General features: G+C 37.5%; 1 protein-coding gene and 2 pseudogenes across 1 annotated transcript in view; all 3 read left to right on the top strand.

Annotated features, from left to right (window-relative positions):
• LOC114031937 (meprin A subunit beta-like) overlaps positions 1 to 47,224 on the top strand; it is a 49,579-nt gene extending 2,355 nt beyond the window's left edge. The window contains exons 2-15 of the mRNA XM_027847155.1: positions 4,279 to 4,297; positions 4,645 to 4,695; positions 4,784 to 4,827; positions 6,314 to 6,389; positions 12,821 to 12,938; positions 14,824 to 15,002; positions 17,537 to 17,755; positions 19,069 to 19,221; positions 21,762 to 21,977; positions 24,930 to 25,370; positions 32,864 to 33,049; positions 35,427 to 35,574; positions 40,061 to 40,265; positions 47,140 to 47,224. Coding sequence (XP_027702956.1) covers positions 4,279 to 4,297; positions 4,645 to 4,695; positions 4,784 to 4,827; positions 6,314 to 6,389; positions 12,821 to 12,938; positions 14,824 to 15,002; positions 17,537 to 17,755; positions 19,069 to 19,221; positions 21,762 to 21,977; positions 24,930 to 25,370; positions 32,864 to 33,049; positions 35,427 to 35,574; positions 40,061 to 40,265; positions 47,140 to 47,157 — 2,073 coding nt within the window. The 3' untranslated portion in view covers positions 47,158 to 47,224. The remainder of the gene's footprint in view (positions 1 to 4,278; positions 4,298 to 4,644; positions 4,696 to 4,783; positions 4,828 to 6,313; positions 6,390 to 12,820; positions 12,939 to 14,823; positions 15,003 to 17,536; positions 17,756 to 19,068; positions 19,222 to 21,761; positions 21,978 to 24,929; positions 25,371 to 32,863; positions 33,050 to 35,426; positions 35,575 to 40,060; positions 40,266 to 47,139) is intronic.
• Positions 47,225 to 65,565: 18,341 nt separating this feature from the next.
• LOC114031746 lies at positions 65,566 to 112,798 on the top strand (annotated as a pseudogene).
• Positions 112,799 to 112,904: 106 nt separating this feature from the next.
• Positions 112,905 to 142,733, top strand: LOC114031745 (annotated as a pseudogene).
• Positions 142,734 to 144,179: the final 1,446 nt, after the last annotated feature.

Genomic DNA, 144,179 nt, shown 5'->3' with positions numbered 1-144,179 from the left:
TCAAGGCTAATCCAACTGCTGCCACTTCAACTAATTCAAGAATTGTTTCCCTTTTATGCAGCACAGCAATCAGTTGAAGTCACTGCTCTTTCTGCTGTTTTGGATCACCTGGAGAGTGAGCCATAAGGCACTAGCAAGAAAATTTCCTTTGAATGATGCTAGGCTCAGGGAAAGGAGAGGGAGGAAATTTGAAGCTGAAAGAAAGTGGAAGAGGAAAAGTGGAGTGTGAGGAAAGAATGCAGTGTGAAGGAGTGAAAAGTAGAAAGACAAGTAGGATAGACTAGGTGGGAATAAAAGAGCTATCATTACTGTCCCACCCTTGAAAAATTCTGTGCCTATAAAATCAATGCAATTCACCAAATGTTTATTAAACTTCTGCTATGTATAATACACTGCATTAGCCATTGGAGGCACAAAGAAAAAAGCCAAATGGTTCCTTCTCTCAGGGAGTTTATGTTCTATTGGGAGGATGCATGTTCTCAAGCAGGAAAATGGAAAATTTATGCAAGGTATTATTAAAGTAAGCCCTACTCCTTCCCTCCTGTATTCCTCTGTCCCATAATCTGGCATCAGGGACATTTGTCTGCTCTGCTCTAGGAAGGCAGCCCAATCCCCAACATAGCCTTGTCTTTAAAAACTTGATTGATGGGTGAAATAATGTTCAAAGTATCTTCCCTGTTCATGTGATTTTTGTCTGCTGTGAAATGAGTCTGGTCTTCACTTAGCATTTTGAACCTGTTTTCAGAAATTTCATTTTGTTCTGATGCATACTAATTGATTAAAATAATTGAGTTGTTTGTCTAAAGAAACAAAAGACCTGAGGAAAACATGACTGTAAAACATGTGGAGTTTTGAGGCATTCATTACTTTTATGCATAGCATATTTAAAAAAAGAATTAATTTCTTTCTTTCTTATGTGCATATAGTACCTTGCTGATTACAAAAGTCTTTCACATATTTGATTTTGTTTGAGCCCTGTAAAGATACTATGGCAATAGGTAGATCTAGTATTATTATTCCAGTTTCACCGATCAGGAAACTGAGCTTCAGAGAAGGTAAGTGACTTATCCCCAAGGTTTCACAAGTAGTAAGTAGCTGAGTACCAAGTCTGCTGACTTCACGTTTAGTGTTCTTTCACCATTATATTTCAGTTTGGGAAATGAACCTGTTGGATTATTTAACCTTATATGAACCTATTAAAAAGACCTCTTAGTATGAATTTACCACTTCTTCAAATATTTTATTTTGCTTTTGGACAGTTCTGATTTTTAGAAGTCTGTGCTTATATCGAACTGAAAGATGCCTCTTTGCAGTTTTCCCCTAACGCTCATATTTCTGCTTCTAGGGCCAAGCATTTGGATTCTATACTGTAACCCTTCAAATACTTCAGGGAAAGCTTTCTTTCATGTTCCCTCAAATATCCCTCAGATTAAGCTTTTCCATTTCTTTCAATCTATCCTTGAACAAAATCATCTCCAGGCCTTTCACTATTCCGTTCACTATTCTCTAGAATCTCTCCATGCTGTCAGTGTTCTTTCTAAAATGTGTGTCTCAAACTGAACTTCAAATGGTGTCCAAGAGCAGATGAAAATGGAGCCATCACCCCTTTGTTGTTCACTCATGCTTACCTAATGGGATTCTTTTTAATTTACAAAGTCAATTTTGATTTCTTTACCTCCCTAACTAAAATATTTTGTTGCTATATCTTTATATACCTTGAATTTCTCAGTGTATCCACCCCCTCCACAAGAGACATCATCTATAACAAAGAATAAAGATGAGAAAAGAAAAAAAAAAAATTTAGCGATACCAAACAACACATCAACAAACTGTGTGATATGAAGTTTTCCACACCTATAGTCCCCCACCTCTGCAAAAAAAGAGGGGGAGTATGTTCTTATATCACTTCTGGGAGGGCAAAGTTGATCATTACAATTTCATAGCACTCAGTTTCAAATACTTTTGCTCTTATGGTTTTATATGGACATTATTACAATCATTATGAATATTGTTTTCCTGGTTCTGCTTACTTTAATTTGTCTCAGTTTATAGAAGTTTTCCTATATATCTCTGTAGTCAACATATTAAAAATTATTTTAGAGCATAGTAATAATATTCCATTGCATTCCTATACTATGATTTGGTTAACCATTTTCCAATATGTGGTTTTTGATGTTGTTGTTCTTTGGCATTAAAAAAAGTGTTGCAATGAATATTTTGATGTATATATGAGGGGAGGGGCTTTCTTTTTTCATTCATCTCCTTGGGTTGTATTCCTAGCAGTGATATTCCTAGCAGGGTCAAAGTGTATGGACATTTTCATGACTTTCTTCACATTATTCCCAATTACTTTCCTGAATGGCTGGATCAAGTGATGGCTCCAGTGGTACATTAGTGTGCCTCATGGTTTAAGAAAAGTTTTTAAAAGACAAGCATTCAAGTTAAAACTCAGTTTAGATTCTTAAATTTCATAAAGGTTAGTTATCAAAGGGCAAAGAATCAATACTAGTGAGGTAACAAGTATGCTAATGGTAAGACCAAGAAAAGCACCGATAAATCTTGTATATCATGATAATATGTTCCCTTCTCTTTTTTGTTCCTCAGCCAACCTTAGAAACCTTTGGTGAGTCATCTGTTGACTTCTGGTCTTCTTCAGCACTTCCAGTGACACATGATTTCACGTATGGGTATGGTTACTAGGTGGTACAATTGGTGAAGTACTGGATTTGGAGTCAGGAAGGCTTGAGTCCAAATCCTGTATCAGATACTTTCTACTTGTGTGACCCTGGGCAACTCATTTAAACTTTTTTGCCTCAATTTCCTCATCTGTAAAATGGACGTATTTGCACCTACCTCCCAGAGTTTCAATGAGGCTCAAGTGAGATAAAACTATGTGAAGCACTTTGCAATACTTAATGTGCTACATAAACACTAGCAATTATTATTGTTTTTCCTCCACTGGTACATATTAAAACCCCTCTACATCTTAGTGGATGGCTTTTGTGTTACCTATGGCCCCCATAATTCATCACCTGATGGACAGCCCTCTGTTGAGAAGCCCCTCTAAACTGAGCTAGCCCATCAACTGCTAAGCCCATCACAAAGAAGCATTGAAAACCCAGGGTCACATCTAGAGTATGAGTTGAGTTGAGGGAGTTCTAGTCTTATTTATGTTAGATGAAAAGAAAATAATCCATACATGATATTCATCACCATTCCTCTTGAATATTTAAGTATTGTACCCCAAAGCTAAATGACCTCATTCTATGTACCAGGACTTCAGCAGTAAGTAATAATAAATTGTGAACACATTATTGTGGTTGGATGGTGCTTGAATCAAAACACTGAGCTGTAGCAATAATAATAATAATAATTAATAAATTGTACTGTTATGGCATTTTAAGATTTGTGAAGCACGTCATGTATGTTATCTCACCTGTTAAAATCTTGTTGTAAGGTAGGGGGAAGGAGGAGAGATTAAACATTTATATAGTGTCTACTATGTGCTAGGCACTATGTTAAACACTTTATAAATATTATCTAATTTAGTAATAATCACGTCTACCTAACAGCTACCTATAAATTAGATGCTATTATTAAATCTTACTTGTTTTGTTGTTGTTCAGTTGTTTCAGTCACGTCTGACTTTTTATAACCCCATTAGGGGTTTTCTTGGCAAAGATACTGGAGTGGTTTGCCATTTCCTTCTCCAGCTCATTGTACAGATGAGGAACAGAGGCAAACAGGGTTAAGTAATTTGCCCCAGGATCATGCCTAGTAAGTTTCTGAGGTCAGATTTGAACACAGAAAGATGAATCATCCTGACTCTAGGCTCAGCACTGTGCCACATAGCTGCTTTACTTGTTAGGTAAATGCTATTATTATCCCTATTTTACAGATGAGGAAACTGAGGCTTAGGTTAAAGAACCTGTCTAGGGTCACACAGCTAGTGTCTGAGGTTAGATTTAAATACAGGACTGTCTGGTTCCAAGCCCAGTGCTCCATCTACTATACCATGCTGTTCCCTTGAAATTAGTGACAAGTCTTGTATATCATGATAATACTCTTTCTTGTATCTTCTAAATAGTATGTGAGTTTGATGGACTGTTATATCACTTAAACCTTCACACATACACACACACACACGGAGCTGGAAAGATGGGCTTTGTCAGATGAGATAGACCTAATATTACATTCCACTCTTATTCAGCTGTACTCATATAGACCCCTCAGAAAAATTGTGCTTTTTCCCCACTAGGAATTTAGAAGGCAATTCAGGCTTATCCTGGAAGCTTTGGTCTGTACCATTTACTAAAAGCTCCAGTCTGTATTGAAGTGTTCACATATGGACAAGTCAAGGCTGACTGCATCAGCCTGCAGCACTTGGTTCCAACTTGGTTCCAATTCAATGCAGCCTGTCTGTGTCAATGGAATCTCCTCCAAATCTGGCTTCCATCTTGCCCAGAGGGATCCATTTGTTATTAACTGTATTGATTTATTCTTAAAGTCAGTCGATGCTCAAGTGAAACGGGAAAACAGAGTCCATGATGTGACCCAATAGGATGAGCTATAGTTTTGTGTTGAGGTGACCTAAACATATAAGCCAAGGTTAACCTTTGTTCTTCTGCTTTTTGGTCTTTTTAGTAATAGATGTAGATGGCGGCAAGGACAAAGACATATTTGACATCAATGAAGGTTTGTGGACTTCTTTCCCTTGAAAATCCCACATGCTTGTGTAGGGTTCTGCCCATTTGCTAATGTCAGGTGTTGTCTTGCCACTCAGCTTTGGGACTGAACCTTTTTGAGGGAGACATCAATCTTGACGGGGTGAGTTGGCACGATACAGTTCTATCAATGATTCTATTGGCCAATGCAAGCTAAAATACCACTCTCTGAAGCTAATCTACCAGTGCGAGGGTATGTTAACCCTTATCATTGGAGGTGGCACAGAATCAAAGGGAATCATTAAGTAGTGCATTTGCACAAGACTTCATAAACAAATTGTTCTGGGAAAAATAACTGGATTCATATTAATGCCATTATCTTTCCCTTACTGTGATTTGCTGTAAATTATTTCCAGGACCATCATCATTAGCCATATGTAGTTGGACTGTATTGATCTAGACTTGATGGGCTTAAATTTTTTTTGTTGATAACTTGTATTTTTACATTGCTTTCATTTTCAAATATATGCCTTTCCTCCTCCCCTGACCATTGAGCCATCTCTTGTAGCAAAGAATAAAAAAGAGGGAGGAAAAAACAAAGCTAAACTAATCAGCGTCAATTGAGTTTGATAGCATATAGATAGTACCCTATCTGTGCAAGAAAGGGAGAGAGAGGTACATTTTCTCAACTCTTTTCCAGGACAAGCTTCTTGGTCATTTTAATTATACATAAGCTTGATATATTTATATCAGATTGTCAACCTGGAAGGTTTTAATTATACAATAAAACCTTACCAATTCAGATGAATTAAAGGAAGGTCAGTTCAAATTAGTTTTTTTATTTAAAGTGTAAATATGAAAATACTTTGAAACGGCATAATTTGTTAATTTTAATAATATCTGTCAGTCAATAATCATTTAGTAAGTCTCCATATATGTGACTCATTGTGCTAAGAAAGGATACAAAAACAAAAATGAAAATGTCTCTATCAAGGATTTTACATTCTACAACAGCAAAAACTAAGCTAATAAAATGTTACTTCATAGAGATTCTACCAGATCTATAGAATGAATAGTATGAAAAATAGTATAATAGTCAGCCAATCAGTAATTGGCATATTGTTTAAAGAAAACAGGAACAATCATAGCAGGGTTTTAAGAGCGCTTGAAAACACTTTATTTACTTAACCACTGTAAACACATAGCACTCTTTCTCTTTTAAATATTTATTTATTTAACACACTTCATTTTCATGTCTGAAGTATCATGAAGTCTGAAATAGGGTAGCTTGAATGTTCTTTTGCTATTTGAATACAATTATTTAGCTATACTGGAGCAAGAAACTTCATTACAGCTTTTCTGCCAGTGGTGATTGGATTTCTCCTATAATCATTGCTAGACAAGCTTTGCATATCTCTTTTCTAAACTGACCTACCCAAAATCAGTGCTACCAATGCATTTTTCTCCTCCTGACTGACCTCTTACTCAATTGCTGGAAAACAATGTTCATACAGGCACAGATGATTTGTTTCTTTTGGTGTTTGGGAGATTCCTAAACTGCTTTTTTTTCCTGAAACAAATGCCTATCCTTCCCCAGGTTGCTGCCTAATCTCAGGATAAATAGATTCTGTGTTTATTTTACTTTTCAGAGAGAAAGAAATTCCATTGTTGGTGATGAATATAGATGGCCTCACATCATTCCTTATGTCCTTGAAGACAGTCTGGGTACGTATATCATTTTGGATAGAATTCCTGTCCTTTCACCCTCTATCCCAGACTCTGGCCTCATTCGAACTCCAGGCTGTAAGTGACAGGAGCTGTTGAGTTCAGACCCCCTTTAGTTGAAGACAGAAATACTTTTATCTTTTCCGCCTCAGAATGGAGGTGGGCTGGGGAGACAAATGGAGGCAGATTCAGAAAACATAGATCTATCTCTATTATTCAATTTCATAAAAGCAAGTTATGATCGCCAAAGTCCCTTCTAGTCCTAAGATCTCTAAATCCTATGACCTGTAGGTACATGGCCCCTCTCCAGAGTCAGTTAAGTGAAAGACTGATATGACTAGTCAGGTATATTTGATACAAATAACCAGAAGCACAGCTAATATATTTCTATTTAAAATTAACAAAACATTTTCTTTTATTACTCTTTCAAAACAATTACCAGAAGAGCCTATTGGAACTCCATCTGTTATTATTATTGATGGAACTTTCCAAAATTGGAGCAGTTTATAATAATTTTCTTCTCCTTCCTTTGGACCTAAGAAATCAGTATAGTACAGTGGAAAGAACACTGAACTCACAGGAATTCAAGGATATGAGTTAAATCCTGACTCTACCATTTACTGCTTGTGTGACCTTGGGCAACAATAATTGTAGTAGTTAGCATTTATATGTTACATTTAGGTTTTCAAACTGATTTACAAATATCTCATAATGGTGGAAATTAGAGAAATTAACAGTCAGAAAGCAAACGAATAAAAAGTTTATTTTGCTGGGGAATTTATGTTGAGATTTGATCAATCCATGGATGGTACTTTTATACCATTTTTGATTAAAACATAGTTTGCATCCCATGAGTTCACTTTTGTGAGTACTAATTTATCTCCTCCTTCCCATTCTGTGGGATTGTTGCCTGTGGCCTCTCGTTAGTTCTACACGAAGAAGTTATCCTCTGTAGACTAGATACCTTCCTCTAGATCTCCTAATATTGTAAAGATGCAAGTGCAACTCTTGGGCTGTCCATATGTTTTTTCTTCCTTTTGATACCTGATATCATCCTCTTTTTCCAGTTGAACATATCTTCTGGATGATATATCTTTAGCAAAAGCTTGTCCATAAGTCATCACTGGTAATATATTGTAGCCCACACACACATACATTTTTCATCTCTTTATTGAAGTTTAGGTCATTGGAGACCATGGCCCTTCATGTGGTGCTAAAATATTAATTTTCGTGTCAGGGAGAAGCTTAGGATAATTGAAAGTACTGCACACTCTCACAAATCCAAGCCAATCTGCTGTCTTTCTCCTCTTCAGTTCTAGACCCAGCTCACTGTCCATTCACACTAGGCTTTAAATTTAACTCCATGTCATAATCTGAGTAATACGTAGTTTTTTCCACTTGTTTTTTCTTGTGTAAAAATCAATAACTGATATTTTTGGAATAGCCATGGATCTTGTTGCATCCATACTTCAAGGAATTTTATTTTATCTTAACTTTCGAATGTGAGATACTTTTTTAGAAGAGAGCCTTTAAGGTTGTATTTTTCATTACCAAGTGTGGGTAGAACAATTTTTTTTTTTGGTAATAAATAAACAGAGCAAGACCATGTAACTTTTTTTACTTTTCCATCTATTATGAAACTCTGAAGGTGTGATCTGTGGAGAAAATCATCTGTGAAAGTCTGCCTGTTCCCATTTCATATTTCCAACTAGGATGCCATCAAGTAGTATAGCATATTTTCATAAAGATTTTATAGAAACGAGAAAGTAAACATACAGGCCAGCTGTTGCTAATACCGTCTTGGTTGCCTTTGGCAGGGACTGGAGGAGTAGGGGTTGGTAACAATACTATTTATAATTTTTTTTTTTTTTGCATTCTCTCCTATATGAGATATACTGAAAATCAGTCTCTCACTGCTTTCAAAATTGCGTTTATGTTCAGCATAAATTTCCTCTGTATATGTTTTGTCTGCTTCAGACACTCTCTATGACTTCGTTTTCTTAAGTGCTATTTCTCATATGTCACATTGGGTCCCTAGATGTTAGAGCCCAAATGTGGTGGTTCTACCATCATTGATTATGAAATACAATATTATAGAAATATTGTTGAATCTGTACCATGTGACATCCAGTTATCATCCTCCCTCCAAATTTGTTTTCCTTTCCACTGCTTTTCACTGTGCTCTAAATTTTATCCTATTTGGTTCTATTGTATATTGCAAATGAACAAAATGTTTTTACTCTTGGTTACCAAGTCTTTCTTTTCAGCAAAGAGATCACTGTTTGCTAAGTAGCTTCTGGAGAATCTGTGAGTAGTCATTCCATTTAGCTATGACATCTTTATATTTTCTACTTTAATTCATAGTGACGTCAGTTCCTCTAGTCAACTTACTGCTCATTGACAAAGTTTCTTCCATAGGCGTCTAACAATTTAGACTTAAACTGTTTGTGGATCATCTAAAAGCTGTGATTATTTTCACCCTCTGCCTTCTTTTTTGCCCTTGTATCACCATCAATAGACAAGGGGAAGGGGTCGGTCAAGGATGAATAGCCATTTTGTATTCTTCTTTGTTTATGAGTTACCATGTCCAGTTACCAGCTTATTGGTGATGAACCATCTATATTCAGACAAACACATTCTGTTTCCATTACTATTGTAAATATTTTTCTAGCTTGCCAGATCATGCCAGGGCTTGTGTCCCATTGCTCGTCGTTTTCCATTATTCCATCTTTCAAAAACTCAGGGCCACTTCCATGTCATGAAGAGGCATTTGACTGGGCCTTTTCTGTAGCCTGGAGATGAAAGTTTAACTTTGGATGCATATAGTATTCAGTTATTCTCTTTCTCAGTATATATTTTTTGCTAGGCAATTGGGGTTAAGTGACTTGCCCAGGGTCATACAGCTAGTACGTTTCAAGTGTCAGAGGTCGCATTTGAATTCAAGTCCTCCTGACTCCAGGGCCAGTGTTTTATCCACTGTACCACCTAACTATCCCTTCTCAGTATATTTTTAGTCATTCAGGTAAGTGACCTTGATTCTTCTTAATTTTAACAACAATAATAGCTAACATTTACATAGTGCTTTAAGGTTTGCCAAGCTTTTTTCCAAAAAGCATCTCATTTTATCCTCACAGCAAGCTTGGGAGGTAGGTGCTATTATTATTTCTGTTTTTATAGATGAGGAAACTTAGGCAAATTGAGCTTAATAGGATTCTGTAAAACTAAAGTGATACTTTAAGCAGAACAGTACTCATAGCATCTTTAACCCTATGTGACCCTAATGAATTGAATTATATTAATTTATGTAGAACAAATCAGAAGGTTTTTTAAAAATGCTTTAATCTTTATTATTCAAAGTATTGCATTAGAATTGAAATCCTTTAAAAATTTTATTGATACTTTTTCTTCTTATATAATTGTCATTTCTGAGATTTTTCTCCCTCACAATTCACAATAAGCACCTCCCCTAAAGAAAAACTGATAAACAAAACCAATCAACACAAAGACCTCGTCTAATAGTTTATGCAACATTCTACATCTGCCATGCCTCCCCTCTACAAAGAGGAAAGAAATGCATTTTATCACCTATTGTCTATATAGAACAGAATAGATATAATGAATAGAAGAGCTGTTATGGGTCTATAAAGTTATATAGAATAGACTAGTTATATATACATATAGCTATATATGTATAGGTATACATATAAAATGTATACCTATAATAACTAAATAATCACTCAGAATTCAGGACTGTTTAGGTGTTTTTAATTGAGAAAAGATATTTATGTAGCACCTATTTTGTTCAATGAGGCAGTGGGGAAGAAGAATTTAATAATAGTCAATAAGTATTTTTTAAGTATGTGGCAGTAAGTTGACAAGAATTTCTTAATCTCTTACTATATGCAAGGCATTGTTTCAAACACTGGGGATGCAAAGAAAGGTAAAGGGCCATCCTTTTTCTCAGGGAACTTAAAGTAGAATGGGGGAGAACTGAACTATGTACAATCAAGCTCTACGCACGATAAATTTGAAATAATCAGTAGAAGTAGGGCACTAGAATTAAAGAGAAGGTACAGTGTTATGCTCTGAGGATATAAAGAAGGAGCTCACATTTTAATGGGAAGGGGCACAATATCCAAAATAAGTCTACATACAAGATATTTTTAGTATAAATGGAAACCAATCTCAGAGGGAAGGCAATAACCCTGGATGGAGTGGGGAATTTGGAAAGGGCTCTTGAAGGTGTTGGATTTGAAAACTGAGTCTTTAAGGAAGCCAGAGTAGCTGGGAAATGGAAATGAACAAGGAGAGCAATCTATGCTCAGTTTGGGGAAGAGGGGAAGGTATGGGAAAGACAGAGAAAAGGAGATGAGTGTCTTGTTGAGGATTAGCAAGGAGGCCAGTGTGACTGGATCTTAGAGAATATAGATGGGAGTAAAATATAAGAAGCCTGGCCAGGTTGTGAAGGATGCCACTGGAGTTTGTCAAATAAGGAGGTGACATGGTCAGATCTGGGCTGTAGGAAATTCACTTGGGCAAGTACATGGATGATAGAGTTGAATAGGGGGTGACCGAGGCAGGTAGACCAACCAGCAGGCTATTGATAATAACTTACATTTATGTTGCTATTTATAGCTTACAAGTCATTTATATATACTATTTCATTTGATCCTCACAACAGTTTAAGTAGTGGGAATGTTATTATTTCCATTTTGTAGATGAGGAAACTTATCCTCTGAAAAGTTAAGTGCCAGACAACTGGATCCAATATGAATTTGCTTCCTGCTACACCTTTGTCTAAGTGTACTGGGCCTCAATGCATTTATAATGTACTTGAAGAGCTCCTAATCTATTGGCCTAAAGTAGGAAAATGGCAGCAAAGGAGTGATACAATAATGTTCACAAGTAAACTAGAAGAAATATTGATCTGAAGGAAGGATGGATTGGAAAGAGTGAGAGTAGAGAGCGTAAGAACTGTTAAAAGTCTATTGTCATAGTGTATTAACCAAAATTTTTGCAGGGCAACTCTGTCTGGTGGATAGAGTGCTGGGCCTGGATTCAGGAATACCTCAGTTCAAATTTGACTTCAGACATATACTAGCTTTGCGACCCTGGGCAAGGCACTTAGCCATTGCCTGTCTCAGTTTCCTTAACTGTAAAATGGGAATGATAATAATGCCTACCTCCCAGGGTTGTTGTGAGGATCAAATGAGATATTTGTAAAGCACTTAGCCTAGTGTCTGACACATATGAGTCACATAATAAATACTTCTTTCCCTTCTTTTTAGGGAGGTAATAGTGGCAAGAGAGAAGAGGAAACAGGTTTGAGACATGTTTCAGCAGTGAGATTGACATCATAAGGATAGGGATATGAACTGGATCTGTGATTTTGTTAGTGCAGAGAACTTCCAAATTATGAAGCTCCCTTCATCAATTCAAGTTGGCACATTCTTTGCAATTTGTAGTCTTTTTTTTTTTCCTTTGGTGAGGCAATTACAGATAGAGTTGAGAGATGAAGGAGCAGAAAGAGTCGAGGATAACCTCGAGGTTATAAAATGGAGTAGATGATGGTACTGCTGACCTATATAATGATGTAAGAAGGAGGAACAGGTTTGTAGGAAAGATGACAAGCTCATTTTTGGACAAGTTGAGTCTGAGGTACAGGTGAAACATCCAAGTAGAGAGGTCCTGTAGACAGATATGAGTCTTTATCTAAGAAGAAGGGTTTAGAACAGCTTCTGACTCAGTGGATAGAGCAGTGGGCCTCAAGACTTGAATTAAAAGCTGACCCCAGAAGCTACCTATGTAATCTTGGGAAAGTCACTTAACGTGTTTGCCTCAGTTTCCTTGATTGTAAAATTAAGACCAGAATGGCACCTTCCTCTCAAGGATGTTGTGAGGATCAAATGAGATAATTGTGAAAATGCTGAGCACAGTGCTTGATATGTAGGAAGCACAATATAAATGCTAGTTCTCATGATGATGATGATGATGATGTTTAGGACTCATCTGCACAGAGGCAGAAGTTGAAGCTAAGGAACTGAAAGGATCTGCCAAAAGAGAGAAAGGGAAGAGTCCCGAGGACAGACCATTGAGGAATACGCATGTTAAAGGATTAGGGTGAGGGTAGGGAACAAATGAAGAAGTCAGAGAAAGAAAGGTTAGAGGCAGGAGGAGAACTAGGAGGACATGGTATCTCTGAAGCCAAGGAAGAGAAAGGGTGAAGAAGGGGGAGCCATTTATAGTGTCAGAAGCTGCAGAATCCGAAGATGAGACTTGACAAGAGACCTTTGGCTTTGATCATTGTTGGCCTTTGAGAGACAGGTTTTAGCTCAGGGTGGGGGTGGGGGGGCAGAGGGGAAGTCCAGCTCTAAATTCTGGATGCTATTGGTGGTTAACAGGCACTGTTTTTGTCTCCTCTTCTTCTTCAGAAATAAATGCTAAAGGAGTTATCCTGAATGCATTTGAACGGTACCGTTTAAAAACCTGCATTGACTTTAAGCCATGGGAAGGTGAAGACAACTATATTTCAGTGTTCAAAGGAAGTGGGTAAGAGAAAGATCTGACATTTTAAGAACTTTCTGAAAACTGAGGGTCTTTAGCATGTTATAAATCAAAACAATTAAGTCCAGGACCTTATCTTTATGTGTTGCCTATGTTTGACTTGGACAGCTTGGTGGTGCAGTGGATAGAGTGCCGGGCCTGGAATCAGGAAAATTCATCTTCCTGAGTTCAAATTTGGCCTTGGACACTTACTAGCTGTGTGACTCTGGGCAAGTCACTGAACCCTTAGTTTCTGATCTGTAAAATGAGCTGGAGAAGGAAATAGCAAACACTCCAGTATCTTTGCCAAGAAATATCCAAATGGGGCCATGAAGAGCCAGACACAACCGAAAACAACTGAACTTCAGAAAAATGTTTAGCTTGAATCTGGAAAGTGCCTCAGGGAGACCGGGAAGGAGGAGGTGGTACAGATCATGTTCAAACAAACAACCAAACAAAAACAAGCCAAAATAAACAAACAAAACCCTGAGTTTACTATGTACTTGGCTGCCATTGCTGCTTATTATAATCTGATTTTGCCCATTTGCCAATTATTTATTACCTGCTACGTGCACAACACCATGTTAGATATGGTAAGGATGCAAATATGATGAAGATAGAATCTATCCTTTCATGAAATCTGACATTATTCCATTAATAAATACTCTTAGGACTTGTCATTCAACCAGTTCCATACCACAAAACCCTAATCAGACCAAATTTGTCAATTAAATTCAATAATTGTTTGTTGAATGGAATCTTTCCATATTTTATCCACAAGAGTCAGTGTGATATAATGGCTATAGAACTGATCTTGAGGCCAAGAAGACCTGGGTTCAAGTTTTGTGTATAGTTATGAGAGCCTGGGCAAGTCACTTAACTTCTGAGTGCTCTAGCCCAGAGTTTTCAATTACCATGTATCTCAACCATCCTCAGTGCAGCCTGAACCAGATTAAAATGTAATGGGGTTAATATATAACAAAATAAGTCAAAATACAATAAAACATAGATAATATTGATATGTGGTTTTATAAGTCAGTTTGTGCTCAAGAATACTTACGTATGGTTTAGTGGCCTCTGTTTCTACTTACATTGGTGGAGAATTTCCTCCCTTGGGAGTTCCCTAGATAAACAAGTCCAGTCCCTATCCCTATGCCACAAGCATACTTTGAGAGGCTTTGTCAAATGACATGCTGAAATTCAGGGTACTAAGTCTATTTTACTTCCCTGAGCTACTAGTCAGTAAACATTTACTTCAATAAACATTTATTAAACGACTACTATGTGCCAGGCACAGTACTAAATTCTGGGGATACAACTAAGAAAAAGAAGAGATAGTCCCTGCCTTCAAGGAACTTACAATCTAATGGAAGAAGGCAACACCCTCAAAAAGAAACTGCAAAGGGATGAGAGGTTGCATCACCAGGGGGTATCCTGTACAGGGGCATAATGGGCCTTGTTCAAACCATCAGAACTGCAGATGGAAAATAGAGAGTAGTCTGGTCAAAAAGGAAATGAGGTTATTCTTGCATTTCTTCTTTGTAATAAGCCAATGTTGGCCCATATTCATCAAGTTTCCCCAAATTCTCTCAGTCCATACATTTAAAAATTTATTCTAGAATTGCATCCATTGTTGATCTTAATGTTCAGCTCATTAGTCTATAGTTTTAACCATCTGTTCTCTATCCCTTTGATAGAGAACTTTACAGGTTATAATTATCTCTGACTTGTCTTTGGCCATATTGCTAATCCATCTATGAACTCCTATTTGAGGGCTAATTGCTACTGCTTAACTATGCCAAATGATCATGACTTTTGCCATCTTCTACAGCAGATGTGTAACTTTTGCATTTAATGTTAGTCATCTTACCACTTCGTACCTTGTTTTTAGATGCTATTCTTCAGTAGGAAATAGACGTCGTGGCAAACAGACCCTTTCCATAGGAGACAATTGTGACAGAATAGCGACAGTTCAACATGAGTTCCTCCACGCTCTGGGATTCTGGCATGAACAGTCCCGTTCAGATCGAAATGATTACGTCATAATAATGGAGGACAGAATTCTGGAAGGTATGGTTTCCTTGCTTGTTTTTGTTTAAGAGAATTTAAGACTAGAGTCAAGTGGTTGTACCCCCTTCCAGTCATTAGTGGATCAACAAGCTTTTATTAAGCACTTATTATGTGACAAACATTGTGCAAAACACTGGTAATCCAAAGGAAGACAAAAAAGGTGGTCCCTGCCCTGGAGGAGCTCAAATTCTAATGGGGGAGACAACATGCAAACAACTGTTTGCATTCAAGGTATATATGATGTAAATGGGAGGTATTCTCCTAGAGAAGTGCTAGCAATGAGGGGAAAGACCAGTTATAAAAGGTCAGATTTGAACTAAGTCTTGAAGGCAACCAGGGACACCAGGAGGCTGAGATAAGGAGGATGAGGATTCTAGGCATAGGGGATAGCTAGTAAAAAGGTGTGACGTCAGGACATGGAGAGTTACATTCAAGAAACAGCAAGAAGACCACTGATGCGGAGTCATTGAGTATATAGAGAGGAATAAAGAATGAGAAGATTGTAAAAGCAGGGAAAGGTCAGATTATGAAGAGCTTTAAAAGCCAAACAAAAGATTTTATATTTGATTCATTGGTAATAAGGAGCTGAGTAAATAAATACGGGAATCCTCTGCTTAGTGAATTATGTATGATTATGGAATCTTTATGAGCTGAAGAGATCACCAAGCAATTTAGTATGGAGGGCCACTGTGAGACCCCCGGTGGCAATCAGCATTGGTGGTTATTATTGGGAAGATAGTACAGCAAAGGAGACTAAGAAGGAGGAGTTAGATAGCAGCAGGAGAACCAAGAGAGAGGAATGTCATGAAATCCCAGAGAGGAGAGAGCATAAAGGGGGAGAAAGTAATCAACAGTGTCAAAGGCTATGAAGAAGTCAAAAAGGAGGAAAATTGAGGAAAAACCATTAGATTTGGAAATTAAAAGATCACTGATAACTTTGGAGACAGTAGTTTCATTTGAATGATGAGGTTAGGATCCAGACTGCAGAGAATTAATAAGAGAGAGAGGAGAGAAAGGAGAGAAAGAGCTTATAAGACATTTAACAACAAAAAGAAGGAATGATATAGTTGAACTAGATGGTCACTGAGGTCTGTTCCAACCCTCCAATTCTGTGATCTCTGGCAGTCATTTAACTTCACTGAACTTTAGTTTCTTGATCCACAAAATGGGAATATGTATTGTACTGTGTATGCTACTGGACCATTGAGGATCAAATGAGATAATTTGAAAGTCCTCTACAATTGTAAAGCACAATATAGATGCCAGTTATTTAGTCTCAGAATGTATCCATATTATATACTTTATTTCTATTTTTAAAATAGATTTTTTTATTATAAATTTAGTCATCAAGAAACATAAACATTTTTACAGGCAAAGAACATAAAAAGAGGATTGTACATAAAACAATAAATCTGCTATGTTGAAGAAATTAAAATTATTCTGTATTATTTAATAATTGATTCTATTCTGTAACTGACCCTATTCTATATTACTGTTTCATTTTGTATAATTGCTCAGTCCACATTTCTCTACCTCTGAATCAGCTTCTCCTCTGAGTTAGTTACAAGTTAACTTGTTATTATCCCCAAAAGGTATATTGTCCGTCCTTGCAACATTCTTATCTCCCCTACAAATTCTTCTAGGTGCCAGGGAGTCGGCTAACTGAAGTCAGCTAACAGATCCTACAAGATGATCCCGGGTCCCATAAAACAATTAACATTCCTTAATTGTCCAGAGAGGGGTGGTTGCTAGTCCCCTGTGTGTTAGCTGCTTTCCTTGAAATAACCAATCACGTTGTTCTCACCTCCATGATGCTATTTTCCTTGTAACTGATCATATCCTCTTCCCCACCTACCCAGCTCTATACTTACTAAAATTATATTAATGACGGTGAGTCTTACCTTGGGGTGTTTGGTCATTGAGAGAATCCACTGACCCAATTTATTGGTTACTGATAGCCTAACAAGTAAGGTGCTCATGATCACATCATTGTCTCTCATTTTATCTTAATTTTCAAATGTAAAAATGTAAAACTTATTTTTTTAAAAGTATACATTCTATTTATCATAACACCTCACCCTTTTTGACTATATCCCTTTCTGAATTTCCTCCTGCTCTCTTTTGCATATTTTAAAAAATATTTGATTGATTTTCTTTTCTTCCTTTTTTTGTATCATTATCATTTCCCTCTTACAGTTTTTACTATTTTCACAACACTTCAGTCAGTCCATAAACATATATTGATCATCTACTATGTGTCAAGCACTGTGGAAACAAAGAAAGGAAAAAAGATAGTTTCTGTCCTTGAGGAGATCCAATCAAAACCTTACCTTGGTAACAAATAGGTACAGTAAAAAAACACATATGTGTTGTATTGAATATGAAGAGTGTGTGCATACCACACACTTTGAAATGTCGTGCCATTTAGTACCACGCAACATTTGCTATAGGGTAACTTGAGGTCCATAAATTCCAAACTTAAAAAATTTCATGTTATTTACATTTTATTATTTATGTTATTATTTTTATTTTAGGCACAGAACACAATTTCAATATTTACAATGATAAGGAATCAGACTCTCTGAATGTTCCCTATGACTACACATCTGTGATGCACTATAGCAAAACTGCCTTCCAAAGTGGAATAGAACCAACAATTGTGACTAGGATCCCTTACTTTTTGGATGTGATTGGACAACGAATGGATTTCAGTGATTATGACCTTGAAAAATTGAGAAAACTCTACAACTGCTGTAAGTATCCTGGTCTCTGGGGAACCAGGGCTGTTTCCCCCAGCTGAGTTTGGAAAAGTTTCAGCCTGCTTTGTTCTTGCAATTAGGAAAAGTTTAGTCAATGAAAAATGGGAAAAGAATAATCAGAATTAAATCTACACTATAGCTACATAGTGTTTTAGGTAAGCAGTTTGGGGCAGTGGGCTTGAAGTCAGGAAACCAAAAACCAAGTTGTGACTGCCATTTATTATTAACTATGTCATTTTAGGAAGTTACTTACCTCAGTTTTTGCCCCTATAAAATTGAGGTAATATTTGTACCAGAAGCTCACAGGTTTATTGTGAGAAAGGCTGTATAAACTATAAATCACCACATAACTGTGAGCCATTTTTGGACCATTTTATGGGAATGAGATTTCATTGGCAGAGGGAACTTCCTCCTAGTGAGAAAACTCTACCAGTGTAGTTTGATGTCTATTCTATGATTTTAGGGTGCTACCTTCAGGTACTGAGAGGTTAAATGATTTGCCCAGAGGTAACTTCCATTAGCCTTGAGATCAGAGAATGTTTGGGGTTTTTTGCTTTTCATTATGTTCCAGGTGCTTAGAACAGTGCCTGGCATGTAGGAGGTGCTTAATAGCAATCAATGCTAATTGATGATTGACTAACACAAATCTTATATGTCAAAAGCAGAACTTGACCATAGGTACTTCTGATTCCCAAACCAGCCCTCTAGCCACTATACCACACTGACTCCTTTAAACACTTTGTGGCTACAAGGAAGACTCAAAAGTATTCTTCTAAATAGATCTTTCTGATCTGAAAACACATTCTTGTGCTTTGTGGGATATATGATTTTATATTTGCTCTTGCAAATGTAAATTTGACATCAGGATCTATCAAACAGGTTTCTGAAGGACTGCTCCTGGACCAGAAATAGGTATATTTGACATATTGAAAGCTGTTTTCAAACAGTACCTGGATGGCAATGAAATGTATAGATTCCTGAGGAGGAGTAATGAAAGAAGCTGGACTATGGCTCAGCCAGCTCAGTAATTTGAGAAGGACTGAAGGAAGTATGCCTTGATTCAACACATCCCTTAATGAACAGCTTCAAGTTAGGGCAGCTCTACCTAGTTGTGGGATGCCTTCCTATTTTGGTTATGTGGGCTGGCATTAATCAGAGCTCCTCAGGGAACTACTCACGGCTTGCTGGGCTGCCTTCCTTCTTCCTCAATTCATATACAATGAACTAAAACAGTTTTAGTTATTCTAAAAACAGAATAAAATTTCTGTCTAACTAGAGAGTCATTCAGTGATTTTTGTCTTCTCTAGCTTCTTTCTTAACCTTTATGGACTCATGCGATTTTGAACTGGAAAATATCTGTGGCATGATTCAAAATTCTGAAGATAATAGTGACTGGCAGAGGGTTTCATGGGTGCCTGGTGGCCCAGACACTGATCAATCAAACCTGGGCAAGTGCAAAGGTAACTAACTACCTTGGGTGGGACCTAATGGCTCTTGCCTTGCTTTCTCAGCCTGTGCTTTTATCAGCATAGTCATGACATCTTATCTATGATATGATCATAAAGTTAGAGCTGCAAGTGACCTCAGGGGACATCCTGTTCAACCTCCTCATTTTACAGATGAGAGAACCACTCAGGGTCACACAGATATCAAGTTCCTGAAGCATGATGGGAACTTGAGTCTTCCTGATTCCCAGTCCAGAAAGTTTATCTCTTATACCAGGTTGCTACCTTAAAGGAAGAGGCTGAATGTTGTCTAAAGGAAGAATGGGGTCTTATTCCAAAGTTCTATAAGTGTTATTAGACTTATTATCTATCTAAAAATTCATACTAAGAGCAGTCTGGCAATGTGACTTGTTACTTTAGTAAATTAAGATGATTAAGGTCTTCTTCCTTAACCTCCTATATATGTAACATCTCACTGAGTTTGGACTATGGTAAGGTCAAAAGAACAGTGACTCTAGATTTAGAAAATCCTAGGTTCAAATCCCCCAGTGATTTCACTATAAGTCACTTAAACCCCTTGACTCTCAGTTTCTTTATTGGTAAAATTAAGGAATCGGGCTTGATGCCCTCAGAGGTCTAGATTTTTGATCTATAGTTCAGATCTCAGGCTTCCAGCCTGAAGAGAGATTGCTTCAGCAGTTGTGTGTGTGTGTGTGTGTGTGTGTGTGTGTGTGTGTGTGAGAGAGAGAGAGAGAGAGAGATTAAAGTGTATATATTTTTTGTCCTTGAAAATCTGACCTCAGATGATCAAAGCAAGTGAAAAACCTTGGCAGAAGAGACCTCATTTATTTATTTCATGTTTCCCTTTGCAGTTTGGTTTGGGCTAAAGTGGTCTTCCAATACCACATTGCTAGTCCCAAACTTGATATCTCTGTGATTGGTAACAAACGTGTAAAATCAGGTGCTGAAACTTAAGGCTGTTATACTAGTTCAAATGATTAGGTCAGGACACTAAGAGAGACAGAATCCAAGACCTAGAGGTTCAGAGCTAGAAGGGGTCTCAGAGGCCATCTTGTTCACCTCCTTCAATTTATAGTTGAGTAAACTTTTGTCCAGGAGAGGTAATTGATTTGCTCAAGGTCGTTGAGGCAGTGTCTTAGGTGGCATTTGAATCCGTTGTCCTCTGGCTATTGAGACAGTGTTCTTTTCCCTGTGAAGTCATAAGTAAGTACTACTTCATGAACTGTAAGCTATTGAAGGAGAGTGACTTGGGAGCTCCTATTCTCAACCTTCGCAGGGAATGATCTTGGGTAATTAGGGGAGAATATGACAAGTGAAAGGGCAAATTGCTCTTGTGGGGAGGAAGTGGAGAAACAGGAAGTTTAAGGAAGGGGGAGCAGGCTGAAGCAAACATCTGAACTCAGGTGTTTTTTTTTTTCCTTTCTCTTGAGAATTGTTATCTCTTGCAATCAGAAATAATTTGATAAGACTTTTTTTTTTTTTTTTACCTTCTATAGCTATATTGTGTCCTTCATAAGATGTGAACTTATAAAGAGCGGGAACCCTATTTTTATAGTTCTCAGTCTTCACTTTTAACATAGCAAGTGCTGAACAAAAGCTAACAAAGAAACCTATATTTAGCTAGTTAAGAAGCAAATACCCACTCTGACTTAGCCCCATGATCTCCCTGAGGTAACTTTTAATCAGAAGATTGAGTAATTAGAACTACGATGACAGAACATGAGAGCAGAAAGGAACTTTGAGAACATCTAGCAGTTTTATAAACCTGAAAATTTTTACAAATGAGAAAACTGAGGCTCAGAAAGTGAAACAATTCAAGCAGTTTGGACCCCTCTGGAGCCCCTTTCCTGATTTGATCTCTCTTCTTTCTTTCTCATATTCCTGATGTGTACCCTTAGGCGAACATTCACAGAGCACTTCTTTTCCTCCTGTGGAGGGAGTAAGGCATGTGTTTGTGGGCAGATTTGGCAGGAACTCCAACCTGAAGCCTAATTTTCAATGTGAACATTAATGCTTCAGAAATCAAAAAACACTACCAATCAGGACTTTATTTTTTTTTTGTTGATTGTCTAGTCTTAAGAAAGTAATGAAGAAAAATGTTAATGAAGATTAAACTTAAAAATGTGTCATATATATAGGATATTGCCCCAAACATTTACCAGCACACACCTGAATAAGCAGGATGTAAAATGACACACTAGATTTTTAATGTGTTGGTACTTGTGATTGTCTTTTGTCTCAGTTTCCCCTCTTGCCTAACATGGTTACGCATGGAGCCATGTAAAAGCAGAGTGTTTTACTATTGTAAATGTCTTTCTCCCCACCACATGTGTGACTGACTAATATTTTATTTAGCATTGACTCAATGAGGTAATGTTCCAAGTCTTGATTGTAGCTTAGGTTGTAGGATGTGAAAAAAAGATAGTAAGCTTTTGGTGATCTCATGTATTAATATTAACTACACCTGCCCGTGGAATTTTTTCTTCTAAAGCTAGGGTCTTCAAGTGTCTAATCTCTTCTTTGTTGTCTCCCAGACTCTGGTTTCTTTATGCATTTTGACACCAGCTCTGTGAAGGAGGGGGAAAAGGCAATCTTGGAAAGCCGCATATTTTACCCCAAGAGAGAGTTTCAGTGCTTGCAGTTTTATCACTCCAGCAGCAGTAACAAAGACGACCAGCTCAAGATCTATGTCAGGCAGTATACCTCAGAAAATGGTAATGGCTCTCTTACTCTGGTGGATGAAGTGAAAGGTATGAGATTTCATTCTCAGATAATTAAGCTTGACTTTGATCTGAGACCTTCTGTAACTCTTTGCTTCCCTTCCTCCAACACATGGGAGCTTTTCCTCCTTTATAACACTGTGCTTTGGTCTTCTGATGGTTTGAGATGCATATGGGATTCTCAGTTGGAAGCAACCCTAGTGATTACCTGGTCCAGGACTTTCATTTTTTTTTTTATTCTGCCTTCTCTTTTCCTTGCTCAGGTTTGTGAAACCAAACATCTGTTTCTTTGCCTGACAGCCATTTTTTACAAATCAGAGAACAAGCAATTGACCTAAAGGTCTTGTGATTAGATTAACAAGAGGCTAAAGGAGCCTTTCTAGAACTTTTACTTGGGGGGCTTGAGTTAAATCTCAGACTGCTGCCTCTTGAATAATTCAGGGTTCAGGATCACTGAAACCTGAAGGGCTCTGGAAACCCCTTTAGTGTAGTATAGAATATAGCTAGGTAGTAATTTTCTATAATTGAGGGATCTCTGTCTTGCTAGTCAAGCATATTACCAAGTGCCAGTTATGCCCCCTTTATGTTATTTTATTTTGGTCTGCACCTGTGGTTTTGCTGTTTGTAAGGGACTTCTGGTAAGGAAACCCTCTCCTTCCTCACCAATCCAAATCAGCCACAGCATTGAATTGCTTATCTTGAGAGTTGCCTGGGCACATGTCAAAGACTTGCCCAAGGCCACATAACAAGTATGCATTAGAGGCAGGGCTTGAAACCATGTCTTCCTGACTCTAAGGCTGGCTCTGTAGCTAAAAGGCCATATGGCCTCTCCCTCCTACTCATTTTACAGTGGTCATTTCCGTTTCACTGCTTCACTGACATGAGTTCCTTACCTCAGTTCTTGATTGGCTAGGGATTTCTGGGACAGCTTTTTACATATCCTTCCTTTCCTCCTCTTGGGGATGTGGTGAGAGGGAATGAGGTGGTGGTATGTAAGGGAGATGGGCATAGTACACTAGCAAAGATGGTGCAAAACAGTAAATGCCCTATCACTGAAGATCTTGAGGTAGATATTGAAGGCTCACTTTGGGGGATGTTGCAGCTAGAATTAATTATTTGGGCAGGGGTTGTTCTAGAAGATTCCTCATCTCCTTCCTTACTCTGTTTATAATTCTGTATCAAGGTTTTCGTTATTGTTTAGTCGTTTCAGTTGTCTGACTCTTCATGACCCCATTTGGTGTTCTCTTGGCAAAGAAACTGGAATGGTTTGCCATTTCCTTCTCTAGCTCATTTTGCAAATGAGGAAACTGAGGCAAACAGGGTTCAGTGACTTACTCAGAGTCACTCAGTTAAGTGTCTAAGGCCAGATTTGAACTTTGAGTCTTCCTGACATCAGGTCCTGCATTGCACCACCTCACTGTACCCTACAATAAGGTATCTACTTCTATATAGATAAACTTAGAGTGAGTGGTAGAGCAGTGGATAGAGCACTGAGGTTGGAGTTAGGAAGATTTGAGTTCAAATCTAACCTCAGATACTTATTAAGTGGGCCAGTATTTTAATCTCCATCTGCCTCAATTTTCTCACCTATAAAATGGGGACAAGAGTAGCTGCCTCCAAGGGCACATAGTAGAAGTTTAATAAATGCTTGTTCCCCTCTTCCTTGTGGCAATAGGCCAGGTAAATTGCCCAAATATCAAGACATTAAGGTGAGTTTCTGGGGAGCAAGATTTCAGGAAATAATCTTTCTAAGGATTGGTATCAATCTGTGCATTATCACTGGGTAGCTGGCAGTAAACCTGCCAAAATTTTTCCCCAGGAATTCATACGTTTCTAGGACTTTCAAGTTAGTAGGATCTTAGCTTCCTATATAGGCCCAAAATATAAACAGTCTCATGGAATGTTTAGCTAACTTTGGACATGATGGAACTACAAAAAGAGAACCAGGAATATTCTGGTTCAATCACTAGAGTTTGAAGATAATGCTGCAAGAGATAAATATCATGGTGCAGTGGAAAGGGTGATGGATTAGTGATCAGAGGACCTGGGTTCAAATTATGGCACTACCACTTACTAGCTGATAGTAAAGGAAAGCCACTTAACCCTTAGAAGCCTTAACTTTCTGATGTATAAAATCAATGAGCTGTCTGTAAAGTCCCTTCTAACTCTAAATCTATAACGCTATTGGGACACTCTTCTTCAAAAGATCTTTGATGTGACTTTCAAACAGAGGTAAGCACAAGGATAGAAAGGCCATTCATCTGACTCAGTGTGGTAGTTCAAAGACCTGAGTTCAAATCCAGTCTCAGGCACTTGATAGCTGTGTAACCCTGGGTAAGACATTTAACTTCTGTCTGCCTTAGTTTTCTTATCTGTAAAATGGGAATAATAATAGCACTTACCTTTCAGTGTTGTGGTGAGAATCAAATGAGCTATTTGTAAAGTGTTTTGCAAACCTTGAAGTGCTATTTAAATTCTAGCTATTATTTAGTATTAGTTCCTACATTCTTGTAAGTAGCACAGAAGTAAAGCTTAATTGCTAAATATGGCTTCTTTTTTATTTTTTATTTTTTTTATTTTTTGTTGTTGGGCAGTGAGGGTTAGCTGCAGCTAGTAAGTGTTGTGTGTCTGAGGCCGGATTTGAACTCGGGTCCTCCTGAATCCAGGGCTGGTGCTCTACCCACTGTGCCACCTAGCTGCCCCCTAAATATGGCTTCTTATTTAGCCCTGTAACCCTGGAAAGTATAGGCAACTTCATAGATTACTAGATATGTGCTCAAGCATTCTCTCAGGTCATGTGATCTGGCATGAATATTGGGAAGTAAAATGTTTGGATGAGAGAGTGGATGGAACCATGACATAGCACATTATTGACTTTTGAACTACCATTTAGTCATGGAGGCTATGAACTTTTCTTATTTATTAGTATATGACTTGGTAATTGTCTAACTTTTTAAAGCCAACAGTTCTCTTCTATTACAGATGAATCCATCGGGAGCTGGCAACTCCATTATGTACCATTGGCAGTCACCACCAAATTCAGGGTGGTATTTGAAGGAACTCGAGGTTTTGGCACATCATCTGGTGGTCTCTCCATTGATGACATCAATCTTTCAGAAACACGCTGTCCTCATCATGTGTGGAAGATAAGCAATTTTACACAACTCAGTAACTCAAATGGAGTCATCGTTAGCCCTCCATTTTACTCTCCTCTAGGCTATGCCTATGAGGTTCAGTTAGATGTAAGTGATCAGAATAATGTAGGGATATATTTCTCCCTGATCTCTGGAGCCAATGATGAACAATTACAGTGGCCATGTCCATGGCAACAAGTCACAATGACACTATTGGATCAAGATCCTGATATTCGTCGGAGCATGTCCAACCAGAGAAGTCTGACTACAGATCCATTCCAGACAATTGGTTTGTGACTTTTTCCCCTTTATTTCTGACACAACATATTGTTTACACTGGGAAACTAGGGAGAGAGGAGAAAATAAAGGAGGGAGGAAGGCTTGAAAATGGCACTAATTGCTGATCAGTTAATAGGGATCACCAGTTAGTTTGGTATAAGATTCCAGAGTCTTTGGATTAATGGAACTTGTGAGCAAGTATTGAAGTGATTGCAGCAAGGTGAGTGTCAATAATGATGGGCAGCAAAAGCTCTAACAGAGAAACTTGGAATAAGAAGGATGGCCACATGAGAAGTTTGGGTCAGGACAGGTTGGATGCAAAGGGTAACCACTCTACCCAATTAATTCTCAACCTCTGATTTAGGTCCCACTCCTGTTTCCTGGTTACTTCACTTTCCTGGCTTCCCTAGGTGTCATCCAACTACCCTGGTTACACCAGAGTTGGACATGATAGTAATATAATTCAATTCTTGAGTAGAAGAGACCTGATTAATAAATGGTTGTTGAATAAATGAATGAATTGGGTTAAGCAGGGGCAACAGGGGAAAGGATGGCATTAGGGGAGAGGAATATAATTTAGTCATTGAAAAGTTCTTAAGGATTGGTCCATGCTGTGACCATCGTGCCTCTTTTTCTAGTTCTTAAAAAGAATGGTATTTTGAGGATGATCTTCTGACTATTATTTTTAAATTATCTTTTTATTTTTTACCTATTTATTTTCAACATTCACTTAAAAATTTTGGGGGTCAAATTCTCTCCCTCCATCCCACCTCTCCTCCATCCATTGAGAGGGAAGGTGATATAATATCAGTTATACATGTGAAGTTACGATAAACATATTTTTGTATTTGCTATGTTGCCAAAAATCATGAAAAGTAAATAAATTGGAAAAAAGTATGCTTCAATCTATACTCACACTTCATCAGGAAGTGTATAGCATTTTTCATCATGAGTCCTTTGGAATTTTCTGGGATCCTTGTCTTGATCAGAGTAGCTAAGTCCATTACAGTTGGGTATTCTTACAATATTGTTGTTACCGTGTACAGTGTTCTCCTGGTATAGCTCACTTCACTGCATTAGTTCATAAAGGTATTCCCAGGTTTTTCTGAAACCACATCCTTAATATTTCTCATAGCACAATAGTATTCCATCACAATCATATACCACAATTTGTTTAGCCATTCTCCAAGTTGTTGGGCTTCCCCTTAGTTTCCAATTCTTTACCACCACAAAAATAACTGTTATAAATATTTTGATACAAATAGATCCTTTTCCCTCTTTAAAAAATATCTTTGGGATATAGACCTAGTGGTGGTATTGTTGGGTCAAAAGGTATGTACAGTTTTATGGCCTTTGGGCATAGTTCCAAATTGTTCTCAAGAGTGTTTGGACCAGGTCACAACTCTATCAACAATGCATTAGTGTGCCTATTTTTCCACATTCCCTCCAGCATTTATTATTTTCATTTTTTTGTCATTTTAGCCAATCCGATAGGGGTGAGGTGGTACCTCAGAGTTATTTTAATTTTCATTTCTCTAATCAATAGTGATTTAAAACATTTTTTCATATGACCCTTAATAGCTTTACATTATTCTTATGAAAATGGCCTGTTTTAATCCTTTGACAATTTATCAATTGGGGAATGGTTCTAATTTTTTTTATAATTTTGGATCAGTTCCCTATATATTTGAGAAATGAGGCCTTTATCAGAGAAACTTGATGTAAAAATTTTTCTCTCCATTTCTTGCTTTCCTTCTAATTTTGTCTGCATTGATTTTCTTTGTGCAAACCCTTTTTAAATTTCATGTAATCAACATTATCCATTTTACTTATAGTTATTCTTTCTATTTCCTGCTTAGTTATAAACTCTTCCCTTATCTATAGATCTTAAATGTAATTTTTTCCATGCTCCCCTAATTTACTTATATCATCCTTTATGTCATATACATATTTTGAATTTATTTTGGCATAGTGTAAGATGCTGGTCTCTGCCTAGTTTCTTCCAAACTGCTTTTGAATTTTCCCAGCAATTTTTGTGAAGCGGTGAGTTTTTATTCCCAAAGCTTGGATTTCTGGGTCCATCAAACATTGGATTTACTACTATATTTTGTATAGCTAATCTATTCCACTGATCCACCACTCTATTTCCTAGCCAAATCCAGATTGTTTTGATGATTATTACTTTGTTACATAGTTTGAAATTTGCTAGGCTGCCTTTTCTCACATTTTTTTCATTGATTCCCTTGATATTCTTGATCTTTTGTTCTTACAGATGAATTTTGTTATTATTTTTCTCTGGTTCTTAAAAATAATTCCTTGGGAGTTTGATTGGTATGGCACTGAATAAGCAAGTTAGTTTAGGCAGAATTGTCATTTTTTATTATATTGTCTCAACCTGCCCATGAGCAATTAATATTTCTTCAATTGTTTAGATCTGACTTCTTGTAATAACTTATAATTATGGTAATATATTTCCTGGGTTTGTCTTAGCAGGTAGACTCCCAGGTATTTTGTATTATTTGTAGTTATTTTAAATGGAATTTCTCTATTACTTCCTGCTAGACTTCGTTGGTTATATATAGAAATGCTGATGAATCACGTGGGTTTATTTTATATTTTACAACTTTGCTAAAGTTGTTAATTGTTTCAACTAGTTTTTCAGTTGTGTCTCTATGATTCTCTAAATATACCATTATTTCATCTGCAATGATAGTTTTGTTTTGTCATTTCCTATTTTTATTCATTTTTCTTGCCTTATTGGTATAACTAGCATTTTTTTAATACATTATTGAATAATAGTAGTGATAATGGACATCCTTGTTCTCCCCTACCCGCGATATTATTGGGAAGGCTTCAACTTTATTACCATTACAGATAATGGTTGCTCTTGGTTTTAGGATAGATATTACTCATTATTTTAGGAAAAGCTATTTACTGTTTTGTTACCTTGTGTTTTTAGTAGGAATAGGTGTTGCATTTTGTCAAAAACTTTTTATGCATCTATTGAGAGATCATTTTTGTTGTTTTTGTTATTGATGTGGTCAATTATACTTATAGTTTCCTAATATTGAACCGATCCTGCATTGGTGGTATAAATCCTACCTGGTCACAGTGTATGATCTTTATGACATATTGCTGTAACTCTTCTTGCTAGTTTTTTATTTAAAATATTTGCATTGATGTTTTATAGGGAATTTGATCTACAGTTTTCTTTTTCTCTTTTTTTTAATCCCTGGTTTAGGTAGTAAAATCATATTTGTGTCACGAAAAGGATTTGGCAGGACTTCTTTATCTTTTTAAAAAATAGTTTGTATTGCATTTGGATTAATTGTTTCTTAAATGTTTGGTAGAATTCACTTGTAAATCCACCTGGTCCTGGGAAGTTTTTCTTAGGGAGGTCATTTATGGCTTGTTCAATTTCTTTTTCTAAAAGAAGTATTCAATTTTCTCCTCTTTCAATCTTGACAATTTATCCATTTCATTTAGATTGTCATATTTATGTGTATGTAATTGGACAAAATAACTCCTAATAATTTCTTTAATTTTATCTTCACTGGGGTTGAATCTACCCTTTTCATTTTTGATAGTGGTTATTTGACTTTCTTCTTTCTTTTTAATTAAGTTAACAAATGATTTATCTATTTTATTCTTTCCCCTCATAAACCATCTAGTAGTTTTATTAGTTCAGTGGTTTTTTATTTTCAATTTTATTAATTTCTTTTTTGATTTTTAGAATGTATATTTTGATGTTTAATTGGGGATTTTTAATTCATTCTTTTTCTAGATTTTTTAGTTGTATGCTCAATCTCCTTTTTTTCTCTTATATTGTTGTATACACTTAGAGATATATAATTTTGTCATGTTGTCTCATTGGTTGTCATTCTCTTCAGTGAAATTATTGTTTCTATGATTTTTTCTTTGATCCACTGATTCTTCAGGATTAGTTTTATTTTCCAATTAATTTTTAATCTTTGCTTCCAAAGGCTCTTTTTTGAATATAATCTTTATTGCCTTGTGGTCTAAAAAGGGTGCATTTAATATATGTGTTTTTCTGTATTTGGTTATGAGGTTTTTATGCCCCAATACATAGTTTTTGTGAAGGTTCCATATACAACTGAGAAAAAGGTATATTGCTTTCTATTCCCGTTTAATTTTTCCCAGAGGTTTACAATTAACTTTTAAAAATTCTATTTATCTCCTTACCTTCTTTCTTATTTATTTTATGTTTAAATTTATTTAGCTCTCAGAGATGAAAGTTGAGGTCCCCCACCAGTAAAGTTTTACTGTCTATTCCTGTAACTCATTTAACTTTTCATTTAGTAATCTGGATGCTATACCATTTGGTGCACATGTGTTTAATATTGATATTTATTTGTTGTCTATGACATCTTTTAACAAGTCGCAGTTTCCCTGCTTATTTCTTTTAATTAGGTCTATTTTTGCTTTTGTTTTGTATGAGATAATGATCGATACTCCCACCTTTTTTACTTTAGCTATATAATAAATTCTGCTCTAGCCCCTTATTTTAGCTGGCTGTGTATTTTAACTGTTCTAAGTATTTCCTATAACCAACATATTGTTTAATTCTGGTTTCTAGTCCATTCTGCTATCTGCTGCCATTTCATGGATGAATTCATCACATTCACATTCACAGTCATGATAGTAACTATACATTTTTCTCCATCCTGTTTTCTTGTTTATCCTTCTCTCTTTTTACCTTGTCTCCTCCTCAGAAGTCTGTTTTGCTTCTGACTACCGCCTTCCTTAATCTACTCTCCTTTTTAATTCCACCTTTCTGTTATTCTCCTTTCCTCTTCCTTTTCTATTGGGTAAGATGGATTTCTGTACCCGAGTGTGTGTGTGTATGCATATGTGTGTGTGTGCATGTGTATACAAACACACACATATGTATCTGTATGGATATATATGTTTATATATGCATATATATTTTTCCCCTTCTTTGAACCAATTCAGATGAGAGTGAGGTTTAAGCATTGTCCATTCCCTTTCCATTATTTTCCCCTCTGTACCGGCTGCGCCGACCTTCTGCCGGCCGCGCCGTACCCTCCTCCTATAAGGAGCAGGCTGCCAGAGTCATACTCGCTCACAAGTCTTTGGTCCTCAACCGGATAAACACACAGAGACGAGACATTGGGAGGTGCCAACACGAGAGCTTTATTCAGAGGCCATCACAGCAAGCCATCACAGCAAGGCCAAGCAGCAAGGCCAGAGCAACAGAGCAGGAGCAAAGAGAGCGCATGATCTGACCACGCTCGTCCTTAAGTACCTACTTAGCCCCTCCTCCCCAGCCCGCTTACTCGCCAATGATTGTAGGGTCAGATACTGGAAGGGGCTGTCTGAGTTTAGCACACCAAGGGAGAGGGAGTGACGCAGGAGGCTAGGACCGGATACAGGAAGGAGGCGCCTGGGATTAGTGCATAGACAGAGTACGTGACCTAGGAAGTCAGGAAGGACACAGGAAGGAGGCGTCTGGGGTTGACGTTGCATATAGGGAGGGGACTAAGCAAAAGGAACTCAGTCCTCTGCCGTCCCACTCCCACGTGGCACCGCCCCTTGCCTCAGGAGCACAAGCTCTGGCTACTTCCTTGCACCCAGCTTATCTCACATAACACTGCCCACTGCCTCAGGGCTTCTCCGTCCCCAGCCCATCCCAGTTCACCACGACTCCGCCTACCACAGCCCCTGCCTCGGCTTCCAAATACCCAGATTCTACCCTAATCTTGCCACAGCACCCACCTGGTAGTTGCCAACATAGACAGTCCCTCACACCCCTCCACTATAAAAGATTTTCCTTGTGTACCTCTTTTATGTGAGATAATTTCCCCCATTTTTTCTCTCCCTTCCCACTTCTCTCAGTACATTCCTTTTTCTCACCCATCCATTTTTTGGAGATCATTTCAACACAACCAACTCATACTCATGCCGTCTGTCTATGTAGAGTCCTTCTAACTGTACTAATAATGGTAAAGTTCTTAGCAGTTACATGTATCATCTTCCCAAATAGGAATGCAAATGGTTTTACTTTATTGAATCCTTTATGAGTTCTCTTTTATGTTTACCTTTTTATGCTTCTCTTGAGTCTTGTACTTGAAAGTTGTTTTCTATTTTTCTTTGTTCTATTCATTAGGAATGCTTGAAAGTCCTCTATTTCATTAGATATCCTTCCCCCCACCACCCCTCAAAGGCAAAGAAGTTAGGATTACAAAGAAAACTTAGTATAATCACAAGGAAAACTGAGTATAAATAATAATAATACTAGATTACAGTAAGTTTTTGTTGTAATCCTAACTTCTTTGCCTATTAGGATATCACATTCCAAGCCCTCTGTTCCTTCAATGTGGGAGCTGCTAAATCTTATGTGAGCCTGACTATGGTTCCACGGTATTTTAATGATTTCTTTCTTGCTGCTTGAAGTATTTTCTTTTTGACCTGAGAGCTCTGGAATTTGACTATAGTATTCCTGGGAGTTTTTATTTTGGTGTCTCTTGCAAGAGGTGATCAATGAATTCTTTCAATTTCTATGTTACCCTCTAGAATATCAGGGCAGAGTTTTTCTGGATAATTTTTAAAAATAATGATATCTACACTCTTTCTTTGATCATGGCTTTCAGATAATCCAACAAATCTTAAATTGTCTTTCCTCAGTCTATTTTCAGGTCAACTGTTTTTCTAATGAGATATTTCATACTTTCTTCTGTTTTTCATTCTTTTGACTTTGCTTTATTGTTTCCTGATATCTCATAGAGTTATTAGCTTTCACTTCCCCAATTCTAATTTTTAAAGGATTATTTTTTCTTTTCTTTTCCCTTTTTTTGCTAGGCAATAGGGTTAGGTGACTTGCCCAGGGTCACACAGCTAGTAAGTGTTATGTATCTGAGGTCAGATTTGAACTCAGGTCCTCCTGAATCCAGGGCCAGTGCTTTATCCAGTGTGCCACCTAGCTGTCCCTAAAACATTATTTTTTCAAGTGACCTTTTGTACTTCTTTTTCCTTTGGCCAAGACTGCTTTTTAAAGAGTTATTTTCATCACTCAAGTTTTCTACCTCTTTTACCATTTGGCTAGTTTCTGGTTTTTTTTTTTAAGGTTTTATTTTCTTTAGCATTTTTTTTGTACCTCTTTTACCATGCTGTTAATTGTTTTTTCATAATTTTTTTGCATTTCTCATTTCTTTTCTCAATTTTTCTCTATCAATCTTAATTAATAATGAAAATTTTTTTTTTAGTTCTTCTAGGAATTCTTGTTGGACTTGTGTCCAATTCACCCCCCCATCCCCTTTGAGGCTTTGCTTATAGTTGTTTTGACAACTTTGACAAGAAGTTGTCTTCTTTTGAATTTGTATCTTGATCTTCCCTGTCACCATTTAGTTGCCTGATCTCCACCCTAATTTTATGCTTAGACTTTCATACCTTTGCTTGTTTTTACAACTTCACAAAAACCTGACCTTACTGGATGTGACGTATAAATATGAATTGCTTTTTCAGGTACTGATAATAAAATCTTTGTTTGGGACAAGCCCTCCAAAATAGGGGAGACAGCAACTTTCCCTAATGGAACATTATATAGCAGAGGTCCAAGGTATGGAACCAGTGTCTACATCACCCACCAAAGGATGCAAAGCAGAGATTTTGTCAAAGGAGATAATGTTTACATGCTTCTAACTATGGAAGGTATGTCAATACAAGGTGACTCTTTTGTAGAGAATGGTTTTCTTTATTTGCAATAGGTGACTTACTGAGTAGTTTCTATGTTCTATTTTCAGGTGTATGAAATGTGTTCTTAGGAGAAAAGGGCAGGGTGGGGAAGGGGAAGGCAAGAGACATTTCCAGACCCTCTTGAGATGTTTACAATGTGAATAAAATAATTTAGCTGTGGCATGATGAAAGTTTCTAGAGTAAGCAAGAACATGTCCAACTTAGATCTTGCAACTAGTCAACAGGGCTGTATATAGGAAAGATACATGGCCTGAGAGTAAATACTCCTGTGTTTTAGTCTCAACTCCACTATTAATTCTCCATGTGGCTTAGTAGTACACTTCTCTAGGACTCAGCCTTAATTTCCCCAACTATAATATGAGAAAATTGGACTAGATCAGGGGTGGGGAACTGTGTCCTGAAAACCACATGTGGTCCTCAAGTGCGGCCCTTTGACTGAATCCAAACTTCACAGAAGAAATATGTCTTCACATATATGTCTATTTTCTTTGCCTATATTTCTAGAAGTAAAAAAAAGTTATCAATTTAGCTCTTAAAATAGCTGAGCTCTGACAATTGATAAATGCAGATCCATGATTTCAGCCTGATGGGTGCACTCTCTCCGTTGATTTAAGTTGTAACCCTTACTTATCTTATTAGGTAATTTCATGAGCTTCTGTACCCAATAAAATCATCACTTGATACTTGGTCTTCTGATGTTGAGCTTCTCCAAGTTGAGCTAGGCTGGGCTTTGGGCAATAGGCCCACTGGCAAACTTTTTAGCTGGGTAAGACCAGTGGTGTGCTGGATAAATGTTTAACAACTGGCTTGTCAGAAAATAAATGTATGTAAAATGTGTTTTTAAGTTTAATTTGAATTATTACCATTTCTCTATTACTTTTTTTAAGCCTATACAATCAACAAATCAAGTCTTGATTCATAGCATTTTCTGGTTTCTGTAATGCAAATGCTCATAATTCAAATTTAACAATCACCTCGTATGAGCTGGTTTGAACTGTATCCAACACATCCCTGGGCCTGCCAGAGCTTGTACTCTATTGATGTTGCCTTTTACTTGCCTAGATCACCTCTGTACTGTGAAAAGGCATCAGAGTATATTTCCTGTTTCAATAGTTCTCATGTTTTGTTAATTAGAGTCATAATTTATTTCATGTTATGCATAACTTATGAGAAGCAATGTGACATACAGGATAGAGAACTGGCATGAGAGTCAGGATGACCTGGATTTAAGTCCTGCATCCCAAACATACTGGCCATGTGAACTTGGGTAAGGTCCTTAACCTCTCAGTGCTCCAGGGATCTTTTCAAGATAATAAATTAGAAAACAGTTGTAGATATGTATTGGTAGAGGAAGTTGGCTCACTGTGAGTTCTGCACACTAATGAAATTATAGGTCTATACCAAACCACCCACCATACCTTGGGTTCTCTCTGGGTCTCAGTTTCCTCATCTGTAAAATGAGGGGTATGGGACTATCTGTTATTTAAGGTCCTTGGCTCTAATATGTTCTAATCTTTGATCTTCCTGCCTTAAGAAGTGATAAAAAGAGGTCTTGTGATAGCAAAAGGCTCAGTTCCAACTATTGGGTATTTTGACTTTCGTATGTTTGATAGAAAAAAAACTAGATTATACCTCTTGGCACGCATCACTTAGCATTGTCCTATTCTTTTGGAGGGAGATAAATTTGCTATAAGCAATAAAATGACAGTTTCATCAATTCTGTCAAATCATGTATTAATTTCACTTTCATAACTTTATCTTTGCATCCCTAGTGCCTGGCACATAGTAGGTGCTTAAGAAACAGGTGCTTTCTGATTAATAAAAGCAGGTAAAATGTGTTAGCTCTGAGCACATGCAGATTTATCTCTGCCAATTTTCCCATTTTGAAATGTCCTGAAACACACAGCATAGCATGACTTTCTGCATTGGACTGTCCATCTTTTCTGCAATATCCTCATCAAGTGGTCATCTAGCCTCCTCTTGAAAACCTCCAGTGTTGGAGAACTCTGCTGCTAGTGCCTCATCTTTCAGATGACCTCCTATCGATCCTGTTTATATCTTCTATGTGTCTAGTTACTTACATGTTATCTATTCTTTCCACCAGAATGTATGCTCCTTGATGGTAAGGACATTTTTTATTTCCCTTTATTTATTTCCCTAGCACTTAGCACCTTGGCTGGCAAATATTAAACACTTAATAAATGCACATTGACTAATTGACTAGGTCTCAATTCCTCAATGCCCTAAGTGTTCTGCAATACCCATAATTCAAAAACTTTAGATTTCATGGTTCAAAAACCAACCTCTATTCATGAACCCTTTTCTCCTTTAGATATATCAAATCTCATTTCTACTGAGCCATCACCTAATCCTTCAAAGAATCCAGTCCCTCCAACAAATCCTCAAGCAAATCTCTGTGCAAACTTCGTCTGTCAGAATGACGGCATCTGTGTTATCCACAATGACAAAGCAGAATGCAGGTAAAAAGACAGCTTGTATCTCTAGGCATACTTTGATTTATATGACTTCTTTGTAAAGTGTCTCCAGTTGTAAAAAAGAGGTTTGGAAGTTAATGAAAGGTATGTTCCCATGCCTATATCCCTCGCAATGCTGACCATGTAATATTCATAGAATCTTAATATCATGGACTTACAGCTGGAAAGCACTTGAGGTATCATTGAATCCAACTCCCTGATTTTATATATGAGAAAACTAAGGTCCATAGAGGTCACAGGTAAAAGAGGCAGAGTCAGGATTTGAATCCAAATCTTTTGATTCTCAATACAATGTTTTCTATTGCAGGTGCCATTGCACTATAATTTACTTTGTGTCCTACAAGGGCTAGTAATGAGGAGAATGATATTGCTTATGAAATAATGAAAACCAGTCCACCAAGTTTTAATTTAAATGGGTTCTTACTTCTTGCTTTATGAAGAAATTTTATTCATTATTTAAATAAAATTGTCATTTTTACCGTATTATTTTGAAAAAATATTTTTTCTCATTGAAATAACTCATTTTTGGGGGGGTGTAAAAGGGTTATAGCAGCATAGTCCTAGGTATTTTTAAAAACCTTATCATCCTCAAATAAAATTAATACAAAATTGTAACTTAGTACAGTCCAGCAACTATTACTTCCTTTTACCTTTTCGGACATCTTTGCTAGATTTTCCTTTATATTTCACACAAATTATAAGTGTCCCTAACTGTGGCTGGCCCTCTTAACCCTGTAAAGCTTTATCCTGGGCCCTCTTTTCTTCTCCCTTTATACTGTCTCTATCAGTAATCTCATTAGGTCCTATGGGTTTAATTAAATCCCTATGCTAATGATACCAGATCTCTTTATCCAGTCCTGTCCTCTATCCTGACTTCTACTCTCACATCACCAATGTGAGATATCTCAAATTGGATGTTCCATAGAAATCTCCAACTCAACTTATTAAAAAAAGTTTTTTGTTTTTTTTTAAAAAAACTCTCTCCTCTTACCAACTTTCACATTACCATCAAGGACAACATCATTCTCACAGTCATCCAAGCTCTCAACCATGGAATCATTCTTTTTTTTAAAAATAATTTATTTAATTTTAGTTTTCAACATTCACTTCCATAAGATTTTGAGTTTTAAATTTTCTCCCCCTTCTTCTCCTCCTCCCTCCCCAAGATGGTGTGTAATCTGATATAGGCTTCCCTTATACTTTCATATTAAGCATATTTTCACTTTAGTTATGATGTATAGAAGAATTAGAACTAATGGGAAGAACCGTGAGAAAGAAGAAATAAAACAAAACAACAAAAGAAAAGAAGCAAATAGTATGCTTCCATCTGCATTCAGACTCCATGGTTCTTTTTCTGGATATGGATAGCATTTTCCATCATGAATCTTTTGGAGTTGTCTTAGATCTTTGCACTGCTGAGAAGAGCTAAGTCTATCAAGGTCAGTCATTGCACAATGTGGCTATTACTGTGCACAGTGTTCTGGTTCTGCTCATTTCACTCAGCATTAGTTCATATAAAAACCTTTCCAGGTTTTCTGAAGTCTACCTGCTCATCATTTCTTATAGCATAATAGTGTTCCATTACATTCATGTACCACAACTTGTTCATCCATTCTCCAATTGATGGGCATCCCCTCAATTTTCAATTCTTTGCCACCACAAAAAGAGCTACTATTAATATTTTTGTACATGTGGTCCTTTTCTCTTTTTTATGATCTCTTTGGGATACAGACCTAGAAGCTGGGTCAAAGGGTATGCACAATTTTAAAGCCCTTTGGGCATAGTTCCAAATTGCTCTCCAGAATGGATCAGTTCACAACTCCACCAACAATGCATAAGTGTTCCAATTTTTTCACATGTTCTCCAACATTTATCATTTTCATGGTATCATTCTTTTTTTTTAACCTTTTTTATTAATTTATTTTTACTTATCAACAATCACTTCATACACTTTTGAGTTTTAAATTTTTCTTCTGTTCCCTCGCCACCTCCACAAGATGGTGCACAATCTGATATAGGCTATACATATACATTCCTATTAAACACATTTTCAAATTAGTGATGTTGTAAAGAAGAATTAGAACCAATAGGAGGAACCACAAGAAACAGGAATCAAAACAAAACAGAAGGAAAAAAAAGAGCAAATAGTATGCTTTGATCTGCATTCTAACTCCATAGTTCTTTCTCTGGATGTAGATAGCATTTTCCATCATGACACTTTTGGAGATGTCTTAGATCCTTGCATTGCTGAGAAGAGCTAAGTCTATCAAAGTTAGTCATCACACAATGTGGCGGTTACTGGGTACAACGTTCTCCTGGTTCTGTTCACTTCACTCAGCATCAGTTCATACAAGTCTTTCCAGGTTTTTCTGAAGTCTACCTGCTCATCATTTCTTATAGCATAATAGTGTTCCATTACATTCATGTACCACAGCTTGTTCAGTCATTCCCCAATTGATGGGCATCCCCTCAATTTCCAATTCTTGGCCATGTGGTATCATTCTTGACTCCTAATTTGTAATCATACAAAAGTGAAATGGGAAGAACATGTTTAGAGCAACGAATGTTTCCCAGCCTTTATATCAGCTTTTGGGACAGTACAATGGAAAATGAGAAGCAGTGTGCCCTGTTGGATGAAGAACTTTCCTTAAAGCCAGGAAGACTTGATTATTTCAAGTCCTGTCTCAGATGAGTACTGGCTATACAACCTTGGCAAGTCATCTGTCCTCTCAGGACTCTAGAGTCTAGATAACAGATAACTCTCTAAGGCTCTAAGTGCTAGAAAAGTTGTTGACCTGAATCAGTAGAGATCTTTTTTGTTGGACTGAGACTTCCTTTATCAATAAAATACCAAGGTTAGTCACTATCCCTACCCTAAAAAGTATAATTATAATTTTAGAAAGTATCCAAACACCTCACATTTATACAATGTTAATAATACAATTCAATATTAATAAAACAAATGGCACATCACCCTAAGGCAGCTATAGAAAGATGAATACTTCCTTGTCAAAAAGGAAGAAGATTGATAGATGTTCTCAGGGAACAGTATCAATAAATCAATCAGCAAGTATTTGTTAAGCACCTACTATGTATCAGGCACTTTGCTAGGTATATAAGTGCACATAATGAAACAATCCCTACTCTTAATAAGCTTATGTTCTAATGGTGGAGATAATTATTATATGTAAAAATAGACACAGCAGAAATACACAGTGAATAAATATAAATATATCCAGAAGTATTAAATACAAGCTTATTTGAGAGGGAAGTTACTAGCAGTTGGGAAAATCAGGAAAGGCTTCATGCAGGGGACAATGCCTGAGTTGCATCTTACAGTAAGAGGGGGACTCTATGAGGTGAAGGTGAGGAGGGAGAACATTCCAGGCATGAAGAATGGCCAGTGAAAAGGAAGGATGGGCCCAGAGTTGGGGAACATCGCACTGTATATGAGAAACAGAGAGAAGTCAGTTTGGTTAGATCTCACACTGTAGGACGGGAGTACCATCCAATGAAGCTGGCAAGATAGATTGGGGCCAGATTGTGTTGGGCTTTAAATGCTACACAGTGGAGCTTGTAATGTGTCCCAGAGTTAATAGGAGACCCCTGGAATTGGAATAGTATGGGAGTCACATCGCCTACACTTAAGGAAAGTTACTTTGGCAGCAGTGGGTAGGCTGGGAGACATGAAGCAGGGAGACCAGTTAGGGGACCATTAAATATCAAGTTCTGACTCTGGCACTTATTGGCTATGTGACCTTGGGCAGGTCACTTCAACTCCTTGGGTCTCAGTTTCCTCCTCTATGAAATGAGAGGGTTTGACTGGATTATCTCAAAAGTTTCTTCTAACTCTACATTCTCTGATCCTACCCATGCAATGAACTCTTCTGAGTACACCACACTGTACTTCCTTGAAGGGAAAAGATCACAACTGTATAGACACAGCATGATATGTGTATATGTGTGTTTGTGTATGCATGTGTGTAGGAATGTCCTTGCTGAGTTTGCTACAGATAGCAGTCCCATTCATTAGATAATTTGATTTGAGTTTTGGAGTTTTTCTAGTACCAGCTGGAGAGCAGTTTCATTCTCTCTGACTCACTGCATCCCTGCGGTTTCCATAACAGAGCCCAGACTATGGAAATTTGGGACATGTCAGGTTCAGATCTATTCACCACTTTCCCCATTACTGGCTGCTCTGGCATCATCCTATAATTTGCTGCCTCTTTCCAGAAGTCAGGGGAGGGAAGATACATAGCTCTCTTTTTCTTGAGGATGTATTTTAGGCTCTGAATATTGTGGTCAGACATAATACAATTAAACAATTTTGACTCAGCAAATAAATTTTTTTCCAGTGATCTTTCCTGCTGTGAAGTTACTGACATTGAATGTGAACATGATGAATGTTAACCAAATAACTTTTGGAGGACATCTTGCTACAATATTTCTGAGTCCAATTCTTATTCTTTAGGTGTCAATCAGGGAAAGACTGGTGGTATGTTGGAGAAAAATGTGAGACTAAGGGCTCCACCAAGGACACCATCATTGTAGTAGTCTCATCCACTGCAGCTGTATTTGCTGCTATGCTGATAGTGACTCTTGTGAGTGTCTACTGTGTTAAGAAGAAATATAGCAAAAGGAGCAATGCCAATGCATCGAATATGACCTTAGGAAATGTAAGTATGCCATAATGTAAAAGGAAAAAATGGCAAAAGGAAATCATATGCTGAGTCATCATAAGGAAGCATAATCTTAGTCCCAGAGAATAGATGATGAAATATGTGCCCCCTCCTCTTAGTGCAGATGTGTGGGACTATGGGAGCAGAAAAATACTTGTGGTCATTATGGTTTACATGATTGTTTTTCTTGGTTATGAGTGAGGGTTCATTTTTGGAGGGATACAGAAATACGTCCAAAAAATTAAAAACAAATTCATCAATGGAACTTTTTAAAAATTTTTTTGGGGCTAGGCAATGGGGTTAAGTGACTTGCCCAGAGTCACATAGCTAGTAAGTGTTATGCGTCTGAGGCTGGATTTGAACTCAGGTTCTCCTAAATCCAGGGCCAGTGCTCTATCCACTGTGCCACCTAGCTGCCCCAATGGAACTTATTTTTAAAAAGAAAGACAGACTATAAGCACAGGGCTCCAAGGATTTCCTTCTAGCTTCTAAGACCTTTTTTTTCTTCTAGATGTAATAAATTTTGACAGATAATATTATTATCCTCATTCTACAAAAGAGGGAAATGAGGAGATGGGTCATTTCCACTAGTCTTCTTCCTCTTCTGCTGTCATACTTCCTGCTTCCCATTTGACTTATGGAAGGGATAGATAGTATGATGTCACCATTTGGAGAGAACAGAACATGGATTTCATTAGCTATCTTCTCCCTGATCTCCTGCGTGATGACTCATACTTTCTCTGAGGCAGGAATGAGAGATGATGGTGGTGATTAAGTGTTAGGAAGCTGTATGGTTCAGGGGAAAGAGCACTGGCATGACAGCATCTGGTTCCATGTAGATCCTGTCTGATTTTTATGACCTGTGTGACCTCGGACAATTAGCTTAATCTCTTTGGGCCTGTTGGCTCATCCCTTTAGGGTGCCTTCCAGCTTTAGATAACTGAGCCTCCTTAAAGGCCTTTCTTGTTGGTCAAACCCATGTTGGGGGAGGCTTTGGAGCTCGCTGTGCTGGAGAAGATTCCTAAATGCTTCACACTGGGTTAGCAATAAATAGATGCAAGGATCAAGCTAAGGTCTTTGTGATTGGCCCCACATAATTCACAGATTTCAAGTCATTCAGGTTCTCATCATTGGGGATCATGCTTGATACTTCAGTTTCCTTCACCCCTACCCCCTTACTCAGTTGCACAGACGTGTTGTTTCTGTCTTCTCAAGATCTCTCATGTTCACCCCTTTCTTTATACTTCCAGAGCCACCACCCTAGTTCAGGTCTTCATTACTTCTCCCTGGACTATTATAGTGGCCTCCCAATGAGTCTCCTTCCCTCAAGCCTTTTCTCACTCTAATCCACCCTCCACAGAGTTGTCAAAGTGATTTTCCTAAATCATGTCACTCTAGTATTCAATAAACTATGGTGAGCTTCCTCTTACCTCTAGAATCAAAAACAGATTTCTCTCATTGGCATTTAAAGCCCTTCATACCTTGATTCCAATGGAACACTCCAATCTTATTAGACACTATTCTCCTCTATGCTCTCAATGTTCCACCAGACAGGCCTACTTGCTGTTACTCACAATTGACTCTCTATCTCTCATCTCTTGGCCTCGCACCAGCCTTCTCCCCTCTTCTGTGTCTCTGCTCAATTCTTCTTCTGCCTGAGACCTTTCTCGGTCTCCTCAGTTGAGGGTAACTTGTATGTGTATTATGTTTATGTGTGTATATGTATGTATATATACACAGATGTATATAAGTATGTGTATTAACATATATATGAACACATATACACACACGTGTACCTGTGTATGTATCTATGTATGTATCTTTTGCCTCCCTTATTAGAAAGTAAGCTCCTTGAGGACAGTGACTTTTGTTTTTGTCTTTATATCCTCATTATCAAGTGAAGAGGCTGTAAGATAATAGGCACTTAAGACACTTAATACATTCTTTTTTTTTCTTTTTGGTGAGGCAATGGGGTTAAGAGACTTGCGCAGGGTAACACAGCTAGTAGGTGTTAAGTGTCCGAGGTCAGATTTGAACTCAGGTCCTCCTGACTCCAAGGCCAGAGCTCTATTCGCTGTGCCATTGAGCTTCCCTGACACTTAATAAATTCTTGATTGTTTTATTGAGATTAAGAGAGAGAGAGAGAAAGGGGGGGAAGGAAGAATCAAAGAAAGGATGGAAGGAAGAAAGAGAAAGAAAGAGATAGAGGTAAAAACTTAGGAGATCAATAAAGTCAGTAATAACCTCTCGTAGCACATGGCACCTGAATTATAGTTTATGTTAAATGGGGAATTCTATATTCTATGAGGCAGACTGTATAAGGAATGTATTGCAGGCATGGGGGATCATTTGTGGAAAGGCACAGAGAGATAAAACACCATGTATGAATCATGTGTGTAGAACAGTTAGCAGACCACTTTGGTTATAATAGGGATTTCATGCAGGAGAATAATATGAAATGAGACTGGAGAGTTGGCAAGAGCTAGATGGTAAAGGGCTTTAAATGCCTGGCATTTTGGATTTTATCTTAAAAGCAATTAGGAACCATTGAAAATAAATTTTGAGTGGTGGGAGGCAGCATGACATGTTTAGTCTCTGCATTAGCAATATGAATTGAAAACCACATGGCGGATGGATTGAAAAGGGAAGAAAATAAAGGCAAGAAGATTAATTAGGAGGCCATTGCAAGAGTCCAGGTGAAAGGTAGTTGCAGTGGTACAATTGATAGAATCCTGTACCTGGAGTCATGAAGTTGTTTAGTTGTTTTTCAGTGGTGTCTGACTCTTTGTGACCCCATTTGGGGTTTTCTTGGCAAAGATACTGGAGTGGTTTGCCATTTACTTCTCCAGCTCATTTTACAGATGAGGAAACTGAGGCAAGCAGGGTTTAAGTGACTTCCAGGATCATATAGCCAGATTTGAACTCAGAAAGATGAGTTTTCCTGACTCCAGGCCAAGCACTCTATCCACTCTGCCACTGACCTGAATTCAAATCTGACCTCAGATACATATTAACTGTATGGCCCTGGGCAAGTCATTTAACCTCTGTCTGCCTCAGTTTCTTCATTGGTAAAATGGGAAAATTGCACCTACCTCCTCAGATTGTTGTGAGGATTAAATGAGACACTATTTGTAAAGTGCAATGTAAACCTTTAAGTTATATATGAATACTAGCTCTTATTATTAAGGTGATGAAGGCTTGAATTAAGGTGATGGCCATGTAAATGAGAAAGGAAAGCCAATCATTCAAGAGATATTGTGAAGGTAACATCAATAAGACTTAGCAATTGATTAGATATAAAGCAATGTATAGTTTAGGAAGGTTCCAATGTTACAAGCCACAGTGACTAGAAAGATGGTGGTGGCTGCAAGAAAAACGGGGGAATTTGGAACAGGAAAAATTTAAGGGGAAGATAATAAGTCAGTTCATATTCTACACAGTTGCCAAAGCAATATTTCTCAAGTACAGGCCTAATCTTGTCACAGCCCTGCTCAATAAACTCCAATGACTCCTTGTTGCTTCTGGTTTCAAATAAAAACCCCTTTGTTTCACATTCAAAGCCCTTCATAACTTTGTTCCAGCCTACCTTTCCAGACTTACCTATTTCTCCCCTTCATGCATTCTACAATCCAGCCAAACTGGCCCAAAAGGTCTCCCTTACCTAAAATATTTTGTATCCCATCTCTGTTACTTTGCATAGGCTGACTCTCATTCCTAAAATGCTTTCCTTCCCCAACTTTACCTCTTAGAATCCCTCAGCTCTTTTAATACGCACTTTAAGACCTTTTCTGATCCCTCTAGATGCTAGTGCTTCCCCCTTGAAATTAACTTATATTTATTTTATGTTTTGTAAAATTATATGTATCTGTTTTTCCCATATTAGAATGTAAGCTCCTTGAGGACAAAAAATGTCTGTCCCATTTTTGTCTTTATATCCCTGGCATCTAGCACAATGTATTGCACAAAAAAGAAGTTTAAAGATCACTGAGTCTGGAATTAGAGGCCCTGGGTTCAAATATCGCTTCTGATCTTGCTTCTAGTATGACCTTGGACAAGTCAAGTAAACTCCCTGGGCTACAGTTTCCTTGCCTATTAGATAAGGATATTTTTCTAGATGGCCTCTGAAATCTCTTTCATTTCTAGATTCATGATTCTATGATCCTATGATTGATTGTTAGAAATGGAATTTGAGGTTGATTGATTGGTCATGTTGAGGTTGTGATGCTTATATAACATCCACGTGAACTCATTGGTAACATGGAACTTTAGTTCAGGAGATAGAGTAAAGATAAATATGTATATATGCATATACACACATATGTGTGTTATAAAGTTATAAAGAAAGCACAGAAATGGATAATGGGTAAATGGATAGAAATGATAATCAGATAATAAGAACTAAAGAGGCAACATCAAAAAAATGTAGAGAGAGAAGCCCAATCCTGAACTTCAGGGAACGCTTATACATTAGCCAGAAAGGGAGTCAAATTTCTTTGTCAGATTCCATTTTATAGTTGATTTATCTATGGTTGTGGCAGAAAATATTTCTAAGCTTATCCACAGCAAGGCATAATAAAACAATTTAGTTAACAGGATTGTCATTTTTGAGATAAAAATGTACCAGGAAGTTTTACAGAGTCTAAAGATTGTTTTAAGGATGTTAAATCTGACGCCAAAAGACTTACATATGCTGATACCAGATCCAGTGGGTAAATATCCCGAAACTTCTTCCTGCAGCTAAGGTTGGAAGGTTGGTAGGGTTGAATGGAATCAAAGTCAAGGTTGAGGAATGGAACTAAAGAAGAGAAAGAAGCATGTGACCAGAAAAGAGAGGACTATTTATGTTATGCAGATGGAGCAAGCCAAGGTATTTCCCAGTAAAAGTGCAAGCATTACTTAAGATATGGAATATTTCTAGTAGGCAATAAAACAGATCATCATGATCGTCATCATCATCATAGCACACACACACACACACACACAAACTCTCACACTCACACACATACACACATATACACTTAACTCATTATCTTTCTATCTAAACTCTCCTCTTTTCATAACTTTCCTTTTTCAATTGAGGGGACCAGTATTCTCCCATTCACCCAGACTCATAACCTAGTTCCATCTAAACTTCTCACTCTCTCACTTCCCATATATTTTCAGCTTCTAAGTCCTGTAAACTCTACCTTTGTAGTATCTCTCTCATACCCCCTACTGTCCTCTGCACTGCCACTATCCTGGATCGGGACCTCCTCAAATGACACCTGGACTACTGTAATAGCCTTTTGGTTGGTTTTCCTGCATCTAGCCTCCCCACTCCAGTCAACTGTCAAATTGATTTTCCTAATGAATAGGTCTGACCATATCAAACACACACATATCACCACTTTCATTGAATAAACAGCAGTGACTCCAAGATCAAATTAAAAAAATCCTTTGGCTTTAAAATCTCTTCATAACCTGGCCCCTTCTGACCTTTCCCATCTTATTATACCCCATTCCCCATCCTATATTCTATAATCCAGTGACTTACCTCCTTGCTATTCCTCATACAAAATACTCACTCCATCTCCCAACTCTGTGCATTTTCACTGGCTATCTTTTGTGCCTGGAGCTCTCCCTTCTCATCTCAGTCTCTGGCTTCCCTGGTTTCCTTCAAGTGTCAACTAAAAGCCTTTCTGAACAACAAGCCTTTCCCATTTGTCTTTAATGCTAATGCCTTCCCTCAGAGACTACCATCAATTTATCTTGCATTTGTACGTTTGCATGTTGTTTCCCGACATTAGTTCCCTGAGAGCAGGGCTGATTTTTTGTCTTTCTTTGTATCACTAGTTAGCACAGTACCTGGCACACAGTTGGTAGGTGCTTAATAAGTGCTTGTTGACTTGATATAGTTATTTAAAGTAGATAAAGCATGTTGACTTGATATAGTTATTTAAAGTAGATAAAACACTTAACATATGTCATCTCATTTTGATCCTCATAATACCCCTCCAAGGTGGATGCTATTATTTCTTTTACAGCTAAGGTAGAAAAGAAAGGGGAAAGTGAAAATAATTTTTTAAAAAAGAAGAGAGAGGATAGCAATTTATATTTATGTAATGCTTTAAGGTTTACAAGGGTCTTTTCTCACAATAACCTTGAAAAAACTTATATTACTGATATCCTCATTTCAATGTGGAAATTGGGCCTGGAAAGAATGAAAATGTGTTAATGAGGGAGATTCAGGAGGATGTTTAATGGGGGATGGTAAGCCAAGATCCAGGACCATCCTGCCAAATGAAGGATATCTATTTTAACCTTAATTATTTTTCTACAAGTGAGGGACCATCTTAAATCTTACCCAATCTCTAAACATTCATAGTCATCTCATTTTTAACAGTGGGGAATAATTAGATCAGACTTTAAAGTGATTTGCCAAAACCTGTGCCTACTCTAACATTTCATAATCTATATAAAGTGAACCCAACAGGTCACAACAATCATTTGGGCAATCTCTCCTGCCTCACATTTTCCTAGAGTTCTTTTTCTTTGTTTCTTCTTTGACCCTTTCATATCATGCTTGTTTCTTATATATAGTATTAGATTGTAAGTCTCCAGAGGGTAGAGACTGTGATTTTTTTCATCTTTGTATCCCCAGTGCCTAGCATATTGCCTTGTTTGTAAGATTTAAGAAATGTTCCTTGAATTCAGTCAATTGAATTTGGTGAATCTCAGAGGCAGTGGGTATGGCTGAATGCCATCATGGAATGATTCCAGAAAACCATTGATAAGGACTTCATTTAAAAATTAGACCATTTCATTGGGATTCATTCAAATTATAACTCTCACATTTATGAATTATGTCATGCATTGTTCTCTCTCCTTTTAGCAGAACACATCTTTCTGAAAACATTTTTGAAGATATCAAATAGCAACAACACTGACAATAAAAAGAAATTGGAAAAAGCCTCGCCTACTCATCATGGATTCACCCAGGAACAAATTTCAGTTGTGAGAAATGACAGTTTTTGTGACTTGTAATCATTTTTATTCTGCTGAAAACATGCTCTCAGTCAATAATTGGAAGTATTATCAATGGATTTTTTTTGTAAAAGTCATTCAATTTCTGTGTGATTTCAGCTGTTTTGATGTGTTTGGAAGAAATAGCTCAGGCTGTTAATGAGGAAACTCTCAGCCCATTCCTGGGCTTTTCAACACTTCAGAACTGATTTGTTAAGTCACCAACCCCTATTCTTGAGATGTGAGGAATGGCACTTTTCCACAACTCCAGTCACTGTGTCATTTAGAGTCATCTTCTGTTCCACCTTTGGCCAGAGACAGCCTCTCTCTCTGGCTGAGGATTTGGGATTGGGTTTAACCATAAATGGAATGAGCACTAGATTTGGTGTCAGGGAAGCTGAATTTGAATCCTGGCTCTGCTACTTTGCTTTCTTTATAACTTGAGCAATACTTCTGGGTGGGGGGGGGAGGTTTAGTTTTTTTACCTTTAGAATGAAAGTATTGTACTCTTTTCTACTTCATATCCAATTAGTTAATAAGTCCTGTTGAATCTACCTGTGCAAAATCTCTCTCATTTTTCTCATCTTCTCCATTCCTTCTGCCCCAGCATGGGTTTATACCTAGAAAAGCAATGAGAGCTATAGAAGAAAGGATTAGAAAGGAAATTTGTAGCTTGGCACACACGTTATTAAACCTTGCTCAAGCAAAAACTCCATGAAAATTAGAATTGACTGAACAGAAGTCAACTCCTTCATGAGACAGCAAGAAATATTAAAACAAAATCAAAGACTGAAAACATTGAAGAAAGTATAAGATATATCTTGGCAAGAAGACCTGACCTGGAAAACAGATTGAAGAGAAAGAATTTCAGAATTATTAAAATGCCTTACTACTGTGACCAAAACAAGAGTTTACACATGATAATTTAAGAAATCTTTTTAAAGGAAAAATTGCCTAGATCAGTTAGAACCAGAGGGCCAAATGAAAATAGAAAGAGCCCACCAATCCTCTCCTGGAAGAAACCCCAAAATGAAAACACTCAGGAACATTATAGCCCAAATCCAGTGCTTTCTAGTCAAAGAAAAAAATATGCATACAGCCAGAAAGAAAGAATTCAAGTACCAAGGAACCATAGTCAGAATCACACATGACTTAGCAGTTATCATTATATAAGAACAAAGAACTTGGAATGTGATATTCTAGAGGGCAAAGGATATGGGCTTACAGCCAAGAGTAACTTACCTGGCAAAACTGAGTATAATGCTTCAAGGGAAAAATGCATTTTTAATGAAATAGAGGACTTTGTTAGGTATTTCCCATAATTATGCCTCGGTTGTTTGTGGGGCAAGAAGTTTGTTTAAGAAAAAATGTATCCATCTTTAGTCTCTCCAGTTATGTATGTCATCAGTTAAGGAATAGAATAGTGCCAACTGCCCAGGTTTGGCTTTCTCCTCAACTCCTTGGTGAGGGGTGGGGAGTTATTGACAGAAAAAGTCCAGATGATGCATACATTCATCAGGTGCATCCACAAGATGACAAAGGAAATAAACCAATTAGTTGTATGTTTCTTAGTCATTGGAATATTCATATATGTGTGGGGCTGAGTAATTTGTATATTCCTAGGGACAAATAGACACAAACTCTGAAGATAATGGATCACTTAATGGATCACAAGATGTCAGAAGTCCTGGGCAAAGCTAATCGATTCTTAGGTTGGTGGTGTGCCTCAGTGAGGCCCAGGATCAGGACAAAATCTGGGAGGTAGGATTGGCTGTCACATGTATCCTCAGCTGTAACCAGAGAGCAGCAATCAATCAATGAGCAAGTCTTTTTTAAGTCCTACTATGTAGCAGGCACTGCACTAGGGACTGATGATACAAAGGCAAAAATAAACAGTCCTTGATCTCAAAGAGTTTACATTTTATTAAACCCTACAAGGACTAGGCTCATCAGTTGACACAAAAATTTGCTTGTTCCTTTGAGATATTCTTAAATTCCAGTTTTTCTTTTATGTTGTTAGGGCTTTGTTTGAGGTGCCAAAATCTGGTGAGGGGTGGTGTGATATGCTTCCTTACAGCTAGAGTTCAGAGCCCACCATCCCCATGCTTTACTTCAGTTTCCCATCATCCCATGCACTCTGATGGGTTGTGCCAAAGAAGAGGTGAAGGAGTTGCTGATGGCAGAGACTGGGAGAGGAGAAGAAAGGAAAATGCCGCCCATTCTTCCCTGACAACTATACCTGAGTCAAACTACCTCTCTTAAGACCACTTGCCTCAAATGGCTTCTCTCTACCCCACCCCCTTTTCCCCATACTCTTATCTCCATGTAGTTCAATTTTAATTGAGCTGGACCAGTGCTTTAGAGTGATTTCTTTATTTGCTTAGGCAGAACTCACTGCTTCATTGGCCTATGAGCCCTGGGTATAGACTTGTTCTCTTCTAGTGTGACTTTTGATAAATGACAGTAATGAAAATAAAAATACAAATAACAAAAATGAAAATAACTTCCACTTTATAGGCAAGTTTTAATTGCTTAATGCTCAGCAATTTCCAAATTGAACATGAGATAAAGATGATCTTTGGGAATTAGATTTCAGGTTCTATGACCATAAGAGAAAAAGATTTCCAGTCTCATGCATATGAATTAGAGAATATCAAGGTACATACATGAACACTTTAATAAATTCTTGCCAGTTCATTTTACATGGATACCTGGAACCAAAATTTTTTGGTTAATGGTTAGGGTCAAAGTTTAAAATTGTTGATATTAAGCTTCCTTTTTTGGGGGTGGGGAGAAGGGAAAGTGAGAACATTTGTTTGCCTTTATTTAAATAAATTATATTATAATAAATTATATAAAATAAATTATAAATTATATTAAATTATATTAATTCCCAGCCAAACAGGTCTGTTTACCTTTGTGACAATTACTTTGAGACCAACTAAGACTGTAGCTACAGTTCTAAGACAGTCAAGGCAATAGAGCAAGAGCAGAAATTGGAGGTTTTGGATCTAATAAAATATAGGCTGCTACCAAAGGGAGCCAGTTCAACCTTTAGCAAAAACTGGTGAGCAAACAGCATTCTAGACTTCTCAGACTGATCACTTGGCTTTTATTCTTTGTCAGAAACCTACTTTCAAATTGATTTGAATTGAATAAACATTTGTTACTTGTCTAATCAGTGCCAGGCTCAGTTCTAGGTGCTGGGGATACAAAGACAAAAAAAGGGAAGCCTTCCTTGTCTTCAGGGAATTTCCTTTTTTTTTTCTTTTTAGGCAATTGGGGTTAAGTGACTTGCCCAGGGTCACACAGCTAGTAAGTGTCAAGTGTCTGAGGTCGGATTTGAACTCAGCTCCTCCTGACTCCAGGGCCGGTGTTCTATCCACTGCACCACCTAGCTGCCCTCCAGACACATTTTAATCTAGTTCTGGTCAAATCCTTATTTGGTAATGTTCCCCTTGTGGCATGTTTGATGCGTCTGCTTTAGGCAGCTCTAACTTGCAGACATGGTTTGAACCTGTCTTGATAAAAGTCATCCTCAGACCTACTGCATCAGTGAAATGGCAGGTCTAGTTCCTACCCTTTTTATTAGGTTGCTTGACTGAAACTCATTTGCAGGTGGGACATCGTCTTTGCACATAATGTTCCTTATTTGAGCTGCAAACCTGCTTAGAAGGCAGCATGGGCAGTTCCCAGAGTAGCTGAGTTTTGAGGATCAGAACCTGGCACATTGAGTTTGCCAATGAGTTTGCCACTGTATTCACCCTTCTTGCCAAGCTTGTTGCCTTGGATATTAGGATCAGAGGTGGCTTTATAATTTGGCAGCCAATCAGAGGTGGCAGAGAGGTGGAGCAGTGGATAGATTGCTGGGCTTGAAATCAGGATGCCTCATCTTTGTGAGTTCAAATTTGTCTTTATACACTTACTAGCGGTGGGACCCTGGGCAAGTCACTTAATCCTGTTTGCCTCAGTTCCTCAGCTGTAAAATGAGCTGGAGAAGGAAATGGCAAACCATCCCTGTATCTTTGCCAAGAAAACCCCAAATGGAGTCATGAAGAGTTTGAACAATAACCAGACATAGGAAAGATTACTTGGTATCTTATCAAAGATGTTATGAAAGTTGAAAGGATTCATAGTGGTCCAGAGATAGACGTTTTAGCAGTAGAAAAGTGCCTCCTATTGCCAAGATTCATGGTTGGTTGGTTGTCCTTTGTTCTCAAAGAGGACCCAAATGACACCACTATGTTAGAGTCAAGTTACAGTGTATTTGACTGGCTGATCAGACAATATGAGCTTGGAAGGTTTTATCACAGGTTGGGCATAAATAGTCCATGTGAACATTTGGGGTGGATCCTCTAAATTTGTGCATCTCGTATTTCTTTTGAGCTGCTTCAATTCTGCATTGCCCATAGAGCACAGCACTTTCACTGATGAGGGCACACCATGCTAGGAGGTCCTGTGATAGTGTCTCCCATGCCACACAATAAATTCCAAAATTCTTAAGAGAGACCTTGAGAGTGTTCTTGTATTGCTTGTATTGCTTCTTTTTGCCACCATGTGAGTCTCAGTAAAATAGTCTTTTTGGCAGGTGTCATTTAGCATTTGAAAATGGCCAGCCCATTGGAGTTGTGCTCTCTGCAGTAGAGTTTGAATGCTTGGCAGTTTAGTTTGAGAAAGGACCTCAGTGTCTGGTACCTTATATTCCAGGTGATCTTCAGAATCGTCCCAAGATGATTCAAATGGAAGCAATTCAGTTTCCTGCCATGGTGCTGGTATACCATCCAGGTTTCACAGGCATACAATAATGAAGTCAGCACAATGACTCTAGACCTTCAGTTTAGTAGTCAATCTAATAACTCTTTCTCCTACACTTTCCTTTGGAGCTTCTGAAACACTGAGCTAGCTCTGGCAATGCATGTGTCAACCTTGTTATCAATGTGTATATCCCTGGAAAGTATACTATCAAGGTAAGTAAACTTATCCACAGCATTCAAAACTTCTCCATTTGCTGTAACTGATGGTTCCACATATGCATGGTGTGGTGGTGGCTGATGGAGCATCTATATTTTCTTGGTGTTAATTGTTAGGCCATAATTAGCACATGCAGCAGAGAATTGATCCATACTTTGTTGCATGTCAGCTTCAGAGGCTATATTGAGTGCACAATCTACAAACAAAAAAAATCATTTACTAACTCTCCCTCTACTTTAGTCTTAGCTTGTAGCTTTTTCAAGTTGAAGAATTTACCATCAGAGTGGTAGCTGATCTTGATGCTGTGTTCATCCTCATTTAAGGCCTTTGATACTGTCAGTCATGAGGGCTTATGGAAAATTATGTCAAAATTAGGTTGCCCAGAGAAGTTCATCAGTATTGTATGTCAATTTCACAATGGCATGCTTGCCTGGATTTGGATAATGGACAATGCTCCCATTCTTTCCAAGTCACCAATGGAGTGAAATAAAGCTGTGTGCTTGCTCCTATCCTTTCTAGCATGATGTTTTTAGCCATGTTGTGAAGAGAGCTGGAAGCTCACTTTTGGATGAAGCAGATACAGCTTCTGGAGGACTGAAATGGTTCCACTAGTAAAAAAAAATGATTTCCTGTCTCCTCTAAGTGGAATGAATCTAGAGAAAGCCCTTTGATCATGACATTATAAAATAAGGCTTATGTTTTGGATTTCAACAATAGTTCATATGGCTCTTTCATTAGCCTCCTACTAGTCATCATCTTAGGTCTTTCAGCAACATTCTTATTTTTGAACTTGATAAAGAATGGATTTTGTGCCTACTCCACCCTCTACCCAGAGTATTTCATAGTCTATAAGATAAAAAGTGTCAAAGTACATATTTGTTTATCATTATTGTTTTTTGAAATTTATTTTATTCTGAACTTAAGAATAAAACTAGCATTTCTATAACATAGTAAAATAGCAAAGAAGATGATTGCACATGAAAATGCAAATCTATTATGCACAACTTGCCATTCCTTTTAAATAATATATTAAAGTTATGTAATTTTCTTTTTTCCCCCCACCTCCATAGCTACCATTAAACACAAATATGTGTGTGTGTGTATGTATATATACACATGTATGAATGTATATATATACGTATATAAATCATTCTATACATACTTCTACTTATCAGTTCTTTCTCTGGATGCAGATAGCATTTTCCTTCATAGGTCCACTGTCATTAATTTGAGTATTTATAATAGTCAAGATGACTTAGTTGCTCAAACTTGTTCTTAAAACAATATTGTTATTATTGTATACAATGTTCTCTTGGCTCTGCTCATTTCACTCTTCATTATTTCATGCAAGTCTATCCATGTTTTTCTAAGATCCTTGAGCTCATCATTTCTTTGAGTGATTCATGGCATTCCAGGGGTGTCTTCTTTCTACCCTCCCTAATGCCTATTACCATTTTACCGGGTCAAGAATATAATTAGATTTCCTCAGATCAGAAGAGAAGAGAGAAGCAAAATTAAGAGGGAATTTGTTGTAGATAAGTTAAAGTAGGGATTCTTATCCTGGGGGATCTGTTAACATATATATATATATATATATATATTTTTTTTTTTCAGGCAATTGAGGTTAAGTGACTGGCCCAGGGTCACACAGCTAGTAAGTGTCAAGTGTTTGGTCTGAGGCCAGATTTGAACTCAGGTCCTCCTGACTTCGGGGCCGGTGCTCTATCCACTGTGCCACCTCGTTGCCCCTACACATATTTTTTAAAAAGATAATTGTGTTTCAAGAGAATTGATTTCCTCATTTTATTTCAAGGATTGGAAAACATTATCCTGATATCCACAGGCTTTAGGAGACTACCAGAGGGAGTAGAACCCTTGAGTTAAAGGATGGATAATAGGCAAAGAGGAAAAAGATGAAGTTAGGAATAAAGATGAGAAATGATTAGCTCTTTAGAAAACTCATCAATTGCCCTACATTAATGCCTTTGTGTCAGCAATTGGGCAAAGGGAATGTTCAGAAATGAAATTTGCTATTATTTGCTATGCCATGTTCTCAAGCTCTAGAGATATATTATGAATTATCAAATTTTATAATTTAGTAAGTAGTTAATGAGGATAAAAGCTGAATGGCATTATGCACACAGTAGGTGCTTATAGAAGGGGTTGAACTGGGAGTTCCCAATTCAATTTCATGAGATTACAAGAAGGTAGACTTTGTTTGGGATTTTGATTATCCCTCTGGAGTCTATGTACATGTTTTAGTGATGAACTGACTGGCATGAGCTGTTGTAAGCCAGAACTCATAAAAATGGGGAGGAGGGCCAGCTTCAGAATCAGCTTCTTTTTCCCTTTTTGGAAAGATCTGGAGGGACAGTGTGTCCGTGGTATGCGGCACAATGGAGAGAGTGTGGGACTTGAAGTCAGGAAAATCTGAGTTCAAATCCTGCCTCAAACACCTGTTTGCTGTGTGATCCCTAATAAGTCACTGACCCTCTGTTTGCCTCAGTTTTCTCAAGTATAAAATGGGGGTAATAGCATCCCCTACCTTTCAGGGTTGTGAGAATCCTGTGAGTTAACATATGTAAAGTAGTTTGTAAACCTTAAAGTAATGTATAAATGTTAGGTAAAAATATTATTATTTTGTCTCTCCAAGGGCAATGCTGGCCTCTAAGCTTTCTTCACTCTAAATTTATGTCATGATGTTTCTGGTTTCATTTTTCTTTTCTTCTGGATATCCCTCAAAAGTAAAAAGAAAGGTCAATTCTTTAACTGACCTTTTTTTTTTTTCCTTTTGGTGATACAATTGGGGTTAAGTGACTTGCCCTACTCCCACAGCTCTATAGATGGCAGTCTTTTGGTTCAAAAGATGGTAGCAGTTACATGCAATGGGGGACCAATTCCAGGAACCAACTAAGGATATGGGCCGTAATAGAGACAAGTATCAGCTGCACATTTGTGCAGCTATGGACTTGTTCTAATTATTCAGGTTACAGGGTGTTTGCTGTCCTAGAGTTCCTCCTTCTCTCTCAGCAAAGCTTAGACTCCAAGCTTCTTTTTTCTCTAAGATGCTGGTCCTGTCAAATTATTATTTCTCCTCTAAACAGGAAGATGGGTCCTGAATCTCTCTAGGAAGTGGATACTACCGGGGAATTCTCCCCTTCTTTTTATAAGAAGTACTCCAACTTCCTGGCCACTTGGTTTTCTTCTCCTGGGATATGTGTTGAGCACATATGCAACTGTAATAAAACTCTGTTACTAACTCTCAATGGCTGGATCCAGATCCTTCCACTTGTTGTTATCTGCAAATAAATGGGGAGGGAATGGTTAGCAGGCCCCTGGGCCTCCGGGGGGCCAAATTTGCTTTTGGGTTTGGTCTCACTTCCCCTGGGCATCTTCCCCAAAAGGAAAAAAAAAGGCTGACAGTACCTTACCCCTCTTTTTACAGGTCCAGGGAAAAGAGATGGCTCTGGCCAACTATAGCTCATGCCAACCAATTCATCCTCATTTGAACCACTCGGCCTTCGTAGGGATATTAGATCAAAGTCAGACATTCTCTTCCTTATAACCCCATCATATTGACTATGGAATTTTCTGATCACTACCCTACATAAGCACCTACTGTGTGCATAGTACCATGAAGCTTCGATATTTCCAACTATGTTCATTACTTACTCACTGAATGATGAAATTCAATAATGCACAAGGTGTCTTTAGAGCTTGAGAATGTGGGGTAGCAAATGGTAGCATATTTCATTTCTGAGAATCCCCAGAGAGCAATAGATGGCACAAGGCTAGCCCCAAGGCCACAGGTGAGTCATCTAATCACCTGGCCACTCCTTACCTTTATTCTCTATCTCATTTTTTCCTTTCTTTCCACATAACTGTTATCTATCTAGATACTTACATCTCCTTTCAGAATTTGGAATCAGTGCACTTGGGGTTAATCTCCAGCTCTGCTACTTATTATTTGTGTGACTTTGGGCAAGTCACTTAACCTCTTTAGGCCTCTCTTTCCAAACTTGTAAAATGATATATTGGACTGGCCTCTAAGCTTTCTTCACTCTAAATTTATGTCATGATGTTTCTGGTTTCATTTTTCTTTTCTTCTGGATATCCCTCAAAAGTAAAAAGAAAGGTCAATTCTTTAACTGACCTTTTTTTTTTTCCTTTTGGTGATTCAATTGGGGTTAAGTGACTTGCCCAGTGTCACACAGCTAGTAAGTGTTATATGTCTGAGGCCAGATTTGAGCTCAGATCTTCCTGACTCCAGGGCCAGTGATCTATCCACTCTTCTTCTTCTTCTTTTTTTTTTTTGTAAATAAACTCAATACAAACGAATGTCTGTACTTCACAACACCTCAAGTCAACCAATTCATTCCTAATGGACCTGGAGATCCTCCATAGGAAGATGTAATCAAAGCCCAGGTGGGCTCACCTCCCCTGTAACTTCATCCAATTGATCATCAGTCATTCAGTCAATAAGTATTTTTCTTTTTTTTAATTTTTATTGATTTATTTTGATTGATCAACAATCACTTCCATAAGCTTTTGAGTTTAAAAGTTTTCTTCCCCTCTCTTTGCACCTCCCTTCCCAAGACGGCGTGCAATCTAATATAGGCTTTACATTTACATTCCTATTAAACATATTTTCACATTAGTTTTCTTGTAAGGAAGAATTAGAACCAGTAGGAGAAACTACAAGAAAGAGGAAACAAAACAAAACAGAAAGAAAAATAGCAAATAGTATACTTTGATCTGCATTCAAACTCCATAGTTCTTTTTTTGGATGTGGATAGCATTTTCCATCATGAGACTTTTGGAGATGTTTTGTACCTTTGCATTGCTGAGAAGAGCTAAGTCTATCAAAGTTAGTCATTGCACAATGTGACTGTTACTGTGTACAATGTTCTCGTGGTTCTGCTCACTTCACTCAGTATCAGTCCATACAAGTCTTTCCAGGTTTTTCTGAAGTCTACCTGCTCATCATTTTTTAATAGCACAATAGTATTCCATCACATCCATATACCACAACTTGTTCAGCTATTCCCCAATTGATGGGCAGCTAGGTGGCACAGTAGATAGGGCACTGGCCCTGGAGTCAGGAGGACTTGTGTTCAAATCTGACCTCTGACTAGACACTAGACACTTAACTAGCTGTGTGACCCTGAGCAAGTCACTTAACCTCAATTGCCTAAAAAAAAAGTTTTCTATGCCCAAAGGGCTATAAAAATGTGCATACCCTTTGACCTAGCAATAGCACTTTTAGGGCTGAATCCCAAAGAGATCATAAAAATGGGAAAAGGACACACATGTACAAAAATATTTATAGCAGCTCTTTCTATGGTGGCAAAGAATTGGAAATAAGCATTTATTTAACATTCTGCTAATCAACAATTTATAATGAGTAGTTGAATAGAAGAATAGGTGTATATTTTAAAATTAATTACTGACCTTCTTACCATATGTGATTTCCTGTTATTCACCAGGAAATAAAGATTAGATATTTAATCTCTCAGGCTGGATCCTTCCAGGCATTTGCCTCTTGAAAATAAATGGGATAAGTTGCCCAGATCCAGAAAGGTGCCCAGTTTGGTGGTTTTTACCTTCTTGATTTGGAGAATTACTCTAGGAAGAGACTAGTCTACAAGATGCCTCACACAGATCAAAGGCTCTGATTTCTGATGTTTGCCTCTATATAAATAAAACCCATTTGGAATTTCATACTTTGTGACTTTTAGCTCCAGATGCAACATGGATTCATGGTGTTTACATTGGGTTCTGCTCTGTGAGTCTCTCCTTGTGGTCTCTGGCATGGTAAGGAATTAAAAGGCATATGCTACAAAATATATGAAAAATAAGGAAAAAGAAATAAGCAGACTGGAAGGTAGTAGGCAATACCAAGGGTAGTATTACCTCTAAGGGTGGGGTAGTAGTACCGTTAAAACTTGTTTAGCCATTGGTTTTCTTTCATGTGAATCAGGCAGGGTAAATGAAATGAATACTTTTTGCGGGCAAGAAGAGAACATTTATTGTTTGGGACAGATTGGCTGATTTCAGGGGACTGGAAAACAGGAAAGGGATCCATGGGAGAGGAATAGGGGATGAAGAAACTTTGGTGTAGTTAGTTGTCTTTGTTTTTGTTTTGTTTCACTGTTTCAAAACTAGCTTTTGGTAATGTGTAAAAAAGGAAAATCTATTTTAGTTCAATTTTTGGTATTGGCTAAAGACATATAAATTTTTTTTTTTTACAAATTACTTGGATAATAATCTCAATGTTAGTAATTTGGCTGTGCACTGGCAAGGGCCCAGCAGAGTAAGAATTCTTTTCTCATCCTTCATTAGCTTTTGCCGACCTTGTGCAGGTAGAGAGGTACCCTGTACCAGCTGAATATGGTCAGCCAAAATCAAAGTACTAAATCATATGTCAAAGGCTTAGAGAGAAACCTGAAGTTCTAAATCTGAAAGTGCAGCCAAATCCTGAAGAAATGATCTTTTAAAAAGTATTTGTTCTATCTAAAGTATGTCTTAAATTCTACTACTAAAAATGTATTGCATAAGTGTATTTGTTTGGTTTTGTATTTCTACATATAGATAAATTTTTAATGTACGAGACAACCTTTTGATGTCAGATTTGATGGTGTATTGTGTGCTATGGGCAACCATTTTATAGCATTAACTTGAAACCACCCACTCATTCCTTTTACTGAAAATAGGCATAATTGACAATGATTCTATATCTCCTATCTTGTTTATATGAACCAAAGAAATACACTGAGGCATAAGCAATTTGCTATTTAGGGATATCTCAAAAAAGGTTTGATATTATATGAAATATTCCACATTGATTTTTTTCCCACCTCTACAAAGAAAGAAGAAGAATTTCTTATCACATCACTTCTTCGGGGCCAAGGTTGGTCATTATAATTTCACAGCACTCAGTTTGAAATACTTTTGTTGTTGACTACTTCACTTTGTCTCAGTTCTTAGAAATTTTCCTATACATCTTTGGAGTTGTCATATTCATAGTTTCTTAGAACATAGTAACATTCCTTTCCATTCCTGTATTAAAATTTGGCTAACCTAGTTATAAACATTAATATTGTTTTATTTTTTTTGGTACCACAAAAAAAGCAGCTATAAAAATTTTGCTGCATATATGCGGAGGCCTTTCTTTTTTCATTCATCTCCTTGTTCTATATGTCTAGCAATGGGATCTCTGATTTGAAGGGTGTGAACATTTTCATGACTTTCTTCACATTATTCGAAATTACTTTTCTGAAAGACTAGCTCAAGTTAGAGCTTCACCAACAGTGCATTAATATGTCCTGTGGGGTTTTTCTTTCTTTGTTTGTTTCTTTAATGACAAGTAATCATTTAAGTAAAAATTCTGTTTAGATTCTCAAATTTCATGAAAGTTAGTACCCTGTGGGCAAAGAATCAGTATTAGTGAGGCAGTAAATAAATGCCTTTATTGCTATAGAGGACAATAAGATCAAGAGGACCACTGATAAATCTTGCCCATCATGATAATGTGTTTTCTTCTCTTTTTTGTTCTTTAGTCAAATCCAGAAAACGTTGGCGAGTCATCTGTTGACTTCTATTCTTTCCAGTACTTCCAATGATCTGTGATTTCATTTATGGGTGGGACACCAGCACTATGTGCAAGTGGTAGAGTGTTGGATTTGGAGCCAAGAAGTCCAGAGTTTTCTCAAGAAAACCTACATCTTGTTTCAGATACTTCCTACCTGGGTGACCCTGGGCAAGACCTGTTCCAAATTAGTGTTCTTCTCTATAAAATAGGGTTAATAGCACCTGCCTTACAGAGTTGTAGTAAGGCTCAAATGAGATCAAATATATAATGCATTTGAGATACTTGACATGCTACATGGGGCCGCTAGGTGGTGCAGAAGAGTTAGGAAGTTCTGTCCGTTCAGTGAAGTCTGATTCAGTAATTCCATTTGGGGTTTTCTTGGCAAAGATACTCAGTGACTTGCCATTCACTTCTCTAGCTTATTTTACAAATGAGGAAGCTGAGACAAACAGCTTTAAGTGACTTATCCAGGGTCACACAGTTATTAAGTATCTAAGGGACAGATTTGGATTCAGGTCTTCTTGACTCTTATCTATTGTGCCACCAAGCTGCTCAGAGTTAGGAAGACTCAAATTCAAATTTGACCTTATAAACTTACTAGCTGGGTGACCTTGTCACTTTATTCACCTCAATTTTCTCATCTGTAAAATGAGTTTGTGTAGCAAATGGCAAACCACTTCAATATTTTTGCCAGGAAAACCCCAAATGGAGTCACAAAGAGCCAGATATTACTGAATGATTAATCAACAACAATGTGCTATATAAATGCTAGCTATTATTATTATTATTATTATTCCTCAACTGGTACATACATTATAAAACCTCTACATTTAAGTGGCTGGCTTTATCGTTGGGTATGGTACGCACAATTCATTACCCGGTAGACAACTCTCTGTTGAGAAGCTTCTCCAAACTTAGCTAAGCTGGTCCTTAGACCATAGAGCTTTTGGGAACCCAGGGTTATATCCAGACCATAAGGAGATCCCAGAGTACAAGTCGGATTGAAGCAATTCTAATCTCATTTTTATAGATGGATAAGAAAATAATCCATGCATTACAACCATCACCATACCTCTTGAATATTTAAGTGTTGTTGCTGCTCTCCATGATCTTATTTAGGGTTTTCTTTGCAAAGATACTGGAGTGGTTTGCCATTTCCTTGTTCAGATGATTTTACAGATAAAAAACTGAGGGAAACAGAGTCAAGTGACTCGCCTAGGGTCACACAGTACATTTATGAGGTCAGATTCATGCGTTTTTTGGTTGGTTGGTAGGTTGGTTTTTAATGACAAATAATATTTCAAGTAAAAATTCAGTTTTGATTCTCAAATTTCATGAAGGTTAATACTCTGAGGCACTTATAGTTAATAAGGGTCTGAGGTTGAATTTGAACTTGGGTCTGCTTGACTCCAACCCATTATGCCATGCTGCTCCTTGAAATCAATGACAAATCATATATCATGATAGTAGATTTCCCTATATCATCTAAATAGTATGAGTATGCAATGGGCTGTTACTTAAATCCAACCCCACCCCTTGGGAGAAAATTAGAGTTGGAAAGAAGGGTTCTGCCGGATTAGATGGTCCAATTATGACATTCCACTCCTATTTACCTGTATTCATATAGAGTCATAAGAACAAGTAAGGTTTCTGTTCTATAGGAATTTGGAAAGGAATTCAGGCTTAAACTGTAAGCTTTGTCTATGTCATTTATTAAAAGTTTCAGTCTATACTGAAGTGGTCACCTATGGACAAGTCAAGACTGACTATATCGGCCTGCAGCATTTAATTCCAATTTGGTTCCAATTCAGTGCAACCTGTCTGTATCAACAGAACTTCTTCCCAGTCTGGCTTTCATCTTGCACAGAGGGAGCTGTTTGCTATGAACTATATTGACTTATTCCTAAAGCCAGTCAATTCTTAAGGGAAATAGTAAAACAGAATACCCAATGTGACCCTATTATGATAGTCTATAGTTTGATGTTGAAGTAACCTCTGAAATTTATTAGCAGTGCTTAACCTTTGCTCTCCTTTGTCTTTTTAACAATAGATGTAGATGGTGGCAAGAACAATGACATATTTGACATCAATCATGGTTAGTAGATTCCTTTCTTTTAAAAATGCCTCAGTCAGGTATAGGGTTTTACGCATTTGCTAATGTCAAGTCTTGTCTTTCCATTTAGCTTTAGGACTGAACCTGTTTGAGGGAGACATCGACCTTGGTAGGGTGAGTTGATGTGCTGCAATGATATCAACACCTCTGTTGGCCCAAACAAGCTAAAATATTGCCTCTCTGAAGCTCATCTACCAATGTGTTAACCCTAACCATTGGAGGTGGCACAGAATTAATGGGAATAACTTATCAGTACATTTTCACAAAGCTTCATAAACAAATTGTGCTGGAAAAAAATGACTTGATTCATATTAATATCATCATCTTTCCCTTATTGTGATTTGTTGTAAATTAGTTCTAAGGCCATCATCATTAATCATATATAATCAGGCTATAGTGATCTGAACCTGATAGGTTTATAATTTTTTAAATTGGTAACTTGTAGTTTAATGTTTTCATTTCCAAATATGTTCATTTCCCCTTCCTCTCTCCAACTAACCACCTTGGAATGCAGATGCACTAGTACCCTGAACCTTTTGTCTGTTGCTCAGTGCAGTGTGTTCCCAGAGGAAGCATGGCTTGTGGCTAGGCCAGGCACCTTCCATCAGTGTCAAAGCAACCACTTCCATCTGTACCAGCACAAGGCAGCTTCCACCTCCTCCTGCCAGCCCGATCTCCCAACTGGGATGCAGAGAATCTCAAGAGCAAAGAAAAACAACCCTCCTTTCGAATTCAAGCCTCCCATTTCCAGCAGCATCTGTTCTTCGAGGGCAGAGGAGTAGTGCCCTCCACTTAATGATGAACATTCTCACACATGGTCATAGCCTTCACATCCCAATGACTCTGAACTTTTATAAATCATCATCTAAACCTCACTCCAAATATCGCCTACTCACAGAGTCCTCATTCCTGTCCCCCTCAACCCTCCCACCCAAAAGTTTTATCCTAACTCTACCCAGTCCTTCCACTGTGCCCTTTGGAACGCCTGTGTCATAGGCAACAAATTTCCCTTCATCTGAAATCTGTTCTTCTACTCTTTTTACCTACTAGCTTTTACTGAAACCTGGCCTTCCTTTGATGAAACAGCCTTGCTGGCCAGCCTTTCTAGTATAGTCCTGGCTGCATCTTCACTCATTCTTCTTTTCATTTCATTTTCATTCATCTTCAATTCATTCAGGTTGAGGGGAGGTGGAATATCCCTCCACACTCTTGCTTTCATATTCTCCCCCTTCCTCCATTCCTCAGTAACCTCTCTTTCTTTGAGGTTGTTAATATTCTATTACCACCCAATCAAAATCCTGGCAAACTGTTGTCTAAAGAGCCCCAGGGCACTTCCTTTCCATCCTCAATGAGTTCAAAACCTGACTTACAGTTTTTCTTTCCTCCTCAACTCCGGCATTCATAATAGGAGACTTTAGCATCTATATTGATTCTCCCTCAAATACCCCAATCACTAAGTTCCTCATTTTCTATGAGCTACTCCCACACTCTACCTCAGTTACATTGTCCTCTTCTCTTGAATCCCCAGCCCCCTTATTATATCATTGATTATGCTTAGCCAAACCTCAGCCTTGGGCTCATTCCTCTCATTCATCACCTTCATGCCTACAATGAACTTGTGTTATATAACCTCAACCGGGGCCCATCTCACTGCTAGACAATTCTATTATACCTCCCTTATCAATTCACTCTCCTACTCTCCACAACGGCTCTTCCAAACCTTTTCGTCCCTCCTCAAACTTCCCATGGTTCCTATTCCCCTTACTCTCTCAGCTAAAAACCTTGACTCTTATTTTACAGAAAAAAATGAAGCCATTTGCCTTGAATTCCCTCTTCTCCCCACTTCCTCATCTCTTATTACTTAGGTTCCTAGTGCAACTATTTCTTACTTCACCATTGCTTCACATGATGAAGTGGCCTTATGCCTTACCAAGGTTCACCCCTCTCCTTGTTCAAGTGATCCTTTTCTATCCCATCTCGTTCAACAGATTGCTCTTTCTGTCACCCCCACTCTTTCATTTATTTTCAATCTCTCCATCTCTACTGGTTTATTTCCAGCTGCCTAAAAACATGTTCATGTCTCCTTTCTCCTCAAAAAACTCTTACTTGATCTTTCCATTCCTGCTAATTATCATGCTATATTTCTTCTGTCTTTTGTAGCTAAACTCCTCAAAAAGGCTATCTACAATAGGTGCCTCCTTTTCTTCTCCTCTTACTCTCTGCTTTTTTTTAAAAATAGTATTTTATTTTTTCCAATTACATGGAAAGCTAGTATTCAACATTCATTTTTTATAAGATTTTGAACTCTAAATTTTTCTTCCTCCCTTTCTCCCCCAAGAGGGCAAGCAATCTGATATAGGTTATACATATGCAATTGTGTTAAATATACTTCCATGTGACTTTTACGCTCTTCTTAACCCCTTACAATCTGGCTTCCCACATTATCATTCCACTGGAACTACTCATTTTCTCCAGTGTTACTAATGATGTCTTAGTTACTAAATCCAATGGCTTTTTCTAAATCCTCATTGTCCTGGATCAGAATCTGAAGCCTTTGACCCTGGTGATCACTGCCACAGTGATCTCCTCCTTGATACTCTCTTCTCTCCAGTTTTTTTTTAATTGGGGTTGAGTGACTTGCCCAGGGTCACTCAGCTAGTAAGTGTTAAGTGTTTGGTCTGAGGTTGGATTTGAACTCAAGTCCTCCTGACTTCAGCGCTGGTGCTCTATCCACTATGCCACCTAGCTGCCCCTTCTCTAGGTCTTTGAGACACCACTCTTTCTTTGTTTTCCTCCTACCTATATGACTGCTCCTTCTCTCTCCTTTACTCGCTCCTCCTCCAGCTTGTTCACTCTAACCATAGGTATCCCTCAGTTTTCTGTCCTGGGCCCTCTTCTCTTCTCCCTCTAAACTGTATCACTTGGTGGTAATCCATGGATTAATTACCATCTCTATGCTGATGATTCTCAAACCTATTCCAATCTCCAATCATATGACCCCCCCCCCCCCCAATCAAAGCCTTTTATAACCTTGCCTCCTCCTACCTTTCTGGTCTTCTTACCCTTTACTCACCACCATGTATTCTTTGATCCAGTGACACTGGCCTCCTGGCTCTTCCACAAAGAAGATACTCCATTTCTTGGTCCAGACATTTTTTCTGGCTATCCTGAATGCTTGGAACATTCTCCCTCTTTACGTCAACTATTGTCCTTACTGACTTCTTTTAAGTCTCAACTAAAATACCACCTTCTATAGGAAGCGTTTTCCAAACCCATCTTAATTCCAGTGGTTTCCCTCTTTCAATTATTTCCTGTTTGTCTTGTATATAGCTTGTTTTATACATATATGTATCTATATATGTATGTGTGCATACACACATGTATGTATGGATGTATCCTTGTTGTCTCCCATTTAGACTGTATGCTCGTTGAGAGCAGGGACTGTCTTTTGCCATTTTTTTGTATCCCCAACATTTAACATAGTTCCTGACACAGAGTGGGCACTTAATAATGTTTATCAATTGACTAATTAGTCTTATAACAAAGAACCAAAATGAGAGGGGAGAAAACAATTTGGAAAACCTAACTAATGTATCAACTGAGTCTGACAGTGTTACACCATGTTCCATACCCTTACTGCACGACCTCTACAAGAAAGGGAGGGAGAGGTACATTTTTTCAATTCTTTTCTAGGACTAAGGTTCTTGGTCATTGTAATTACATATAAGTTTGATATTTATGTCAAGTTTCAATTATGTGATAAAACCTTACCAATTCAGATGAATTAAAGAAAGGGATAAAGTCTAAATATGAAAATGCTTTGAAAGGGCATATTTTATTAATTTCAAGTAAACAATCTGTCAATCAAAAATTATTTATTTAAGTCCTAGTATATTCCAGGCACCATACGAGGAGTTGGGGATACAAAAAAGAAAACATCCCTATGCTCAAAGAGTCTAGGGTCTATAATAATCTAATCTAAGCTAATAAACTGTTATGTCATCGAGATACTACCAGACCCATCTGATGAACAGGCATAAATAATAGTCATCAGTAATCGGTCCATTATTCAGTCAAAACAGGCACAACTAAATCAGGATTTAAGCATTCTTGAAAACAGTTTATTTACTTAACTACTATAAATATAACTCTCACTTTTAACTCTTTTTTTAAAAGTAAACTCCATTTTCATAGTGGTAGACTTTAACCCAACATAATGTCTGAATGATCATGAATTCCGAAACAGTACAGCTCAGATTAATGAGCTTTTGCTATATTTTCTCCTTGCAGATAATTATTTAGCTAAACTATGTGCAAGAATATTCATTAGTTTCTCTGCCAATAGTGATTGGATTTCTCCCATAATCATTGCTAGATATAAGTTTTGCATGCCTCTTTTCCAAACTGTCCTACCAAAAAGCAGTACTACAGATGCATTATTCTTCTCCTGACCTCTTACAGAATTGCTGAGAAACTACTTTCATGCACAAATTATTTGTTTCTTCTAGTGCTTGGGAGTTCTTTAAATTGCCTTTTCTCTCCTTGGGATGAACACTGAACCTTCTTCAAGTAGTGGCCTAACCTTGGGGTAAGCATATCCTGTGTTTATTTTTCTTTTCAGAAAGATAGAAGTTCCCTTATTGGTGATGAAACTAAATGGCCTCACAGTGTCCCTTATATCCTCGCAGATGATCTGGGTAGGTACATCATTTGGGCTATAGTTCTTGCCTCTTCAGTCTCTATCCTAGACTATGGCCTTGTTCAAACTCCAGGCTGTAGGTTACAGGAGTTGTTGAGTTCAGAACCCCTTTAGTTGAAGACAGAAAGACTTTTATTTTTGTTTTTAACCTTAGAATGGAGCTGGGGAGAGAAATGGAGGTATGTATAAAAAACACAGATCTGTCTCTATTGTTGGATTTCATGAAAGGAAGCTATGATTGCTAAAGTCCTTCCTAGTCCTAAAATCTCTAAATCCTATGACTTATAAGTACATGGTCTTTAGCTAGAGTCAGTGAAGTGGGAGATTGAGATAACTGGTCAGCTACATTGGATATAAATACCCAGAAGCCGGGATACAAATATATTTCTATTTAAAATTTTAAAAAAATTTATTAGTTTTCCAAAACAACCACCAGAAGAGACTGTTGGAACCCCACCTGCTTATTGTTATTGATGGAGCTTTCTAAAATTGAACATAATTTTCCCATCTTCCTTTGGAGCTAGGGAAATAGGAAAGTTGCAATGGAAGGAGCACTGAACCCACATGGAGTCCAAAGATTTGAGTTCAAATCTTGGCTGCTACTTACTATTTATGCAGTCATGGACAGTAATGATAATAATAGTAGTTAGTTGCCCTTTATGGTTTCGAAGCTGATTTACAAATATTATTTCATTCGATCCTCACAATAACCTTTGGAGGTAGTTGAAATTATAATCTCCATTTTGTAGGTGAGGAAAATATGGCAGACAAAATTAAATATCTTGCGCAGGGTTATCTAACTAGTCAGTGTGTGAGGCTAGATTTAAATTCAGCTCTTTCTGGCTCCAGGCCCATCATTCTTTCCACTGCACCATCTATCTGCCAATTTACATGGCCAGTCACTTAACCTTTCTGGTCCTCAGTTCCTCAGGTGTTAAATAGAAGGATTGGAGTACGAGATTACTCAGGCCTCTTTCAACTTCAGATCAATGAGATAGATGGGAGATGGATGCTCACAAAGCCATTTGTACCTCTCTTATGTGCTTCTCCATTCCTTTGTATTTCCTCCTTCAGTAAAGATTTCCTCTAATTCCTCTTTTTTGTATAGAGGTGACCCTAGTTTCTCAAGGGTTATACTAGTGCTACTCAAGCAATGGTAGATCCTGTCAAAGTGGAAAGGTTTCCTGCTTGAGAATAGGAACAGATTCTTTGTCATGTAAAGACCATCTTGGCTAATTTTAGAAAGGCTTTTTATCAGATTACCTGCAAAGTGATGAATTTAGAAGTCACAGAAGACCACTAACTAGGCTATAAAAGGGTATGGCCTAAGTCTATGAAGAGTATGACCTCATGGATGAAATAACAGAACCTGTAAGTATTCAAAGTTTTGAAGTAAGTTCATATCTCACAACCCTCTGTAGGATTGCAAATTACAAGAGGGCAGAGACCAAGGATAATCCAAATTTTCTATCTCCTTCAGCCTTAAAAAGTGTTTTGCATACAATAGGTGCTTAGTAAATAATTGTTGCTAAGTAGCTAATAGCTGCCCCAGACTGAATCAAGATACTAGCTTTTTAAAGGACAGAATTCTGTATTTTTAAAAATATTTGTGTTTGAATAAATATATTTATATACTTCATTAATTGTGGAAATTAGAGAAATTAACAGGTGAAAAGCCAAGCAATCAATTGTTTCTTTTGCTGAAGAATTTATGTTGAGGGTTAATCAATCCACTGATGATACTTTTACACTGTTATTGATAAAAATATCAATTTGGACTTGTTTTCCCTTCCACTGATTTTCAATGTGCTTTTAATTTTATGCTATTTGACTCCATAAAGTTTTGTAAATGAATTTATACTCCAAAATGATGTTACACTTGGTTGCCAAGTCTTTCTGCTCAGCAAAGAGCTCACTGTTTTCTAGTTAGCTTTTAGACTCTTTAAGGAGAACCTGTAGCAGTCCTTCCATTTAGCTTCTATTTTTAGTGATATTAATTTCTTCTAGCAGTCCGGTAGTTTAGTAGTCTATCAACTCACTGGTCATCAGACAAAGTTATCTATTTAGGCCCCCAACAGTTAAACTGTTTGCAGACCATCTAAAAGTTGTGATTATTTTCGTTCTCTACCTTCTTTTTTGCCCATACATCACCACCAATGGAGAAGGGGAACGGGTTGGCTCAGGATAAAGAGCCGTCTTGTATTTTTCTTTATTTATGAGATGCCCATGTCCAGTTACTGGCTTGCTGGGCTTGAGTCCCTCTATGTTCAGTTAGTCTTGTCCATAGACAATTTTGTGCCCTAGTACTGTATTAAAATTTTTTCTAGCTTTCTAGAACATACCAGTATTTCGTTTTGTTGTTCATTCCATTATTCTGTCTTTCAAAAGTTCAGGGCCACTTCCATGTCACGAAAAGGCATTTGACTGGGCCTTTTCTGTAGGCTGGGGTTGAGAATTTAACTTTGGAAGGCAATAGCGTTCAGTTATTCCCTTTCTTAACATGTCTTTAGTCATTCAGATCAGTGACCTTGATTCTTAATTTTCATAATAATAATATGATAGCTAGAATTGATAGAGTGCTTTATGGTTTGCCAAGCACTTTACAAATAGTCTTTTTTTTTTCCATAACAAACCTGGGAGAAAGGTTCTATTATTATGCCTATTTTTATATATAAGGAAACTAAGGCAAACTGAGTTTAATAGGAGTCTATAAAATATATAGAATACTCAAACAGAGCAGTACTTATAACATCTTTAACCCTATGTAATCCTAATGAATTGAATTATATTCCTGTGTAGACCAGATGAGAAATTTTTAAAAAATGATTTATTCTTTTATGACTCAAGGCATGGCATTGGGCTAATTAAACTCTTTTAGAAAATTTATTGATGACTTTTCTCTTTATATCATTGTTATTTGTGAAATTTCCTCCTTTATGACCCACAGTGAGCTCCTACTCCCCTAGGAAAACCTGATAAATAAAATCAATCAATACAGAGACCCTGCCTAACAGTATATACAGAATTCTATATCTGCTGCTTCATTGCTTTTTGTTATCTGTTCTCTAGGGCCATAATGAATGGGTTGTTACCATCAGTCACAATTCAACATTAAGTATTTTTAATTGAGAAAGTGATGTTTCTCTAGCATCTATTTTGTACAAGGATGCAATTGGGAAGAAGAATTTAGTACTAGTCAATAAGCATTGTATAATCAATAAGTAGTCAATAAGTACTACCTAAGGGCTAGTCAGTCAATAAACATTTATTAAGGACCTACTATGTGCCAGGCACTGTGCTAAGCCCTAGGGATACAGAGAAATGACAATCCTTGTTCTCCAGGAACTAAACAATCTAGTGGGGGAGACAACGTATAAAGCTATGTACAATCAAGCTCTATATAGGATAAATTTGAAATCATCAATAGAGAGAGGGCCCAAGACTTAAGGAGTGTGTGTGTGTGGGGGGCAGAATAGGCAAAATACATTTACATACAAGATATATGCAGTGTAAATGAAAGATAATCTCAGAGGGAAGGCAGCAGCCATGGCTGGGCTAAGGGGGAAAAGGCTTGTTGCAAAGGTGAGATTTGAAAACTGAGTTTTTAAGGGATGCAGAGCGGCCAAGAATTGGAGATGAACAGAGAGCCCTTTAGGCACCGTTTGGGGGGGGGGAAGACTATGAGAGAGCGAGAAAAGGGAATGAGGGTCAATGATGAGGAACAAGAAGATGGCCGATGTTGCTGGATCTTAGAGACTGCATTGGGGAATAAAGTGTAAGAAGACTTCAAAGGTAGGTGAAGGTGACCAATGGAGTTTAACGCGTAGGGAGATGACCTGGTCAGATTTGGGATTTAGAAAAAAGAGTCACTTGGGCAATCAAATGGAGAATAGATCGGAGAAAGGAGAGATGAGGCAGGGAGCCCAACCAGCAGGCTATTGAAATAATAACTCACCTTTGTATAGCTTTTTGTAGTTTAGAAGTCATTTACACATTATTTTATTTGGTCTATACAACAACCATTTAAGGTAAATAGTGGAAATGTTATTCCCATTTTGTAGATGAGGAACCTTATGCCCAGAGAGGTTAAATGAGGTGCCCAGAGTCACACAGCTGAATCCAATTTGAATCAAGGTCCTGCTACACCTTGGTCTAAATGTACTGGACTTCAAGGTGTTTATAATCTACTTGAGGAGCTCATAATCCACCAGCTCAAAGCAGGGAAATGACAGCAAAGGAGTGATGGAGCAAGGCCTGTAAGGAAACTGAGAGATGAGAAATAGTGATTTGAAGGAAAGATGGATTAGAGAGAGCAGAGAGTGGAAAGTAAAAGAACTTTTAGAAGGCTATTGTCATGGTGCAGGTAAATCAGTCTTCACAGGGAAGCCAGGTGACAGAGTGCTGGGCCTGGAGTTAGAAAGACCTGAATTCAAATGTGACCTCAAACATATACACAAATTTAACCACTGCCTGCTTCAGTTTCCTCAACTGTAAAATCGGATAATAATAGCCCTAATTCAGAGTTGTTGTGAGGATCAAATGAAATATTATTTGTCAAGCACTTAGCATAGTACCTGGCACCTAATAAATATCAGGCACCTAATAAATGCTTGTTTTTTCCTTTTTAGGGAGGTAATAACGGCCAAAGAGCAGAGGAAAAATATGAGATGCATTTTGGAAGTGAAATTGACAGCATAGAATTGATAGGAATAAGGATTGGATTTATGATTTCATTAGTGTAGAGAACTTCTCTGTCAATGTAGGTTGGCAATTTATTGTCTTAGAGTGTTGATGAGGCTACTGAAGGGCTACATGATTTCCTCAGGGTCTCAGCCAGTACAAGACTTGAACTCAGGTGTTCCTAACTCTGAGACCAGCTCTCTGGACACTATTGACCATTGGTTTTCAGAGTGATTAGAGTTGAGAGGTGGAGGAATAGGAAGAGTCAGTCATAATCTCCAAGTTACAAAATGGGTAAAACAGTGAAAGATAGTGCCTCTGACAGAAAAACCGATATGAGAAAGAGGAACTGGTTTAGATGGAAGATGAAAAGTTCAATTTTTGGACATGTTGAGTATGAAGTACAGGTGAAACATTCAAGTAGAGAGGTCCTGTAGACAGAAATAATGAGTCTATAGCTAAGAAGAGGGGTTTGGGCTAAAGACATGTTTAAGACAGTTGGGTGTCTCAGTGGATAGAGAAGTGGGTCTGGAATAAGGAAGACATGAGTCCAAAGCTGGCCTCAGACATGCGCTACATGATCTTAGCAAGTCATTTGACCTGTTTGCCTCAGTTTCTTCAGTTGCAAATTTGGAATCAAATGAGATGATGGGGAAAATGCTTAGTACAGTGCCTGGTATGTACAAAGAATGATATAAATACTAGTTCTCATGGTGATAAGGATGTTTAGGACTTGTGTGAACAGAAGCAGAAGTTGAAACCCTGAAATTGAATGAGTCTGCCAAAGGAGAAGAGAAGAGGACCAAGGATAGATTTTTAAGGAAGACTCATGTTAAAGGATTAAGATGAGAGTAGGGAACAAGGGAAAGAGACAGAGAAGGAGAGGTTAGAGAGGTAGGAGGAGAAATAAGAGGATGTGGCATCTTTGAAGCCAAGGGAAGAGAAAGTCTGAAGAACAGGGGAGCCACTGATAATATTAAAAGCTTCAGAGAGTCCAAGAAAGATAAAACATGAAAAAGGACCTTTGGATGTGGCCATTGGTGGCCTTTGAGAGACAGATTTTAGCACAGGTGGGGAAAGTCCAGCTCTTTATCTAGGATCCTATTGGTGGTTAACAGACACTGTTTTTGTCTTTTCTTTTTCTTCAGACATTAATGCTAAAGGAGTTATTGTGAGAGCATTTGAGAGGTACCGTTTGAAAACCTGCATCGACTTTAAACAGTAGGAAGGGGAGGACAACTATATTTATTTTTACAAAGGAGTTGGGTAAGAGAAAGATCTGACATTCTAAGAATTTCCTGAAAACAGAGAGCATGTTGGAAATCAAATCAATTAACCTCAGGTCCTGATCTTTATGTAGTTCAGACATTTGACTTGTGCATGAAAAGTGGTTCAGGGAGACAGGGAAGGAGGTGATAGCCTGAGTCTTCTTTAAAAAACAAACAAATATGAAAATAAAAACTAGATCTGAGGATTATTATATACTTATCCCCAATACCTATAACTCCAAATACCCAAATTGTCTACAAAGAGAGGAAGAGGAGGATTTTCCCTCCCCTTTCTTCAACCTATGTCTTTGGCTGCCATTGATGTTTATTGTAATCATTGTACATTTATTAAACACCCAGTATGTGCAAAGTACTATATTAGACATGGCAAGGATACAAAGATGACAATGATAGAATCCATCCTTTCATGAAGCCTGACATCATTCCATTAACCAATACTCTCAGGTATTGTTATACAACCAGTTTCAAACCCCATGACTGTAATCAGCCACATGCCTCAATTCTATTTAATAATTGCTTGTTGAATTGAATGGAATCTTTCCATATTTTGTCCACAAGAGTCAGTGTGATATAGTGGCCACAGAACTGACTTTGAGGCCAGGAAGACCTGAGTTCAATTCCTGTATCCGGTCATGAGATCCTGGATAAGTCACTTAACTTCTGAGTGATCTAGGCCAGAGTTTTCAAATACCATGTCTTTCAAACATCCCCAGTGCAGCCTGAACCAGATTGAAACGTAATAGGGCAACATATAACGAAATAAATCAAAATACAATAAAACATAGATGTTAATATGTGGTTTTGTAAGTCAGTTTGTACCTGTGGATTCTTATGGATTGTTTCGCGTCCTTTATTTCTGCCTGCATGGGTAGAGAGAGTTTCCTCACTTGGGAGTTCCCTAGATAAATGAAATCACCATTACAGTCCCTATCCCTATCCCACAAACATACTTTGAGAGGCTTTGTCAAATGCTAAAATTGTCAAATGTATGTCAAAATTACGTAATTACAAAATTACAAAAAATGTCAAAATTGCTAGAATTCAGGATACTGAGTTTGTGCCATTTCATGAACTACCGGTCAATAAACATTGAATTCAATAAATATCTATTAAGCACCTACTATGTGCCAGGCACTGTACTAAGTCCTGGGGATACAAATAAGAAATCTAGTCCCTGTACTCCAGGAACTGACCATCTAATGGGAGAAGACAACACACAAAGAAAAGCTGGAAAAAGGGTTTTGGGGTAGGCCACCAGGGGGCATCCTGCACAGGGGCATAATGGGCCTTCGAGTTCAAACCATCCAGAGATGCAGATGGAAAATAGAGTGTAGTCTGGTCAAAAAGAAAATGAGTCTCTTGTTTGTAATAAGCCCATGTTGGCACATCTTCATCATGGTTTTCTAAGTTTTCACAGACCACACATTGAATAATTCATTCTAGAACTGCAAACATTGTTGATCTTGATGTTCAGGTCATTAGTCTATGACTTGCCCAGGGTCACACAGCTAGTAAGTGTCAAGTGTTTGGTCTGAGGCTGGATTTGAGCCCCTGACTTCAGGGCTGGTGCTCTATCCCCTGTGCCACCTAGCTGCCCCATGGTCTATAGTTTTAATCATCTGTTCCCTATCTCTTTGAAAAGGGGAAGACATTGTTTGTCTCTAGCCTAGTGTCAACTTTTCAGGTTTACCAGTTTCTCAAAGTCAACTCCCAGCTGTTGAGCACTCACATCTGCAAAGTCTTTCAGTACTCCGAGGGATCTCCCATAGCATTCTTGCTTATCTTGATATTTAACTTCTTTTTACCTATTTTTGTCCTATTTTTTTCATTCAGAAGATTAAACTCCCTGAGAGAGAAAGTGGAAACAAAGTAGAAAATCAACAGGTTTATTTTCTCTCTGTCATTTGTTAGCCTCTGTTCTCTCCACTTTAACCAGGGAACTTCATCTCTTGATTGTTCTGCATCCAAGCTCCCTATCTTGTGTGGCATTTTTTAAAAGAATCAGATTATTTGAACTCAACTATCCTGATATTTCTTATAAGTCCTCATGACTTTTTTCAGTTTTATTCCCACATGGCACCACTCGGTTCTATTAAGAGGTGCTCCTTATTACTTCTAGAATAAACATAAATTCCTCTGTTTGACATTTAAAATCCATTATCATGTGGCTCTACCTTAATTTTCTCTCTCTCCATCCCTTCATTCCTTCTTTCTTTCCTTCCTTTCTTCTCTTTTGTCCTTTCTCCTCTTCATCTTTCTTTCCCTTCTTTCCCTTCCTCTTTTTCTTTCTAAAATACAATTTATTGATCCATTTTCTTTTCCAATTATTTCATTGCCTCAACTTATTGAATCTTCCCTTGTGAAAAATAAAACCAACAAAAACATCCATCCGATTGCCACATCTGACACACACACACACACATACATACACACACACACATGCACACACAATATTCTACCTTTCTACATTCTTATCTATTTTTCCATGCTTATTACAATATTATTCCAATTCAGATATGTGACATTCCAGCCAAACTGGTCTGATTGCTCTTCTTCCTGTGCAGAATTCTATGTTCTGTCTCCTTGTCTTTGCACAGACTCTCCTCAATTCTTGGAATGTCTTCTCTCTTTACATCTACCTCACAGAATCAGTAATTTGCTTCAAAGGTCAGCTCAGTTACCACTTTCTTTTTGAAATACTTTTTGATCCCCTCAGTTGCTAGTGCTGCCCTCCTCCCATTACTTTTTACATATTACTTATATTTGTATGTGATCTTTCTTAGAATACAATCTTTCGGACAGGGTCTGCTTCACCTGACACTCTGTATCCCTTTTGCTAGGCAGGAACTATGGGCATGACATGTAGTAAAAAATGCTTCACAGAACTATAGGATTTGAGAGTTGAAAGGGACAGCCATCTAGTCCAACCCACAGCTAAAAGGAATCCCTGTTGTCACACACTTGACAAATACTCATTCAGCCTCTTCTTGAAGACCTTCAATGAGGGACAACCCACCATCTCAGGAGATTAGGTAGCTCATTGAACTTTTGAACAGCTCTAACTCTTAGGAAGTTTTTCCTGACATCAAACTTAAATTTGTTTCTTTGCATCTTCCCCTCATTACTTCCAGCTATATGTTCTGGGATTTTTCTACATGACACCCCTTCAAATACTTGAACACAGTTCTCATACTCCCCTGAACCTTTTCTTCTCCAGGCTAAACCTTCCTATTTCTTGATATGAAATACACTCAGTGTATGTAACCATTCTGGTTGGCTGGACTCTCCAGAAGCTATGCTCTCTGAATGCAGTCCAAGATGTCATGTACTCTGTTGTTTGCCATATCATGCTACTAGATCATATTAATGTTTAGTCTACTCAGATCCTCAATATTTTTTAGACAGACTTCTATCTAACCTTGTCCATCTGCCAACTCTTTACTTTTGAAGTTGACTTCTTTTTAACCCAAGTACAAAACTTCACATTTATCCTTATTAAATTTAATCTTATTAGATTTACTCCAATACTCTGGTCTGGAAAGATTCTTTTGCATCCTGACTATCATCAAGTGGGTTATCTATCTCCCTTTTTTTTGTCATCAGCAAATTTGATGATCATACCATCTTTACCTTTATGTAAGGTATTGATAAAAATATCAAATGACACAGGAACAATCCTCAGGAGACTCCACTGAGACTTCCTGCCAAGTTGACATTGAACTATCAATGACTGTTCTTTGCATCTGACCTTTAAGCTTGCTCTGAGTTTAACGGTATTATGACAGCTCACATCTATATTTGCCACAAGACAGTATTTTATTAAATGTTTTCCTAAAATCTAGACAGCTCGACCCTTGTTTGCTTTAATTCACTAATTTTACAAATAGCTATTGATTGCCTATAATATACAAGACCCTGAGCTAGGAACTCGAAGAAATATTCTTCATTTCCTATTTGTAGCCTTATATTCTGAACTTAACAAAACCAAATTGAGCATTTCAGTATACAAAGTAGAACACAAAAGAAGATTTCACATGAAAATATTAATTTATGTTTTATAATTCTTGCTTCTCTAAAAAGTATATATTAAATTCAATACCTTCATTCAAAACTTTCCTGTTTGTGCTTCCTACTGCATATCCTGTTCTTCTCTGTGCACTTTTAAGAAATCTTTCCATGGCCCTTCTCTTTTTTCCTTTTTTGGAATCATCATTGCTAATTCCCCTTTTGCCCTCCTCCCCTTATGAATTAAAAACAAAATAAAAAAACGCTAATCTTTGCAAAAATAAGTATAGTTCATCAAAACAAATCCAAGCCATATCTATGTCACAAAATCTGTCTCCTATGCACCTTGAGTCTGACATCTCTCTGTCAGTAAATGATTTGGGCAGTTTTCATTTATGATTTCTTGAAATATAGTGTCTAGGCTTTCTTTTTTCTGGGAATCCAGTGATTTTAAAATTCTCTCTCCTTGAGCTTTTTTCCAGATCAGTTTTTTTTTAAATTTAAGAAATTTAAATTTTCTTTGTATTTTTAATAATCTTTTGATTTTGCTGTATTATTTCTTGCCACTGATTTCTGTTTTGGTTTTTCCTAATTTTTAGGAAATCTTTTATATGTGAATAGTTTATCACTTTCTCTTTTAAGGTATTTATTATTCTTCTAATTGGTTCCTCTAGAGATTTCACCTTATTTTTTGTCTCTTGCTTCATTTTTTTCTAGATATTCATGTGGTCATTGTGGAAAATGCATTTTTTTCCCTTTGAACCTCTGCTTGCAGTTGTTATGGAACATGTAGTGCAGATTTGAGGGTATCTATGGATCTATAATACTTTTTTTTAGTAGTCCATGTCTTCTCATATTTTCTAATTTCTCTAGACTTAGTTCTTGAATTGAGCTTTGTGCCAGGGCATACCCTACCTCCAGCTCTGTTTTTGGTTGGGATGGTCTACCCCGCTTGATTTCAATCTGTTTCACTTGGGCTCCTGTCCTGACCTCTACTTCCAGTGTCTTTACTAATATACATACTACTGACAGTAGGTTTTAGGTCGTCCTTTATCTTTTAAGTTTAGAACCCTGAATCTTCTTGACTTTCTTTGGCATCTTTAGACAGAGTGCTAGGAACTTGGGAATCTGGTCACTTGGCTTGACCCAGTCTGAATGCTAAAAGTCCCACACTTATCACTGCCATTTACTTCCAAGGTCTATACTATGGAATTCCAATCTCTCTCGGGCTTTCTCATGGTAGTTCTCTGCTCTTTGTCCCTTCATGCAGAGAGCCTTACTGGCTATAGTTTTCTCTGGCGCATCTTTGGTCATATTGCTAATGTATCTTTGAACTCCTATTTGTGGGCTAATTATTATTGCTTAACCTTGCTAAATAATCATGCCTTTTAGCATTGTCTCCAGAAGTGCTGTAGCCTTTGGATTTAATATCTGTCAATACACAATGCCAGTGTCAGTTATCTAACCACTCTGTGCCTTGTTTTTAGGTGCTATTCTTCAATAGGTACTAGACGTGTTTACAAATAGACATTATCCATAGGCGCCAACTGTGGCAGAATCACAACAGTTGAATATAAATTCTATGCCTTGGTATTCTGGCATGAGCAATTCCATTCAGAATGTCTTTGCTTTGCTAATTGAATTTCCTCTTCTTTCTTCTTCAGCTCTCAATTATTCTGCTGTTAATAATTGTTTGTGGATTATTGAGGTTCTGTGTGCTTCTGTTTTTTTTTTTGTCCCACCTTTCTTTTCCCACTTCACTGTTTGTCAGTACCTTCAGTAGTGCATGAGCAGGAACAGAGAGAGGAGGTGAAGCTGGGATCAATCAGTTCTGTTATTGGTTAGCCTTTCTGTCTGGCATAAGTTGGGGTGAGGAGTAATTTGAAAGTAATGATTTAAATGAAGCTTAGAGACCTGGAGAGAAAACCTGGGCTACTATATCAGTCATCTTACCACTTTATGCCTTATTTTTAGGTGCGAATCCAAAGTGGGAAATATAAATTTTGGCCAACAAGACATTTCCATAGGAGAATTCTGTGACAAGATAGGGATAGTTCAACATGAGCTCCTCCATATCCTGGGATTCGTGCATGAGCATTCCCGTACAGATTGAGATGACTATATCACAATAACAAAGGACAACATTTTTCCAGGTATGATTTCCTTGCTTGTTTTCCTTTTTGTATAAAAGAGTTTAGGACTAGAGGTAGGAGGTGGTGTCTCTTTTCAGTTATTATTGGTTTAAACAAGCTTTATTAAGTACTTATTTTTTACCAAACACTAGTAATACAAAGAAAAATTTTAAAAGCATGGCACCTGTCCTCATAGAGTTCACATTTTAAAGGAAGAGACAACATGCAAACAACTATTTACATACAAGGTATACACGATGTAAATGGAAGCTACTCTCAGAGAGAAGGCATTAGCAAGGAGGAAAGGCCAATTATAGAAGGTAAGATTTGAGCTGAGTCTTGAAGACAGCCAAGGAAGCCAAGAGGCTGAGATAAAGAGGGTGGGCATTCTATGCATGGAGCATAGCCAGTGAAAAAGTATGAGTTAGGAGATGGAAGGTTACTTTCAAGGAATAGCAAGAAGACCATTGTCACTGGATCGTCAAGGATCTGGAGGGGAATAAAGAATAAGAAGATTGTAAAGATAGGAAGGGACAGGTTGTTAAGAATGTTTAACAGTCAAATAGAGAATTTTATATTTGATCCTGAGGTAATAGGAAGCTGAATAAATAGATCTGGGAATCATCTGTTTAGAGATGATTACTGAACCCCTATGAGCTGATGAGATCACCAAGCTAGGTAGTACAGAGAGAGAAAAGAGAGGGCGAAGGTAAGAACCCTGGGAAACAATCCCAATTGTTGGTCATTATTCCTGTGATAGTCCAGCAGAGGAGACTAAGAAGGAGAAGTCAGTCAGGTGGAGCACCAAGAGAGAGCAGTGCCATAAAATCTCAGAGAGAATAGAGTAATAAGAAAAAGATGTTCAATTAAAGTCTTTGAAGAAGTCAAAAAGCATGAGAATTGAGAAAAAAGCTATTAGATTTGGCAATTAAGATTAATTTGACAATTAACTTTGGATGGAGTAGTTTTAATTGAATGATGAGGTAAAACACTAGACTGCAGAGAGTTGAGAAGAGTGAGAAGAAAGGAAGTGGAGACAGAACTTCTAAGAATTTAATGACAAAAACAAAGAGAGATACAGGTGAGATGTAGGAGTTAATGGATCAAGTGAGGGAGAGATCTAGATGTATTTTTAGGTGGCTAGGAAGTAGACATTTATCAAGGAAAAATTGAAAATCATTGAAAGAGTGAAGGTTCAGGAAGAACCTTTGGCAGCTGCGTAGAAAGATGAGCAAATTCAATCTCAAAGTGTTTCATAGATTTGTTCAGTGTTACATATCCAACTAGCCAATGGTAGAGACAGAATTAGAAACCAATTATGGAACTTTCCCCCATACTGTGTTGCCTTTCATGTAGAGATAGCATCTTAACATGATGTTTAGTATAACATATATAGAGTGTAAATATTTTATATAATATAATTATGTAATGTAGGATGTAAATATTAGCCATAAATAATGTAATGTGTATACACCGTGTGGCAATGTTAATATCATTTGACCATTTATCAATTAGGGAATGGATCTTGTTTTTTTATAAGTTAATCTCAGTTCCCTATATATTTGAGGAATAAAACCTTTATCTGAGAAGCTTACTGTTTTTTTTTTGTTTACAAATTTCCCGATTTTTTTTCTAATTTTGGCTGCATAGTTTTTGTTTGTGCTAAAATTTGTTAACTTAATGCAATCAAAATTATCCATTTTACCTCCCATGATCCTCTCTATCTCTTGTTTGGTCATAAACTCTTCCCTTATTTCTCTTATTTATAGATATGATGGTCAAGTTTCTCCATTCTTCTCTATTTTGCTTATGAAATCACTCTTTTTGTCTAAATCATGCCAATTTTTAACTTATCTTGGTATGTGGAGTGAGATGTTGGTTTATGCCTGATTCTGTTAGACTGCTTTCCAGATTTCTTAGCATTTTTTTTTCCCAATAGTGAATTCTGGCCCCAGAAGCTTGGATCTTTTTTTTTTTAATTTATCAAACATCAAATAAATATAGTCATTTACTTTAGTATATTGTGTACCTAATGCATCCTTCTGATCAACCACTCTATTTCTTAGCCAGTATCAGATTGTTTTGATGATTACTGCTTTGTTGTACACTTTGAAATCTGATAGTGCTAGGCTGCCTTCCTTCATATTTTTCATTGATTCCCTTTGTATTCTTGATTATTTATTCTTCCAGATGAATTTTGTTATTAATTTTTTCTAGATCTATAAAATAATTATTTAATAATTTGGATGGTATGGCTTTGAATAAGTAAATTAATTTAAGTAGAATTGTCATTTTTATTATATTGGCTCAGCCTACCAATGAGCAGTTAATGATTTTCCATTTGTTTAGATCTATCTTTATCAAATTAAAATGTACCTACCCTTAAGGAATTTATGTTCTATGCTGTGCTTTCAAAGTTCTTTATTGAATGTAATTTTTATACCATTATGGTATGAAAATGATGCACTTAATATTTCTGATTTTCTGCATTTGTTTGTGAAGTTTTTATACCTTAATACATGGTCAAATTTTGTGAAGGTGCCATATACAGGTGAGAAAATGGTATATGCCTTTATATTCCCACTCAGCATTGCTCAAAGGTCCATCATATCTATCTTTTCTAAAATTCTATTCATCTACTTAACTTTTTTTCGTATTTATTTTAGATTTACCTAGTTCTGAGAGGGAAAAGTTAAGGTCCCCCACTAGCATAGTTTCACAGTCTATTTCCTCCTGTGACTCATTAAATTTTTCCTTTAGAAATTTGGGTACTATGCCATTTGTTACCTATTTGTTTAGTACTTCATTATTTATGGTATCTGTTAACAAAATGTAGTTTCTTTGATTATCTCTTTTAATTAGGTCTATTTTTGCTTTTGCATCTCTGAAATCATGTTTTGTATTCCTGCCTTTTTTACATCAGTTGAAGCATAATAAATTCTTCTCCATAACTTTATTGTAACTTTGTGTGTGTCCTTATAGTCAGCTCTGGTCTTTTCATCAGGAATGCCTGGAAGTCCCCTATTTCACTAAATATCCACTTTCCCTCCTGTAGTGTTATGCTTAGTTATGCTAGGCAGGTTATTTTTTTTTAAAGAATATTTAATTCATTAAGTATTTCTCAATTACATGTAAAAATTAACATTAATTTTTTCAAAGTTTTGGGTTCCAAATTATTTTTTTTCTTTCCCATTACTCCCTCTCTCCTTGAGAAGACAAGCAACTTGATATCAGTTATCCATATGAAGTCATGCAAAACATATTTCCATATTAGCCATGTTTCAAAAGAAAACAGACAAAACCCCCTCAAAAATAGAGAAAGCAAAAAAAAATATGCTTTGATTTTAATTCAGATTCCATCAGTTATTTCTTGGGGGTTTGATAGCATTTTCCATCACAAGTCCTTTTGGAGTTATCTTGGATTATTGTATTGCTGAAAATAGATGTCATTCATACTTCATTATTGTGCAATATTGCTATTACTGTGTACAATGTTCTTCTGATTCTGCTAATTTCACTTTGTATCAGTTCATAAAAGTCTTCCCAACTTTTTCTGAAAGCATCCTGTTCATCATTTCTCAGAACCACAATAGTATTCCATCACAATCATAAACCACAACTTGATTAGCCATTCTCCAAATGATGCGCATCCTCTCAATTGCTAATTCTTTGCCATCACAAAAAGAGCTTCTATAAATATTTTTGTACATACAGATCCTTCCCCTTCTTCTTTGATCTTTTTGGGATACAAATGTAGTATAGGTGTTGCTGTATCAAAGGGAATGAATAATTATATTGCTTTTTGGATGTAGTTCCAAATTGTTCACCAGATTCATTGAACCAGTTCACAATTCCACAAACAGTGCATTAGAGTCCCAATTTTTCCACCTTCCTTTGAGTGATTATTCTTAGTTGTAATCCCAGCTCCTTTGCCTCCCAATAATCATATTTGAAATCCTCCACTCCTTTATTGTGATAGTTGCTAAATCTTTTGTGATCCTGGCTCTGGCCCTATGATATTTGAATAGTTTTTTTTTTCTTTCTGCTTGTAGTACATTCTCCTTGACTTGGGTGTTCTGGAATTTAATTACAATATTCCTGAGAGTTTTCATTTTGGGGTCTCTATCAGGAATTTATAAATAGCTTCCTTTAATTTCTATTTTTCCTTACAGTTCTAGATATCTAGATATTCCCCTACAATTCTAGATCTAGAGGTTTTGCTATTTAGTTTCTTGAAATATGGTGGCTGGTGTCTGTTTTTGCTCATGAGTTTGAGGTGGTCCAATAATTCTTAAATTATCTCTCCTTAATCTATTTTTTAGGTCAGTTGTATTTCTGATCAATTTTTTCATTTCTTTTACTTTGTTTTATTGTTTCTTGATGTCACGTGGAGTCATTAGCTTCTACTTGACAAATTCTAATTCTTAAGGAATTATTTTCTTCAGTGAAGCTTTTTTTTTTAAAAAAAATCTCTTTTCCCATTTGTCCAATTCCATTCTTTAAGAAATTATTTTCTTTAGTGAGATTTTGTGCCTCTTTTACCAAACTATTAATTTCCTTTCATATTTTCTCATATTACTCTCATTTCTTTTCTCATTTTCTTCTGTTTGTTTTTTTTGCTTTTAAAAGTTATCTTTTGCTTTTGTAAAATCTTTCTTTCACTCTTCTATGAGTTCTTGTTGAGTTTTTGTCCAATCTGCATTTTTCTTTGAGACTTTGCTTTTAGATATTTTCATGTTATTGTCTTCTTCAGATTTTCTGTCTTGAACTTACCTTTCACCATAGCAGATTGTTATTTTCAGGTTCTTTTGCCGTTGTTGTTTCCTTATTTTTCCAACCTTAACTTGATCTTGAATTTTATTTTAGAGTTGCAATCTGTTTACCTCTGGGATGGGGTCACTGTCCCAATTATCAGGCTTTTTTTTCCCTTCTGTTTTCACATCTAGTTCTGGGGGTCTATAACTTTTAAGCACTTCCAAGGTGATATGATCCAAGGAGATGTGTGTTTACTTCTCTTCTGGTCTGGGTTCTAGCCCCAATCCAGGAAACACACCTGCTCCCTTTTGACAACAAGCATTAGTGACTCTTTTCTGTCCCAAATTGTGACCAGAAACTAGACCCCTGCTCTTCTGCCCTGGAACTGCTACCTGGAATTTGGGCTCCTGCTCTTTTGCAACCACAAGTACGCCTCTCTGCCTTGGAACTATGACCTGGAATTGGGTCATGGGCTTTAGAGCTTGCAAATGGTGCCATGTCCTGTACCCAGTGCCCACAAGGGGGTCCCCTGTAATAACTTTCTTACCAGGTGTCCAGTCCCTTTACCATTTTCCAGATAATGAGAACTCCTGGTACTACTGCTCCTACTTTTGCCATCACTACGGCTGCCTCCAGGGTCAACAGATGGTATTACCACCAAAATGTATTCCCAACAAGTCCCTACCATGGTGCCACAGACCTCTCCTTCTGACCTATGTCCTGAACTGGGAAAATGTCTCACTTTGACCTTTTGTTGGTTATGCTGCTCCAGGATTCAATTTGATGTCCTATTTTAAAGTTATTTGGAGGGGAATGTTGGGAGAGTTTGGCTAAAATTCTCCCTCTACTCTGCCATCTTGGCTTTACTTCAAGGTAGACAATTCTTGAGTAGGATCCTGGCAGTGAGTGTAGGTTGGTTACTTATGGAGTATCTGAGCTAAGTATCACCAGAGGGTCACCCCCTTGGAGATGAATTTTCCAACTATAGTCACTCATGAAGACAATCTACTCAGATACTTGTGGGGTTGAGTTCTATGGTGGTGAAGGGAGAACCTAAAGTGATGAAACCTTATTGAATCATTGAAGTAATGTATAAATCACATTTCAGAAAGTGTTATTTCACTGTAAAATTCTCCTGACTCTGTCATTCCTTTCTGATGCTCCTTCCTTTCATAATCTTCTGTGTGCTACATATCCCATCATCACCTCCTCATACCCCTTCATTTTTATGTGCCAATGGTCTTAACTTTTCCAATATGATTTTCAGTATATTCTACTTTCTATATTTCAATACTTCCCTTCCTACCTTTCAGCATTATGTTCCAAGAATTCCACTTTTGTTACCAACTCTTATTGGTACCTCTCTGCCAGAACTTCCTTTCACTGGATTGGTGCTAACTGGGAAAGAGGGGACTGGGTTATTACAATATCCATTGATATTGGAGCTTAAGGATGGACCTTTGTGTCACACTTCTAGGGCTGGTTCACCTTTGTTCCTGAATATCTTTGGGTTTAAAGTATCTTTGCTGTCATTCAATGACTTATGGTACTGACCAATGCAACTTTCTTTTAGGAGCTAAACGAGGATGCTTAAGATTTGAAGTGTGATGAAAGTCAACATATGCTCATGATACCATAATCCTAGGCTTTTCATAAAATAATAAGTTCCTTTCTTTGGGGGGAGTCAGGAGCTATGTTTCATCATTGGGGGAAATCCATCTACTGGTGCAGATCAGCAACTTGTCTAAAACTTATTATCTTAGAGAGTTGCCTGAAAGCACTGAGAGTTTAAGTGACTTGTCCATTATTACATAATTAGCTCATGTCAATGGTAATACTTGAATCTAGACCTTCCTAGTCCCAATGCCAGGACCCAATCCATTTTGGAACCATGGCAGAAAGTATATGGTATAATAGAATCATAAAACTTCAGAGCTAGAAATGACCTGAGAGTAGTAAGGATAGAATGGAAAGAGCATTAGTTTAGAAATCAAAATATTTAAGTTTGAATTCCAGCTAATAATAATATTCCAATAAATATTCCAGCATAATAATGATATAATGTAAGTATAATACATATTCCCTTTTCATGAATGAGGAAACTAAAGCTAAGTAAAGTTAAACAGCTGTTGGAGATCACAGAATTGGAGGATTTGAAGTGACGATCAGTGACCATGTAGTCCAACCCATTATTCAGACAGCATGTATTATACTATGTATGCCGCTGAAACATTAAGGATCAAATGACATTGTATTGAAAGTGCATTATAATTATAAAGCACAATATAGATGTCAGTTCTTTAGTTTCAGAATGTATCCATATCACATATTTTTATTTTTAAAGTTTTATTATGAACTTGACTGATATCAACAAACATAATAATTTTCATATTCAAAGGACATAAAATGAATGAGCCTGGTTTCATATGAAACCATGAATCTGCCATGTAAAGCTTGTTTTTTTTAAGTATGTATGCTATTTAATGTGGTAGTAACAACACTGCCATTCTTCTTTATTTCCCTTTCTGAATTTCCTTTATTCTCTCCTGAGTATTCAAAAAAAGTTTAATGTTTCTTCTTTTGCATCACTATCACTACCCCCTTAGAATTCCCATTACTCTCCCACAACACTCCAGCAGTCAAAAAACATTTATTAAGCACCTACTATGTGCCAGGCACTGGGGAAGCAAAGAAAAGCAAATGACAGCTCTTGTTCTTTAGGAGCACTAAGAAAATCCCTACTTTGGTAACAAAATAGTTATAGTCAAGTAAAATACATTTATGTTGTATCGCATATGAAGCATGTGCATGCCACACACGGAAACATTATATCATTTAGTACCACACAATATGGCATAATGGATAGAGTGTAGGCCTGAAAGTCAGGAAGACCTGAACTCAAGACCTGCCTCTAACCCACACTAGCTGCATGACCAAGGGCTAGTCATTTAACCTCTCATGTCCCCAAGTAATTCTCTAAGGTCATAAGTTAGAACTAAGTTGCTGATCTGCACTAGTGGGAGAAGTTTCCTCACTGGGAGCCTCGAATACTGATGAAACTAGACATGGGCACAAAATAGAACCATGAAAGAAAACATTATTCACAACGACCTTGTATTTGCTGTAAGATAACCTAAGGTTCATAACCATTAAGCATTTAAAATTTAATATTATTCATACTTTTAATTTTATATCATTGATATAATTTATCTTATATTTATTTTAGGCACAGAGTTAAATTTCCTATCTTTTAGTGAAGAGCTAATAGAATCCCTGAATGTTCCCTATGACTACACATCTCTGATGCACTACTCCAAATCTGCCTTCCAAAGGGGAACAGAACCAACAATTATAACAAGAAACCCTGACTTCATGGATGTGATTGGACAGCGCATAGATTTCAGCGATTATGACATCGAAAGACTGCATCGACGCTACAACTGCTGTAAGTACCCTGGCCTCTATGGAACCATGGCTGTTTCCTCCTGTTCTGTGGGGAAAAGTTTCAATCTGTTTGGTTCTTGCAATTAGGAAAAATTTAGTCGTAATGAAAAATGAGAGGAGAAGATTTGGAATTAAATTTGCATTGTTGCAACATGGTGTTGTAGGTAGGCAGTTTGGAGCAGTAGGTTGGAAATCAGAAAACCAAGAGTTAAGTTGTGGCCCTGCATTTATTAGCCATGTCACTTGGGGCAAGTCACTTAATTCAGTTTTCTCTACTATAAATTAGAGGTGATATTTTTTATCAGCATCCTCACAGATTTATTGTGAGGAATGCTGTGTAAACTATTAATCACCACATAACTGTGAGCTATTATTGGACCATGATTATTGGAATGAGCTTTAATTGGCTCCCTCCTAGTGAGAAAATTCTCCCTGCCAATATAGCTCAATGCCTCCTCCTACAATTTATAGTCTTAGAGTGGTGCCATGGGGTACTGAGAGGCAAAATTATTTGCCTAGAGTAACTCTCATTAGACTTGAGATCAGGGAATTTTTGTTTTTTTCCTTTCTTTGTGTTCCTAATGCTTAGCACAATGTTTGGCATGTAGGAGGTGCTTTATAGCAATTGATATTGGTGGACTGCCTGACTGACTAACACAAGCCTTATGGGTCAGAATCGGGACTTGACCATATATATTCCTGATTTCCAAGCTAGCCCTCTAGCCACTATGCTGCACTGACTCCCTTAAATACTATGTGGCTACAAGGAAGACTCAGTGGTATTTTTCTTCTAAATAGATCTTTTTGGTTGGAAACATATTTGACCCATTGTGGAGTATAGACTTACATTTGCCCTTGGAAATGTCAATTTGGCACCAGGATTTATCTACCTGACAGGTTTTGGAAGGACTGCTACAGAGTCAGAAATAGGTGTATTTGACATAGTGAAAACAGTTTTAAGACAGTACTTGGAGGACAATGAAATATACAAATTCCTAAGGAGAAATGGATAGAAGATTGAAGGATGGAAGATGGAGGAAAAAGATGTAAGAAGCTGGGCTGTTACTCAGCCAGCTCAGTAATTTGAGGAAGATAGAAAGAAGTAGGCATTGATTCAACATATCCCTTAATAATATTTCCAAGTTAGGGCAGCTTTACCAACCTTTCCTTTCTATGTTGGCTGTGTGAGCTGCCATTATCAGAGCTCCTCAGGGCACTCAACTTACTGCCCAAGACTTGCTGATTTCCATTTCCCCCTCAATGCCTTCCTTATTACTCAACTGAATCACTCGTTGAACGAAAAACAGGTTACCTCCTAACTAGAGAATCATTCAATGATTTTTGCCTTCTGTAGCTTCTTCCATAACCTTTATGGATTCATGTGATTTTGAACTGGAAAATATTTGCGGCATGATTCAAGGCTCAGAAGATAATGGTGACTGGCGAAGGGTTTCTCAGGTGCCTGGTGGGCCTGACACTGATCAATCAAGCCTGGATAAGTGCAAAGGTAACAACCAGAGTTGGCTCTTACATAGTTTGCTTTCTTCAGCAGACCTCTTAGCATTTGTCTTTAGCTTAGTTATGCCCTAGGCTTATAGATTTAGAGCTGCTAGGGACCTTAGAGGGCATCTAGTCTAACCTCTTCATTTTACAGGTGAGGAAATTAATGTTCACAGAGTCTGAGTGACATGTCCAGGGTCACACAGGTAGCCAGTGCCACAGGCCTGATGGGAATCCAAGTCTTCTTGATTCCCAGTCTAGGAAGTTTATCTCCTACACCAGGCTGGTGCTCTAATGGAAAAAGGTAAATGTTGTCTAAAGACAGCATGGCGTCTTATTTCTAAGCTCTATGAGTCTTATTAGACTTATTATCAAGTTTTAAATTCATATTAAGAGCAGTTTTGGAATTTGACTTGTTGCTGCAGCAAATTAAAATGATTAAAGTCTTCTCCCTTAGTTTCCTGCAACTGCAACATCTCAGTGAGTTCAGACAGTGATGAGGTGGAAAGGACAGGGACTCTGGCATGGTAGGGCTCTGGGTTTGAATCCCACCTGTGATTTTACTACCGATAAATCACTCAACTTCTTTGAATCTGTTTTCTCATTTGTAGAATGAGAGGGTTGGACTCAGTGACCTCAGAGGTCCCTTCCAGCCCCAGATCTTTGGTCTATAGTTCAGATCCTGGGCTTCCAACCTGAGGAGAGATTTCTTCAGCAATTGTGTTCCTATGTGTACATACATTTGTGTGTGTGTGTGTGTGTGTGTGTGTGTGTGTGTGTGTGTGTGTGTGTGTAGGAGGGAACATGGGAGGGGATGGGTACTTGTGGACTCTGCCCATTCCCCAGGAGTTCTACTAAGGGATAAGTGAGTGGGAAGGAAAAAAGGTGGAAGGGGAAGGGAAGGAACCAGTCTTAAGCCCTCTTTATATTCAGTTCAAATCGGGGCTTGCATTTTGTTGTCTGCCTGCTCATTTAGATCAGACAATTCTGTTTGCATCAAGCAACAGGCCCAATATGAAGGCAGAATTATCTGAGAAAGGATGGATGGTAGAGGAATTTTTCTTTGCAGTTCCATAGGTTATGACTAGATCCTTTAGAGCCAGAAGAGGAGAAATGAATAGCTTGTAATTTCCTGGAGAAAAGACGTGGCTGTGTTTGTGCATGCACACATGGGTGTGCGTGTGTGTGTTTATGTGTGTGAGTGAGATTAAACTGTGTGTTTTACTGTTCTTTGAAAAAAATCTGATCTTCTCACATGATCAAAGAAAAGGAAAAACCTTGGCAGATGACATTTCATTTATTCTAACTGTTGCACATTTCCCTTTGCAATTTGGTTTGGGCTAACATTGTCTTAAAACACCACATTTCTAGTCCCACACTTGACGTCTGTTTCTGGTAAAACCAGATGCTAAAACTTAGGGCATTATACTAGTTCTAATGGTCAGGTCAGGACACTGAGAAGGCCAGAATCTTAAGACTCTAGGGGTCTCAGGAGCCATCTTGTTCAGTTGAGTAAACTGTGGTGCAGGGGAAATAAGTGATTACTTAGGTCACAGGGGCAGTGTCAGAGGTGGAATCTAAATCCATGTCCTCTGGCTGCTGAGACAATGCTCTTTCCATCATAAAGCTTTTAGTAATCACTTCTTTATAAGCTGTCTGGAGTCTGGAGAGGGCCTTCAAAGTTCCCTTTCTTAAACTTCGCAGGACAATCATTGGGTAGTTGGGGGAGAATACGATAGGTGAAAGAGCAAATTGCTCTTGTGTTCTGGGGGGAGGGGGAAATGGGAAGGTTAAAAATAGAGGGGCAGACTGAAGCAAGTCTCTGAACTTAGGGTTTTTGTTTTTCTTTTCCTTGTGCTTTGGAATTGTTATTACTTGAAATCAGAAATAATTTGTTAAGATTTTTTTCTAATATTGCCTTTTCCATAAAATATGGACTCCCAAAGGGCAGGGACCATATTTCATCACATCTTAGTGTTCGCTTTGAACATAGCTGGTGTTGAGCAAAAACTTACAAAGCAACTCTTAAGTAGCTAATTAAGAAGCAAATAACCCCCTCTGACCAGCCCCATGATCTTCCAGCAGCAAATTTTCCTCAGAAGGCTGAGTAAGTAGAATTGTAGTGATGGTATATTAGAGCAGAAATAAACTTTGAGTGCCTCTAGCCCAAGTTTTACAGTTTTGTAAATCTGAGGATTTTTATAAACAAGAAAACTGAGGCTCAAAAAAGATAAATGATTCATACAATTTGGACCCTTCTGGACTGGATGGTTCACAAGGAAAACTGAGGCAGGCATTTCCCTGAGCATGGAGCAATGATTCATCCTATCCCACATTTCTCCATTGGCATGTGAAGATAGAACTCAAGGGAGGCAACATGGTGTATGGGGATGCCTATCTGAAGTTAGGGAACCTAGGTTCAAATCCTACCTTTGTCTTTGGGAATTCTCTTAATCCTTCTATGCCTCATTTCCCTCATATGTAAAGTGAAGGGCCTGGACTAGATGGTGTGTAAGATACTTCGCAGCTCTAGATCACTAAGGTTTTTGGTGTCCTCTTTTCTTATTCCTTCAATTATATAGTTACCTCAGCCAGATGACACAATGGATGGAGCACTTGGTCTGGAGTCAGGGAGACCTTAGTTCAAGTCTGGCCTCAGATGCTTACTGACTATGTGGCACTGAGCAAGTTATTTAATTGCCTCAGATTGCTCATTTGTAAAATAAAGATGATGATAGCGCCGACCTCCCAGGGTTGCTGTGAGGACTAAGTCAGAGAGCCGTAAAGTTCTTAGCGCAGTGCACACATCACAGAAAGCATGATATAAATCTTAGCTATTATTATTTTCATCATCAGGATTAGCTAGTAGGACACAAGAATTCAGGAAGAGTGCGAATCAGGGCAGACTATCAAAGGGCTTTATTTTCTTCACCATCACTATTTCTGTAATCCTCAGAACTGTGGTGCATTTACATTTCCTGAGAGGATATTCAAATCCTTGGCTTGAATTAACCATAGTATATGCAGTTGTAGAAACTACTTGGTTTTTTTTTTGTTAATTTTTATTAATCTGTTTTGATTTATCAACAATCACTTCCATAAGCTTTTGAGTTTTAAATTTTTCTCCCCCTCTCTTTGCACCTCCCTCCCCAAGACGGCGCATAATCTGATATAGGCTATACATATACATTCCTATTAAACATATTTTCAAATTAGTGATGTTGTGAGGAAGAATTAGAACCAAAAAGAGGTACCACAAGAAAGAGGAAACAAAACAAAACGGAAGAAAAAAATAGTAAATAGTATGTTTTGATCTGCATTCAAACTCCATAGTTTTTTCTTTGGATGTGGATAACATTTTCCATCATGAGACTTTTGGAGATGTCTTATATCCTTGCATTGTTGAGAAGAGCCAAGCCTATCAAAGTCAGTCATTGCACAACATGGCTGCTACTATGTACAATGTTCTCCTGGTTCTACTCACTTCACTCAGCATTAGTCCATGCAAGTCTTTCCAGGTTTTTCTGAAGTCAGCCTGTTCATCATTTCTTATAGAACAATAGAATTCCATTCCATTCATATACTACAACTTGTTCAGCGATTCCCCAATTGATGGGCATCCCCTCAATTTCCAATTCTTTGCCACCACAAAAAGAGCTGCTATAAATATTTTTATACATGTGGGTCCTTTCTCCATTTTTATGATCTTTTTGGGGTATAGCTCTAGAAGGGCTATTGCTGGGTCAAAGGGCATGCACATTTTTATAGCCCTTTGGGTATATTTCCAAATTGTTCTCCAAAATGGTTGGGTGGAAACTACTTGTTAACCGGTGTGATAAACTCCTCTCCTTGTTTGATCTCCCTTCTTCCTTTCTCCTATTCCTGATGGTGTGTCCTTAGAGGCACTGTTCCATAGAGCACCTCTTTTCCTTCTGAAAGAAGAATGGGTATGTAGATTTGGAAGAATCTCCGACCTGGAGCCAAATTTTTGGTGTGAACATTCATGCTTCAGAAATCAACGAACATTCCAAATCAGAGCCTGATTTTTTTTGTTTATTCTGTTGAATTTCTAGACTTAAGGAAATGATGGAGAAAATGATCATGCAGATTAAATTTAAAAATCTGTCATGCATACAGTTTTTTTCCCCCACAGAAATCTAGTTGTTAAATATTTATCAGCACACCCATGAACCTGCCCCATTTTGCCTGGCTGCCTTGGCAGGGTTTGAAATGATATTTGAAATGACATAATAGTGTTTTTTTTTTAAAATAGTCCTGTGCCTCAGTTTCCCCTCTTGCCAATTGTGATTAGACCTGGAGTCATGTAAAAGCATAGTGTTTTGCTATTGTAAATGTGTGGTTTTTTAAATACATATGTAGCCAATTGACTAATATTTTGTTTAGCATATAAAGTCAGGTCCTGACTCTGTACTGTACTTTAGGTTGTAGGAAATGAAAAAAAATCCCGAGTTTATGATGGCTTCATGTATTAAAATTAAGTACACCTACCTACCTATGAAATTTCCCTTTAGGAGCTAGGGTCTTCAAGTCTCTTTTCTCTCTTCTCCCAGGTTCCTGTTTCTTTATGCACTTCAAAAGCAGCTCTGTGAACGAGGAGGGAAATGCAATCCTGGAAAGTCGATTATTTTACCCCAACAGAGTGTTTCAGTGCTTGCAGTTTTATTACTACAACAGCAGTAACAATGATGTCAAGCTCAAGATCTACATCAGGGAGTATACCACAGCCCTTCATAAAACCTTTCTTACTCTAGTGGATGAAATGAAAGGTATGAGGTTCCATTTTCAGGGAAACTAAGTTTGACTTTGATCTGAGACCTTCTGTAGCTCTTTGCTTCCCTTTTCCCAGCATGTCAAAAGCTTCTTTCCTTTATCACACAATGCTTTTCTCTCCCAAGAGGGCACAAGGTGTGTTGGTATCCATGAGAGATGGCCAGTATATTAATAAGGAAGGACTGGTTTTATGAGGAGCCAAAGGAAATGTTTTTTGACAATTGGGGAAACAAAAAAAAATAGATTAGACTGCCGTGGGGAAAGGGTGCAAACAGTTAAGTGCCCTGTCACTGAAGATCTTAAAGCAGATGACCACTTTTGGGGATGTTGCAGCTAAAATTAATGATTTAGAAAGGGGTTGGTCTAGAAGATCTGTCATCTCCTTCTTCATTTCAAGTTTACAATTCTATATTGAGATAGCACCTTTATATACACAGAGTGAGAGGCGGAGAAGTGGATGGAGCACTGAGGCTGGAGATGAGTTCAAATCCAACCCTAGATACTATGAGTGACCCTGGGCAAGTCTCTTCACCTCCATATGCCTTAATTTTTTCAGCTGTAAAATGAGGATAATACCATGTACCTCACAGAGCACACATTAAATGGTTAATAAAGGCTTGTTCCTCCTTTCTGTTTGTCAATAGGTTAGGTAAATTCCCCAGCTATCAAGGCATTAGGGAGAGTTGCTAGAGGGCAAGATTTTAGGAAGTAATTTTTCTAAGGATTGGTAGCAATCTGTGTATTATCACTGGGGAACTGGTGCTAACTTTGCCAAATTTGTTTCCAAGGAACTCATACATCTGTAGGATTTTCAAGTTAATAGGATCTTAAAATTCTTAGACAGGTCCAAAATATAAACAGACTCATGGAATGTTTAGGACATGATAGTACTATAAAAAGAGATCTAGGAATATCCTGCTTTTATCACTACACTTTGAGGATGATGTTGTAGGAGATAAATAAATATCATGGTAAAGCAGAAAGTGTGATGGATTAGGGATCCAAGGACCTGAGTTTAAATTATGGCACTGCCATTTACTAACTGATAGGGTAAGCCACTTAACCCCTGTGAGTCTTAACTTTCTCATCGATAAAATGAGTGAGTTGCCTATACAGTCCCTTCTAGTTATAACTCTATGATCCTATTGGTACATTCCTTCGAAACAATCTGTGATGTGAACATCAGACAAAGGCCATTGTTCTGACTCAGTGTGTTATTTCAAAGACCTGAGTTCAAATCTAGTCTCAGACGCTTGCTACCTGTTTGACCCTGGGCTAGTCATTTAAGCTCTGTCTGCTTCAGTTTCTTCATCTGGAAAATGGGAATAATAATAACACCTACCTCTCAGGGAACATAGTAGATGCTTAATAAATGCTTATTCCCCCTTTTCCTATTCTAATAGGCCAGATAAATTCCCCAAATATCAAAATATTGGGGAGAGTTTCTGGGGAGCAAGATTTCAGGAAGTAATCTTTCTAAGGATTGGTAGTATTTTGTGTGTTTTCACTGGGGAATGGGCAGCAAACTTTTGTGTTATTGGTAGGATCAAATGAGCTTTTTGTAAAGTGCTTTGCAAACCTTAAAGCACTATAAAAATTCTAGCTATTATTAATTTTAGTTCTTACATTCTTTTTTAATAATTAATTTATTTTTAGTTTTCAACATCCACTTCCATAAGATTTTGAATTTTAAATTTTCTCCCCCTCCCACTCTTCTCACCATCCCAAGATGGTGTGCAATCTGATATAGGCTCTACTTATACATTCATATTAAACATTTTCCCATTGGTCATGATGTAAAGAACAATTAGAACTAATGGGAGGAACCACAAGAATGAAGCAATAAAGCAAAACAGCAAAGGAAAAGCAAATAGTATGCTTCCATCTGCATTCAGACTCCATAGTTCTTTCTCTAGATGTGGATAGCATTTTCCATCATGAGTCTTTTGGAGTTGTCTTAGATTCTTGCATTGCTGTGAAAAGCCAAGTCTATCAAAGTCAGTCATTGTACAATGTGGCTATTACTATGTACAATGTTCTCCTGGTTCTGCTCATTTCACTCTTCATCAGTTCATGTAAGTCTTTCCAGGATTTTTTGAAGTCTGCCTGCTCATCATTTCTTATAGTACAACAGTATTTCTTTACATTCATATGCCACAACTTGTTCAGCCATTCCCCAATTGATGGGCATCCCCTTAATTTCCAATTCTTTGCCACCACTAAAGAGCTGCTATAAATATTTTTTTGTACATGTGAGTCCTTTTCCTGTTTTTATGATCTCCTTGGGATATAGACCTAGAATTGCTGGATCAATGGGTATGCACAATTTTATAGCCCTTTGGCCATAGTGCCAAATTGCTTTCCAAAATGATTGGATTATTTCACAACCTCCACCGACAATGCATTAGTGTTCCAGTTTTCCCACATCTTCTCCAACATTTATCATTGTCCTGTTTGGTCATGTTAGCCAATCTGATAGGTGTGATGTGGTACCTCAGAGTTGTTTTGATTTGCATTTCTCTAATCAACAGTGATTTAAAACATTTTTTTCATATGATTATAGATAGCTTTAATTTCTTCCTCTGAAAACTGCCTGTTCATATCCTTTGACCATTTATCAATTGGGGAATGACTTGTACTCTTATAAATTTGACTCAGTTCTCTATACATTTTAGAAATGATGCCTTTATCAGAGACACTGGTCGATCTATGGAGAAGTGAAGGATTTATGACCAAACAAGAGATATAGAAGATTATGAAATGCAAAATGGATAATTTTGGTTACATTAAATTGGAAAGTTTTTGCACAAACATAGCCAATGCATCCAAGATTAGAAAGGAAGTAGAAAACTGGGAAATAATTTTTACAACCAGTTCTTACATTCTTGTAAGCAGAAGTAACACTTGATTGCTGAATATGGCTTCTTATTTAGCCCTATAATCCTAGAAAAGTATAGGCAATTTTGTAGGTTACTAGAAATGTGCTTAAACATTCTTTCAGATCATGTGATCTTGCATGAATATTTGGAAGTAAAATGTTTGAATTTAAAACGTTATTGACTTGTTTGGTCTTGGAGGTGAGGGACTATTGTTATTCATTAGTACATGACTCGGTAATTGATTCACTTTAAAAAGCCACCAGTTCTCTTCTATTACAGATGTGTCCCATGGGAGCTGGCAACTCTATTATGTACCATTGGCAGCTACCAACAAATTCAGGGTGGTATTTGAAGGAACTCAAGGTATGGGCTCGTCAGGTGGTGGTATCTCCATTGATGACATCAACCTTTCAGAAACTTGGTGCCCTCATCATGTCTGGAGGATAAGTAATTTCACGAAAATCCTTAGCTCAAGGGGAGTCATCTATAGCCCTCCATTTTATTCTGACAAAGGCTATGCCTTTCAGGTTCAGTTAAATGTAAGTGATCAGACTAATGTAGGGATATATTTCTCCCTGATCTCTGGAGCCAATGATGAACAATTACAGTGGCCATGTCCATGGCAACACAAGCCACAATGACGCTATTGGATCAAAATCCTGATATTTGTCGGTGCATGTCCAACAAGAGGAGTGTGACTACAGATCCATTCAAGACAATTGGTTTGTGATTTTTTTTCTTTACTGCTGACACAATATATTAATTTCAATGGGAAGGTGGGGAGGGAGGGAAAAAAGAAAAGGGGGGGGAAGAATGAAAATGCCACTAAGTTGCTGGTCAGTTAATAGGGACCACTAATAGATTTAGTACTAGATCCCAGAGTCTTTGGAGCAGGGGAGCTTGTGAGGGAGTATTGCAATAGTTGTGGGGAGGTGGGTGTCAAGAATGATGATCAGTAGAAGCTTCAGTAGAGAAACCTAGAATGAGAAGGGTGGACACATGAGAAATATGGACTGATTCAAAGGGTAATTACTACCCCCAACTCATTCTCAACCTCTGATTTATGTCTCATTTCTGTTTCTTGGTCACTTACCTTTACTGTCCACTCTTGGTGTGAACTAACTACCTTGGGTACATGAGGGTTGGATATGATAGTTTTATAATTCAGTTCTTGAATAGAAGAGAACTGCTTTTATTATTTTTTTAATCCTGGATGCCAGAATTTGTTTTTTTTTTAATGTTCTTTTTTTTTAAATTTAAAAATTTGTTTTTTTAATATTTATTTAAAATTTTTTGAGTTCTGAATTCTCTCGGTCCCTCCCCCCCTTCCCCACCCATTGAGAAGGCAAGAAATGTGATATCAATTATACATGTGAAATCATGTAAAACACATTTCAATATTAAACATATTGCAAAAAAGGCAAGAAAAATAGAAAAAGTGAAAAAAAATTATGCTTCAACCTGTACTGAGACTCCATCAGTTCTTTCTTTGGAGGTGAATAACATTTTTCATCATAACTCCTTCTGCATTTTCTTGGCTTGCTGAGAATGGCTGTCATTCAGAGTTGATCATTATACAATTATTGCTATTACTATGTACAATGTGCTCCTTATTCTGCTCACTTCACTTTGCATGAGTTCATATAAATCCTTCGAGGTTTATCTGAAACCGTCCTGCTCATTATTTCTTATAACACAATAGTATTCCATCACAATCATGTACCACAACTTGTTTAGCTGTTCTCAAATTACAGACATCCCCTCAATTTCCAATTTTTTGCCACCACACAAAGAGTAGCTGTGTGTGTATATGTGTGTGTATACGTATATATATACACACATATGTATATGTATGTAAATATGTATGTATATATTATATATGTGTACACACACACACACACACATATTCACACTTGTACATATAGGTCCTATCTTTAGAGCCACAGAGGATGGAATAGAACTGCCTTTCATGGAGTCAGTATTGATTCCTTTGCAATTTCCTCAACCCATTTTGAGTAGTACTGAGTAACTAAAAGAGGTCATCTTGGGGTCAGAACATATGGCATAATGGAAATAGTGCTCTCTGTATGATCCTGGGCAAATTACATTGCATCACTCTCCAGTTACACCACAGTGGTGATCATCAACTCAACCTATGAAACAGGCCAGTTCTATCTACTATGTATTCCTGCAGCATCAAATATGTTGGTAACAAGCTCCATTGGTCAGGCAGAGAAAGTATCACAGGCCAGATGCACCATGTAGTTACTTTATAACTTTATGCTTACATTATTGTACCATTTGTGCTTTCCTAATCTCAAAAAATCTGACCTTACTGTACATGACTCAGAAATATGAATGGCTTTTTTCAGATAGTGATAATAAAATCTTTTTTTGGGACAAACCCTCCAAAGTAGGCGTGATGGCAACTTTCCCTAATGGAACATCATATAGCAGAGGTCGAGGATATGGAACTAGTACCTACATAACACAGAAATGGCTACAAAGCAGAGATTTTATCAAAGGAGATACTGTCTACATTCCTTTGACGGTGAAAGGTATGTAAATACAAGGTGGCCCTGCTGTTGAGAATGTTTTTCTTTATGTGACAGTAGGCGACTTTCTGTGTAGTTTCTGTGTTCTCTTTTCAGCTATAAGAGATTATGTATGACATCAAAGTATATTTCATATTTCAATAGTTCTCATGTTTTGTTAATTAGAGCTGTAATTTAGTTCATGTTAAATATACCTTGTGAGAAGCAATGTGGCATAGAGGATAGAGAACTGGCATCAGAGTCAAGATGGCCTGTGTTCAAGTCCTACTTCCTATTCATACAGGCCTTGTGATCCTGGCCACAGTCCTTAACCTATGTGTGCCAGGGATTTCACCAAGCTAATAAATTAAGAATAGTTGTCAATATGTGTTCATAGGAGTTTCTTCACTATGACCTCTGTATACTAGTGAAATTATAGATCCACACCGAAACACCCACCACACCTGGGGAGGGGTGCTCTTTGGGCCTCTGTTTCCTTATCTGTAAAGTGAAGGTGATGGGATTATCTGTAGTTTAAGGTTCCTGGCTCTAACATGCTCTACTCTTTGATCTTCCTGATTTAAGACTTGATAAGAAGAGATCTTATTGTTAGCAGGTAGCCCAATTTAAAATGTTGGCACATTTTGACTTTCCTATGTTCAAATAGAAGGAAAACCAGATTATATCCCTTGTCATGCATCCCTTAGCATTGTTCTATTCCTCTGGAGGGAGATAAATGTTTCTGTAGGAAATAAAATTGATAGTTTTATTAATTCTGCCATATCTTGTATTATTTGCACATTTATAATTTTGTTTTTGTATCCAGTGTGTGGCACATTGTAAGTGCTTAAAACACAGGTACTTTCTGATTGATTAGTGAAAGCAAGTAAAATGTGTTAGTTCTGAGCAAACACAGATTTAGCTCTGCCAGTTTTCCCCACTCTGAAACCTCCTAAAACATGCACCATGTTTTTCTGCATTGGAATGTCCATGTCTTCAACAAAATTCCCATCAAATGGTCATCCAGCCTTCCCTTGAAGACTTCCAGTGAAGGAGAACACAGCAGCTAATGCCTCACCTTTCATATTATATTCTATTTACTCTACTTTTATCTTCTATGTACCTAGTTATTATGGTTTATTCCATTAGAATGGACACTCCTTAAAGGCAGGGACAGGTTATTTTTTTTCCTTTCTTTGTATCCCTGGTACTTAGTACCATGGCTGGAACATAGTAAGTGCTTAATATCAGCCAATGATTGTTGACTGATTGACCCAGCCTTAATTTCTACAGGATTGTAAATGTTCCAACATACCCACAATTCCAAAACTTAAGACCCCATGGTTATTAAAACAAAAACCAACTTCTATTCATGTACCCTTTTCTCCTTTAAATCTATCACATCTCCTTTTCACTGAGTCATCATCTATCCCTACAAAGGTGTCAATTAATCCATCGAAACCTCACATAAATCACTGTGAAAACTTTACCTGTGAGAATGATGGCATCTATGTTACTTGCAATGAGAAAGCAGAATTCAGGTAAGAAGACACCTTAGTATCTCTACGTATACTTTGATCTATTTGGTATCTTTGTGAAGTGTCTCCAGTTACAAAAAAGAGGTTTGAAAGTTGATGAAAAGTATCCCCTCAATAATCCTCAGAATGCTGCTGATAAAATATTCATAGAATCTTACATTCATAGACTTGGAGCTGCATAGACACGTCAAACTTGACATATCCAAATACAGAGCTCATGATCTTTTCCCAAAACTCTTTCCTCTTTCCAACTTTCATTTTATTGTCAAGGGCACTTGACATCCTCCCAGTCACCCATGCTCTCAACCACATTATTATTCTTGACTCCTAACTTGTACTCATCCCAGGTGGCCAGTCTGTTGTTAAGTTTTTTTTTTGTTTCTATCTTCACAACATCTTTCATATGCATCCCCTTTTCTCCACTCACAAGCATGCCACCATGATTAGGACCATCATCACTTCACCCTTGAGCTATTGTAATAGCCTGTCATGGTCTCTTTACCTCATTTCTTCATCTTCTATTATATGTTCTGGTCAGTTGCCAAAATAATCTTCCTGAAGCTCAGATTTGACTCGCTCACCTGTATACCCAGGAAACTTCAGTGGTTCCCTATTACCTTCAGGGGCAAATATATAATTCTTTTTTTTTTTTTTTGGTGAGGCAATTGGGGTTAAGTGACTTGCCCAGTGTCACACAGCTAGTAAGTGTCAAATGTCTGCTCTGAGACCAGATTTGAACTCAGGTCCTCCTGGCTCCAGGGCCAGTGCTCTGTTCACTGCATCACCTAGTTGCCCCTCTTTGTTCATCTTTTAAAGCCATTCACTACCAGGTCCCTTCCTACCTTTTCAGTCTTCTTGTACTTTACTCCTCTTCACACTTTGAGGTACAGTGACACTGGCCTTCTTGCTGATCCTCACATAAACCCTCCATCTCCCACCTCCATGCCTTTCTCCTGAGGTCACTTATTCCTGGAATATTCTCCTTCCTTACCTCTGCCTCTTGGCTTCTCTGGTTTCCCTCAACACTCACCTTAGATCTCTTGAACTTCTGCAAGAGGCTTTTCCTGGTTCATCCCCTCTCCCACTCCCACTGCTAATGCCTTCCTTATAAGATAGCCTCCTATTTACACAGCATGTATCTTGTATATATGCAGTTTGTTATCTCCCTCCCTAGAATGTGAGCTTCTTGAGGATAGAGATCATATTTTCACCTTTCTCTGTATCGTGAGGACTTAGTACAATGCTTGGCATATAGTGAAGTGTTTAATAATTGCTTGTTGATTGACTGAATACATATATTCCTGTGAGGAAGAAAAACGTTTTTTCTAACTCAAAGAAGTTCAAGATTTTGCGCTTATAATATGGGGAAATGGTTAATATTTCCATTAAAAATGGGAATGAAAAAACATGCTTATTGCATTTAAGTATAAGGCCAGGGATGACTCAATAGTGCAGAATGATATGGTAGGAAGAATATAGAATTAGAAGCCAGGAGTCCTTGGTTCAAGTTCCATCTCTTTCACCTTCTCTGAGCCTCAGTTTTTTCATCAGTAAAATGAGTATAATGTTTTAGAGAGTTTGATCTAATAATACACACAGGAAAAGCATATAGATAAAGAATGATTATTCCCAGATCTACAATATGCAACTAAATAGTCATTGATTTGGCCTATTAGTCTTGGAGAGACTCTTGGAGAGATGGATGGTGAACTGACTCCATGATTTATTAAGAAGAAGAAAATAATCTGGGATATTTTTCAGAAATCCTATGCCCTTTGAACAATCCTGAGCTGCTCTCAAAACTTTTTTTTTAACAACAGTATTCTTCCAGTGATACAATGTAGCTGGAATCATAGAATACCACAATCATTAAGGCACAACATGGCAAGAAAGTGAAAGTGTGAATAAGTGATATATGGTAGAGATAAGTAAAGTGTAACAGTTATCAACAAGGACTTGCCCACAAGAAGTGGTACAAAAAGTCATTCTCCCACAGATTCATCATCAGCAAAGGAAGTGGGGCAGCCATGTTGCAAAGTGATGGACAACAGATGGATGGTTTGGGTATCATACAGGTATCCACATATTTTTTAGATTAAAAATTTGAAAAATTAATAAGCATTTATTTTGTCTCCCTGACACGTAACTACTTATTGAAGAAAGAAAAGAACAAGACTTTGAAACAAGTATGCATAGTCAAGCCAATCAAATTTCTGTATTGGCAATTTCCAAAAATCTATGACTCATCCTGCATATTGAGTCTATCACCTCTCTAACAGGAGAGGTGTCTATCTTCTTCATTACTAGTCCTCCTGAATCATGGCCGATTGTGGTGTTGGGTAGAGTCATTAATAATAATAGTCATGATAACTAGCATTTATACAGGGCTTACTATGTGCCAGGCCCTGTGCTTTACACTTTACTGTTATTATCTCTTTTGATCCTCACAACAACCCTGCGAAATGGGTGTTCTTATTATTTCCATTCTGAAGATGAGAAAACTGAAGCAAACAGAAGTTTAAATGACTTGTCCAGGGCCACCCAGCCAGTAAGTGCCTGAGGTAAAATTTGAGTTGAGATTTTCCAGGCTCAGTGCTGTCTCCACTGCCCCACCCTACTGCCTTGATGATGAGTTAGTAGAAAAAACTAGGATTGATACAGGTCTAAATTATTCTTTTTCAGCTCACTCTAGTCTTCCCAGTATTCTCTGAAATCATTCCTTTCATCATTTTTTATAACAACATAGTATTGTATTACAATGATATGCTGTAACTTGTTCAGCCATTTTCCAGTTGAAGGGCACTCCCACAAGCCAACTCCTTTCCTGATGATGCATCTCCTAGATGATGACCTTCTGTGTCATTTCTCATGTGCAAGTCACAGTTGATAATGTGTTACTGTCTACTTACATCCACCACAATCTTCCTTTTGCACTTTGGATCTCTTGAAATTTTGATCCATTAGAGACCGCGGTGCTCTGTGATTCACAACTACATTGTATTACTAGAAGAATACTGCTATTAAAAAGATTGGGTTTTAGTTCTTTGCTCTAACAAAAAGAGATATTATAAATATTTTTGTACACATGGGTCCATTTTCTCTTTGATCACTTAGAGTTATCATAAAATTGGGAAAGGGGTTGCTGGTTTCAAGGATATACACAATTTAAGAAATATTGGGAAATCCCCCAAATACCTCACATTCCCAATTACTCTCTCTAAATTGGTCAGACTAATTCACTGCTCCAGGAACAGTTCATCAATATATCTATTTTCCCACATACCCTTTAACATTAATCATTTTCTTTTTTTGTCAACTTTACCAATCTGATGTATATTAGGGGGAAATTCAGAACTACTTTCATATTCATTTCTATGATTATTAGTATTTTGGAGCTTTTTTCATATGGTTTTTGATAACATGGTTTCCTTCTCTAAAGAGCTATCTATTAATATTGTTTACCCATTTAATAATTGGAGAATGGATTTATTGTTACAAATTTGAATCATTTCCTTATATAGCTTAGAAATGTGAACTTTATTGGAAAACTTACAGCAAATATTCTCCCCCCTCTTAATTGTTTTCCATCTAACCTCAGCTGCTTGGTTTTATTTGTGAAAAACATTTAAAATTTGCATAATCAAAATTGTTGATTTCATATTCTGTGCATGTCTCTATCTCATGTTTGGTTAACGGTTCTGTTATTCATAGGTTCAAAGATAATTCCTTTTTTTGCTTCTCTAATTTGTTTGTGATGTCATTCTTTATGGCTAAATCATACATCCATTTAGAACTTATCATGTGATATGGTGTGAGGTACTGGTTTAAACCTGATTTCTGTCAGATTTTTCCAATTTTCTCATCAATTTCTGTTGAATAGTGAATCCCTCTGTAGCCATCGTCTTCAGGTTTCAGATACAGGGCACGGTGTTCATTTGCTTCCCTATGTTGTACATGTACACACTTAATGTTAAAAGAACTAAAAAGAGGCTTCTAGCATGTTGCATAGATCCTTTATAGGGGATCTAGAAGAGGGCATGGGTGAGGTCCAGGCATAAGGAGCATGAGTGGAGGTGTTGTAAGCTATATTGTTGGAGGGAACATCCACATTGATGGGACCACAGATCCATGGAAGTGCTTAGTATGGCACTCCTCTCCACAGGGTTGTGGTGAGGAAAGCTATTTGTAAGCCTTAAAGTATTGTAAAACCCAATTATTATATGTTCAGAGTTCTTGAATCACAGATAATATTAACTTTAGTCAAGCCATCAAGTATTTATTAAGTGCCTATGATATGCCAGCTATTGTACTAAGGATACAAAGAAAGGCCAACAAATAGTAGTTCAACCCTCAGGATCTCCCAGTCTAATGGAGGAGACAACATGCAAGTGATTATGTACAAACAAGCCACATACAGGATAAACTGCAGATAATCAATAGAGAAGTCACTAGCTTTAAGGGATATACCAAGGTTTTGTAGAAGGTAAGTGATTTAGTTGAGACTTGAAAGAATCCAGGAACTTTTAAAAGTAAAATAAGGTTATAAAAATTTAGTTGGTACAGAGTACCTAAGGAAAAATACTATAAAATACTATCTAGAGTTAAAATTAAATAAACATTTCCCCCTTTTTTAAATGAAAAAAAAAACCCATGCAACCAGAAAATAGTCTTAATTTGCAGTTACAAAGCAAAGTGTCATAGATATCTAGAAGCACTGGAAATTAAAGTCCTTACACATATCTGAGTGAAAATTCCTTATGTGGGGAAAATGCAAGTATTATTCATGGGTCAATTTTGTCACCTATTTCCCATTATTGTTTCAATGTTTGGTTCAGGGAATCTTAATCCTTTTTGCTGTGCTGGACCCTGTTGGCAATCACTAACCTCTAATTTCCATTAGAGGTTGGTGAAAATAAAGATGTAATTTTTTCCTGTCTAAGTTCATGGGCTGGCTGAATATCTAGTCTAGTTAATTGTGCTGCAAATTGTCAGGTTTCAGGGAATCATAGCTTTATTTTAGTAGATCCAAATATATTTTAAGGAAACTTTCATTTTCAGTACATTTGAAAACATGGTCTTCCATCTTCCATCCTTTAAGGGCAGTTGTTCTGCCAAAGAGTTATTATGTATAGCCAGCCCTCTCTTGAATATTCAGAAGCTATTTTTTCCCCAGTTGTTATGTTATAAAGGTGTTTTGGCCCTCTTCCAGGGGCTGTTGCCTTTTTCTTTTGTCACAAAAAGAAAACACTCAAATCTGCTCATTTTGCTACTTTTTCTTGGCTCTAATTCCAAAATTCTTGTGGTGGAGTTAAGGGAGGAAGAAGGTTGAATTGCAAACATGAGGATAGGGGATTACCTTGTGGATTTCATATATGATTTTGCTTGCCTTCAGCCATATTTTTATGGAAACTTTAGAGGTGGTTTTTATCAATAGGTTGTTCAAATAGATCACACTAAAATGTTGACTTTCACAATCAAGTATTCATTCAAGAAGCACTATTAAGCAAAAAAAAATTCTGGGTAATTGAAAATAGCCTCTAAATTTTGTAACTCTTTTGTGAAGAGACTGATGCTATATCATAAACTCTAGGTTACATGAACCTGTGATTTTAGTAGTAACCTTTACAAATGACATCAAGGCATTTTAGGGCAATGGAAAATGTTGGATTTGGAGTCAGTAGGCTTGGGTTGGAATCTTAAATCTGTCATTTACTAGCTGGATGAACATGAACGGGACCCTTGACCTTTCTGCATCTATTTCTACTAAATGAAGATATTTGGTTAGACAATCTCTGTCCTTTGTGGTTCTAAATCCTATAATTCAAAAGTATTGAGGTATCATAATAACAACTTTTTACACCACTAGACTGAATGGTGTTGTGAAAACAACACTGGAGTAAGACTTAGCAGATCTAGGTTCAAGTTTGAGCTTTGCCACTTACTGACTGTGTGCCCTTGGACCAGTCATCTCTGGAAGCTGCTGAAATTGGATTAAGCATGAGAGTCATGTAGTCTGCAATTAAGGAAATTACTTTGGCAGTGGTATGTAGGATGTATCAGAGGGGTGAGAGAAGTGAGGCAGAGAGACCAATTAGGAGACTGTTGAATATCAAATTCTGACTCTGACACTTACTGGCTATGTGACCTTGGGTTGGTCACTTCACCTCCTTGGGCCTCAGTTTCCTCTTCTATGAAATGAGGGGGTTGGACTAGAATAGATTATCTCTAAATCCCTTCTAGCTAAATTCTATGATTTTATTCACACAATGAGCTCTTTCAGGTACACCACAGGGTATGCATCTTTGAAGGGAAGAGGTCACAACTGTACAACATATACACAGACTGATGGGTATGTGTATTGGAGGTGGGGGGATGCTGCTTGGGGTATGTGCTACAGATACTCATATCCATGAGCTAATTTTATTTAAGTTTTGCAGTGTTTTCAATACCAGCTAGAGAGGAATTTTATTCTCCCTGACTCACTGTATCCCTATTGTTGCACAAAAGCCTGGAGCCCAGACTGTGGAACCTACAGACATGTCCTAGGTTCAGATCTATTCAACGCTTTCCCCATTATTGGCTGCTCTATCAGCCAATAAATTGCTTCGTCTTTCTCAAAGTTAAGGGAGGGGTGATACATGGCTTTATCTCTCTCCTATAGTTGTATCTTAGACTTCCAATACTGTAGGCAGAAATTATACAATTCAATATTTTAACTCAGCAAATATGCATTTTTCCAGTGGTCTTTTTTTTTAAACATGTGCAATTATGTAAAACATTTCCATGTTAGTCATTTTGTACAAGAAGACTCAAATAAAAGGGGAAAAAAAAAAGAAAGAGAGTGAAAAATAGCATGCTTCAGTCTGAATTCAATGAATATCTTCTTCTCTGGAGGCAGACAGTATGCTTCATCATTAGTCCTATGGGATTGTCTTGAATCATTGTATTGCTGAGAATAGTTAAGTCATTAAGTTCATTGAGCAATATTGCTGTTACTGCGTACAATGTTCTCCTGGTTCTGTTAACTTCATTATACATCAGTTCATGTAGGTCTTTCTAGGTTTTTCTGAAATCATCCTGTTTGTCATTTCTTACAGCACAAATAATATTTCATTACAATCATATACCACAACTTGTTTAGTCATTTTCCAATTGATGGACATTCCTTTGCCTTCCAGTTCTTAGCCACAACAAAAAGAGTTGCTATAAATATTTTTGTACAAATAGGTCATTTTCCCTTTTTTTGAGGATTTCTTTGGTATCCCAGTTTTCCCACATCCCCTCTGACATTTAACATTTACCTTTTTTTTTGTCATATTAGCCACTCTGATAGGTGTGAGGTGGTACCTCAGAGTTGCTTTAATTTGCATTTCTCTGATCAATAGTGATTTAGAGCACTTTTTTCATATGACTATAGACAGCTTTGATTTCATTGTCTGAAAACTGCCTGTTTATATCCTTTGTCTATTTATCAATTGGGGAATGAGTTGTATTTTTATAAATTTGATTCAGTTCTCTATATATTTGAGAAGTGAGGCCTTTTTAGAGATACTTATTCCCCCCCCCCCATTTTCTGTTTTCCTTATAATTTTGGTTGCATTAGTGTTGTTTGTGCAAAAATTTTTAAATTTTATATAAAGAGAATTTTCTATTTTACATTTTATAATGCTCTCTACATCTTCTTTGGCCCTAAATTTTTCTCTTATTCATTAATCTGACAGATAGACTATTCTATGCTCTCTTAATTTGCTTATGGTATCACCCTTTATGTGTAAATCATGTACACCTTTAGACCTTATCTTGATGTACGGTGTGAGATGTTGGTCTATCCTTAGTTTCTGCCATACTGTTTTCTAGTTTTCCCAGCAGTTTTTGTCAACTAATGAGTTTTTGTTCCAAGCTTGGATCTTTGGATTTATCACATACTAGATTACTATGGTCATAATGTAATTTGTACCTAATGTATTCCACTGATCCTCCACTCTACTTTTTTAGCCAGTACTAGATTGATATTAACCACTTTATAATACAGTTTGAGATCTGGTATGTGTAGACCACTTTTTTTCACATTCTTTTTCATTGATTCCCTTGATATCCTTGACCTTTTGTTCTTCCAGATGATTTTTGTTACTATTTTTCCTAGCTCTCTAAAATAATTTTTTTGAAAAAAAATATTTTATTAAATATTTCCCAATTACATGTAAAATGTTTAAAATTCAGTTTAAAATTTTGAATTCCAAATTCTCTCCCTCCTAAAAGTTTAATAATATTTCATTTTTTTCTCCAGTTACATGTCAAGAAAATTTTTAGCATTCATTTTTACAAGATTCTGAGTTTAGATTTTTCTCCCACCCTCCCTCTTTTCACCTCTTCTGAAAATGATAGGCAATTTGATATAGTTTATATGTGTGCTATAATGTAAAAGTATTTCCATATTAGTCATAGTTGTGAAAGAAGAAACAGTTCAAAAGAAAAAAAAACGCAAGAAAGAAGAAAGTGGGGGAAAAATGCTTCCATCTGCATTCAGAGTCCATCAATTCTTTATCTGGATATGGATAGTATTTTCCTTTGTGAGTCCTTTGTGCTTGTTTTAGATCATTGTGTTGCTGAGAAGAGCTGAGTTATTCATAGCTGACCATCACTCAATGTTGCTGACAGTGTGTACAATGTTTTCCTGGTACTGCTTATTTCACTTTGAATCAGTTCATGCAAGTCTTTCCAGGTTTTTCTGAAGCCTGCCTGTCCATCATTTCTTATTGCACAATAGCATTCCATTACATTCATATACCTCAGCTTGTTCAGCTATTCCCCAATTGATGGGGATTTCCAATTTCCAATTTCCAATATTTTGCCATCATGTAAAGGGCTGCTAATAATATTTTTGCACATGTAGGTCCTTTCCACTTTTTAACATTTCCTTCAGGATTCAGACCTAGTAGTGATACTGCTGGATCAAACGGTATACACAATTTGGTTCCCCTTTGGGCATAGTTCTAAATTGCTCTCTAGAATGGTTGGATCAGTTCACAACTCCACCAACAGTGCATTCATGTCCCAATTTTCCCACATTCTCTCCAACATTTTATCATTTTTCTTTTTATGTCATATTAGCCAATCTGATAGGTGTGAGTACCTCACATTGCATTTCTTTAATCAAAAGTGATTTAGAGCACTTCTTCATATGCCAACAGATAGTTTTGATTTCATTGTCTGAAAACTGCCTGTTCATATCCTTTGACCATTTATCAATTGGGGAATGGCTTGTATTCTTATAAATTTGACTCAGTTCTCTATATATTTGAGAAATGAGGCCTTTATCAGAGGTACTTGCTTTAAAAATTGTATCCCAAATTTCTGCTTTCCTTCTAATCTTGGTTATGTTGGGTTTTCTTTGGGAGGGGGCAAAAGCTTTTTAAGTTTAATATAATCAAAACTATCCATTTTGCTTTTCATAATGCTCTCTATCTCTTGTTTGCTTATAAATTCTCCTCCTCTCCATAGATCTGATAGGAAGATTATTCCTTGGTCTTCTAATTTGCTTATGGTGTCACCTTTTATGTCTAAATCATGCACCCATTTTGACCCTGTCTTGACCCTGTCTTTGGCCCTGTCTCATGGTGTGAGATGTTGGTCTATATCTAGTTTGTGTCCTAGTGTTTTCCAGTTTTCCCAACAGTTTTTGTCAAATGGTGAGTTCTTATCCCAAAAGTTGGGGTCTTTGGGTTCATCAAACACTAGGTTACTATGGTCATTGACTATTGTGTCTTGTGTACATAATCTATTCCACTGATCCACCACTCTGTTTCTTAGCCCCTACCAGATAGTTTTGATGGTTACTATTTTATAATATAGTTTTGTAATATAGGTATTGCTAAGCTACCTTCCTTTGTATTTTTTTCATTAATTCTCTTGATATTCTTTACCTTTTGTTCTTCCAGATGAATTTTGTTGTTATTTTTTCTAGTTCTATAAAATAATTTTTGGTAGTTTGATGGGTATGAGTCAATAAATAAATTAGTTTTGGCAGAATTGTCATTTCTATTATATCAGCTTGGCCCACCCATGAGCAATTGATATTTTTCTAATTGTTTAGATCTGACTTTATTTGTGTGAAAAGTGTTTTGTAATTGTGTTAATATGGTTCCTGGGTTTGTCTTGGCAGGTAGACTCCCACATATTTTATATTTTTGACTGTTATTTTAAATGTTCTTTCTATCTCTTGCTGCTGGGCTTTGTAGATAATATATGGAAATGCTGATGATTTATATGGGTTTATTTTGTATCCTGCAACTTTGCTAAAGTTGTTAATAATTTCAAATAGTTTTTTTAGTTGATTCTCTAGGATTTTCTAAGTATACCATCATATCATCTTCAAAGAGTGATAGTTTTGTTTCCTTATTACCTATTCTAATTCCTCCAATTTATTTTTCTTCTCTTATTGCTAAATCTAAACACTTCTAGTATAATATTGAATATTAGTGGTGATAATGGGCATTCTTCCTTCACCCCTGATTATATTGGAAAGGCTTCTATCTTATCCCCATTATAGATGATGCTTGCTGATGGTTTTAGATAAATATTACTTTTCATTTTAAGGCAAGCTCTATTTATTTTTATGGTGCATAGTGTTTTTACTGTATTTTGTAAAACACTTTTTCTGCATCTATTAAGATAATCATATGATTTCTGTTGATTTTGTTACTGATATGGTCAATTATGCTAATGGTTTTCCTAATATTGAACCAGCCCTGCATTCCTGGTATAAATCTCATCTGATCATAGCGTATGGTCCCTGTGATATATTGCTATAATCTCTTTGCTAGTACTTTATTTAAAGTTTTTGCATCAATATTCATTAGGGAAATTGGTCTATAATTTTTCTTTCTCTGTTTTGTCTCTTCCTGATTGGGTATCAGCACCATATTTGTGTCATAGATGGAATTTGGTAGGATTCGCTCTTTGCCTATTTTCTCAAATAGTTTATATAGTATTGGGATTAGTTGTTCTTTAAATGTTTGGTAGAATTCACTTGTGAAATCCATATGGTCCTGGGGATTTTTTCTTAGGACGTTCATTGATGTCTTGTTCAATTTCTTTTTCTAAGATTGGGTTAAGTATTTTTTTTTCTGTTAATCTGGATAATATATGTTTTTGTAGATATTTATCCATTTCATTTAGATTTTCAAATTTATTGGCATATAATTGAGCAAAATAGCTCCTAACAATTGTCTTAATTTCCTCTTCATTGGTGATGAGTTCGCCTATTTCATTTTTGGTACTAATAATTTGGTTTTCTTCCTTCCTTTTTTAAATCAGATTAGCCAGTAGTTTATTTATTTTATTGTTTTCCCTCATAAAACCCAGCTTTTTGTTTTATTTATTAGTTCAATGTTTTTCTTACTTTCAATTTTATTGATCTCACTTTTGAACACAGGTCTTGTAACTTTCTATAGTCAAGCTTTTTTTTTTTTTTTTTGCTCATTTTATCTCCCTTTTTTGTGATGGTGTTTTATGTGAGAGTTGGGCTCTGTCCCCGCACTGTCCCAAGCTTTTTGTGCTGAGGCTCTGGGTCTTACTGTTGGCTTTCACTGGGTTTCAGTGCTTAACTGCTTGCTTTCTCTGGAGGGTAGGCTGCCCTTCTGTCTTAAATGGGGATTGGGGCCTCCCTGTTGGCCTTCACTGGGTGTGGGGTTTAGCTGCTGGCCTGCTCCAGGGGTGGGGCTTTGTTGCTGGATTGTTATGGTAACAGAATCTTTCTGAAGGTTGGTCCTGGAGGAGAGGTCTTTTTGCTAGTCTTCCCTGTGGGGTGGGGCCCTACTGCTGGATTGCTAAGGAAATAGGGTCTCTTTGCTGGAAGACCCTAGAGGCATGGTCTGACTGCTGGCCAGCCTGAGGGTAGGGCTTCACTACTGGTCAGCAATGGGGCCAGGCTTTGCTGGTGGCTTGTACTGGGAATAGAGTCATTTGAGTGGGGCCTTGTTGCTGTGCACAGATTGCTCATTTGCCTAGGGGGCTGCTGGTTTGCAGTAGAGTAGGGCCTCCCTAGTGGATTGCCCCCAGCCTCCCAGGCTTGGAATCTTGCTGCAGGCTCCCTGCTATGAAGCTGGCTGCTGCTACTGCTCTTGGACCTTACTCCACTCCCGCCCCAGTGAGACAGACCTTTCCTGCAAGACTGATAAACTGCTTTTCTGCTTCTAGATCAATTCTGAGGCAGTTTTCTAGTTGTTTGGAGAGCTTCCAAGGGTTCCTTCCTCACTCTGCCATCTTGGCATGGGACTTCCCCCAATGGTTTTTCTTGTTGTGGCATGGCTGATGCCTCTTTGAAAATGACCTGGTCAAATGTTAATGAAGTAGCTTTTTAAGGATGTTTTGCTATAATATTTTACAATACAAATTTTTATTTTATAGATGTCAATAAGGTAAAGACTGGTGGTACAGGGGAGAAAAGTGTGAGATAATGGGCTCCAACATAGAAATCATAATTACCACAACTTCATTATCTACAGCCGTATTTATTTTCATGCTAATAGTGAGTTTTGTGAGTGTCTACTGCGCTATGAAGAAATACAGTAAAAAGACCAATGCCAATACATCAGATATGACTTAGAAAATGTAAGTATGCAATAAGATAATTGAATTAAAATGCTAAAAGAAAACTGTACTCTGAGTCATTATAATAATGAATCTTAGTCTCAAAGAAAAGATAACGAAATATGCTCCTTTCTTCTGAGCAGAGGTATGATTCTATGGGGACAAAAAATTGCATATGGTCATTGTGGTATTTGCTTTTTGATTTTCTGTGTTATAAGAGGGGCTTAAGTTCTGGAGGGACAGAAAGACATATCCAAAATGATATAAAAATAAAAGTAATCAATGAAACTTATTTGTAAAAAGAAAGTAGGTAAGCATAGGGCTCCAAGCATTTCCTCCTAGACTGTCAGATTTATTTTTTTTTTATGTGCAAGAACTTATGGCAGTTGGTATTATTATACTTATTTTACAAAGAAGGGAACTGAGCCAGACAGAACTTAAGTGACTTGGCTAAGATCACACAGGTAATTAATGTCTAAAGCAGGATTTGAACTCAGGTATTCCTGATCCAGGTCCAGAGCTCTATTCTCTATACCATCAACCTACTTCTTAAGATCATATAAGATCTTCTCATATGACTAGTGTCACAGGTAGGATTTCAACACAGGTCTTCCTGACTTCAAAACTAGCACTCTATCATGAAAGATGTTTGGTTTGGATAGTTCTCAGTGTTTGGCCTCCTTGTGTTGCACAGTGCTTTTAAAAAAAGGAAGTAATTTGATTTTGGAATGCTTTCTGTTTTAAATTTACAAATAATATGGATATATCTGATGTCCTAAGGAGTTTGGTTATAATAACAAAGCCACAGTAGGAGGAGGTGGGTCATTTTCACTGATCTTCCTTTTTTTGCTGTAGGAATTCCTGTGCCCCATTCAGTTTATGGAAGGGGTAGACAATGTCACATCACCACATAAAGGGAGAGAGAGCATAGACTTCTTTAGCCATCTTCTACTGACCTCCTGCCTGCCGACTCATACTTTCTCTGAGAAAGGACTGAAGGATGATGATGATGATGATGATGATGATGATGATGATGATGATGAAGTGTTGGGAGGCAGTGTGGTTCAGGGGAAAGAGCACTGGCAGGAGAGAACTCAGCTCTGATTCTTATCACCTGTGTGACTTTGGGCAATTTGCTTAATCTTCTTGGGCCTGTAGGCCCATGGGAATAGATAGCTTCTGAGGCACCTTCCACGTTGAGTTAACTGAGCCTAATAAAAGGCCTTTTTTTGTTGGTTCAGCCCAAATTGGGGAAGGCTTTAGAGCTTGCTCCACTGGAGAAGATTACTAAATGCTTCATGTAGGGTTAGTAATAAGTAGATGCAAAGGCCAAGCAAAGGTCTTCATGATTGGTCTCACATAATTAGCAATTTCAAGTCACCCAGATTCTCATCACTGGAGCTATGCTTGATGCCTCACTTTCCCTCCCCCTGCCTTCAGCTGCACAGATATGTTGTTTCTATCTCCCCAAGATCTCTCATACTCACCCATTTCTTTATGCTGCTAGAGCCACCACCCTAGTTCAGGTCTTCATCACTTTTCCCTGGACTATCATAATAGCTTCCTAATTGGTTTCCTTCCCTCAAGCCTCTTCTTACTCCAATGCATTCTCTACACAGCTGCCGAAGGGATTTTCCTAAACCATGTCACCCCAGTTTTCAATATACTCCAGTGGGCTCCCTCTTACCTCCAGGATCAAATACAAATTCCTTGGCATTTAAAGCCCTTTACACCTTGATTCCAACTACACCTTATAATATGTTATTCTCCTCTATGTTCTCAATGTTCCACTATACAGACCTACTTGTTGTTACTCACACATGACTCTCCACCTCTCATCTCTTGGCTTCACTCTAGATTTCTTCCATGCCTGAAAGGCAATACTTCCTCTTCTCTGTCTCTTAGAATCCCTGGTTTCCTTTAAGACTCAAATTCTTCTTTCTGCCTGGAACCTCTTATCTACTTTATATGGATTTTCCATATGTATGTATGCATGCATATATATACATGTGTTTATATGTACATATAAACAAATATATAGGCATATGCACATATGTGTCTATAAACACCCACATATATATCCATGCATGTGTAGCCTTGTGTGTGTATTTGTGTATGTGTGTGTAGGTAGATATGTGTATCTTTATAAACATATACATATACATACACATATACATGTGTGTATGTATATGTGTATGTATCCCTCATTACAAGGGGAACTCCTTAAGGACAAAAACTGGTTTGTTTGTTTTTTGTCTTTATATCCACAGTATCTTGTGTATTCTTTCAACATAGAAGATAGTTAAGCCACTTAAATTCTTAATTGACTGATTGAGAATAACACAAAGTAGGAGACGTAGAGAGGGATGAAGGGAAGGGAGAGAGAGAGAAAGAGAGAGAGGGAGAGAGAGAGAGAGGGGGAGAGAGAAAGAGAGAGAGAGGGAAAGAGAGAGAGGGAGAGAGAGAGAGGAAGAGAGAGAGAAGGAGAGAGAGAGAGGAAGAGGGAGAGGGAGAGAGGGAGAGAGAGTAACTGAGGAGATCAGTATAGACCTCCTGCAGTAGATGACACATTAGTTGCCTTTAAGGTAAATGGAGAATTCCATTACGAAGAAGTATATGAGAAATGTGCTACAGACATGGGAAACAATTTTGCACAGACACAGAAGGAGTAGATCATATATCATGTATGAAACATACATGAAAAGAGTTAAGAGATCGGCTTGGCTGTGATAAAGATTTCATTAGGGGGAATAATCTGAAAAAAGGCTGGAAATGTAGGCAGAAGCCAGATTATGTGACCTGTGAAATCTGAAATAACTGAGCAAACAAAAGCTCAAGCTTCTGAGCATATTGGTTTATTAAGCAAAGCATACTGACTATATAATAAATTGGGACCAGGCTCTCTTAGCTGATACTGGACCCTGAATACCGGGAGAGACAGATTTTTATGCATTAAAAGAAAACAATCAGATATAAATCAGGATATAATATTAGATAATCTGATTTCTATTTGGAGGAAAGATTAGGGACTTTCTGAGTTGTGAGGAGGATGAGCTAGGTTTAGGAGGAGAGCAAACAAGTGGAATTTACAGGAAAATGAAACTTGGGTCTCAACATGGAATCAGTTTTACAAGATTAGGTCAGTTTGGTATATATAGTTCTTAAAATTCTCTCAAATATGAAGGGCTTTAAATGCCTGGCATTTTGACTTTTATACTAAAAGCAACTGGGAACCACTGATTTTTAAGTGGAGTGGGGGGAGCAGCATGACATGTTCAATTTCTGTGTTAGCAATATGAATTGAAAACTGTGTAGAGAATGGATTGAAGAAAGAAGAAAATGAAGGCAAGGAGTTTAATTAGGAGGCCATTGCAAGAGTCCAGGTGAAAGGTGGCTAAATGATGCAGTAGATAAAGACCTGGACTTGGAATCAGGAAGAGCTGAATTCAAACATGGCCTCAGATATTTACTAGTTGTATGACTCTGGGAAAGTCACTTAACCTCTGTCTGCCTCTTTTTCCTCATCAGTAAAATGGGAACAATTGTATATAATTCCTAGAGTTGTTGCAAAGATTAAATGAGGTAATATTTGTAAAGTGTAATGCAAGCTTTTGAGTTATTTATAAATGTTAGCCATTATTATTAAGGAAGTGAGGGTTGAATTAGGTTGGTGGCCATCTAAGTGAGAAAAGAATTCAACCATTCAAAGGATGGTGTGGAGGTAGCCTCAAAAAAACTTAGCAACTGATCAGATATAAGACAGCATAGGTTTTAAGAAGTTTCCAAGGTTGCAAGCCATAGCAGCTAGAAAGGATGTTCTTTTCCCTCAAAAGAAATGGGGAAATTTCGAGCATGTAAAGTTTATGGGGAAGATGATGAGCCCAGTTTATTTTCTACACATTTGCCAAAAGAATATTTCTGAAGTACAAGCCTGACCTTGTCACATATCTGCTCACCTAGCTACAGTGGCTCCCAGTCGCTTCTAGTTTCAAACACAAACTCCTCTGTTTGGCATTCAAAGCTCTTCACAATCTTGTTCCAGCCTACCTTTCCAGACTTGCCTATTTCTCTTCTTCATGCACTCTATAATTCAGCCAAACTGGTCTATTAGGTCTCCCTCACTCAAGACATTCCAGCTCCCATCCCTCTGCCTTCACATAGACTGTCCCTTGTACCTGGGATGCACTTAGCATTCCCCCTTTCCCTCTTAGGATCCTTCAACTGGTTCAATGCTCAGTTCACCATCTTCCATCTGAATCCTTTTCTGATCCCTCTGGCTGATAGTGCTTCCCTCCTTGAAATTATCTTGTATTTATTTTATATTTTATACAATTAAGTGTACATGTTTTCCCCATGTTACAATGTAAGCTGCTGGAGGACACAGACTATCATTTTTGTCATTCTGTCCCTGCCACCTAGAACAGTACCTGGCACATAACAGGAGCTTAAAAATCACTCAGTATGGAGTCAGAGGCCCTGGGTTCAAATCTCACCTCTGATGCTTTCTACCAGTGTGATGTTGTGCAAGTCAAGAAATGTCTCTGTGCTATAGTTTCCTCATCTTTAAGATGTGAGAGTTTGAGTATATGGCCTCTGAGGTCCCTTCCATCTCTAGACCCATGATTCTTTGATCCTTTGATTAATTAATAGAAATGAAATTTGAGATATAATGACAGGTTACATTGAGGTTGAGATGCCAAAAGGACATCCGGGTGAACTTGCTGGCAACACGAGACTTTAATTTAAGAGATTAGAGATGTAGATTATTCACACACACATATACATGTATACACACATATATGTATACACACATATATACACATGCATATGTATATACATATATTATGTATATACATAATCCATATATGTATGTGTGTATAGATGTATAAAAGTATATAGAGATGAAGATGTATATATACATATTTATCTCTGTCTCTATTTTTATCTGTCTCTATCTGGGAGGAGTCATCTGAACAGAAACGATAATTATACGTATGAGGGCTGAAGAAGTCACCAAAGAAAAGAATGCAGAGAGAACCTCATGGGATGCTGACACAGTGGCTAGAAGGAAATGAGTCATATTTATTCATCAGATTCCATTTTATAGTTGATTAATCTAAACCTAGGGCAGAAAGACATTTTTAAGCTCATCATAAGCTAAAACACAGCAAAACAAATAATTTAGCCAACAGACTTAGCATTTTGGAGATAAAATGTACGTGAAAGTTTTAAAGAGATTACAAATTGTTTTATGGATGTTAAATCTGATGGCAAGAGACTCTACGTACACAGACACTGGACACAATGGATAAATGTCATGAAACTTCTTTCTGCAGCTAAGGTTGCCATGTTTTAGGGTTGAATGAATTCAAGGTCAGGGTTGAAGAATGGAACTAAAGAGGAGAGAAATTTGACCAGAGAGGAGAGGACCAATGAAATTTTATATATGGGACAAGCCAAGGCATTTCCTAGTAAAAATGTGACTATTATTTAAGACATGGAAAAGCTATAGTCTAGGCCAGGGGTGGGAAACCTGTGGCCTTGAGGCCACATGTGGTCCTCTAGGTTCTCATGTGCGACCCTTTGACAGAATCCAAACTTCACAGAACAAATCCTCTTAATAAAAAGATTTGTTTTGTAAAATTGGACTAAGTCAAAAGGCCACACCTAAGCACCTAGAAGGCCACATGTGGCCTCAAGGCCTCAGGTTCCCTGCTCCTGGTCTAGGCAATTAAAACAGGTCATCATCATCATCACCATCACATATAAACTGAACTAATTTTCCCTCCCAGAGAAATGGTGATTTGTTTCATTTTCATATTCCCAGTGCCTACCACATTGCTTTCCTCATAACATTTAAGAAATGTTCCTTGAATTCAGTTATTTTAATGGGTGAATCTCTGAGGCAGTGGGTGTGATAGGATGCCACCATAGAATGATTCCAGAAAGCCATTGATGGAGACTTCGTTTAAAAGATAGATCATTTCACTGGGATTTATTCAATAAATAGCTTTCACATTCATGAATTATGTCATAAATTGTTCCTTCTTTTCTTTGCAGGACAGCCTTCCTAAAACCACATCTGAATAGCAATAACAACAATTACAATAGAAAAAAATAGGAAAATGCCTTTCTTCCTCATCATAGATTCATCCAGAAACAGATTTCAGCTGTGAGAAATGACAGGTTTTTTTGTAACCTATAATTACTTTTTTTTTTCTGCTGAAAAGCATGCCCTCTGTCAAAAATTGGAAATACTGTCAATGGATCTTTTTTCTTTTCTTCTAAAGTCCATCACTTTCTGTGTCATTTTGGTGGTGTTGCTGTGTTTGGAAGAGGTCACTCAAGCTGTGACGGAACTCCCTGCCCATCACAGGGCCCCGCAGCCCTTTAGAAGTTTCAAATCAAGTTGCTAACCTTGAGGTGTGGGGAATGTCACTTCCCAACAACTCCAGCCACTATGTCATTTGGAGTCATCTCCCATGCCTCCTTTGGCTAGAGGTGGCCTGTCTCTCTAACTGAGGATTTGGGACTGGGCAGAACAATGAGTGGAACAAATTCTGGATTTGGTGTCAGGGGATCTGGGTTTGAATCCTGTTTCTGCTGCTTTACTATCTTTGTAACCTTTGACAAGTGCTCTTGGGGGCCTCGATTTCTTTGCTTCCAGAATGACATTGTTGTACTCTTTCCCACCTCGTATCCAATCAGTTAAGAAGTCTGTTGCATCCATTTCTGCAAAATCTCTTATCCTTCTCCTCTCCATTCCCACCGTTCCAACATGAGTATACGCCTTCAGTACCACCTGATTGGACTATGGCAATACATTCCTTCCAGGTTCCCTCTTCCTCCAATTAATTCATCCTTTGCAATCACTTCCTATAGAATTTTTCTTATGTATCAATATGGTTATGCCACTTAGTAAAAATTTTTCTTCTCTCTTGAATATGGTTTATACTCCTCTTCTTGGCATTCAAGTCCCACCAAATCTTCCCAGACTTATTTCATACTTTTCATTTTTAAATATTAACATTTCAGTGAAACTAGATATCTCTGCTCTCTCTACACACTTCCTTACTCTGGAAGGTGAAGCCAAGATGGAGGAGTGATAGGATGCAGTATGGTGGGTTCCCCTCTCCTAACTCCTCCAAACAGCTCTAAAAAAAGCACCAGACAGAATCCTGACAGGGAAATCCAGACAAAGTCACAGTGAACCAGTTGTGTAGCACAGTTTACATAGTGAGACAGATTGGGAGGCATGTGGACAGGGCCTGACAAGAACTCTAAACATACACACTACTTATGCCTATAGGGCTTTGTTCAAGCTAATTCCTAAGTGTAAAATATATCTTCTCCCCATTTTTACCTGTTAAAATTCCACCCATCCCTTAGAATAGTGGGGCATTCCAGAACCTGAGAAAGGCTATTTATGAAAACAAGAAAATATCCAGTCCATGCTAGGGCTCTACCAGAGCCATGTTGGGTCATCATGATGGTGACAGATACCAACTGGAAGCTTTGTCACTCACTACCTAGTTCTGAGTTGCAGATCCAGGACAGAATGAGGAGTCTTGCATGTTTGGTAGAGTTCCCTGATTGGGATGCCCTGGGCAATTTGCCAAGAAAAGAGAGTTCAGATCACAGCAGGCCCCAGCAGTGTAGGTCAGGCTTCACCTCAAAGCAAAACATCTAGCACAACCTAAAGAGGAGTAACAAAGACAGGAATCCCAGACCAAAGGGAAGCCTTTAATTCTGCCACTTTGAACCAACTGAACTTTCTAGCTGGCTGATAGGGGCAGAGTTTGCACAGACCCAAACCCAGATTAGGAATTGCAGAGCTCAGAACAGGCAGGAGTAATCAGACTTTGCCCTAGATCAAACCACTCTGTGAGCACTGGAAACTAGGAGGTTTTCAGCCTGTCCTTGAGATTCTGGAATAAAATAACACTCAATATCATAAGAAAGCAACAATGGAACCAGCCCAGACCTGTCCTCCAGAAATGCAACTGAGTCCCACCCTAACATCAAGTCTAAAGTCAAGAAGTAGGCTGGAAGAATGGGCAAACTAAAAAACCCCAAGGAAAAGAGTTATTATGGAGACAGGGAAGCTCAAAACACAATTGCAGAAGAGAATGACTCCAACATGTCTACTAGCAAGGCCTCACAGAAAAACACAGCTTGGGCACAAACTCAACTAGAATTCATGGAATAGATGAAGGAAGAGTTTTAAAAAAGAGTTAAAAATGTTTCCACAAATGGAATGAGAGTACTTGGGGGGAAAACTGGAAAATGCATGAGAGCTATGAAAGAAAGGAGTAGAAAGGGAATTTAACAGCTTGTTCTAGGAGTTATAAAATTTTTCTTAAGCAACAAATTCCTTAAAAATTAGAATGGACCAAAAAGAAGCCAATGATTTCATGAGACAACAAGAAATATTAAAATGAATTAAAAGGCTGAAAATATAGAAGAAAGTGTAAGGTATGTCCTAGCAAAAATAACTGACCAGGGGAAAAGATCAAGGAGGAAAAATTTAGGAAATCAACAGACTGCCTCACCACCATGACTGAAACATGAGTCTAAACAGAATGTTTTTAAAAATTGCCCAGATCTCTTAGAACCAGAAGACAAAGTGGAAATAGAAAGTATCCTCCAAAGGATCCTCCTTTCAGGTATTCTCAATTTCCACTTGTTCTCTGTCTCTCTGTCTCTGTCTTTGTCTCTCTGTCCCTGTCATTGTCTCTCTGTCCCTCTGTTTCTGTCTCTGTCTCTTTCTCTCTCACCAAAATTTAGTGAGTGGTGGTGTGATATACTTCCCATCCTGGTGTGTTATTCCAGGGAGATGGTGAAGAAGTTGCTGATGATGGAGGCTTGGGAAGGAGGGGAAAGGTACAGGTCATCCCTTTTTCCATGACAACTGTGCCTAAGGTCAAACTGCCTTTGTTAGTACCACCTGCCCCAAATGACTTATCCCCAATACTTTCTCCCTCACACTTTCATCTTTATGGAGGTCAATTCTAACTGACCTGAACCAGTTCTTTGGCATTATTTCCTTAGCTTAGGCAGAACTCACTGCCTCATTTTCCCTGTGAGCCCTGGGAATGGACTTGTTCTCTTCTAAGGTACCTTTTGATAAAGACTCTAATGAAAATAAAAATACAAATAAAATGAAAATAACTTCCAATTTTATATGCAAGTTTTAATTGCTTAATACTTAGCAATTTCTAGTTTTAAAATGAGATGAAGATCTAGAGGGATGCACAGGGAGAAGGGGGGAAGAGAGAGGAAGAATGGGAAAAATTATCTTACATAAAAGAGGCATACAAGGAGGAGATTTTGCAGTAGGGGGGAAAATGGTGGGGTGTGGGCAATACTTGAACCTCATTCTCATCTGATTTGATTCAAAGAGGGAAGAACACACTCACACACACACTCAGATGAGTATAGAAATCTATCTTAACCAATAGGCAAGTAGGAGGGAAAGGGGATTAAAGAATGGGGGATGATAAATGGGAGGGTGGATTAAGGGAGGCAATAGTTAGAAGCAAAACAGACTTTTGAGGAAGATCAAGGTAAAAAGAGACACAGAGAGAGACATATGTAGAAGAAAATGGGATAGAAGGAAATACATAGTCCTTATAACAATGAGTGTGAATGAGATTAACTCACCCATAAAATGGAAGCAGGCAGCAGAATGGATTAGAAACCAATATCCAACAGTACATTGTTTATAAGAGATACACTTGAAAAAGAAAGACACATACACACACAATTAAAATAAGGGGCTGGAGCAGAATCTACTGTGTTTCAGCAGAGGTAAATAAAAGAAGACAGGAGCAGCAAGTATGATCTCAGAGAAAGCAAAAATAAAAAGTAGACTAACTCAAAGAAATAATTAGGGAAACCACATTTTTCTAAAAGATACCACAGGCAATGAGGTAATAATCAAATTTTTTATAGCAAATTTCTATGATAAAGGAAGTCCTCAATTTTCAAATATATAGATAACTGAGCCAAATTTATAAGAAATAAATGACAATCCACAATTGAAATGAATAGGCAGTTTTCAGAACAAGAAATCAAAGCTATCTCTAATCATATTAGGGGAGCATATTAAATAATGCTCTAAATCACTGTTGATTAGAGAAATATAAATTTTTTTTTAAAAAGGGGATAGAGAAAAGGACAGATAAAACTAAAATACAATATTGTAAAAGAAAAAAATTGTTGACATTAAGCTTTCTTTTTGGGGTCATTGGAGAGTGTGAACATTTATTTGCTTGAATTTAGATTATTAAATATATTATATTATTTCCCAGACAAACCAGCCAGCTTTGTCTTTGTGGCAATTACTTTGAGGTCAACTAAGGCTCAGTAGTCAGATGGTACAGACTGAGCCTGGAGTCAGAGAGACTTGAGTTCAAATATGGTCTCAGACACTTACTAGTTTTGTGATCCTGGGCAAATCACTCAACCACTGTTTGCCTTAATTCACTGTAGATGGAAATGACAAATTGCATGGACAATGTGGTCTATGGGGTCATGAATAGTCAGACATGACTGAACAAGTAAACCATGAGTCTGCACCTCCAGTTGCCAATCTTTCCAGGCAGTAGAGAATGAGTGAAAACTGGAAGATTTAGATCTAAAAAAAAAATAGGATGTTACCAAAACTTATTGGGACCCAGTCCAACCTCTGGCAAAGCTCTGGTGGACAAATAGCATTCTAGACTTCCCAGACTGGCCACTTGGCCTTTGTTCTTTATCAGAAACCTTTCAAATTCTATTTAATTCAATTCAACAACCACTTGTTAACCTCTTGTCTACTAAATGCCAGCTTCAGTGGTAGGTCCTGGGCATATGAAGACAAAAAGAGAGAAAGAGAGGGAAAGAGAGAGGGGGAGGGAGAGAGAGAGAGAAGCGTTTCTTTTTTTCAGAGATCTTACTTTTAACTGAGGAATGAAATAGGTACTTAGAGAATTAAAAGCAAAATATAGGTAAGAGGAATAATACCTGAAACCTCCTGTATAAAACATGATTTTTAGGGGGAAGTTAGGCTTGCCTCTGGTCTCCCACATGCAAACTTTACACAAATTGGGTCCCTTGGGAGAGACATATAATATCATGAGAGGAAGCCTCCATCTGTAACAACATGACAGGGAAGGATGTAATTGAGGTTCTACCAAAAGGGAAGATATCTGTGGGAAGGAAACCCAAGGATGTACTAGCAAAGGATTGTAGGAAGGTATTTCTCTCAGCCTATTTGTCTCTGGCAGGCTTGGAAAGAACTCTAATCTAGGAAATGTTGATTCCATATAGTTGGGCAAAATAACTCCTTACAATTGCTTTAATTTCATCTTCATTAGTGGTATATTAACCCTTTTTGTTTTTAATACTAGTGATTTGGTATTCTTTTTTATAACCAATGATTATTATTAATTATTATTAACCAATGATTTATCTATTTTATTGTTTTTTTACACTCAATTTTATTACTTTCATCTTTAATTTTTAGGATTTTCCAATTTAGTGTTTAATTGGGGATTTTTAGTTTATTCTTTTTCTAGTTTTTTTCATAGCATATTCAATTCATTTGTCTGCTCTTTTTCTCTTTTATTCATGTAAGCATTTAGAGATTTAGAGACATTTCCCTTTCATTACTGCTTTTGCTATATCCCATGGATTGTGATATGCTGTCTCATTGTCATTTTCTTTAATGAAATTTTTGATTATTTCTATGATTTGTTCTTTAATTGACTGATTTTTAAAGATTAGGTTTTTTAATTTCCAATTATTTTTTTTTGTTTTGTTTTGTTTTGTTTTGTTTTGTTTTTAGGCAATTGGGGTTAAGTGACTTGCCCAGGGTCACACAGCTAGTAAGTGTCAAGTGTTTGGTCTGAGGCTAGATTTGAACTCAGGTCCTCCTGACTTCAGGGCCAGTGCTCTATCCACTGTGCCACCTAGCTGCCCCCCAATTAGTTTTTAATCCGTATTTCTGTGGTCTCTTATTAAATTTAATTTTTATTGTATTCTGATCTGAAAAGGATACTTTTGAAATTTTTGCTTTTCTGCTTTTAACTATAAAATTTATGTCCTAATATATGGTTGATCTTTGTAAAGGTATCATGAACCACTGAGAAAAAGTATATTATTTTCTCTTCCCATTCAATTCTCTCCAAATATCTATTATATTTAGCTTATCCATTCACTTCCTTGACTTCTTTCTTATTTATATTTTTATTAGATTTATCTAATTCTGAGAGGGGAAGATTTAAGTCCCCCACTACTCTCATACTATCTATCTCCACCTATAATTCATTTAGCTTTTCTTTAAAAAATTTAAATGCTATAGTATTTGGTGAATATAGGTGTAATATGATATTGCTTTCTTGTCTATGGTACCTTTTATCAAAATGTAGTTATCCTATTTATCACTTTTAATTAAATCTGTTTTAGCCTTAATGTTGTCTGAGATCATGATTGCTACCTTTGCCTTTTTTGCATCATCTGAAGCATAATAAATTCTACTCCAACCTTCCATTTTAACTCTGTGTGTATCTCTCATTCTTAAATGTGTTTCTTATAAACAACATATTGTTGGATTCTGATTTTTAATCCATTTTGCTATCTGTTTCCATTTTATGAGTGAGTTCATCCCATTCACATTTAAAGTTATAATCATTATTTGTGAATTTCCCTCCATCCTATTCTTACTCACTATTGTCCTTCTTGGACTCTTTTTTACCCTATCCCTATTACCTTATCCTCTCCCCTTACTCTCCTATTCCTTATTCTACCCACCCCTCTACAAGCCCTCCTTCACCCTCTCCCCCCATCCTCCTAAAACTTAATCTACAGACTTTTCTAAAAGTCCCTTCCATATCCTGTCCCCCAGGCCTCTCACCTCTATAAGTTCAGAAGACCTCTACACCCCTCCACATGTGCACATTGTTTCTCCTTCAAACCAGATCCAATGAAAATAAATTTCCAACATTACCCCATCTGCTTCCTTTGATTCAGTTCTTCCTTTCACACCCCATTTGTATGAAATAATTGTACCTTTTAACTTTTCCTATCCAATTTTGTTTTTTTAAAATCACCTCATTATACTCAACTCAGCCTAAACCTTTCTAACTACTGTTTGTTGATTGTCTACTGATAATAAATACCTTAATAATAACATTTTCATATATAAGGAACACATATATGTACATATATATGTATATGTGTATATATAATATATATATATATAACATTTTCATATAAGTTCCATATAAGTAAGTTTGACCCTAATGAGTCCCTTACAATTAATTTTTTCCTGATATTTCTTCTGTATCTTGTATATTAAATTTTCCATTGAGTTTTGGTCTCTCTCACCCACACCCACCCCTCAAATACCTGAAAGCCTTTCAGTTCATTAAATATCTATTTTTTTTTCATTCAAAGTTGTACTCACCTTTGCTGGGTAAGTTATTCTTGATTGCAACCCCAGCCCTTTTGCTTTTTGAAACATAATGTACCAAGACCTACAGTCTTTTAATGTAGAACTTGCTAGGTCTTGTGAAATCCTGATTATACCCCTGCAGTATTTAAATTGCTTTTTTTTCCTTGTTGCTTATATTTTCTCCTTAACCTGGGAGTTTTGAAACTTGGCTATGACATATCTGTAAGTTTTCCTCCTAGGATCTCTTTCTGGTGGTAAGTGGTAGATTGGTTTTTCTATTTTTACCTTCTTTTTCTAGAACTTCAGGGCAATTTTCCTTAACAATTTCTTGTAATATTGTATCAAGCTTCTTTTTTTAAACATCATAACTTTCAGATAGTCCAACAATTCTTACATTGTCTCTCCTAAATCTGTTCCCCAGATCAATTGTTTCTAATAAGATGTATCAGATTCTCTTCTTTTTTTTAATTGTTTTCATTTTGTTTTATTATTTCTTTGTGTCTTATATCATTAAATTCCCTTTGCACAATTCTAGTTTTCAAGGAGTTATTTTCTTCTTTAAGATTTTGGACCTCTTTCCCTATTTGGTTAACTTTCTTTTCATCATTTTCTTGGATTGCTTCCCACCCCCCCACCAAATTTTTCCTTGATCTTTCTTATTTGATTTTTGAAGTCCTTTTAAAATTCTTCCAGGAACTCTTTTTGGGCCTGTGACCATTTCCCTTTGCTCTTTGGGGTAGAAGTAGTTTTTTTTTTCACCTAACTATTTTCCTCTGAATGTGAATCCAGATCGTCTTTTGGACTATTGTAGCTACCTTTGATCAGGTTCTTTTCCCTTTGCTTACTCATTTTTATTTTATTTTATTTTATTTTTAATAACTTATTATTGCAATCAGGTTTTAATTCCAAGTTGTGGGTAATGGTGTCTTAGGCCTCAGATCCTCCTTACTGTTATTTTCTGAATTCTTTCTGGGGCCTCAATATCAGGTACTCCTCTCTTCCCCTAAGCCACAGTTAGGTCCCCCAGCCACACTGTCTTGAAAATGCTCTTTCTCCCTGTGGTATACACTCATGTGGCATGTGCTCACTCCTCCTTGCCCATAGCCACAATCTGGGATCACGTCTGATCAGCACCGATAGGCCTGATATCTGGAAATAGCAGGTATCCTTCAGTCTTCCCCATTCAGCCATCTGATCCTCACACTGTTTATTAGATGAAAGTCTGTGAGGTAAAAGTTTCTGAGATGAAAGTTCCTGAGGTGGTGAAGTGAAAGGTCATGAGGTGAAAGTTCTCCAGGTCCAGTCTGTTTCTTAACCCAATTTCCCCGGGGTCTACTATTTGTTGATTCAGTGGAATCAGCCTGGAGGTATTTACACTCCTTTCAGGGCAAACCTCCATAGGCCTTGTCTTACCTGAGGTCCTCTCAAGTTGTCTTAGGAGGACAACTGCTTTACCCTTTTATTTTTGCAGCTCTGTATTCACTTTGAGGCAATGTTCTGTCTGTTTGTGGAGTAAATTTGGAGGCAGAATTACCCACAATTTGGGATTAAAATGTGATCACAATAATAAGCTGCCAAAAATAAAATAAAATATGCCAATAAACTTAACAATTTAAGTGAAATGGATGAACATTTATAAAAATATAAATTTCCTAGATTAGCAGAAAAGCAAGTACACTATCTAAATAGACCTATTTTATTTTATTTATTTTTTCAATTAATAGTATTTTTTTCAATTACATGTAAAGACAGCTTTCAGCATTCTTTTTTTGAAAGATTTTGCATTCCAAATTTTTCTTCTTCCCTCCCTCCCCTCCCCTCTCCATAAGACAGCAAGCAATCTGATATAGGTTATAAAGTGCAATAATGTAAAACATATTTCAACATTAGTCATATTGTGAAAGATACAGAATAAAAGAAAAAATCATAAAAAAACCCCCAAAAGTGAAAATAGTATGCTTTTATTTGTATTCAGACTCTGTCAGTTCTTTCTCTGAATGTGAATAACATTTTCCATCATGAGTCTTTTCCAATTGTCTTGGATCATTGTATTGCTGAGGAGAGCTAAGTCAATTACAGTTATTGCACAATGTTATTGATACTGTGTACAATGTTCTCCTGATTCTGCTCATTTAACTCAGTATCAGTTCATGTAAATCTTTCCAGGTTTTTCTGAAATCTGCCTGCTTATCATTTCTTATAGCACAATAGTATTCCATTACATTTATATACCATAACTTGTTCAGCCATTCCCCAATTGATGGGCATCTCCTCAGTTTCCAATTCTTTGCCACAACAAAAAGAGCTGCTATAAATATTTTTATAGCAGCTAGTAGTGGTATTGCTAGATCAAAAGGTATACATTTTGACTGCCCTTTGGGCATAGCTCCAAATTGCTCTTCAGAATGGTTGGATCTGTTCATAACTCTACCAATAATGCATCAGTGTCCCAATTTTCCCACCTCTTCTCCAACATTTATAATTTTCCTTTTTGTCATATTAGCCAATCTGTTAGGTATGAGGTAGTTCCTCAGAGTTGTTTTAATTTGCATTTCTCTAATCAATAGTGATTTATACAATTTTTTCTTATGACTATAGGCAATTTTGATTTCTTTATCTGAAAACTGCCTGTTCATATGCTTTGACGAATTGAGAATGGCTATTCTTTTAAATTTAACTAAGTTCTCTACATTTTAGAAAAGCCTTTATCAGAAACACTAGCTGTAAAAATTGTTTCCCAGTTTTCTGCTTTCCTTTTAATCTTGGTTGTGTTGGTTTTGTTTGTGCAAAAGCTTTTTAGTTTAATATAATCAAAATTATCCATTTTGCTTTTCATAATGTTCTCTATCTCTTGTTTGGTCATGAATTCTTCTCTTCTCTGTAGATCTTACAGGTAAACTATTCCTTGCTCTCCTAATTTGCTTATGGCATCACCCTTTATGTGTAAATCATGTACCTATTTTGACCTTATCATGATATATGGTGTGAGATGTTGGTCTAAACATAGTTTCTGCCTTACTATTTCCCAGTTTTCCTAGCAGTTTTTGTTAAATATTAAATTTTTATCCCAGAAGCTGGGGTATTTGGATTTATCAAACAGTATATCACTATAGTCATTTACTACTGTGTCCTGTATACCTAATCTACTGATCCACCACTCTATTTCTTAGCAGGTACCAAATACTTGTGATGATTGCTGCTTTATAATATAGTTTTACACCTGGTATTGCTAAGCCATCATCTTTTGCATTTTTCCATTAATTCCCTTGATATTCTTGACCTTTTGTTGTTCCAGATGAATTACGTTATTATTTTTTCTAGCTCTATAAAATAATGTCTTGATAGTTTGATTGTGTGGTACTGAATAAGTAAATTCATTTAGGTAGAATTGTCATTTTTATTATATTAGCTTAGTGTACCCATAAACAATTGATATTTTTCCAATTGTTTAGATCTGACTTTATTTGTATGAAAAGTTTTATAATTGTGTTCATATAGTTCTGGGTAAATAGACATATTTTGAAAAAAAGAAATTGAACAGGCCAAAAACGAGCTTCCTAAGAAAAAAGCACTGGGACCAGATGGATTTACAAGTGAATTCTATCAAACATTTAAAGATCAACTAATCCTAATAGTAAATAAATTATTTGGAATAATAGACAAAGAAGAGGTCCTACTAAGCTCCTTTAATAAAACAAATATGATACTGATACCTAAGCCAGGAAGAATAAAAACAGAGAAAGAATATTTTAGACAAATTTCATTAATGAACATGGTTGCAAAAATTCTAAATAAAGTACTAGCTAAAAGATTACAACATATTACAAAGATTATATATTTTGACCAAGCAGAATTTATACTAGGAATACAGGATTCAAGCAGGGAGGCACTTCCTGGACCTCTAGGGGTGAGATGGCAGGCTGGACATCAAAGGGTCTGAGCTAGTACCAAAGCACTTGGATTACCCTTCCAGTGGTCATGAAAAAGTCCCTCACCATGATGAATCTCACTTCTGATACCAGAAATGTCTATTGGGTGAAGCCCACACCTCAAAATGCAGAGAAGTCCAAGTTGAATTAAAAGCAGAAAAGTTTTATTAGAAGGAAAATCAGACATTAGTGCCAAGGCACCCCAGTGCAAAGTACAAAGTTGCCCCAAGTCCAGGAGAGGAAGGGGAGATTTATGCTTGAAAACAAGAAAGGGGAGGCTCAGGGAAGGGTTGGGAAAAAGAATGGAATATCTTTCCCACAAACAGGTGGGAACACAGAACCAAGTTGTTTTGTTGGAACAGTTGACCACAAGGCTGGTTTGGTCCAGGTTGGGGGAGGGCATATCTCAGCAAGGTCAGCCAGCAAATACCAGCAAAGGCGTCTGGGGGTGAGCAAGCTTTGGCTCACTGAAGTCTCCTGATTGGTTCCTTTTGGCAAACAGGCTTACTCTGCATCCATTGCACCTGCCAGGTGAGGTAACTCACAGAAAATAGACATATTATTCTTGGGAGTACTTCCACAGAAAAAGTAACAAAATTCATTTGGAAGAACAAAAAGTCAAGAATAGCAAAGGAATTAATGAAAAAAATGCAAATGAAGGAGGTTAAGCTGAATCAAATCTTAAACTATATTATAAGGCAGTGATTACCAAAATTATCTGTTACTGACTAAGAAATAGAAAGGTAGGTCAGTTGAACAGAATAGAAATACAATTTATGGCAGAAAATGAATATAGTAACCTTGTATTTGGCAAGTGTAAAGACTTAAGTCTTTGGGATGAGAAATCATTATTTGGCAAAAATTCTTGGAAAAACTGGAAAGCAGTTTGGCAGAAATTTGGCATAGACCAATATCTTACACCATTTACTGTGATAAGCTCAAAATGGATACATGACCTAGATATAAAGAGAGATATTGGAAGTAAATTTGAAGAACATGGAACATATTACCTATCAGACATAGATAGGTGAATAGTTTTTGAACAAACAAAAGAGAGAGAGCAGTGTGAGGTGTAAAATGAATAATTTCAATTACATAAATTAAAAAAGTTTTGTACAAATAAAACAAACGTAGCCAAGATCAGAAAGAAAGAAGAAAATTGGGAAAAATTTTTTATAGACAGTTTCTCAGATAAAGGTTTCATATCTCAAAAATATAAATATCTTTGTCAGATTTATAAGAATATGAATCATTCCCCAATTGGTAAGTGGTCAAAGGATATGACCAGGCAGTTTTTAGATGAATAGATCAAAACAATTTTTAGTCATATGAAAAATGCTCTAAATCATTATTGATTAGAGAAATGTAAATTAAAATGACCTTGAGATATCATTTTACATCTATCAGATTGGCTAAAATGATCGAAGGGGAAAGCAACAAATGTTAGAGGGGATGTGGAAAAATTGGGACACTAGTTCACTGTTGGTGGAACCGTGACAGATCCAACCATTCTGGAGAGCAATCTGGAATTATGTCCAGAGGGTTATTAAACTGTCTATACCGTTTGATCCAGCAATACCACTTCTAGGTCTATTTCCAAAGATGATTAGGGAAAATGGAAAAGAACCTATATGTTCTAAAATATTTATAGCTGCTCTCTTTGTGGTTGCAAATAACTGGAAATTACAGGGATGCCCATCAGTTGGAGAATGGCTGAACAAGTTGTGCTATGTGATTGTGATGGAATACTACTGTGCTATAAGAAATAATAAGCATGATGATCTTAGAAAAACATGTATAGATTTGCAAAAAATAATAGAGTTAAATGAGCAGAACCAAGAGAACATTTTATACAATAACAGTAATATTGTTTTAAAAACAACTTTGAGTGACTGTCATTTTTATTATTACAAATGCCCAAATTAACTACAAAAGACCTATGAAGGAGATACTATCTGTATCCAGAGAAAGAACTAATTAAATAGAAATATGTAGAGTGATTTTACATGTATTATTCATTTATCTATCTGTCTATCTAAGTATCTATCTATGTATCTATCTACGTATCTATGTATCTATATATCTATGTATCTATGTATCTATGTATCTATGTATCTATGTATCTATCTATCTATCTATCTATCTATCTATCTATCTATCTATCTATCTATCTATCTCTAATGGCAGCCATCTCTAGGGAAGGGGGGAGAGGAGAGAAGAAAAAGAAAAATGTTTTACATGGTAACTTTACTATATATTTGAAGGGAATAGAAAGAATAATAGATTTGCATTTTCATATAAAATCACCTTTTTTTATCCTGCTATGTTATGGAAATGCTTGTGTTATACCATAAATTAAAAATAAAATAAAGCCACACACACACACAGAGAAATGTTGATTCCCTTGAGCTTAGAATCTCTCTCTCTCTCGCTGTCTTTCCCTCCTTACTTCTTCTTCTGCTTATGACCTCAACCTGGGTAAGGAATACTAGAACAGAGTAATCCAAAAGGTTGGGTTCTCCTGGGAGATATCATTCCTCTGCTACAGGAGAGAGAAAGAAGCTACCCAGGATGACAGTGACCACATGCAAAGCTCTTTTGGCCTTCATGGAGAGCAAGGCTCTAGGGAAAATAAGTCATTCAGTAGATACTGATTTTGTGGACATTAGGATCTCAAACAGCATAAATTTATTTCATATTTGAAAAGGTTATGGCATATGTACATAAGTGTGTGAGTATCAAGATTATATAGTAAACACGGCTCCCCTACTCTGAGTTGCACAAAGAATATTATGAGTAACCTTATTCCATTATCAGTAATAATAAACAACTAGTACAGAGCAGTACTTAAAGTGAAATTAAAAGGTTCCAGGTCCTCTTGAAAAGTGGGATGAAATGATGATGTCTTAATCTACCTAACTACCAGGTCACCTGCCCTCAAATTGATGACTTTTCCCACATGTTCCTTATGACTATGACCTCCCAGATAGGAAAGACAAGTAATATCATTTCCCTAGGGCCTTACCTCACAATGGAAACCATGTTTCCCTGTTCTTTCTTGAGGCACCTCCACCCCTGCATAATGTTGAAAGTAAAATTCTTCATTTGGCTTTCACCCTGATTAATGAGGTAAAATTCAGGACAAAGAAAATTAAAAGGATTTTATTATAATTATTTCAAGATAGCAACATGTTGACTGGCTGCTCACTGAAGAACAGCAACAGCTTTGGGGTGGGGCCAGCTTTTATTGGGAACTTTTAGCGATTTCCTGAAGGGGAATCATCTGAAACAAGAGTAGAAAGGCAAGAGCCAGGCTAGGAAGGACTTCAAATGCTTAGCATTTTGAATTTATCCTGGAAGCAAATGACAGCCATCAAAAATTTTAGAGAGGTGAAAGGCCTTGGGACATGGTCAGCCTCTGTGTCAGCAATATGTATTGAAAGCTGTGGGGAAGATGGATCAAAGGGGGAAGAAAATGAGGGCAAGAAGATTAATTAGGAGGCCTTTGGAAGTCCAGGTGAAAGGTGGCTACTATGTGACAATGAAGAGAAGACCTAGAATCAAATCTGGCTTCAGACACTTATTAGCTGTGTGAACTGAACTAAGTCACTTAACCTCTGTCTGCCTCAGTTTCCTCATCTATAAAATGGGAACAAGTACACTTACCTCCCAGGGTTGTTTTGAGGATTAAATCAGAAAATATTTGTAAAGTGCAATGCAAATCTTAAAATTCTATATAAGTGCTTTCCATTATTATTATTATTACTACTATTATTATTATGGAGATGAGGGCTTAAATTAGGGTGGTGGCCACATAAATGAGAGAAGAAAGTCAGCCTCAACAGAACTTAGAAACTGAATAGATTCAGCAATGTAGAGTTTAAGAAGGTTCCAAAGTCATAAGCCAGTAACTAGAAGGATGGTGGTGTCCTCAAAATAGGGAACTCTGGATCAAGAAAAGGTTAAGGGCAAGATGATAAGCCCAGTCCATCTTCCATGCAGCTGCCAAAGCAATATTGCTCCAGTACAGACCTAACCTTGTCACAGTCCTGCTCAACAAACTCAGGAGGTTCTCTGTTGCTTCTAGTTTTAAACACTAATTCTTCTGTTTGCCATTCAAAGTCCTTCAAATCTTGTTCCAGCCGACCTTTCCAGACTTACATATTTCTTTCCTTTAAGCATTCTTCAGTCCAGCCAAACCGGCCTCTTAGGTGCCCCCAACCCAAGGTGTCCCATCTTCCATCTCTGCCTCTCCACAGGCTGTCCCTCATGCTTGGCGTGCTCTCCTTCCCCACCTTTACCTCTTAGAATCTCTAGTCCCCTTCAATGTTCAGTTCAAGAAGCATATCTTACATGAAGCTTTCCCTGATCCCTCTGACTGCCAGTGCTTCCCCCTTGAAATGAGCTTGTAATTATTTTAGATTTTGTAAAATTACACCTACCTGTTTTCCCCGTGTTAGATTGCAAGCTTCTTGAGAGTAAGGACTATCCCATTCTTGTCTTTGTATCCCTGGCACCTAACACAGTGCCTGGCATATAATAGGAGTTTAAAGATTGTGGAGTCAGAGGCCCTGGGTTCAAGTCTTACCTTTTATGCTTGCTGCCATTATGACCTTTGGCAAGTAAATAAAATTGGGACACAATTATTTCATCTTACAGATGAGGACGTTTGACTCTTTGGCTTTGGAGGTCCCTTCTATCTCTAGATTCATGATTCTGTGATCTTGTGATCCTATGATTGATGGATGGAAATGAAATTGAAGATATATTGATTGGTTACATTGAAGTTGAGATGTCAACAGGATATCCAAATGAATTTGCTGGTAGCATGGAACTTTAGTTCAAGAGACATATTAGGGATGAATATATATGTTTATATATGCATATATGTTTATGCATATATTTATATAAGAATATATGCTTATATATGCACATATATTTATATACGTATATATATATATATATAACTTTAGTTATATATTCATATACGTGTGTGTGTGTGTGTGTGTGTGTGTGTGTGTGTGTGACCGGGAAGAGTCATCTGAACAGAAGTGCTAATTAGACGTATGGGAGCTGAAAAGGTCACCAAAGGAAAGAATGTAGAGAGAGACAAAAAGCGCAGGCTTGAGCCTCAGGGGACACTCACATAATGGCTAAAAGGAAGATGAATCATGCTTATTCATCAGACTTTAGATTTATTAATCATTTTATAGTTGATTTATCTAAAGTTAGGGTAGAAAGACATTTTTAAACTTATTATAAGTCAAGGCATAGCAAAATAATGAATTTAGTCAACCAGCTTATTGTTTAGGAGATAAAGTGTACCTGAAAGTTTTACAGAGTTTACAGATTGTTTTATGTATGTTAAAGCAAGAGATTTCACATATGCTGATCCAGGACACAAAGGGTAAGTGTCCTGAAACTTCTTCCTGCAGCTAAGGTTGGAAGGTTGTTAGGGTTGAATGGAATCAAGGTCAAGGTTGAGGAGTGGTTCTAAAGAGGAGAGGAATGTGACCAGAGAGGAAAGGACCAATAACATTATATAAATTGGGCAAGCCAGGACATTTCTCAGTAAAAGTAAAGATATTATTTAAGACAAAGAAAGGCTCCAGTCTAGGCAATAAAACAGGACATTATCATCATCATTGCACATATTAACTTGTGATGCAGGATGTGGAAACAGAAAACCTGGGGTCAAATCCCAGTGTTGTGACCTTGTGCAAGTCAGTTCAAATTCTCTAGGCCTCAGTTTCTACATCCCTAAAATGACTGCCAGGTTTTTGATGCCACCTGTCCCATCCGTACTCTTACTACTTAATGGCTCATTTAATGGAGGTAATTCATTGAGGGTAGGACAAGACCTCATTAACAAGATGAGCACCAGATGTCAAGGACAGAGATAAGATAAGCAGCTTCAGAAGCCTGCCAGGGTCTCTTTTTGGAAAGATCTGGAGTGGCGGTCTGTCCTTGAATGGAGAGAGTGTGGGACTTGAAGTCAGGAAGACAAATTCAAAACCTGCCTCAGACATTTGCTAGCTGTGTAATCCTGAGCTAGTCACTTAATCTCTGTTTGCCTCAGTTTCCTTAACTGTAAAATGGGGACAATAACAGTCCCTACCTCACAGGGTTGTGAGGATCCAAAAGTTAACATATGTAAAGTGGTTTGTAAACCTTAAAGCGATGTATAAATGCTACATATTATTATTATTTTGTCTTTCCAAGGGCAATGCTGACTAATTTCTACCCTACTCCCACAGCCCTATCCATAGCAGACTTTTGGCCCCAAATATGGCAGCAATTGTGTATTGACCAGTTCCCGAATACAACTGTGGATATAGGCAATGGTAGAGAAAAGTAGCAGGTGCACATTTATGCTGCCATAGATTTGTTTTAGCACTGCAGTTTAGGCTGGTGCTGTCCTAGGTGGTGCAGTGGGTAGAGCGTTGGTCCTGGAGTTAGAAAGAGCCTAGTTCAAAACCAGCCTCAGACCCTTATTAGCTGTGTGACCCTGTGCAAGTCATTTAACCCCATTTGCCTCAGTTTCCTCATCTGTAAAATGAGTTGAAGGAAATGGTAAGCCATTCTAGTATATTTTCTAAGAAAACCCCAAATGGGGTTGTGAAGATCTGTGAATGATTGACGAAACAAAATAAAAGCTACCTTGGAATTTCTCTCTCCTTAGAGTCCAGGCTTCTCTTCGGTCTAAGAGTTTGGTCCTGTCAAATCATTGGGCTTCAGACTGACTTAGAAAACCGCATATTAACATTATCCATGTTCTGTTGTATTTTTATTTATTTTGTTAACTATTTCCCAGGTACATTTTAATCTGGTTCTGGCCAAATCCTTATTTGATAGTGTTCCCCTTCTGGCATGTTTGATGCTTTTCTCCAGGCAGTTCTAAACTGCAGACATGGTTTGAACCTGTTTTGATATAGATCATCCTCAGGTCTCCTAAATCAGTGAAATCACAGGTCCAGTCCCTATCTCTTTTTATTGGGTTGCTTGACTGAAACTCATTTGCAAGTGAGACATCATTTTTGCATATAATGTTCCTTATTTGAGCTAAAGGCTGCAAGCCTGCTTAGAACAACTGTTCTTTCCCTGACAGCAGTTCTTTCCCTGGGCGGTTCCCAGAGTTGCTGGCCTTTGAGGATTGGAACTTGGCACACTGGGCTTGCCAAGAAGTTTGCCACCCTGTCCATACTTGTTGCTAAACGTGTTGCCTTGGGTATTAGGATCAGAGGTGGTTTTATAACTTGGCAGCCAATCACAGGAAAGATTACGGGGTATCTAATCACAGATGCTATGGAAGTTGAAGGGATTCATAGTGACCTAGAGATACACATTGCAGCAGTCCCCAAATGCCTCCTGTTACAATGATACATGCGAAGAGAGCTAGGGGCTCACTTTGGGATGAAGCAGATACAACTTCTGGAGGACTGGAATGGTTCCACTAGTAAAAAATTGATTTCCTATCTATGGTAAATGGATTGAACCTAAGGCTCTTAGATCATTCCATTATAAAATAAGGATTATGTTTTGGGTTTTACCAATAGTTCATCTATCTCCTTCTTTCTTTTCATTATATTTGAATTTATTTTAAACCTAAATACAAAATAAGAAAAAAAACATTACCATGTACACAGCAGTACATAAGAAAGGATTCAATATGAAGCAACAAATTTCCATTTCAAAAAAACCTGTATAATAAATACCACACATTATTTTCAAAGCTATCCATCTTTTCTTTGCTTCTTTGTATGTTTTCTTTTGTCCTCTGTTGTGCTTCTACTTTATTTTCCCCCTTTCTCCCCCCCAAAAAAGATACAATTAATTGGGATACACACACATATACATATACATATACACATACATATATACAAACATACGTATATACATATACACATACATATACATAGATCTCCATATGCATACACACATTTACAAATACAGTCAAATGCATGTACATAAGACCATATTGTGCTTATTTCTACTTGTTATCTATTTCTTTGTAAGTGGAAAGGTCCTTCACAAGTCCATGTTTTTCTAAATTCACCAGCTCATCATTTCCTACACCACAACAATATTCCAACCCAATCACATTCTATCTGGGAGATTGTCTGGGAGAGTTTTTTTCCCCCCAGCTTTTCTACATTCCCATTGTTCTTGGCTACATAGGTTTTGTTTACATAGGAAAATTTTAATTTAAAATAATCAAAATTATCTATTTTATACTTCAACACTACTCTCACCTTATAATATAGTTTAAGGTCTGATACTACTGAATTTAGTTCCTTCATACCTTTTCCCCCTGGTTTCCTTAAAGTTCCTGACCCTCTGCTCTTCCAAATGAACCCTGTTATCATTTTTTCTGTCTCAGTAAGATAATTTTTAAGTAATTTAATTGGGATGGTATTGTATAAATGTATTAATTAGGTAAAACTGTTATTTTAAAAAATTATTTTAGCTTTACCTATCCATGCATGATAAATATTATTTTAATTATTTAGATCTAACTTTGTATAAAAGGTGTTTTGTGTTTATATTTGTATAATTCCTGTGTCTGTTTTGGCAGGTATACTCATTTTTTTGCTGTCTGGTTATTTTATGTGATCTAAAACTATTGATTAATATTGCTGATACAGTGTGGTTTCCCTATTTTTCTCTTTTGATTAAATCTGATTTTAGCTTTAACTTTGTCTGAGATCATGATTACTAACCCTGCTTTTTTAAATAATAAATTCTACTCGACCTTCGTTTTGTATTTGTGTGTATCTCTCATTTTTTATAGCATTTCCTAAAAGCAACATGTTTAATTAAACTTTTTAATCTGCTATCAATTTCCATTTTGTGAATAAATCCATCCCATTCACATTCTAATCTATAATTACTTGTATATTTTTCTTCTTCTTATGTTCTTCACTAGCCTTCTTAACCTATTCCTATCTCACCTCACTTCTCTACTTTATTTCTACCCACTACCTTGCCCTCCTATTCCTTAACCTACCCCACCTCCAAGAATCCCTCCATTATACTCTCCCTTCATCCTATCCCTTTGCCCTCTTATTTCTTTCTGAATTTAAAAGACTTTTATACCTACCTACCTACCTACCTACCTACATGTATATATTTCTCTCTAACCCATTATCATTGAGAGTAGGATTCCAGAACTACCCATCCTCCTCCCCCATATAATTCCTCTGTATCAGTTCTTCCTCTTACCCCTCATTTGTATGAAATAATCACTCTTTTTAACTTTTCCTCCATTATTTTGCTTTTTAGACTCCCATCATACTCAACTCTACCCTCTCTTTCTTTTGAACTACCCAATTACTAATGACAATCTTAGACATATAATTTACATTTCCACATATAAAAAGTAAACAATTCATCTTTATTGAGTCCCTTATAATTAGCCTTTGATGTTTACCTTATATTTCTCTTGGATCTTGTATGTCAAATTTTCTATTTAGTTCTGGTCTTTTTGCAATAAAATTCTGAAAGTCCTTCAATTCATTGAATATTTATTTTTTTTTTGTTTTTAACTTTGCTGGGTAAGATGTTTTTGGCTGTAACCCCAGTTCTTTTGCACTTTGATATATAGTGTCCACAGCCAGCCCAATGGCTTCTGCACTCACCAAGTCTGTGCCGGTTCCTTCTCACCCAGGACCGTGTGTCAGGAGCACAGCTGGGCCTGGTGTCCCTTGTCAGCAGAGGCTCCCTCAATCTTTCCTCATTTAGACACCTGTCTCCCCACACTGTCCAGGAGGTGAAAATCCCTGTGGCTGAGGTCTAGGCTACCGCCCAACCCAGTTGCCCTCAGTAGAGCTAGCCTGGAGATGTTTACACTTCACTCAGTCAAACTTTTGTCCTGGGATCTTTCTTCCAATCTTTGGTTATCTCAGGAAGACCACTGTTCTACACCAACTCCTGTTTATTTTTAGCACTCTATATTCACCCTGATGTCCTATTTTGTCTTGTTTGTGGAGGGGATCGGGAGAGTTGGAATTTTCTGACCTACTCTGCCATCTTCCCAGAATCCTCTCTCATCTGGCTCTTTCATTAGCCTCCTTTTGGCCACCACATTGGTCTTTCACCAACATTTTTACTTTTGAATTTTATAAAGAATAGATTTTTGGCCTATACCATCTCCAGGGTTCATTGTATCGAAGGTAAAAAAGTGTCAAAGTTCATATTTGTTTGTCATTTTTAAAAAGTGATTCCTGGCATTCTAGGGATGTCTTTTTTCCACCCTCCTTTATTCCTGTTACCATTTTTCCAGGTCAAAAATATAATTAGATTTCCTCAGATCAGAGGGAAAAACCAGGAAAAGAAAGAGGGAAGTTATGGTAGATGAGTTAAAGTAGGTATCGTTAACCTGTGGGAATCTATTAACTTGTTTTTTTTTTTTATAAAAAGGATAATTATATTTTAAGAGAATTGATTTCCTCTGGAATCTCATGCATTTTATTTTCTGCATTGGAAAACATTATCCTGATATCCATAGGCTTTTGGAGATTACCAGAGTGGGTAGAATCCCTGAGTTAAAGCATGGATAGTAATAGGCAAAGAGGAAATAGATGAGGTAAAGAATAAAGACAAGAAATGATTAGGTATTTAGAAAATTCACCAGTTGCCCTGGATTAATGCCTTTGTGTCTGTAATAGTGCAATGGGAATTGTTCAGAAATTAAATCTGCTATTATTTTCTACCCCATATTTTCAAGCATTAGAGACTCATTGGGAATTACTGAATTTTATAACTCAGTGAGTATGCAATAAGCATAATTGGAAATATCAAAGCTGAATGGTATTATGCACATAGTAGGTGCTAATAGAAGGAGTTGAACTGGGAGTTTTCAGTTAAACCTGATGCGATCACAAGGAGGTGCACTTTGTTTTGGATTTTGATTGATTATCCCTATGCAGGCTGTGTACATGTATCTGTAATGAATTGGGTTTGAGGTTGGTCAGTTATCCTCAACCTGGTTTAACCAGTCTGTTGAGATGGTTTAACCCAATTCCTGCTGGTCAATCTGCTGAACTTTGACCTAGAAGTCTGGCTACAGGCATCACTTATGTGCCACCTTTGCTACTGGAAGTTGGAGTGCAAGAGAAGTTTATGACAATGGTCCTGGTCATTCATTGACCCTGTCTTGGGCCTGGTATCTGTCCCACTCCTGGGTTCAGCCAGTGGCTACTGGTGTGGGTACTATGGATGATGCTGACCTTTCATCTAGCCCTGTTCTTGGGTGTGCTATTGAGTCTTTTTCTCATTCCTCAAATAATTCGCCTGACTGGGCTGGTGTACCCAGATGCTTGGCCCTTGGAGCTGGCGCTGCTGATCCTGGGTGTGGCCAGCTGTGCTTTACCCCACTAGAGGCCATGCTCTCTGACCTTTTCTGGGACCCAAACCATTGCCATCAGGCTTTCTCTATGTATGTCTTCATGATCAGCCTGGGAGGCTGCTGTACCTGCTGCCAGCTACTGACTGGGATGCCAATGTCTTGGCACCTTATCTAGGCACCCAGGAGGAGTGTCTTTTTGGCCTGCATACCTTCATCTTCCTCACATCCATGGCAGCCACACTGCTGGTGGCTGAGGAGGCAGCCCTGGGCTCATTTGACCCCCCTGAAGGGCTCCCAGTACTCACTGCTCCTTCTCATTGATGTCCATGCTTGCCCACCTTGCATTCTGAAACCCAGCTGCCCTGATGCCACATCTCCACAGGGTGTGCTGCTAAGTGCACCAGCTCTATGTCAGCCCTTCATGGCTGAGCTCTGTGCCTGGATGGCACTCGTGACTTTCACTCTCTTCTACACTGACTTTGTAGGTGAAGGGCTGTATCAGGGTATGCCTAGGGCTGAACCTGGCACCAATGCCCAGATGATGAAATTGTGCATATGGGGAGCCTTGGGCTTTTCCTGCAGTGTATGGTCTCCTTGCTCTTCTCGCTGGGTATGGACCCACTTGTGCATTGCTTTGGGACCCGGGCAGTGTATCTGGCTCATGTGTTCGCCTTTCCAGTGGCTGCTGGTATGACATGTCTATCCCAGAACCTGGCTGTGGTGACTGTTTCAGCAGCCCTCACAGGCTTCACATTCTGAGCCCTGCAGATGCTGCCTCATACCCTGGCCTCACTCTACCACTATGAGAAGCAGGTATTGCTGCCCAAATATAGAGGGAACACTGGCAGCAATAGCAGGGGTGACAGCCTGACCACCCAGCTTCTTGGCAGGCCCCAAAGCTGGGGGACCCTTTCCTAATGGGGGGCTTCCAGTATGCGCCTCTTTCCTTCCTCACCCCCACTCTATGGGGCCTCCCCTTGTGATGTATCAGTGAGGTGGTAGTTGGGGAGCTGAGACTTGGGGCCCAGGCCAGGGCATCTGCCTGAACTTAGCCATCCTAGATAGTGCCTTCCTCCTCTCCCGGGTGGCACCATCTTTATTCATTGGCTCCATTGTCCGGCTGAGCCACTCAGTCACAGCTACATGGTGTTAGCAGCAGGCCTTGGGGTGATAGCCATCTATTTTGCCCCTGGGGGGGGTATTTGACAAAAGTGGCTTGGCTAAATGTTCTATCTAGGTATCTCCTGACTCCTGGGAGAAGGATCAGAGCAAGAACCTGCCCCTCCCCCCTTCTTTTGTATCTTTCTCCTTCCCTCCATTTTTGCATCTGTTCTCCCCACTCCCACCTCATCCAAGACTTGGGTTGGGACCTGCTGAGAATCACGGCTCAGTCCCCCTAGGGTTCCTCCCACCCCTCCCCACTTGGAGTCTGTGGACCTCAAAATCCCATTTCTGTCCCTGCCAAAGTGGGGTGTGCTGTCCTCCAGTGATTGTGAAGCACTTAGCTGAAGAGATGACTGATGAGTAGGGCCTGCGGCCTTTGGGACTCCTGTACTTCCCCCAATCTTCATTCCTTTGCAAACCTTAGGGGGGATTGAAGTAGAGGAGCTGGGGAGTCCTGGGGTAGCTGTGGCTGGTTTCCTGGCTGACCCAATAAGCCTTAAATTCTGGCTTCTGGTTGGAGGGCCTGTGTATGCAGTGGGAAAAGGTACTTAGTAGGGGCTTCAAGTTAACTCTATAGGAAACACATGAGTCAGCAGGACCTTAGGGATAAGAGCTAAAGTCCAGAGTCAGGAGAAATGAGAAAAAGGGATTATTTGTGGGGTGAATAAACCAAAGAGGCCTCTCCTCTTCCCACTCCAACCCCTCCCCACAAAGCTATCTAATGCTTTTCTTCTTTGCACTTGGGGGGTTTCTCCAAGGCTTCCACTACTCAAAAAAGTTTTAGCCTGAAACTCTCCCGACCCTCAACCCCAGGGTTGTAAAATGTGAAACAAAATTTTTTTTTGTGAGGTTTTTGCTTAGACCCTATCACTGTCCTTTCTGCTGCTTTCTCCACCATTCCCTGCCATCCTTCATTGGATCAATACCTGGAAACTCTTTCCCATTCCACTTGGCAGGTATTGGATTTCTGTATTTAACACCAGCACTGTACACAGGTCTTTAAACATTTAACTTATTTATTTACCAGAGTAGGAGGCAGTTGCTAACTCTCTACCCAGTGGGCTTAGTGTATTAGATCTTTCAGGGCCTGGTCCCCTGTTGGTTGAGCCAGGTCTGTGATTGCCAAGTTCTAGAAACTAAAAAATAAGGTTGTCTATTGCTTAGCCTGTTGCCAGAGGCTCTGGTCTCATAAAGCTGTTCTCACAGTGCCTTGGCTTACCTGCCCCTTTCAACCTTCCTCACTTCAGCATCCACCTCTGCTCCTCTCCCTAGCTTTGGCTACATGAAGGTTATTTCATCCTTCTCACCAGCTCCACATCCTTGCTTCTATCCCTAACCCATGAGCTTGAGGTCTGTTTCCCTTGGTATTGGGACCCTCCCCCTCCCCCAATTGTGTTGTCCCTATGCCTCTTGCCTATCTCAGCCCCAAAAGGCATGCATTGTCCCATGGGGCACTTAGGATCTCAGGAGCACCCCTACCTGGGCCAGGAGATCTTACCTCAGGAGTACAAATGCTGTT

The sequence above is a fragment of the Vombatus ursinus genome, unplaced genomic scaffold, assembly GCF_900497805.2.
Source record: "Vombatus ursinus unplaced genomic scaffold, bare-nosed wombat genome assembly UNPS02015255.1, whole genome shotgun sequence".
In the NCBI taxonomy this organism is placed as follows: domain Eukaryota; kingdom Metazoa; phylum Chordata; class Mammalia; order Diprotodontia; family Vombatidae; genus Vombatus; species Vombatus ursinus.
Note: the sequence above shows the minus strand (reverse complement) of the source record. Positions and strands in the feature narration are given on the sequence as shown.